Raw genomic sequence first — 110000 nt, forward strand, 5'->3', positions numbered from 1 at the left:
TCATTTGTAAGACGATGACAGCTCAGTGCATTTTTCTTTTTATATTTAAGAGCTATCTAATCTTTTACATGAAATAAGTTAATGTAAAATCTGCTCATTTTTTAAATTGTAAAATGCAACTTGACCCCAGTGTCCACAAATATATGCATTATTATTCGAGCTGTCAAACGATAATTTTTTTTAAATGGAATTCCAAGTAATAAGTAATTAATCATGCATTTTAATAAAATTGTGGCGTTAAATTAGACTTTAAATTAGAACTGTCAAACGATTACATTTTTAATCAAATTAATCACATCGTAGAATTTTGATTAATCACGATTAATCGCTTAATTAAAAAGGTTTTTATCACAAAAAAATTCCCGCCAAATTTGAAGAGCACTGGTTATGTGTTAATTATTTTGACATTTAATGTTATGAGGACGTCTTCAACATTTTTTGATCCACTGCACACGCTCATCCTCCTCTTTTTCTAATCAATTAATTACTTGCATAATTTAAAATGGGAAAAAAAGACCCCAATATTTTTGACATGAACAAATATTCTAAATGTCATACGCAAACATTTATTAAATGCTTTACTTTAATACATGTAATTACGTTTATTGCTCAAACAACCTGTGCTTCCTTAAACGTAGCCATCCGCTGTCACGCTAAAGTATAATCTATGGTCAAAATTAATAGTGCGATTAATCTGTGTTAATTCCTGATTAATGCGATATTTTTTTGTGATTAATTAATCAGTTAATTCTTTAACAGCACTAATTATTATTAAATTTATTACTGCTAAATTTTGACATGGAAATGTCTGCTGCGTTGCGACTGGAATTCCAAGTAATAAGTAATTAATCATGCATTTCAAAAAATTGTGGCGTTAAATTAGGGCTGTAAAACGATTACATTTTTTAATCAGATTAATCACATCGTAGAATTTTGATTAATCATGATTAATGGCTTAATTAAAAAGGTTTTTTATCACAAAAAAATTCCCGCCAAATTTGAAGAGCACTGGTTATGTGTTAATTCTTTTGACATTTAATGTTATGAGGACGTCAACATTTTTTGATACACTGCACATGCTCATGCTCCTCTTTTTCTAATCAATAAATTACTTGCATAATTTAAAATGGGGAAAAAAGACCCCAATATTTTTGACATGAACAAATATTCTAAATGTCATACGCAAACATTTATTAAATGCTTTACTTTAATACATGTAATTACGTTTATTGCTCAAACAACCTGTGCTTCCTTAAACGTAGCCATCCGCTGTCACGCTAAAGTATAATCTATGGTCAAAATTAATAGTGCGATTAATCTGTGTTAATTCCTGATTAATGCGATATTTTTTTGTGATTAATTAATCAGTTAATTCTTTAACAGCACTAATTATTATTAAATTTATTACTGCTAAATTTTGACATGGAAATGTCTGCTGCGTTGCGACTGGAATTCCAAGTAATAAGTAATTAATCATGCATTTCAAAAAATTGTGGCGTTAAATTAGACTTTAAATTAGGGCTGTAAAATGATTAAATTTTTTAATCAGATTAATCACATCGTAGAATTTTGATTTATCACGATTAATCGCTTAATTAAAAAGTTTTTTTAATCAAATTTTTTGCCTGCCAAATTTAAAGAGCACCTGTTATGTGTTTGTTATTTCGACATTTATTATTATGAGGACGTCAACATTTTTTGATACACTGCACACGCTCATCCTCCTCTTTTTCTAATCAATCAATTACTTGCATAATTTAAAATGAGGGAAAAAAAGACCTGATAGTTTGACATGAACAAATATTCTGAATGTCATATGCAAACATTTATTAAATGCTTTACTTTAATGCATGTAGTTATGTTTATTGCTCAAACACAACCTGTGCTACCTTTAACGTAACCATCTGCTGTCAGCTGAAGGATCATCTGCTGTCAAAATTAATAGTGTGATTAATCTGCGTTAGTACATGATTAATGCAATATTTTTTTGTGATTAATTAGTTAACGTTTTTACTTTGACAGCACTACTTTAAATTAACTCAAAATTAACACATAATTGTGCCACTTCTAATAAATAAATAAATAAAATATTGGCCTTACAAAAAAAAAAAAAAGCATGGTAGCACATTATAATATTTCAACATGCTATTTTGTTGTTGTTGTTTGTTTGTTATGTTTTTTTAGTCTTTGGCTGCAAACCTGCGACCCACCCAGAATGGGTCAATTTAATGTCCAAACCGAGAACCACTGCTCTAGATGGTCTCTGTTGTACCAAGTGAAGGAATTCAAGGGTGTTTAAAGTGGTGGCAGTAGGATAGGAGAAGAGGAAAAGTTGTATCTACTGTAGAAAGTTTGTGATAATTAGCACATAAGAAAATATTGTAGTTATTATTACATTATCCCTAAATTGGCAATAAATGTAGGTCACACAACGATGCACGGTAGTGGGTGCCATGTGGTCTCCAAATGCCCACGTCACATGCGCGCTGGACCACATCATTCGCAAGAGGAGATCTTGCAACAATCTTCCAGCGAATCTGTTTTCGCTATGTCAAGACAGTGTGCGCTCCTACTGCCCTGACTTTCATTCAAATGAAGGATGCTGCTGCGGAAGGCTGGGAAAAAGTTTCGAGAGTGCAAACAGCCCGTTACATCCAATTCTACATGCAAAAAGTCTAGGTCTAGTCTAGGAAAATACCAAAAGAAAGAAAACTCCACCCATGCGCACAGACTACGCTTTGTGCTGGACTTGCAATGGGCACGAATATAGAGCCCAAAGTATAATTTCATCTTTCACCTAGAGAGAGATTTTTTTTTTTCCCCATTGTGAATGGTTGCTACCACAATTATACCTTAACCAAGAGAATGCAGCAGATATGGACATGTTAAAGATACAACCAGGTCCACTACGATGAGAATGCATTTGCTGTCCTGCTGTCATTGAGACTAGTGTGGAGAGAAAGAGGACTGCTGACAGTGTGAGTTTTACGTCAGTAGCAGTCAGCACTCACATCAACCAAACAAGCTCTGACTATAGATCATAAGAGAGACACAGAAACTATGCTATTACTTGTACACTCATGGCCATGTTTACATCTATGTCATGAAAAAACTGTTAATTGAGATATTTGTCCATCTGATGAATAAATCTTTTAACATGAAGTCTACTTAATTTCATTTGTGTCCATTAAATAATAATAATAATAATAATATATATATATTTCTTTTTTTTTGGGGGGGGGGGGGGGCACATCCAAGACATATTACATTACACAACTTGGTATCCTGCATACTCTTGCACTTAACTCATTTGCTTCCATTTGTTCTATTTAAAATGTTTTAAGTGTCCCAAAGACGTGTTTACAGGGTTTTTATGTTTTTTATGCTAGAGCATACAGAAGGCTTTGATGCAGCCTCTGACATGCAGAGAACGGGTGAAGCAATGGTAGTAATTACAAAAACGGCCAGCAGGTGGAAGCAGAGTATAAGAGATCAACCAGGGCCATGTTGCAAATAAGATGATTTCCCCACAGTTCTAAACAGATTTGTGAATAATGATTAAACTTAGCTATATTCTAATGCTAATTTCTGCAAAACAGAAACAGATACAAATATACTTTTTTTCCTGATGAAAAAAGAGACTAATCTTTCTTTTATTAGGTTCCTTTTTTTTATAGCAATAGAACACATTCAACACAATATTCTGTGGGCCTTGCAAAATCAGTCAAAATCCAGTAAAACAGCAGTGAACAAATGGCGTTGCTTCAGTGAAAATGGCTGGGAGTGAATGAGTTAAAGTTGTGTTCATAAATTCAAAATGGCCATATTTGACATTTTTAGTTGAATGTTTTTTAGTTAATTTAATGGGGCAAGTGTTTTATAAATTAATTAAAATAAATCATAAAATGGATGAAACCAATCCTATATATATTGTTTTATCTGATTTTTTTTGGGGGGGGGGGGGGGACAGTAAAAAAATAAAAAATCCGATCAGTGACTCAAATTATGGTCCGATCTAAACCTTGAGTTGAATGACTGTGTTGAGTTATTAAAGGATAGCTGATTTAGACTGTACACTGACTATTTTAGATTGTAGCAAAATTACTTTTCACTGTTGTACTATGAAAAGATAATAACATATTTACAAAAATATGGTGTGTACTCACTTTTGTGCGAGACTGTATACCTAAGGTGTTTAAAAAAAAAAATCCTGCGATTATCCACAATTGATTGCAAATTAATTTCCACACCTCAGCTTTGCTCTAACAGGGCTTAATTTCTTTCAACAGCCTTCTCTATTATTCATTGCACCAGCAGCATCTCTGTAAATAATTCAGAGAGCAGAGAGACAGAAAGGTGATGCTACTGTAAATCTTTAATCATCAACACAACTTGACGGCAAAGCAAGCTTTCTCACCTATAATTCGCTTTCCCACATTAGAATCATGTTTGCAAACAATGCCAAGTTTCCCTGTGGCTGATTTCCTGTACATGCCCTACAAATTCAAACATCACAACATCACAACACACACGCAAGTTCCACCTTTTTAAGATAAGGTATTATGTATTTTGCCATTTTCTGTGTTTCTGTCTATGTGCTATTGTTATTGTGCTCCTGCTGCAAAATTAATTTCTCTTCTGGGATAAAAAAAAAAAAAAAAGACGAGTTTTCGCCCCTCAAAAACAGCATAATTTTTTGGGTAAACAGTGCATTGCCACGGCAACAGCTTGCGACGAAATAAAAAAATATTATTTTTTTCTTAAATATTGACGACCAGGGACTTCCGGTGTGACGACGCTGATGGCCGCATAAAAAAAATCTCTTTGTCGGTCGGTGGTATTTCCCCCCCAAAAAAACAAAACAACTACTCAAATTCGACATATATTAATAATGGAGGGGGATTGTACTAAAAGAACGAGACTGAGGCAGTCCACAAGAGCGGAGAAAAGTGATTCGGGTGGGAACGAAGAGAGGAACGCCATGGAGCGCGGCGAGTGTCATGGCGGACCGAGTCGTAACACAGAGCTAACCACGGAGAACGAGAGAGAAAGCTGTTCCAGCATCCGCGAGGACATTACAACACTTGCACAGGACGTAAGGTCTCAACTTTGTGACTTTCGGAGCAAACTTAGAGAGGACCTGAGAACGGAACTGGCTGACTTGAGAAACGAAATCCAGCAACAGCTGAGCCAGGTGGTTAACGATCTCAGAGCCACAACAGAGAGAGTGAACGAGGCCAAGGGGCGAATCACGGAAATGGAGGAGAGGATGGTTGACTTCCAAGAGACACTGAGCCAGTCATTAAAAGTACAGGAGGGTTTACAAAATAAGCTGACGGACCTGGAAGCCTGCTCAAGGCGTAACAACCTCAGTGTTCACGGGATCCCGTAGGGATCGGAGGACAACAACATCCAACACTTTATGGAGAACCTGATTAAGAAAGAGCTGGAAGCGCTGGCGCAATCCGACCTGGGAATACAGCGGTGCCATAGGGCACTTGGCCCCAAACCTCCGCAGGACGCTCAACCGAGGTCGGTGGTCATAAACATCCAGGAGTTTATAACCAAAGAAAGGGTGCTGCACTCCGCCTGGAAGAAAAAGGAGATATTCCTCGGCAAGAGCAGGATTTACTTTGACCACAATTATCCAGCAGAGACACTCGCTAAGAGGAAGGAATACGGAGGATGCTCCAGGATAAAGGAATTAAATTTCAAACGCCGCCGCCCGCCAAGCTCCGGGTGTTCTTTGACTCCGGAGCTGTCACCTACACCTCCGCAAAGGATGCAGCAGCGGACCTGAATAAGAGAGGCTTCCCGACAGACGCTGAGACATCAGCTGATCGGGGTCCCATGCGGAAACACACTTGGCAACGAGCAACAGGAGCATCCAAGCAGACATGGAAGCGAACGGATCAAGGAAAAGCTTCAACGGTTCCACCGACTGAAAGGACTTCAAAGCCAAAGTGTGGATAAAATCAGCACATTGGATCACTTAAGATGGAGAACAGACTGGTAGTGAAATTACTTGTTGGAGAAAGAGAGAATAGAAGGAGAACAAAAAAAGTTGCTTTTTTTGGGGTGTTTTTCTTTGTCTTTATTATTTATTTATGTATTTTTGTTGTTGTTGTTGTAATTTTCACTTTAGCAGTGTGTTTGAGTGCTTGGCAGGTAAGGAGGACTTTGCTCAGTTTTATTTATCAAGCACCCAAAATGTGTGTGTGTTTGTTTTAAATTATTATTATTATTATTATTTCCTCGCCTTGAGTGCTTGATGCCCATATGTATTGGCAGGTATGGAGAACTTATTGCTCTACTTTATTTTCCAAGCACCCAATGTTTTTTAAATTAATTATTACTACTATTATTATGAGTATTATTATTTTATTACTTCTCTGCCTTGAGTGCTTGATGCCCATTTAACGTATTGAAAGGAATGGAGGACTTATTGCTTAATTTTATTTACCAAGCACCTAATGGGTTTTTCTTTTAATTATTTTTATTTCTCTGCCTTGGGTGCTTGATGCCCATGTAACGTATTGAAAGGAATGGAGGACTTATTGCTTAATTTTATTTACCAAGCACCTAATGGGTTTTCTTTTAATTATTTTTATTTAACCCTCTAAAGAAGTTCACACCTAATACTAGGATTATTTAAAAAAAAATTATAATAATAATAAATGTGGTCAGAGCTGGGTTTAATTGATGTGTGGAGGGACTCTCATCCAACAAAGAAAGAATTTACTTTTTACTCTGCAAGTCATATTGTCCACTCAAGAATAGACTACTTTTTTTATGTATAACTGGGAAAGACAAGGGATGTCTTGGACCACTCCCCTGTCTATTTAACCCTCCCCCTGAACCCAAAAAAAGAAAAACACGACTTGAAGACTAAATATTAATATTCTGAATGACAAAGAAGGAGTGGATTTGATAAAAATATGAGTATAAGGACTACATGGACAACAATAATAATGGGGAAGTCTCTCCAAGTGTTCTGTGGAATGCTGCAAAAGCAGTGATCAGGGGTAAACTCAGCCTTCACATCACAGAGGAAAAAATAAAAACAGAAAAATCTATCTGAACTAAAACAATTAGAACGTTTAGACAAAGAGCATAGTAAAAGTAAAAAGCAGACCACTTTAACTCAAACAAAACTAAAAAAAAGAAATAAACAAAATATATTAAGAAGACTTAGAGAAAAAAGCTAGATTCACTAGGCAAAAGTACTATGAAAATGGTCTCCGAGTTTTAAAACTCATGGCGTGGAGATTAAGGAAGGAACAAGCTGAAAGAGGGTGAAGGGGGTGAACCCTTAAGATCATGGAGGGAGGCAATAATATCCGTCATCCCAAAAGAGGGTAAAGATAGAAAAGAGTGTGGCTTGTATCGACTCATATCAATTTTAAATGTAGATTACAAGCTGTATGCGTCGATATTAGCCAAAAGGTTAGAAGGCATTGTGCCAGAACTGGTGGACGAAGACCAAACTGGCTTTGTACGTGACAGGCAGGCACACGTCAATATCAGACGTGTTTTATATATCATCAATATAATTTTTAAAGAGAAGAGGAAAGCCATAGTAATGAGCTTGGATGCTGAGAAAGCGTATGACGATGGGAATATTTGTTTGCCGTTTTAAAAAGATTTGGTTTTTAAGATAATTTTATAAGAACCATTAAAACCCTCTACACATCCCCAAATGCGAGGATTAAAGTGAACGGACACTTTTCACAGTCCATCAAGTTAGAAAGAGGCTGCCGCCAGGACTGTCCCCTCAGCCCTGTACTATTCGCCCTGTTTATCGAGCCCCTAGCCCAGTTAATCAGTGACGATGTGACTATTAAGGGAGTGGAAATGGGAGGCTCAGACCAGAAGATCTGCCTATATGCAGACGATGTAATGCTCGTTGCCAGTGAACCAGAGGTTAGTGTCCCTAAACTAATGAGTTCCCTTAACGGATTTGGAACATACTCTGGATACAAATTGAACGTTCAAAAAACTCAAGTCCTGAATTATAATTTCACCCCTAAAGAGATCTTAAGAAGGTATGAATTTAAATGGAAATCGACAAATATAAAATACCTTGCAGTTCAAATACCTAAAGACCTGTCAAAAATATACAATATATATACACTATGACCCCATAACTAAGGCTATTAGATCAGACATGGGCAGGTGGTCACAAATCCCCCCAGGTATGCATAATAAGATAGATATAATAAAAATTAATGTACTTCCTCGTCTGTTATACTTATTTCAATCGTTACCTGTAGAAATTAGTCTTAAGCAATTTAATGAATGGGATAAATTGTAAATTGATCTCGAGATTTGTGTGTGTGTGTGTGTGTGTGTGTGTGTGTGTGTGTGTGTGTGTGTGTGTGTGTGTGTGTGTGTGTGTGTGTGTGTGTGCGTGCGTGCGTGCGTGCGTGCGTGCGTGCGTGCGTGCGTGCGTGCGTGCGTGTGTGTGTGTGTGTGTGTGAGTGGGGGGGGGGGGGGGGGGTTAAAAGCCAAGGGTTTGATTTAAAACACTTCAGCTGAATAAAAAACAAGGTGGTAGATCTCTCCCGTGCCTGCTGGACTAATGTAAGGCCGCACAATTAAGAGCCCTAGCTTGCTGCTGTAATCCAAGCTATGTAGCAAAATGGAAGGATCTTGACCTTTCACAGTTAAACGTACCACTCCAATCTGTAATTGGCAGTAAAACCCTTCTCAACATCTTAAATCAATGGACAAAAGTGACCCTCAAGATCTGGTTTAGGGAGTGTAAATCCCCAACACTTGAAAGACAGTCAATACAACTTAGATGGATTTGCTCAGACCCAAGTTTCAAACCAGCTGAGACTGATACGAGATTTAAAACCTGGATTTATGCTGGTATTACTTCATTTTGTACAATCACATCTGAAAGGGAAATTGAAAGCTTTGAAAGATTCTCTTTAAAATATGACCTAAGAAAAACTGATTTCTTTAGATACCTACAGGTCAGGACGTAGTATGATAATGAAATAAAACCATTGGAGAAGTCAGAGACTAACCTTGCAGACATATTGGTGGTCATGTACGGAGACAAAGGTGTAAAGAAATTGGTTTCAATATTTTACTCAACAATTCAACACACAAATAATCTTTTAACCAACCCAGTTAGATTAAAATGGGAAAAGGAGTCTGGACTTGAAATTACAGAGCAAGATTGGCTGAATATGTGGTCTGTTCAGGCAACATCCACTAATTCAGGTCAGTGGAGAGACTTTTGCTGGCGCAATTTAATACGATTTTTTGTTACTCCAAAAATAAAGGGTCTGCAGGGTGCTTTAGCTGGAGGGGGTCTTTGTAGGAGGAAGTGTGGGGAACAGATGGCAGACCATTTCCATATATTTTGGGACTCTCCACAGATTCAGACATATTGGGATGGGGTCAAATACACAATTAACTAAGTTTTGAAAATAACAATAGACTTTTCCTTTCAAATAATATACTTAGGCAATAACGCAGCCGACCTTCCAAACCGGGACAAATATCTGCTAAAGATAATAATGGCAGCCACAAAAAAGGCAGTAACTAGGAGATGGCTGCAATTTGATCCTCCAACACACGATTGGATAAGTATTATGAACACAATTGAAAGTATGGAGCGAATTACCTTCTCTTTAAACCAAAGAATGATGGCAACATTGTATGATACGGCACAAGTCTCCGGCTTAGCAGCTAGCCGCTAATCAGTGTGTAAACAACACTGACGTGCATTCAAATGCAGTCTCACATTTCAAACGCACACAGAAAGAAGCCCATCAGTGCATTAAACATTAAAAATTGCAAAAATCTAAACAATGTAGGCCCTCTGGCGTCGGCCCAGACGTCGGCACGTCAGAAAAATGACGTAAATACACACCGCACCAACTATTACGTACCTTTAGCGCATGCGCGAGAAGTAATTCCCCTCCGTGCCATCGGCTGCGGTAGTCATTATTACTAAAGGCAACCGGCAAGCTTTTTAGGGGGGCGAGATATAAAAACATAAACAACTCATACCGGTGTTGACAGCGGCACCGGGGTAAACGCGGCGGCCATCTGGTAAAGTGAAAACGGGCGCTGGAACAAGCTTCGTCCCCTTCTCGTTCCCGAACGCATGGATGTACTCCGTTGTGGCGTATCCTGGACCCTGTCGACTCCTGGTTGCTACCTATCGTTGGCTCACCCGAAAAGCTTCGGCTGTGCTGCCCTCCGCGTTTCAGACGCAGTGCCGACCTCCAGCTTCTGAAGGAGCTTCATCGAGACTGCCGGACGGTAAAGCCATGCACCCCTGCTGCTCCCACAAGGATCACGCTGTTAAATGCGCGGTCATTGACAAACAAAATGTTTATTTTGAGTGAGTTTTTCCTTTCCAACAACTTGGATTTCCTCTGCCTGACAGAGACCTGGACTGTCGCTGGTGAGTCCACATCTATGATTGAATTACTACCGCCTGGCTGTGCTTACTTGGACGCTCCGAGGACGTCGGGCCGAGGTGGAAGAACGGCGACTATTTAAAAAACGAATTTAAATGTAAACTATATCTATTTACCACATTGATCACAGCCTTGAAGCCACCTTCTTTGAAGTTGGCCAAACTGTCACTGTGCCATTTACCGACCTCCAAAATACAATAAGGAATTTTTAAACGACTTTGCAAATCTTCTTGCCGAAATTATGCTGAAATATGATCATATCCTCTTTATGGGGGACTTTAATATTCACGTGTGCTGTCCTGAAAAACCAAAAAGTTGAGTTGAGTACTGTTTATCCGCGTTGTCACTTGCTCTTCTTGTCCCGTGCGCTGATTCGCTAGCTAACACTACAGCCAATCACCTTGATCAAATGCCCCCGACGCCGATCGAATTTGCTGGAAACACCCCACCGACGTATTCCAACTCGATCCGACTTCACGATAGTAATTTATGCACTGATCAGACGGCGCATGCCGTCGGTCCAACGCTGTCCGAATCCCGACGTCGGATTGGTGTATCTAGGTCTTTAATCTATAAAAGCTGACGAGGAATGATGGGGGTGAAATCACTTTGCCATTTTACTTCATTACAATCAATGGTACAACTAGTCAATATTTACTAATACCTAATCAAATAACTACGCTTCCATCCTCGATTCTAATGGTTGGTATGTAAATGAATCAAAATTAAAGAATAAATTGTTGATTGTTTGCGGAGAAAAAGAATAATAGCTAAGAAGAAGAAGTCCTACAAAAACAGTAGGATCCCCTCAGCAGTCGCTGCTTGGGCCCTAATTAAAATTGTCCCCGTCACACACTACACAAAGTTGATCTTATTTACTAAAATAAGCAAAAAATACACTCTACCTCTAAGTCAACAGTCATCTTAAGACAAATGTAATCACCATTGTATGATAGGATTTTTTGGTCCTGTTTATGGTACTAAATTAGATTAATCCAACCAGCAAATGAAATGCCCCATTTAATCCTTGTTTTTGGAAAGCATGCAGAGATTAGCTGTCAGAAAATGAACAGCTCAGCCTTTATATAACAAATTTGTTTTGGGACAGTTCTGTACGGGGAAAAAGGCAAATAAGTAAAGAAGAAGCAGTACCATTAACATGTACCAGAAAAGTACCACTGTGACAGACATAACGCAAAAACCATATAGACTACAGAAGGAACAGTATGAAAACTTCACTGCTTTTTTTTTAATGCATAATTATCTATCCATTATCTGAACCACTTATCCTCACGAGGGTTGTATCATATGTATCATTTAAATCCTTAATGCATACTCATTTGGAAAACGGTCCATGCCAACCTGGCATGGACCTACAAGTCAGGTAAAACTGATATTCCTCAACATAGTGAAAGTAAGGTTTCATTAGGGATGCACCGAAATGACAATTTTTGTCCGAAACCGAAAACCGAAAATTAAAAATGCTTGACCGAAAACCGAAAAGCCGAAAAAATGTATGCCAATTTTCACTATTATTGCATTTATTATAATTAATAACATTTTAATATATATATAATATAATTTATTTAGCACTGGCATTTTAACAAAGCTGAAGATCTCAGCTGACTTTCAGTGAGAATAAAGCTTCCAGACATATTGGTCTAGTGACAATGCCACCCTGACAGAGATACAGATGTCAGAAATGTGTGAAATGTACTTTGAGGTTAATCCACAGCCACTTGCTTCCTGATAAATAAATTGAACAAATTTAAATTTGTGACACAGCTACATGTTCACCGGGTGACTAAAACACATTGCTCACAACTTGTCCTATAGCATTCCTTGAGCCTGCCTCATCTTTCCTGACTGGGCTGCATGCTCTGTTAACTCATACGCTGGTTTAAAACACTGACACCCTTTCAACACAGGACATTTGACATGACATGCACTGACTGCAGAATCAATACTGGTATATCATGTGACTAAAAGCATTTCTATAGCCATTTCCACACTTCTGGGAAGACTTTCTATACGATTAAATGTGTATGATTGTGGAATTAATCTAGAAAAAAACTATTGTAGGTCAGACATGTTAGATTAGACAGGGTTCACAAATTCCGGTCCTCAAGGTCCAGAGTCCTGCGGGTTTTAGACGTTTTTGCCCACTAGCACATGCCTGATAACGATCCTGATCTTTAGTATCAGGTGTGTTGGTAGGCGGAAACATCTAAAACCTGTAGGATTCCGGACCTCAAGGACAGGAATAGGTGAACCCTGCACCCTGCTAGAGAAGTTGGATTCCACTGAGTTACAAACTCTGTCCGTGTCAGTAAACCTCTTTTCGTATCAAACTCATAAAACAACAAAACAACAATAACAGACCTTGAAAGGTGTCATTGTTTATTTTATAGTGAAGCAATTACAGGGGATTCTCTACCAAACCTGTCAAAAATTTGGCTAAAGGCCTCTATACACCAATCAGACATCAACCAATGTGACTGTCGGCCTAAACGTCGGCATGTCTGTCCAGAAAAGTGACAGCATACACACAGTAACAAGCCAACCACGACAACTACGTACCTTCCACATGTGTGAGAAGTAATATGCTCCAAACCATCTGTGGTGGTAGTCAGTTATCCAAACCAAATGCTTGGCGGTCGTGGCATAACATAAGCGTAAACAAAGAAAAATGGCTTCATTTTATCTCACACTACCACAGAATGGTGTTGCAAAGTTGCAAATGGCACTTGTGTTGTCATGTATGGTCACTTGGCTTGTGGAAGAAGTAACGATGCGGCGAGGGCACAAGACCACTCAAAACTTTGTATCTCCATGGGGGATGGTACTGATGCGATATGCTTACGCGCCATGTAGCATTCTCTGTTATGCCGTAGAAAGGTGGCCTCTCCTGAATTATGCTGCTGATTTGCTATTCAATTTATTCTGTTCCCGTGGCTATATCATCAATATGCGCGTGGTGAGATGTAAATGAAAAGAAACAAACAAAATGAGCAAAACCTGTGTGCCTTATTCCGAGAGTCTCTTTCACTGTTTGTTTTCGTTCATCACTCGTGCACTGATTTGCTAGCTAACGGTCAGAGTAATCGTCACGACAGCAGAGGGCGATACATGTTGGATAAGCCGAAAACCTCCCCCCGACACCTCGACAATGGCTGTGACGTGCCAACGGTGCACCTAAATCGAGCTGATGACACTCACCCGACGCCAAACCAGCTTCCTGAGTGTCAACGTCAGATTGGTGTATTGTACTGTATTGGTAAGATTTAAGACACTGGATTAGCTAAAACGTGTTACATTCTAGGAATAGGTGAGTTTGTAGCATCACGTATATTACAATTAAAACCCTTAATATTTTTATCCACACTGTACTTGAAAATTATTGGATGACAAAACAGGGACCTGACAAATATTTTAACTCCAGCTCAAATTCCAACAGTTTTCTCTCTATTAGCCCTGAGCCCAAGAAACAAATTTGTCTTCCTCCATTACAGAATACCAGAGGGAAATGGTCAGGAAGTGGCCTATTTGTTCCAAAGCAAATTCCACAAATACCAGACTGTAAGGGAGAGTCCTTCTTCCCGTTGTTTCTAGTCAGTCAGTTAAGACAAGATAGCTTGACACCTCCACTGGTTCTCACGCTTCTGTCCGGCAAGTTTGCTATAACTAGAAACTATTAACTTGGATCCATTTACATTTTGAACATAACAGTACACCTCTTTTTTGCACATGTTTACAGCTCCATTTGCTATGTTCATCATGCAAAACTGGAGGATATACCGTATCTATGTGAAGGAAGTTACAGTCAACAACTGAAGAGTGATGGGCATATCATACCATTCATGACAATAATGGTAATGACTCAATACGATACGTAGTAGTTTTTTGGGTGAACATTGTTTCTGTCAAGCAAAGCTTTTCTTCTTTCCGGTAATACATGGTCACATTCAAAGAAAAAATATCAGGAAATTTTCAAGTTATTATTTTTCAAATGTGCATGATCAAAAGATGACACGTTTGGTTGCTGCTTCGTAGATGGATGAAGTCAGAAGCAGCTAAACTGCTAGTGATAAGCAGCAAACTCCACTCACACTTCTCTCCACACCATCACTTGGGTGGTACTTGTTCAAATTATGAGAATTGTTTTTCTTTGTCTGTCTCTCTGTCTAGCCCAGTACCAAGTGTACCAGGCCGCGGACCGGTGGTTGCGAACCACTGATCTAAAAGATCAGTATTGTATTTCTATAAGTCCAATAAGGTTGAATGTGTTTTTATGTGTAGAATTGAACACGTAGTATCTTGTAGTATCATTCTTTCCAGAGACATTCCAGCAGTTATTTTTGGATATCCTGTAAACACTCACCATTGTTAAAAGAATAGTTGTATATCCTGACTGCCTGACTTGACATATATATATATATATATATGTGGGGGGGGGGGGGGGGGGTGCGTGTGCGTGTATGTGCGTGTGTGTGTGTGTGTATGTATGCGTGTGTGTGCGTGTGTGTAGTACTTCGCACTGGCGGGCACGGATGCGTGCGATGCAGATGACGCATTTGTAGGCTATTTGGAGCAGGACACGGTGCGCTGCACTTAAAATCGGCACATTAACATATTCACCAACGTTTAAAAATAAATACATTTCTTCCCACCAGCCAATCGGCTTTGGGAACGGACTGCTAAGTCACACACGGCCTCCTGTACAAATCTATAGTCACCCGGAGATAGTAGTAAGTGTTTACTTTTTTTAAACTGTTAATAGTAATAGTGCTAACATTAGCTAAAATATTTAGCACGGCCACAAGAATGCAAGTGAAAAGTGGAATCGCTCGAGGGGCTCTCATCAAAGAAAAAAAGGAGAAAGAGTGGCTCACCTGTAGTGCAGTACTCGGCTGCCCTCATATATATATATACACACACATGTATATACACACACACACACACACATATATATACTGCACAAGATACGGGCTTTAATAGTACCTTTTCAGGTATCATCTGGATAAACAGACATGGGCCCATCAGCTTTTGCAAGCTTAGATGTTGCATACAACTCACTCACTTACCAATGGCACGCCAATGGACATTTAGGCAGCATTGCAAAGTTGCAGCCTCGCAAGACGTTTTTCTGTCCCCGACTGCAGTTCAGCGCCAGTTTGAGAAGCTTTATATATCATTACAACTGCTCCCAATGCATAGTAAAATGTATTGTATCCGTGCCAAATTTCTGTTCTGAATCCTGACAAACCATACAACTGCTAGAGCAGGCATTTATGCAAAGCCCGGGCAATTCTATCATGAGTGTTGCACTGGAACTCAGCATCAACAAAAGCTTAATTCACTGGATGCTTCACAGTGATATCGCTTTACCAGTACCAATTTCAGGTTGTTCAAGCAGAAAAAGAAATACTCAACAACCGGAAGTTGTTACAGTGTAGCTCTACCACAGTGGCTGAAGCATCCAATGAATCTTAATGCTGAGGTGCAATGCAGCCCTCTAGATAGACTTTCCGTGGTTTGTGTGAATGCCTGTTTTAAGTATTTGGTGTTTACATCAGTGGTGGTAGTAGCTGCTACGTGGTGTGTCAAAAACAGATGCTGACTCGAAAACTTGCCATGGATAGTGTAAATGTGTTGGAGCAGTGTGACAGCAATAGAGCCTTTCAATTGGCACCGAACTTCAGTCGTGGAAAGAAGAAAACAAATCTACCTAGCAATTTTGCAGCACTGCTCCAATGTCAATTGGGAAGCTATGGGCAAGGAAATTAAATGCTTACGAAAACTTTAGGGCTTAAAACTGGCAAATGCTGATGGTGTCACATCTGTCCAAATGATGACTGAAACAAAATAGAAAAAAAAAGAGTGAGCAAAGTGACTTTTGTGACAGCCTATTTTTGTTGTGTTTTAAAAAATAATGCACCACCTGTTACCCATGACTCTGAGGAAAAAATAAAGGTGATAAAAAAGTTGATTCCGAGGCTCCAGCTAGCAGACAATATGGTGGGGACTCAACAGGACATTGTGATTCATAAAAACGTTAGATATAAAGGAATCAAGAAAGAGCATATAAATAAATAATAATAAATGAAGAATTCAGCTCACATGTCTGACCTCCCTTCGAAGTTCCTCTGTGTTCCTCAACCAACAGCGGCTCAGCTCACTCAGCTCCAGGATTGGCTGCACTTTCAGTCGCACAGTGTCACCAGACTGGCGGATCATCTCAACTATTTCATCCCGGCTCTTGTTCTCTACATTGTGTCCATTTATCTCCACCAGTCTGTCTCCTGGCACCAGACCAAGCGCAAGATCCTTTGTGCCCGCACCAGGTTCAGCAAAATGAACCACCCGCCTGTAGACTCCTCCATCTGGGCTGCGGTCCAGCATGGTAGTGCGACGCAAAGAAAATCCAAAATCGCCTGTGTTGCGACGTTGGAGTACCAGCTCGCGTGTCTCAGGTGCGGTCGGGGCAACAACAGCTGGCAGCTGTAGTTGAGCAAGAAATGTCTTGGCAACCACTTCCGGGATGGAGAACTGTCTTACAGTGGGATTTGCATTCTGCTGGTTGAGGCTATGTTTGCGCAACATGTTAAAGACTTTGCTCTCCACCTGTGGAGAATCAGCGTTCTGGCCTGAAGGCGTGGAACATTCTGAAGAGCTCTCTTCCTTGCTTCTTTGGGAAAAGGAAAAGCGCTTCATCATTTGTCCCATCTGTGAGGAGTTCTGCTTAGCCAGTGAGCCAAAATGAGCTACGCGATCTCGCACAGAGTTGCGATGATCCTGTCCTCCGCCCTCACCTTTCAGGTCATCAGTGGAGCTGGCCGCGCTCAGCTGCTCATCCAGAACCACACTACTTCTGTTGCTCAAGCCATCAGATTCAATGTCAGTCAGAGTGAGCTCTGAACCGCTCGCTACTTTGATGGGAATTGGGTTGGAGATCTCCACTTTGTTCTTGGACTCACGTTTGGCCTCTCTCTTCAAGTTGAAGAAACCTCGCCGCATGCTCATCTCCTCCAAGCTTCGCAGCTCTGCTGCAGACATTCTCTCCTTTTTGTCCTTCTTTTCCTTCCTTCCCGAATCCCTCTCCTTATCCTTTTTCATCAGATTGAACATGTTGATGAACTGTAGTTCCCCACCAATGTGGCTTTCTTTTCTTTTTCAGGGAGGAAGACTTCACTATCAGGTACTTTGATGCAGCCGGGACAATGTTCCTGAAGAAAGACAGACAACTTGTTGAATATTGTGAAAAACTTATAAAAACGTTCTATTTAAAAATTTGCAATGGTCCCAAAAACGTATTTAAAAAAAAATTATGTGATTTTTTTTATGCTAGAGCATAAAAACACTACAGTGGATGTCTATTAATGATCTTTCTGTGAAACCACACAAATGCAAAAGCCACAGATATTTAGCCTGCTAACAACTAGTTAACTCTTAAAAAAAATATTATTTATTTATTTTATAAATTTATAAATTTAATTAACACACCTTCAATCAAAACAAACAAGCCAACCTCTGTAACATTATCTGTAACCTGTGGTTTATAAAGGATGACAAATTTAGTTTTTCTGTATATCTTGAGGCTGTAGATGGTCAAAGATGATATTATCAAATTTTCTCCCAAATACATATAAAAAGGTTCTACAGTATTTTAAATATTGCCATGGTCCCAAAAAAACTTAGTTATACGTTTTTTTATGCTAGAGCATACAGAAGGCTTTGATGCAGCCTCTGACCTGAAGAGGTCGCTTAAAGCAATGGTAGTTATTACAACAACAAAAAAGGCCAGCAGGTGAAAACAGAGATCAACCAGGGCCATGTTGCAAAAAAAGCAGACAAACATATTTGTGAATAATGATGAAACTTAGCTATATTTTAAGGCTAATTGCTGTAAAACTGAAACAGATAGTAATAATTTTTTTAACCTGATAAAATACGAGACTCTAATATTTATTTTGGTAGGTTCCATGTTTTCATAGCAATGGAACACAATATTCTGTGGGCCTAGCAAAATCGGTAAAAATCAAGTAAAACAGCCGGGAGCAAAGTGGGTTGTTTCAGTGAAAATGGCAGGGAGTGAATGAGATAAATGGTTGAGCAATTAATTAGGGTGCTGTATGTTAGTGTAAGAACGGTTGACAAAATCCACGGTTTAGTTAATATACTGGTTTTGTGGTCACAGTTTTTGGTTTGGTTCATTATACGCTGACTGTCATAAAAATCTATTATGTTTTGCATGATCAGGTTAAAACTCTAACAATGACACAGTCCGACAATTTGGGAAATCACTAAACAAATTCACATATTTTAATCCAAAAGGTTAATATTACAATGTTTGGATGAATGAGTCACCATCTGAATTTTATTAAACAAATAGGTAAGAGGCTCACTCTCATTTGATAAATAGTGCACTGATTAATTTGGCTTCAATCAACTTAAATCAATTCAAACAAACAGAACCTTTAATTTTCTTACTTTTAAAAGGCAAACAGAAAAATGGATTCAAGATACATTTTTAAATTGAAAGAATGAATATCCATAAGAATTGCACTCCATCAGTCTTCTTGTTGAGAAAAAAAAAACTTAACTTGTCGAGGCCTATTTTTTTCTAAGAATTTCAGGATTTACAGTATTGATTTTTTCAAGGCAAACGGCTGTTAGCCGTGATCTAAAACTGAAAAGCTCTATTTATTCCTTGAATAATAAATGTTTTCAGACAAACCTAAGCATAAAAACATGCCTGTCAGTCACGTGTTCCAATATTTTTACTGACATAACAAATGGATGTTCACAAAAAAAACACACACACGCTATCTTCTAAGTCTGTGATCCACAACCAGGGGATCACTAGGGTGTCAAAAGAGATGAACAGGGGGGCGATGAGAAATTGTCAGAAATTCCTTATTCATTAATTACAAAATCATCATAAGTTCATTAATCATACATAATTGTACACCTCAACGGGCATTAATTCACTAAAGCCAGGGGTGGGCAAACTTGTTCCTCGAGGGCCGGAGTCCTGCAGGTTTTAGATGTTTCCCTTCTCCAACACAGCTGATATAAGATCAGCTCATCAGCAAGTATAGGCCTGATAATGATCCAGTTGATTGGAATGAGCTTGTGTTCGAAGAGGGAAACCTCCAAACTTGCAGGACTCCGGCCCTCGAGAACAGAGTTTGCCCACTCTTGGCTTAAGTCATGATCACTTGCCAATAAAAGTGATGGTAATTTTTCCCCACAATTCTTCAGCCCTACTGTAGTGTGTGTATCCACCTGTTGTCATTCATACAACATAAAAAAGTCATGGCTTTCTTTATCAACTTTGTAATGAACTAAACAGGCCCTGTTTTCCCACTAAGTTATTACATTTGTGAAAAAAACTGATACAAGATCGTCTTGATCAAACTGTCCCATCATTAGTCACCACAGTAAGTCATTAACATGAATTGTTTGGCACAGTTTTTAAGACGGATACCGTCCCCTGATGTAAACCACCCATGGCCAGGGATTGAACCTAAAAAGTCTGTATGAAAGTCAGTAACACGTACCATTACACCACCTGGAAAGGATGTAAATAAGTGGACATGTCCGGGCAAATGAGGACATCTAGCCACCCTACCTGACCCAGCTACTACAATATAATATACATAGTATCGAGCAGTACTACCTGTTTTTGACAGCGAAAAACTGTCAGCAATCAACTACAACCTGATGGGGTGAAGAGCTCCTGTGTTGTGGAAAGGGATATTATACAAGTAACACCACATCAAAAGACATACAAGCATCACGTAGTTGTTTGAATCATATTACTGTTTCTGAGGGTCCCTATTGACAATTCCGAACATCCGGGCATTTCTGATATTAATATATGATAGAAAATGCTCCTGCTATATACAACGTGAAATTAAAAAAAATAAAAAATTGTTGATTGAGAAAAGAAAAACAACTGTTAATTTGCTACAGCGTCTTTTTTTCTTTTTATAAAACCCTTGCTTTATTAACCGGCTGCAAAAAAAAAAAAAAAGCTCCACAAATTTAGAAATGTGCTCCTCAAATGAAGTAATTGATTCGCAAAATTCGGGAGGGGGGGTCCGGTTGAGATTGTTCTTCCAGATAAACAGCCATCCTGTCACATACCAAACTTTCGTGTGACACACAACAACCCCAATATTCGTTATGACTCGTACACAGTATTAGTATTGCGAATATTTGATTAATCCCTCCTCATTCCTTCATAAACCAATATCGTCCATAATTCCAAGAGAATGGTGTGCTTTGATGAGAATATTTTAAAAAGAAAACATTTTTTAAAGAGCGTTTTTAATTACTTGAATCGTTTACTTCACCCAGTGAAACAACGCATAATAAAATTTAGGGCAAGAGTCTGTTTAATAAGCACGACATTAAACCCAGCGCCTACTGCGTTAAGATCTCGCCTATTTAGCTACTTACTGAGCTGTGGGCAAAAGGATGCCAACACCTGGCACACACAAGACACAAGTACATAAAGCGACATTGGTTTAACAACAACAAAAGGCAACCCACCCTTCTGTGTAATGAGACGAAAAGAATGACAGCGCTAGGTGTAGCTTTTCGGCTACGTTAGCTAGCTGAGCTACTGTGTAGGTAGGCACTGTTGATTATGTTGTTTTAATTATGTCTTTTTCATTTCATCGCAAACCAAAAAGATTCACCAAAGCCAGTAACCTAGTGACAGTTTTGTTCAACTTTTCATGAATAAATCCAACAGTCTGCTAGCGTAATTGATGTAAGTCACAGCCTTAGTTTCTGTCCCCATTTTTGAAAAGAAAATCCTGGAACGCATTGAAATGTCGTGAACATGATCTAGTCCGCCTGATCAACAGCCGAGCTCCATACTGCTGCCAACAGAAATATTTGCTCCCTATGCGCAATTCGTAAACAGCAAAGGAAGAATACTCACTGTCCTCACCAAACTGAGCAGCACTGGTAACACATTCGTTCCAGGGTGCAGCTCCGAAGACAACCTGGCTTGCAGCTAACGTCTTACCAGCAGTGGGTGCTCCCAGTACACAAGCCTGTGCAGCTGACGGGCGACACATGCTGGACACTTGGAGGCTATAACACCCGTATACGACACCGTACACCATTGTTTGTAAACAAACAGTATTATTCTTACGCTCTGTTTTTATGTGAAGTGCCAGACTCAGTGACTGTACCATTTATATGGGCCATTTTACCGAACTGATTGAAATTGCTGTCCCAAAATGAAAATTAAAATAAATTTAAAAAACAATGAAGTGTTCAGACTTTGCATACATAGTAGGCCAAATATCTTTATTTTTATTATCTATTTTATCACAATAGTAATAATAATAATAATTATAATAATACATTTAATTTGTTATTCTATAAGAATAAATTTCTAAATATTAGTATTCTAAATTGAGGGTTAAAACAAATTACAGTAAACAAAACAATCAAAACCATAAAATCTAACAGAGTTTTAAAAAAAAATCTAGGCAGCCTTTTTTTTAAAGAAAGGTCTTGAGGCCTTTTTTTTAAAGACTTCCACATTTTGTGGAGCCCTCAGGGTCTCTAGAAGAGCATTCCAGAGCCGCGAGGCTAACTATCTGGAAGGCCCTGTCACCCATGGTGGAGAGTCTGGACCTAGGCTGGCAAAGGCAGTAGGTAAAGGAGGAGCAAAGGTGTCGTGTGGCATGGTGGAGGATTAGTAATTCACTGAGGTAGTCAAGGCCAGTTTCATGAATGAATTAGTGGGTGAGAAGGCAGATTTTATAATGTATTCTGTATTGAATTGGCAACCAGTGGAGGGATTTTAGGACCGGGGTGATGTGATCATATTTGCGCCTCCTCATCAGGACTCGGGCAGCCAGGTTCTGGATGTGCTGTAGTTTTTGCAGGCTCTTGCTTGGGATCCCGATGAGGAGGGCATTACAGTAGTCCAACCTGGAGGACACAAAGGCATGGATCAACTTCTTGGCATCCAATTGGGAGAGGGAGTGACGAATTTTGGCAATGTTTTTGAGGTGGTGGAAGGAAACGTTACAGAGATGATGGATGTGGGTATCGAATGAGAGGTGTGAGTCGAGCCTGACTCCCAGGTTTGTATCAGAGGAGGACAGGGGAATGTTGAGACCAAAATGAGGATGTTCCTGAGGAAGAGTGACTTGGTTTGATGTGGGGTTCCTATGATAATGGCTACGGTCTGGTTTTTAAGTTGTAGAAAGTTGTGTGCCATCCGGGTCTTTATCTCCTCCAGGCAGGCCTGAAAAGCTGATGACAGAGCTGAGGGAAGTGGAGTCAGTTTTCATGTACATCTGAGTATCATCAGCATAACAGTGAAAAAAGACATTGTGTTTGTGGATTATGTGACCGAGGGGGAGCATATAGATTGTGAAAAGGGCTGGACCAAGAACTGAACCTTGTGGAACTCCACAGTTTACCGTGTGCAGATGATTTAGTTGAGATACTATTAAACTGAATATATACAAAATCATATTTTTTTTGAGAGAGAGCTCAGTATTGTTCATTCAGTAATCTTACCGATTCAACATGTCATCATCATTGCTCTCTTTTGTGTGTACGTGTGTGTGTGTGTGCGTGCGTGAGTGTGTGCGCGTGTGTGTGCATATAACTAGAATCTTTTACCAACCCCAAAAACATCTAAATTCCAACAAATTAGGGAGACCTCAAGAGACCAAAAGAAAGACTGAAGAAAGGAAGGAAGGATATATGAAGCAGAGTGAGATCCACAGACATCAGCCTCCACCGATTCAGCGACCAGAGGAAGAAGCAGATCGTGTTTGAATTTCGGTAGATGCTGGTGTGGTGGATCTGGCATGCATGAAAACCTCCACCAAAGAAGGGAGCCGCCGACCCTCGGCCAGGACAGGGCAAGCACAACCCACCAGGCCGCGGCAGCGCCAGGGCACAACCTGCGGGGGCCACCGGCCGGAAAGCAAACCCAGGAGCCTGGAGCACCCCCAACCCCCCCCCCCCCCCCCCCACCCCACCCCAACACGGCCCGCGCCTTAAGCCCAATGCAGCAGAACAGGGCACAGCAGTTCCACCAGTTTTTATGTAAAAAACAAAACAAAAAAACTATCGCAACTTTTAATGTCACGACCGAAAGAGAGAGAGAGTATTTATCTGTAGGCAGGACGTGGTTTTGGCCACACCCCTAGAAATTTCACCAAAAAGAGACGTTGCCTTCCTGTTTATCCAATAATTCATGGTGAGAAATTAGTTTACAGCATTATTAAGTATATGCTCTTCAAAGTCTGAAAATCAGCATGTGATTTTAGGGACCATCGCTACGACACACCTATTTTCTGCAATTAAATGAGCACTTTTGATTTTAATGCTAAAGCTTGTGTTTTTCTATCTCTGTACACATGTTTAAAACTGTGTTTGGTGACTGTGTTTGGTAGCCACATGTGCCTAGCATTGTTGATTGAGCATTGCTAACAACTATCATAAAACATCACTACCTAAACAGTCGCAATATCAAAACATATATATCCCTGCTTTTGGGATACAAGCGGCCGAAATGAGTTTCCTCCGCAGGGTAGCCGGGCTCTCCCTTAGAGATAGGGTGAGAAGCTCGGTCATTCGGGAGGGACTCAGCGTCGAGCCGCTACTCCTCCACGTTGAGAGGAACCACAGTTGAGGTGGCTGGGGCATCTGGTTCGGATGCCTCCTGGGCGCCTCCCTGGGGAGGTGTTCCGGGCATGTCCTACCGGCAGGAGGCCCCGGGGACGACCCAGGACACGCTGGAGAGACTACGTCTCACGGCTGGCCTGGGAACGCCTTGGGATCCCATCGGAGGAGCTGGCTGAAGTGGCTAGGGAGAGGGAAGTCTGGGCTTCCCTGCTAAAGCTGCTGCCCCCGCGACCCGACCCCGGATAAGCGGAATTGAAGACGGAACGGAACAATATGATGTTCATTTTTGTATAAAGTAGTAAATATAAATATATGTCATACATAATCTTTTTGATTTTAATTATATTATATTTCATATTTTATCTGAATTTAAAAGGGAAAAACACCAAAATGCCGAAAAGACGAGCAGAGGCTAAGAGAGTAGGCTAAGATGTAAGAATGACCCAGTCAAATACCTAGAATAATATTTAAAATATTTTAAATGTAATAAATAGAAAGAAATAAGAGACGGAAGGAAATAAAAAAGATGAAATCGATCAACGACTTATCCAGCAGAGAGCACAAAAAAAATCATATCATATCAAAAAGACCCTTATTTTGCATTAACACAATTGTGTAATATGTTTTTCTATCAATGGCTTGAAAAGCATTTGGCATTAGCACAAACAGTTCAACAAGACGGCAGACAACCCTGATGCAAAGTTCCCCTATCAGAGGATAGGTAAGGAATAGACAATGGGCACAGTAAAAATCCTAAGAAAATCCTAAAAATCCTAAATCGAAATGACAAATCAACAGGAACAAATAAGACAATTACAAGAATCACAAGATTAAAAAAGAAGAAGCAAAAGAGGTTCTCTGACAGGAAGTTGGCTACGATTAGCTCCACCCCACTCCCAACCCTGAGTACAGGACAAAGTGGTAGAAAAGGGACGAATTAATGTTTCATTAGTTATATGTTAAAGTGCAGCAAAAGGAGTAAAGTCATTACCAAAAAGACAGATGTTTATCAAAAATAAAATGTATTGATTAACCAACAATTTATGTTAATGATTGGTTAGTGTACGTGTGCTTTAAGCAATGATGACTTATTGAGTCAATATGATCAACTTTATACATTATACAATTAAAAATAACATTTGAATTTTGATACATTTAGGAAAAAAATACATCTGTAGTCGATCAAATTCTGTTAAAAATTCAGTCAGATTTGTATGCCAAAACCATGTTATTTATTTATTTATTGACTCTGTAGTAAAGCGAGGAACAAAAAAAGAAAAAAAAATTATTGTTAATAGAATTCAATCATATCTTTCATTATGGATAAGTTGGGGACATTTAAGGGACAAAAAGGACCATAAATGATCAAAAACATTCACCAAAAATCAACTAAAACACATTTTGTCATTCTAATTGCTGTAGTAGATAGCAATGGTATGCAACTAACTACTACAGCTCCAATATTTATTATATCTTTCAATATGGACAAGTTTGGGACATTTAAGAGACTAAAAGGACCATAAATGATTTTTAAAAAATATTCGCCAAATATCAACAAAAACACATTTTGTCATTCTTATTGCTGTAGTAGATAGCAATGGTACGCAACTAACTACTACAGCTCTAATATTTATCATATCGTTCACTATGGAAAAGTTTGGGACATTTAAGGGACAAAAATGTTCCAAAATATTCACCAAAAATCAACTAAAACACATTTTGTTGTTCTGATTGCTGTAGTAGATAGCAATGGTATGCAACTAACTACTACAGCTCCAATATTTATCATATCTTTCATTATGGACAATTTGAGGACATTATAGGGACAAAAATGTTCCAAAATATTCACCAAAATCAACAAAAACACATTTTCTCATTCTGATTGCTGTAGTTGATAGCATTGGTATGCAACTAACTACTACAGCTCCAAGGATACTATTCGTGGTATGGACTCAAGTGACAAGACGGCAAGACCAGGGAATTTTAAACTGTTTTTACTGTGCAGAAATTTATCAGTAAATCCTTGACCGACAGAGGGACCCACATGATGCTGGAGATTCTAAGAGGACATTACAAATGAATTTGAGGTCACGACGTGTTAAGGAATGTAATAATAATAATAACAACAACAATGATTTTACTCACAGATGAGTATAGTATGAGGCTTCCTTACAAAACCAACCAAGTGTTTGAGGCAAGCAAGAAGACTGGAATAGATACTAAACCCTAACCCTAAAACGAGGGAGTCCCCAGAGGGAACGCTCTCCAGCACACCCTCTAAGGACACCAAAAAGGGTCGGTACTCTGAACTGCTGTTTGGTGCATAGGCACAAACAACAGTCAGGACCCGTCCCCCCACCCGAAGGCGGAGGAAAGCTACCCTCTCGTCTACCGGTGTGAACCCCAATGCACAGGCGCCGAGCCGGGAGGCAATAAGTATGCCCACACCTGCTCTGTGCCTCTCACCATGGGCAACTCCAGAGTGGAAGAGAGTCTAACCCCTCTCGAGAGGACTGGTACCAGAGCCCAAACTGTGTGTGGAGGCGAGTTCGACTATGTCTAGTAGGAACTTCTTAGCCTCACACACCAGCTCGGGCTCCTTCCCCACCAGAGAGGTAACATTCTCTGTCCCAAGAGCTAGCTTCTGTAGCCGTGGATCGGTCCACCAAAGTTCCCGCCCTTGGTTGCCGCCCAGCCCACTCTGCACCAGACTCCTTTGGCCCCTCCCACAGGTGGTGAGCCCATGGGAAGTTCCTACGTTGTCTCTTCAGGCTATGCCCGGCCAGGCCCCATGGGTGCAGGTCCGGCCACCAGGCGCTCCCCAGCGAGCCACACCTCCACGCCTGCCTCCAGAGGGGGGCCCCGGTGACCCGCGTCCGGGAAAGGGTACGTTTTGCCAATGGTTGTATTCAACATAAGGAGTCATTTGAGCCGTGCTTGGTCTGGTCCCTCACCTTGGACCCGTTTGCCATGGGTGACCCTGCGAGGGGCATAAAGCCCCAGACAACATAGCTCCGAGGATCATTGGGACACACAAACCCCTCCACCATGATAAGGTGTCGGCTCACGGAGGGGAACATTACATTTCTCATTGCAAAGAAATAAGCAACAAATGAAACAAAATCTCAGAAATACTACTATTACTGAACATCATTTATACAAATATACATACAGTAAATACATGCATCTATATGCAAATTTCAGATAGCGTACATTTTGGGTAAATATTTTTGATTATTTATGGTTCTTTTAGTCCCTTAAAAGTCCCAAACTTGTCCACAATGAAAGAAATTATAAATATTGGAGCTGTAGTATTTAGTTGCATACCATTGCTATCTACTACAGCAATCAGAATGAGAAATGTATTTTTGTTGATTTTTGGTGAATATTTTGGAACAGTTTTGTCCCTTAAATGTCCTCAAATTGTCCATAATGAAAGCTATGTTGAATATTGGAGCTGTAGTAGTTAGTTGCATACAATTGCTATCTACTACAGCAATCAGAATGAGAAAATGTGGGGGCTTTTTGGGGGTGAATATTTTTTGTTATCATTTATGGTCCTTTTAGTCCCTTAAATGTCCCAAACTTGTCCATAATGAAAGATATGATAAATATTGGAGCTGTAGTAGTTAGTTGCATGCCATTGCTATCTACTACAACAATCAGAAAGACAAAATGTGTTTTTGTTGATTTTTTTTTTTAATATAATTTATGGTCCTTTTAGTCCCTTGAATGTCCCAAACTTGTCCATAATAAAATATATGATAAATATTGGAGCTGTAGTAGTTAATTGCATACCAACGCTATCTACTTTTTTTTCTTTTCTTTTAAGAGCTCAGTATTGTTCATTCGGAAATGTCATCATCATTGCTCTTAATTTATTTTTATTTTTATTTTTTTTATTATTATTATTTTTTTATTATTATTATTATTATTTTTTTGTGTGTGTGTGTGTGTGTGTATGTGTATGTGCGTGCGTGCGTGCGTGCATGTGTGCGTGCGTGCGTGCGTGTATTTGTTAGCTCACCAAAAAACCTATTAGAAAAAATCTCATACCGTTCACCTAAACCGAACACCGCCATCAGGAGACCCGAGGGGACCAAAGAAAACCAAGGAAGGTGAAATCCAGCACCGACCTGACACCCCCCACCAGAACTCCTCCCCAACCCAAGAAATATCCAGACCCCAACAAATCCAAAAAACATAAAATCAGGGAGGCCTCAAGAGACCGAAGGAGAGACCGAGAAAAGGAAGGAAGGACAGACGAAGCCGCGTGAGATCCACAGACACCAGCCTCCACCGATTCAATGACCTGAGGAGGAAACAGATTGTGTCTGAGTTTCGGTAGATGCTGGTGTGGTGGATCTGGCATGCATGAAAATCTCCACCAAAGAGGGGAGCCGTCGACCCCGCCGGAACAGAGCAAGCGCAACACCTCAGGGCCCCCCAGGCCGCGGCAGCGCCAAAGGACGACCCCCGGGCCCCGCCAGGGCCACCGGCCGGAGAGCAAACCCAGGAGCAGGAGCGCCCCCCGCCCCAACACGGCCCGCGCCCCCGACCCAACGCAGCAGGACGGGGCACTGCAGGCCCGCCAGGCACCCCACCGGCCCCCAACCCCCGCACCCCCCACGACCCCCCTTTTTAATCCCGTAAATGTCCCAAACTTGGCCATACTGAAAGATATGATAAATATTGGAGCTGTAGTAGTTCGTTGCATACCATTGATATCTACTATAGCAATCAGAATGAAAAAAATAAGTGTTTTTGTTGATTTTTGGTGAATATTTTTGGAACATTTTTGTCCCTTAAATGTCCTCAAATTGTCCATAATGAAAGCTATGTTGAATATTGGAGCTGTAGTAGTTAGTTGCATACCATTGCTATCTACTACAGCAATCAGAATGAGAAAATGTGTTTGTTAGTTTTTTTGGTGAATATTTTCAATCATTTATGGTCCTTTTAATCTCTTAAACGTCAAGCCTGTTGTGTAACTGTGGTTTGCTGGTATTCTTTTATTTTGAAGGCCGCAACGTTAAAGGAAACGGATGTTGGGGAATAAAGTAACTTGTTGGAAACTGACCAGCTTCTTGCAGTCTGTTGAACTGACGCATATGAACAAAATACGACATGGTGTCAGAGTCGTGGCAGCAGTAAGAAGTGGACTTTAGGGTGTTGGGAGAGCGAATTCTGAGCTAGATTTAACCAACGTGTACAACTGGCTAATGAAAAATGTGGATTCATTTGTCACTGCGTTGTATTCACTGGCTGAAAATTGCAACTATGGTGCACTCCACGTCGAATTAATAAGGGATCGTCTCGTGGTCGGACTCAGAGACATTAACCTTGCTGAACGAATGCAGCTAGACAAGGATTTGACTCTGTACCAATGTATGCGATACAAGGCCTACAAGGAGCTTTGCTGAGTAGACCTGCAAGCGTGAAACTCAACCTTGTTACTAGGGCAGAGATAGCATCGACAAGGAAATGCTAAGAGTCTTACCCCAAACTATGTCAAGGTCTAGGCATGCTGGAGCAGCCTTACAATATCAAGCGCAGCCATTTTCATTATCAATGACCAGCTGCATTCCTATCCCCTTACTTGGCAAGGTGAAGGAGGAGTTGGAGAAAATGGTAAACCTGGGAGTCATTTCAAAGGTGGAAGAGCCAACAGAGTGGTGATCTGGAATGGTCCAGATGCCGTCAAAGAATGGACCTGTGCGTATTTGTGTTGACCTCACACGTCTGAATGAAGCAGTCTGCAGAGAGAAATACATCTTACCTTCTGTGGAGCACACACTTGGATCATCTGCAGGTGCCCAAGTTTTCAGCAAATTGGACGCAAATCGAGGATTCTGGCAAATCCCATTGTCCCCTGAGTCGGCGAAGTACACCACGTTCATAACACAGTTTGGACGTTTTCACTTCAACAGGTTACCTTTTGGGATAGCCTCGGCACCTGAACATTTTCAACGTCGGATGTCCATGATTCTTGACGGGCTGCAAGGTGTGGTCTGTCACATGGATGATGTTCTTGTGTGGGCGAAAAACCAAGAGGAACATGACACCAGGCTTCATGCGGTGCTACACAAGCTCCTGGAAACCCGTGTCACACTCAACATGGACAAGTGTGAAATAAGTAAAAGAGAGGTCAAATTTTTGGGACACATCCTATCAGCCAAGGGTGTGTGGCCAGACCCGGAGAAAGTCAAAGCTGTGAAGAAGATGAAAGAGCCAGCCAACACAAGTGAAGTTTGGAGCTTCCTTGGAATGGTAAACCAACTGGGGAAGTTCATCCCTAACCTGGCTGAAAAGGACAAAGCACTGAGGGACATCCTGTCTAAATAGAATCAGTGGCTTTGGAGCCAAGCACAACAGCTGGCATTCGACCAACTTAAAGACGACCTCACCTCACCTCCAGTGTTGACGCTCTACAACCCCAACAGGGAGCTGAAGCTGTCAGCGGATGCATCGTCTTATGGACTCGGAGCAGTTCTGTTGCAGAAGGTGGGGGAGGAGTGGAGGCCGGTTGCGTACGCATCACGTTCCATGACGAACACTGAACAGAGGTACGCGCAAGTGGAAAAAGAAGCATTGGCGATAACATGGGCATGTGAAAGGTTCAGAGACTTTCTGGTTGGGAGACATTTTTCCCTTGAGACTAATAAACCATTAGTTAGTCTGTTGGGTTATCAGGCATTAACTGAGCTACCTCCACGAATACAGAGATTCAGACTTAGACTAATGCGGTATAGCTATGACATCACACACACAAGGCAAAGCTATACACACAGCTGACATTTTGTCACATGCACCAGTAGCCTCAAACAAAGGTCTAGACAAAGATTTAATGGAAGACACAAACATCTACATTGATGAAGTAGTCAATAACATGCCAGCAAGTGACAAGTACATGACACACTTGAGAGAGCAGCTAAAGGAGGACACTGTTTGTCCACAAGTCATGTCATACTGCCAAAGCATATGGCCAGACTATGGTAAGCTCATAGGTGCAGTCAAACAATACTGGTCAGAGAGAGCAATGTTAACTGTGCAAGATGGGATGTTACTAAAAGGTTGTAGACTTGTTATCCCCACAGCGATGCGCAGTTCTGTTTTGGCAGCCCTTCATGAGGGACATCAAGGAATGACACGATGTAAGGAGCGGGCCAAAGAAGCGGTGTGGTGGCCGGGCCTGAGTAGCCAACTGAAAGAGATGGTAACAAATTGCACAACATGCATTAAAGAACGAGCCAATCCGGTTGAGCTGCTGATACCCAGCGAGCTTCCAGAAAGACCATGGCAGAAAGTAGCAGCAGATTTGTTTATGCTTGACAATTCAAATTATCTTCTAAGTAGTGGACTTCTACTCACGTTATGTGGAGATTGCTAAATTAACACCTACTAGATCTGAAGATGTGATTGTGCACTTGAAGTCTATATTTTCTAGACACGGCATCCCCGAGCTATTCTATAGCGATAATGGGCCTCAATTTGAAAGTCAAGAATTTGCAGAATTTTCAAAGAATTATGGGTTTGAACACATTACTAGCAGCCCAAGATTTGCTCAGAGCAATGGCGAGGCAGAGCGTCACGTTCAGACAGTAAAACGGATGCTGAAAAAAGCTAGTGACCCATATCTTGCGCTCTTGTCATATAGAGCTACACCATTGGCTAATGGCTACAGCCCCGCCCAGTTGCTTATGGGTCGGAGGCTTCGTACACCGGTGCCCCAATGCCGTTCTTTGCTCTGTCCAGAATTACCTGATGTTGATACTGTGGTAGAGAGAGAGAGAGTGGGAGAAAAAGGTTCAACAGGAGACATGGAGTGAGGAATTTACCTGAACTTGCTCCAGGACAGCCGGTGTGGATTACGAATAATACCAAGACCCAAGGTACCATCTTGTCAGCTCATGACACTCCACGTTCATATTTGGTGAACAGTCCCAAAGGTACTGTTAGGAGAAACAGGTGACACCTTGTTCCCATGACAGAGGGAGTTGGTGACAGTCAAGTTCCATGTTCCCCATCTACTCAAGGCAGTTTCTCTTCAACATCACCTGAAAGTTCGGAAAGTGTGAAACAGTCTGGGACTACCCCTACTCCACTTCCCACCAGAACGAGGTATGGTAGGGTGGTGATAAAACCGCAGAGACTGGACTTGAAGTCTCACACAAAAGGTGGTGAGAGAGAGAAAAAAAAATGGTTGGAAAGAAATTCCAGTGTTGAAGTTCTCGGTGTGTTACAAGGAAAATCTTTTGGGTTTTTTCCAAGGAGTGGAAGTGTTATGTAAATGTATATAGGGGTGTTTCTAGAAAGAAAATTGATTGGTAACGTACCAGTGCAAAATACGACAGAGCCAACTTTTTCTTGCTAACAACCTGCTGTTCGATAAAACGCAGAGAAACAATCATCTGATTAGATGAGAGCACATGGTGGGTACAGATTATATTTAAAAAAATTAAGAATGGAAGGAATATGTTACGTTTGGGGTATGAAGTCCCAAATGCAGGATTCAGGGAGGCGAGGCCGGCTTGCAGGAGTTCAACAAAAGGGATTTATTTCCAAACGAACAACCAAAAGGCAAACGAGGCACGTGGAAAAACTTCTCAATTAACAAAAGGCCAAAAAGTAGGTGCAAAGTAACAAACAAAACACATGGGGCAAGGACAGAACGACTGACATGTGACACAAACAAATGATCCAACAAAGAATGCAGGGAAGGGGGAACTAAATAGGGGCAAACTAACAAGACAATGACAAACACCTGGACATGACACAAGAAGCAGAGGGTGCTGATTGGAAGACACAAGGGGGCCGGTATGACGAGCACAATGAAAACAAGGAGACATGACAACGAAAACTAAACCAAAACCAAGCCAAACAAAACACAGATCGTGACAAAACAACAAAACTAACCAAACCCAAACCATAACAGAATATATTTTATGTAACAAGGCCACTATTTGTAAAGACGATATTAATTATTATGGCTTAAGTTGCTAAATACTCACCAGTATTATTATTAGTATAGTAGTAGTAGTATAATAAAATAATAATAATAGTAGTTTACTATTATCCATTACCCTCACTAGGGTTGTGGGGTGCTGGTCTGCTGGAGCCTATCCCAACTGTCTTTGGTCAGCAGGCAGTGTACATCCTGAACTGCTCGCCTTTGGAAAACAAATGTAATATTGCAGTCCATCATCAAGGTTTTTTTCCCCCAGTCTATCTGTTATTATTATTATTATTTTTATTTTTTTTACTTATTATGGCTCTTTTTGTGACATACAGTATCTTTGACGCCTGTAAAATATCATGAATTCAGGCTTGGGGAAGTAAAACTTGTTAATAAAGCACTTCCTTTCGAAGTTTGGTTTTCTGAATAGGTGAAACTAACTGATGGCAAATCAGGGAAACACTTGACCACTTCCTCAGAAACCAGTAACGGAATGCAGCCTGGTCGCAATGCAGTACATCCTATTTCATCCATACACACTACAATCTGCTGCCATGCATATGCCCTTACCTTGCCCAGGTTAAGACTACCCACCTGGACTAGCATACCGGAGTCAGCTCGACTAGCTTCTAGTACACCAGAGGGTCCAGCTGGTTGAGATTATTGGCTGGGAGATGAAGAATGTTTACACAGTAAAGATACCTTGGTGCAGCCTTTCACCATACACCTCCATGACAATTTAGGATAGGAAATTTTACCTTGACACGCCATAACCTCTGAGCCGCTTTACGTGCTGCCTGCAAAAAACTCGAGGTGCAGAGTCCTCCTGGAAATGCGATAGGCTATGTGGAACAGAACGGGAACCCTGTTTTGCCCAAATTTACCATCATGAACGAGACAAGAAAGCTCCAACTAAAGACCATTCATTGAGCCATTCTGTGACTGTAACTGTGTTGGGCCAGATTAACAAACAATGGGGTGGCTCCATGCAAGAGGTCTTTACAGATGCAGATAACTTTAAGATCTCATTTCCATGGGACCTGGACATTAAAGGGATACTTGACTCATTGAGACATTTTCAACAGTAAGAAGATAACATTTTGTCTATGATTAATGTGATAACTTCATCGTTTTTCATGAACAATTAATACCTTTAAAAACAGATTTTGTCATTTACTGTCGACTGAAGATAATATCACGTGCTGAGGAAACAGGTAATGACCATTCATGGCTCAGTTTGCGGCCCAAACCCAGAAAACAGTGTTTTCTTTCAAATGCTTTTTTTCACCCCAATTGTGTACAGTAAATAACATTTATAAAATTCAGAAAAGTACCATTAAACTAGAAAGCTGTAATTGGATATCGCTAGCATTGGGCCGAAACATCATAAGTCACATGTTGGCAAATTTTATATTTTTCATAATTCTATATTTTTAGTCAGTTCACACATGTGGGTGTCATTTTCATGAATAATTGACTAATCTTAAGTGTTGAAAATGGCTTGCTGTCTTTAATGATACAATGTTAATGGTTGAACAAGCATGCAATTTTTTGGGTCTCCTGAAAAGTGACGATTTTGGAGGCACAATGTGTTGGGCCGACGCCAGCAGTATACTACAGTTTAAACTGAAAACCAGATATATGATATTACCTTGTTTTAATAACTAGTGGATTGTTGTTAATGATCAAATGAAATTTAACATAAAAGTCATCCAGTGCTCAAGAAGATGTCTCCTGAAAAATTGTCTTTATGTCTACCTGCATCATATTTTTCTTATCTTTTATCTATATCTTTCTCAGCACAAAAGAACTGCATCAAACCAAACTTTTATTTATTTATTCATTACAATTTATCACAAATGAATAATGATTGTACACATGAAAAGGAAAAACACTGGAAAACGATATGAAAGAACTTCTAAAACTCACTCTGACCCACAGTAAAACCACTAACAAATCTACTTTTGATTATTTTGTGACTTTTATAGCATCATCCAGTCAGGAATTTAGACAGAGTTTGGAAAACTTGTACTTCTTGTTTTTTAACAAATACTTTATTTTGCTGATTGTTATGATACATGTTATTTATGTTAATTGAGTAAGTATATATGAAAATAATAAATGAGAATATAAATGATATTTGAGGGCATCCCTTTTTTGAATCTCTAGACATGAACTGAGGTGATGCTGATGTCACCGTTGATCTCCAGCTCGGAAATGTGATGCAGGTGAGTGAAACGGTGCCTGAAGGTATGAGCTTGCATTCCGTTGGCCACAATCCTGAAGGAGTGATTCTCACAACAGATGGTCAGCTGAATGAAAACAGTATTATTATTTTTCAGTCACACAGTAAAATTTATATTTTCAAAATGGGAATGAACTTGATGACTGCATTGCAAATCACCACTGACATGGCAAATGTAGATAAGATGCATGAGTAGTAGCAATAGTACCATTTGCGCTCGCAACATATCTGAAAGCGGAGGAGCGGAGCTTTACTACGAGAGAAAACTCCCCTAAAAACAGGCAAACTGCTATGATAATAGTACTAAAAGGGTTAAGGCGATACGTATCCCGACATTTAACATTGCTTTACATGCATTTTTATTATAAGAGCCATATGTATATCTAAATGATGTTTATTATGCTGGATGGCAAAAATGTTTTTGTTAGCAGCTCTTCTGGCATGCGTGGTCTAAATGCGCGTGCATTGCAGAGCAAGGTGCCACTTTCACAGACACACCGGGAAACTTTACAAATAGACATGAGCCAATATGAGTAAAAATATCATACTTACATACATAATTACAGCTCTGAAATGTGCTTATTTGAAAGATTTGGGAAATAAAAACCATTTTTTTTTCATTTAATACATTCTATTTCGGGGTTTTTTTAAATATAGGAAAATTGGTACATTAAGAAACATGTTAAGTTTAAATAAATAAATAAATGTTGATAGTCTTCCTCTGTTTTAATTTTTCTTAGCAAGACACAATGTCTGTTACAATAAAAGTGTATATAAGTTATATATTTGCTACTAATGTGAACTTTGGATGAGCTTACTAATCAAATGGCTCAAAGATCACTAGATTGTGTTGACTGTTTTTGATGAGTCACACAGCCTGGGACAGCAAGGAAACAGGAACTGCGCCCAATCACAAGGAGGATGATTACATTTTCGGTGACAGTTGACATATAAAAACATGCTTATACTTGCATACAAACAATCAGACAAATGTGTTATTTTGAGACAATGCAGCGTTGCATCATGTGTTTCCCCACCCCTTTAGAGGTGCAACGCACTCATGTGATTCAGAAAGCACCCCAAAATTAAAAAAGCGGGAGACAGAGAGTGGCCAGAGTGGTTTGAGGAGTCTGACTGGACACCTCTCTGCTCTCCTCGCGAGTAAGAAACCCAAAAGACTTGTCTTCTCATCCTTGTGTCTGTGTATTTTTAAATGTTCTAGGTTGCTTGAACCTGACAGTGTCCAATCACTGGTGAGCTATTTTTAGAACAGACTTGAATTCGTGGGACACCTACACGTGTACACTTTTTTTGGGGGGGATTAAGTAAACTGTCTGCAAGGCACCAGTAGGTGGGTTTTCATCCACCTATTTTTATTTGAATTTTCAAGAATTGCAAAAAATAATCTGAATGTAAACAGCAGAAATAAAATTTAAAAAAAGTAATTTTAGATGGCTTTATTAACATCAGCTCTCAATGTAACAACACACTTCACTTACATGCGGGAGGGAAGCCAACAAGACAAACTACTTCCGTTCAGTCAGTCAAAACCAACATTCACACCTGGAACTCCCCATTGCCCCAAAATTCCGTCACTACAACGTCATCTCGCGGCGCATATTAGCAAAAGAAGAGTAGATGGAAACGGGCATAAGTCGCATGTCATTTTCACAAAATTCGCATTAACATTTCGAAACATTTGGATGGAAACCTGACTACTGTCTCTTTTCTCTGCTCTGCCCACTCTCTCCTCCTGCTGCTGCTTTGCAATTAAGTGCATGTGCAAACTTGCACGTGCACTTAATTGAATCAATTAACTTCAGAGGCTGTTGCAGCACAGCCCTGCGAGTGGTTAACTGCCAACAGTATTTACAAATGAATGTGCTATATCGATTCTGACGCCTGCTACCGATACGTGTATTGTAAAGAGGCCCGCAAAAATACATTGGCGTATCGATTTTTTTAGCACACCCCTAGCTACACCCCGAACTGGTCGCCAGCCAATCTCAGGGCACACATAGACGAACAACACACACACAATCACACCTACGGACAATTTAGAGTGGTCAATTGGCCTACCATGCATGTTTTTGGAAGGTGGGAGGTAACCGGAGTACCCAGAGTAAACCCACGCAGGCACAATTTGACTAACTGTGGTCTGTTCTAAAAATAGCTTACCAGTTATAGGACACTGACTTGCAAAGAAGAATTAAAAGGAAAAGTTCAAAAAAAATTTTTTTAACTTATCATGGTATGTTTCTATAATTTACCAAATTTTGTTTAAAAATGTATTAAATTGTGTTGAATGAAAGGAAGAGCTGTTTTATTTACTCAAATATAAAAAAAAAAAAGAGGCAAAAATAACAGCATAAATGTACCCAAATAAATAAATATTTCAATAAATTTCAATTATATATATATATATATATATATATATATATATATATATATATATATATATATATATATAGATTAGTGCTGTCAAAGTTAAAGCGTTAACTAATTCATTAGTCACAAAAAATGTGCGCATTAATTGTGTATTAAAGCAGATTAATCACACTAGTAATTTTGACCGCAGATTATCCTTTAGCTGACAACGGATGGTTACATTAAAGGTAGCAACGGTTGTGTTTGAGCAATAAACATAACTACGTGCATTAAAGTAAAGCATGTATTAAATGTTTGCGTATGACACTCAGAATATTTGTTCATGTCAAACTTTTTTTTCCATTTTAAATGTCTCATATTATTCAACTTTTCCACAAAATAAAATAGTTTTCAAATGTGTAAAAGACATCTTTGTGACATGCATTCATCAAAATTGACATTGGATCTAATATTTTTGCTGTCCATAAATCAGCCAAAAAACGCTCTGTTCAAAGGTGTATCACTTTTATGTAAATAGCTGCACCAGGCCACGTCTAGGTCTTCTCTCTTGAAGGGGCAGTGATTTCAGTCATGGTAGTCATGTGCTAATGCTGAATGGAAATGACTGGCCATGGGAGCAGAAGAAAAGAAAAATACAGACATGTATTTTACACATTTGAGAACTATTTTAATATGTGGAAAAGTGGCATAACGTTTTACCATAAGAAAAAGTAGCATAACGTTACTGCAGAGACTATGTTGTAGCATTTGTTTGAGATTTTTTAGGCAATGGTTATTTTGCCGTAACCGGCAAATCTCCCGCGAACGTTATTTTGCCGTGAATATCTTCGGTTTCCCGTGAATGCTTGTAGACATTTACAAGTGGTTATGAATAACACAAATGTGCACATTTAGGCCACTGCGCGGTCGCAACGTGCAAGCCGTCTTGTCGATTTAGCAGCCGGTTAGCATCACAAAGTCATGTCAACTAGGTGGCCAGTTGCCAGTCACGGCAAATTAAACACCGCGGATTGTATTTTGACAAAACAATACGCAACCGCTTCATATTATCCAACCACCGTCTGCTTGATCATATCTGACCTCTTGTAACCAAACAACCTCCACAGGACAAATGTAGCTCCCACTTTAGGCACTAAAAATACACCAGTAATATGGTAGAAGGTGCACATCTTTTATTAGAAAGGGTAGGAAGGAAGACTAAATAAAAAATGTTAAACTTACATCTTTACCATTTGCAGTCGTGTCACACTGTTGGGACCGATCTATTATGTTTAAACGTGTTGCAAATCCAGCTCTGAACAGGCTTTCACTAACAAAACAGTCCTTTGAGAAATAATGTCAGTACACATCCTTCAAAAATAAAATTAACCCACTGTCTTCTCAAAGACTTGGGACGAAGGAACCAACCACTTTTTCTTGATCATTGTTTCCCCTCTCTACGGAGCATTTGCGAGCACGGGGAGAAAAAGAAAGGAGGAGCCAGCTTCTCGAATTTCAGTGGGCGTGACAAACTTTACCAGAGGTGCTACTAACCTAAGGGGGCCGGGTCGAGTGCACTTCCGTGTCTTTTTGACGTCATTAAGTCACGGAAGTTCTCCCCTATGGCATAACCCCGACTTTCAAATTAACAACCAATCGTTTTATTTGAATGTGTGGGAGCAGAAAGGAATTACACATCTCCACCATCTCTTCTCAGATAATATGTTTATATCATATACATCCTTGCTCCAAAAATATAAAATAAAAAACGGAAACTTTTTACATTATTTGCAAGTTAAAAGTATGATAAAGAAACAAATTCCAACACTCCAGGGTACGCTCCAACCGCCTGTTTTAGCTAAAGATATTACCAAGCTTTCTCCAACAACAACAAAAAAACTCTCAAAAATATATAAGTTACTTTCATATACTGATAAAACGTCTTTACCCATCTCAAAATGGGAAACAGACTTGTCTATAGCTCCGGAATCTGTCTTTTGGATTCAAGTTTGTGAAAATGTTTTTAAAATGACAAAACACACAAATTTACAACTTATCCAATATAAAATTATTCACAGAACATACATTACTCAATATATGATGAAGAAAATGGGACTCTCAGACTCCGACATTTGTCTCCAGTGTTTACAAAACACTACAGACACTTATTTTCATGCTTTATGGTTATGTACTCCGGTTATGTGTTTCTGGACTAAAGTCTTAGAAAAACTTTCCGCTGTCTTGGACTGTAGGATACCGTTCTCTCCAAACTTGTGTTTGCTAGGTGACTTAACAACAATTGACTTACCACATAAACAATTTCAATCTATACTTGTAGCCCTTACTATCGCAAAAAAAACAATTCTTGTTAACTGGAAAAATAAACAAACTTTGAATATCGACCAATGGTCTAACCTCCTCATAAATCATATTTTAATGGAAAAAATATCTGCCTCAAATAAAAACCAAATGTCAAAATTTAAAGAAACATGGTCTACGTATATAGAATTTTTTAACCTAAACTTGGATTTTAATTCTGCCTGTTAGCGAGAGCCACAGCAGCGTTATAACTGGCATTGATGTTTCTGTATTAGGCAATTTGTAACTAATGGTTGTGTTTCCATAGTCAGGAACCCGGCTGCTGCCAGCGGGATCGAGCGGATTCACCTCCGATGGGCACCAGGGGTTGATATTCGGATTCACGGCATGCCAGTGGGTTAATTCTGTGGGTGCTGTCCCCCCTGGCGGGGAGTGGGCGGGTCTGCCCCTCTGTTGGCTGCTGGGTGGCGGCTGCGTCTTGGCCGTTCCCTGGGTCTCTTGGGGGGTGCTGCGGTGCGGGGCTTTCCCTGGTGTCGGGGGCGGCGCCGTTCCGGCGCGGTCCGTCGCTCTGGGCCCGGCGACGCGGTTCGGGGCCTGTGGGCCGCCGGGGTGCCCGGTGGTTCCCTCTCCCCTCCCCCTTCCTCCCCCTTGCTGCCTCTCCCTCCTCGCCTCTCCCCGCCCGTCCTCCGCCTCCCTGTCCCCTCTCCCTCGTCGCCCTTCCTCCTCCTCTCCCCCTCTCCTTGCGTCCCTGCCGCTGCCCCCTGCCCTTCTTGTCGTCCCCTTCCCTCCTCCCTTCCCCTTCCCCGGTACGCCTTCCTTCCCCTCCCCTGGGCCGGGGGCTCCATCCATGGCCCGGGTCTCGGTGCTATGGGGGCCGGCGGGGGTGGCTGGGGTTTGGTGTCGTGCCCGCCCCGCTCCGGTGGGCGTCCTGACACCTCGGGCGGGACCCAGTATCCGGGGGGCGAGCCCTATCGCCCCGCCGGACGGGTCCCATATGCCCGCCGGGGTCCTGGTGGGGTGGGTGGGGGCTTGGTGGGCCGGGGCGCCTCCTGCCCCCGCCCGGTTGGGGGGGGCCCCGCTGGTCACACCTCTTAACTCACTACACTAGGTTTGCACAATACACTTTTATAGACATATAGGGCACATAACACACTTTGGGGGGTGGGGTAGGGTGGAAACACCGTCTTCACCCTACAACTCCCCTCCAATTTTAATACACCACACAACTTGTGGGTGGGGGGGGGGGGGCTTGGGGGCTTGTGGGGGTGCCATCGGTTGGGGGCCGCAGTATAGAGCAGTGCTGCGGTCCCCTGTCCGTGTCGCCACCCGCCCCCCCCCCCCCCCCGCCCTATCTATTTTTTTTAATGCACCACATACACTCAGCAACATGCTTGGGTGGCGGGTGGATCGGAGCGTGGGAATATCATTTCCATCGGCTCCGGTTCACCTGCTCCTAATTTTAATGCACCACACACACACACTTGTATATACACTGGGTGGGGTCACATTCACGGTTTAGGGGTAGAGTTCGCCAGTCCGCGAGCTGGCGGACTCAGTAACAGGGGTTAATTTTCACAAAGAACGCTGGGGTGACGACCGGGGCCTTCCCCCGCTGGGCCTGGGGTTCGGGGGTGTCGGCCGCCCTCCGGTGCCCCCATCTCCCCCTTCTGCCCCCGGTGTTCCGTCCTTCCACACGGCGGGGGGTGGGGTGGGCGCGGCTGCCCTCTCCGCTCCGCTGTCCGGCCCCTCTTCGGCGCCGGTGCCTGGGTGCGGGTGGTCCCCGGGGGCTGGGGGTCGGGGGTTGGGGGGCTGCCGGTTGGTCGGGGTGGGGTCGGGGGGGGGGGGGCGGCTTTGTTGGGGGGGGCGGTGGTGGGGGTTGCGGGGTGGGGGGGTGCTGGGGGTGGGGGGTGTCTGGGGGATTGGGGGCATGGGGGCGGCTGGGGCTGGGTTGGGGTGGGTGGCGGGGGGTGGATGGGGGGCGGGGGGTGGTGGGGGGGGCGGGGGTTGGGGGCCGGTGGGGTGCCTGGTGGGCCTGCAGTGCCCCGTCCTGCTGCGTTGGGCCGGGGGCGCGGGCCGTGTTGGGGCGGGGGGCGCTCCTGCTCCTGGGTTTGCTCTCCGGCCGGTGGCCCTGGTGGGGCCCGGGGGTCGTCCTTTGGCGCTGCCGCGGCCTGGGGGGCCCTGAGGTGTTGCGCTTGCTCTGTTCCGGCGGGGGTCGACGGCTCCCCTCTTTGGTGGAGATTTTCATGCATGCCAGATCCACCACACCAGCATCTACCGAAACTCAGACACAATCTGTTTCCTCCTCAGGTTATTGAATCGGTGGAGGCTGGTGTCTCGGATCTCACGCGGCTTCGTCTGTCCTTCCTTCCTTTTCTCGGTCTCTCCGTTGGTCTCTTGAGGCCTCCCTGACTTTATGTTTTTTGGATTTGTTGGGGTCTGGATGTTTCTTGGGCTGGGGAGGAGTTCTGGTGGGGGGTGTCTGGTCGGTGCTGGATTTCACCTTCCTTGGTTTTCTTCGGTCCCCTCGGGTCTCCTGGTGTTCGATTTAGGTGAACGGTATAAGATTTTTTTTTTTCTAATAGGTTTTCTGGTGAGCTAACAAACACACGCACGCACGCACGCACACACACATACTCACCCACACACACAAAAAAAAAAAAAAAAAAAGGTATGTATGTATGTATGTATATATGTATATATGTATGTATATATGTGTATATATATATATATATATATTTAAAAAAAAAAAAAAAAAAAAAAAGAGCAATGATGATGACATTTCCGAATGAACAATACTGAGCTCTAAAAAAAAAAAAAAAAAAAAAAAAAAAAAAAAAAAAAGTCACGGAAGTTCAATGTGCTCGTTTGAAGCACACATTTTAGAAAGGAGGAGAATGCTAAAGAAGTCGCAGATGGACTTTTTTCATACCTGGTTGGATTGTAGACAGGCCGGGGGTTTGCATATTATTGATAGACAACCCCACTAAAGTGCATTCTCACACTATGGGACCTTTGACTATGGGACCGATTCGTATCGGGATGAATCAGTATTGAATTGATTCATGACTCATGAATCGTGATACAGATCAAATTGCCAGGTATTAGGCAATTCACACCCCCCTACTACGTACTGAATGCGTTATAACGTAAATAACAATGGCGGCGTACGTCCAAATAAAGTTTCTACAAAATGTATTAAACTGGAAATGATTTTTGAAAAATGAATCTCATAGTTATGTTGGTAACAACCAAATAAGTAATATAGAGCAAACTTGTCATTACATTCGGGGTTCCTTTTAAATGTCGAAAAAAATTAACACATAATAGGTGCTATTTAAATTTGGCGGGCAAAATTTTTTCATAAAAAAGCCTTTTTAATTAAGCGATTATTCGTGATTACTCAAAATTTTAAGATGTGCTTAATCTGATTTAAAATGTAATTGTTTGACAGCTCTAATATATATATATATATATATATATATATATATATATATATATATATATATATATAGTAAGTTTCTGGGCTTTTTTGTAGAGGTATTTATAATTATCTCTTGACATTGTAGTATGTTATAATAACTGTACATCTGACGATAGTTTGATCTTTCTAGATTGAATGGGACAGCTGCAGCATGACTTTGAACACACCCTACTAAACCCTGTTCATCACAGTTTTTGGAAAATGCCGTCCTTCAGACTGCTTATGGACCCTCTTGCATGGGTCGATCATCGTTTTTTGAGTGGCACAAGCGATTCAAGGAAGGCAGAGAGTCTGTGAGGTCAATGAGAGGTGTGGGAGGAGTAGGGAAGTCAGAATACCAGAGTTGGAGTATATCACGTACATCTTCCGCATTTTCAGTTCCTCATGAATAATTGTGTGTACAGTTCCCACACTGACATCAGACTGTGTACTTATCGTCTTTATAGACACACGACGGTCCTCATCCATAAATTTACGGATTTCCTCCACCAACTCTGGTGTTCTAACTTCTCTACTCCTCCCACACCTCTCATCATCACTCACATTTGTGCTACTCAAAAACCGATGATCGACCCATGCAAAAGGGTCTTCCAATGTGCCCTCGACCACACTGCATTATCAAAAAACCTCAGCTGTGACAAGCAGGGTAGAGTAGGATGTGTTCAAAGTCCTGCTGCAGCTGTCCCGTTGAACCTAGACAGAATCAAACTGGGTCAGCCATCTCGTCAGATGTACAATTAGAACATACTACAATTTCAAGAGTCTACAATAATTATAAATGCCTTTACAAAAAAAAGTCTGAAAATTTATTGAAGGCACCTCGTATATACAGTATTTACAGTTACATGATATATTATACAGATGATAGAAAACCTATGGACGCATAACATTGGAGTGACATACCGTGAAAGGCTGTCCCTTGTGAAAGGGCATTGGGCCACCACGCTCCTCTGAGCCCCATTGCTGCCCCTGCTTGGTGTTTCGAACCACAACGTTCTCGTTAAAACGTGGATTATAGTGTAGAGCAGTGCCAGCGTGTTGGTTCAGATTGACATCGAATCTGAGATGAAAAACAGGGAAATTTTTCATTTTAATGGACATTGTATGTTATCTCCACATATGACTTCTGGTCATTTGTTTAACAGCCAGATCTAGAACAGAACAGGAGATATAAAATCTATGGATATGGATATATCTATAGACTGGTGCGTCTGTCCATTAAACAATAAAACAAAAAACTGAACATGATATTTGTCAGTTGCATTCTTTTGTAGCCTATAGTGTGGTCAGACTCCACTTTTAGAAGTTCCAAATATATTTGGACGGCAGTCTATGTGTAGTCTATTTTTAGATGATAAGCAATTTAATGTTAACAAATACACATAATAAATAACCATGTGGCCTACTTTCAGAAGAGATCATATCATGTCATATAATTCCAAATCATAGCACAGCATAATAAAATTATATTTTGAAAATTAACCAGATTAGCAGTGCAGCATTTCGAACCAACCAACATTGTAAGGAAATTATGGTCTAGAAGTCGCACAAGAAACATCTTACTGTATTTGTGTGTTTCCCCCCCCCACGCTTTTATATGACAAATAATTATTGTATTTAAATGAGACGACTCATTACATGCACATTAGAAAAAGTGTTATGATTAAGGCTGTCACTTTAATGCGTTAATCTAGATTAATTAATTACACGCAAATTAGTGCGTTAATAAAAATAACGCAATTGATTGCGAGTGGCAAGTCAATGCGCAATTTGGCCCATCAAGGGCGGCAGAGGCGCGCCACTACAGGGTAGCACTACTAGCCACTACGAACATTGACAACAGCAGACATGGACGCGAGTGCAGCACAGCCAGGAGAGCGAGGCAAATTTATATGGACCTATATCTCCCAAAGCCATTATTTTGAAGGTTCTATTATTTTCAATGTACATCTTTCACTTCGCCGGGACCCGCGGGGTTGCGGCGCTGGGCTTCCCTAATTGCTGCCGCAACTGCCATTCATCACGTAGGCTACAAGCTAGATCGCCATGGCGGAACACAATGTCGTGGAGCGATGGCACAGACATTGTTAGAAAGCTGTCGTCGAGACGAGTCCAACGATGCCCTTAGGTACCCCGGTAGGGCATACCGTTCGGGAGATACAGCCGCCCAAAGACCTCCGTGAGACAGATGATTTCAAGGTATAGTAAAGGCTTATATATATATATAAAAAAAAATTGAAAAAGGGCTGCTCGATGTGATGGAGTCATGACGTTTTTGGCAGTACAAGCCTGATAATCGAAATCCCGTCCGCCTCAGAAAAGCAAGAGAGGGATTTTATTAGCTACTTAAAACAGCAAGTAATAACTATATTAGGCTCAAAATGACGGTAGTGCTAGTGGTTAAACGCAAGTTTATTTATAAAAAGAACAAAGCCGGGACTATTAACAAGAACGCAGTGATTTGTACCTTTTGTAAAAAAGAAAAATAGCGTTAGTTGTCTGTTGTCAGATCCTATAACCTAGCTTGAGATGGGGTTTTGATTAGAGTTGATACTGTAGCCCCAGTTCGTCTTTTGGGTTTGAGTTGTTATGACCCAGATATTGTAGCTTTAGATTTTCTTAACCTCTACTTCTAACCTCTAACTTTTCCTGATTACCAGTTTGTTAGTTTAGCTCAAAAACCATCACAGCTATTTATTATCAGTTCATCTCATGCCATCCATACACCGACCACAGCTTGTGAAAGTTTAGATTAAAGTTTGTTCCCCAAAAATTTTAACAAAATTGAAGTTTAGATTATCTTTTAAAATAATGTATGGCCTAATTGGTTTGTTGATGTGCTTGAACGTTTTCTTTTGAATTTCATTTATGAAGCACTTATGAAGCACTCTTCTATCCATTATCATTCCATTAATTAGTCATGCACTACAATTTTGTAATGTCCTGGAATTCAAATTCTTTATTTGGGGACCTTTATTAGATATGAGATTAAAATAGATTGATTAGAATAATTAATTACAAATCCTGTAATTATTATTTTTTTTAATTATCACCTGACAGCATTAGTTATGATATAAAAGTTTATACTCCGGAAAAGATGTAATTTTTGGAAACTTCGAACAAATTGAAAGTGAAACATTCTCCAGAGCAAATTTGATACAGATTCAAAGGGTCCCTGTAATTGTATTCTGTATACTACTTCACATAAGGCATCATTAATCTAGTGCTGTCTAATGATTAAATTTTTTTAACTAATTAATCGCACAATTTTCCATAATTAATCACTATTAATCAAATGTTTCTACTTTTGCTTCTACTTTTTTCTTCAAAGCTTGTAACAGATATTTATTTGAGTAAAATCTTGGAATGAATATCAAATCATCCAATAGAAAGTATATTTAGAATCAAAGCCTTGACTAAAATATTTCTCCTGTGAAATGCAACTGTCCAACAAAACAATCAAAATAGACTCCAACAAACAATTCTCAGAACTTCTTGCTTACATATTATGCCATATCATAACCAGAAAGTACTAGGGGAAAATACCACTATGCCGCTACCCGATTAAGGTAGTGGCGGTGTTGTGCAATCTTTGTTTTTATCAGTGTGTGGGTCAGATTTTTTTTATTTTTTTTTATTAAGTCTTGGTTTTTAAAGTGCTATAATAAATGTATTTACAATTTCACAAATTATATTCTCTGAAAACAATTAATTCAGTGTGAACATGTTCAGCAAAAGTTAATAGTCTGTGCACAATGAATGACATTATATGGTCATTTTTAAATTCATCTTTTACTCGTTCAGAAATTAAGCTTAAAAAATGATGATGCCCAACCTTGTGGCGTTAGGATGAACGGTCCCTTGGATGGTAACGGTCCTTCCAGCCTTGAATCCTCCATTGATGACAGCCTTGTATGGAACAGTCTATACACATATAAGTTAAACAATAGTTAAAACACAATTACAAGCTTAATGAATTCATGTTTCTTTACCCTTATTTAAGGGTAAAACTTTACACTGAACAGAAGCCTTGCATGACTCGAAAGCATACTTTCCCATTTGGATTTATATATATATATATATATATATTAAAGTGACTTTAATACTGTGTGTGCAACAGCACATGTGTGTAAAATAGTTTTAACAGACTCACATAGATTGTGGGACAAAATCCAGGTTGTGAGGGGAATCCAGACTGCGGGGGAAATCCTGGACATGGTGGGAATGCCTGATTCGGATACATTCCATGTGAGGGAAAGCTAGGCACAGGAGGAAAAGTGGGCTGACCGGGAAACGTTGGTTGTCCAGGGAACTGGAGCGAAGCGTAAATAATTATAATTGACACTGTCTTCATAAATGTATGACATTTTTACATCATACTAATCAGTACTGATTGTTACCATAGAGCTAGTGAAGGAAATGGAGGAAATGTCGACTTTTCCAACAATTGAGATGGTATCCACTCGGCAAAATGGAATACAATGTCTATACTCCATCAAGTGAGCGCCATTGACATTCAGCTAGAGAGATAAAATATGGAATTATGAAGTCAATTGTAATGCAAGTGTAACACAATAAGCGAAGTGTGCATTACATTTTGCGCATGCGTCAAGAAAAAAGCGAGGCTACCAATTAGGGGTGTGAATTGCCTGCCGATTCGATTCCTATCACGATTCATAGGTCACAATTCGATTCGATACCGATTAATCCCGATACAAATCTATAAATTTATTATCGCGATTTTTTTCACTCAAATTTAGAAAATACAAATCAGTAAACTTGTACATGTAAGATCTGTGTGAAAATGTATTTATTTATCTGAAAATTCTGGCTTTTTAATTGAGCCACTGCATTTAACAAACAAAAGTCTGTTTCCTGTTTGAACAGCACTGAAATAAAATATTAAGTCTTAATGTTCATTAATATAACATTCTTCCATGCTTAATGTGTGAATCCTAAACCTAAGTAAGACGTTTTGTTGAATATTTCCATCAAAAATTGATGTTTAAAAATCGATTCGGCCGCATATTGAATCGATTCGAGAATTGCGTGCTGTAATATTGCGATATATTGCCGAATCGATTTTTTCTAACACCCCTACTACCAACTAACCGTCATTTGAATGGCGGAGATTAGAGTGGTGACAGTCTTTGCGTAACTGTACACCTTAAAGCTTGCAAGTCAACCCCCGAAGTCAGTAAACCACATGCTATGCATGTTTAAAATACATTAAATAAAAAACAGCAACTTTCCAGTGGTTGAAATGTTAGAAATCAGAGCTCATTCCATTGGATCCAATTCATTTTCAATGACCGTATGGTAGTTTAGCCTACCCACAATGCACCGTGCAGTCGAGAAGCGCACTTCGCTTATTGCTTATGGGTGGTAAAGAGATTTTAAAATAACAGATCCATGTTTGGTTTATCATTCACTTTCCTCATTCTTTCAAATGTTGAGCCAATATCCCGGCTTGGCACTTTCTCAGAACACGTGCGTTCGATGTAAAAAAATAAATAAAAATCAAAGTCGGAAGTTGCGTTTATTTCTGTTGGCACTGACACACTTGATCACGCTGTTGCTAACTACCCCTCCATCCCTCCCTGAGCCCCTGCAAATGTTTTTAGTCTGCCATTGTCTTTAACTGTATACAGTGTTGAGCCGGGGGTGTGCGGAATGTGCTCGTTGTTCCTGCAGAGCCTCGCTCTGGCATGGACCGTTTATGTCCGTGGTTCTGCGTGCCCACAAACTGTTTCCCTGATGCCTCTTTTCCTTTTGTCCCACCTTCTCGACGACCTGTGCCGACAGACCGTGCTCTTGGTTGCAACTAGGGGTGTGAATTGCCTAGTACCTGGCGATTCGATCCATATCACGATTCATAGGTAACGATTCGATTTGATACCAATTAATCTCGATACGAATCTATAAGCTGATTATTGCATTTTTTTTAAACTCAAATTTAGAAAATACTAATCAGTAAACTTGTACATGTACACATTTGTATGAAAATGTATTATTTGTCTGAAACTTCAGGTTTATAACTGTGAGCCACTGTATTTAACAAACAATCTGTTCCATGTTTGAACAGCATTGAAATAAAAATATTAAGGCTTAATGTTCCATTAATTGTAAAATGTTTCCATGCTTGACGTGTGAACGCTAACCCTAAGTAGGACGTTTTGTTGAATATTTTCATTTAAAAAATTATGTTTAAACATCGATTGAGCCGCATATCGAATCGATTCGAGAATTGCACGCTGTAATATCGCGATATATTGCCGAAACGATTTTTTTTAACACCCCTAGTTGCAACACACAATAATCGGGCAGGGTCTGGTCAGTGTTTGTTCAGATTTGTAGAGTGGCCACTGTCTGAACCAGAACACAGAATGAATTTATCTGGTAATTTGACAGAGCGACCGTCGTGAATGACCAAAAAGTTGCATAGTTTGAGCTGGGTATTGCATCAAAGGCCTCTTTCTTTCTTTGTACACTTGTTTTGCTGAGAGAATATTTTGACCAGATTTGCCAACTTAATGATCAAAATACTAGACCCGGTAGGAATCCCTGGAGACTGTGATGAGCAGGTTGAAGACTGAGCCAGTGGTCAAAGGTGAGTTTTGCTTCCTTTCTTCTGTACCCCAGCGACCATTTTGGAAGGTATTGGTGACAACATAGCCAGGATGACTGTCATACCGTGGGTTAAAATGGAGCGCAATGTCTGCATTTGCGTTGGAGCCACACTGTAAATTCACATGGAACCTAAAAATAACAAAGCATTCCAATTAATATAAACACTCGACAAAGGTTTTACACACTACGTTGTACAACTGTATTTTTATGGGTGAAAATTGCAGATACTGAAATAAGGAGTGGTTTGACCTGTCAGCTCCAGGTTGGACTCGTCCACTGATGGTGATGGATTTGCCCTCCTGTAGACCACCACTGATGGAACCAGTGAAGGGAATTATCTACAAAGGAAAGGACTTATTTTAATAAATTCCAAGCAAGAGCGATTAATTTGCAAAGGGGCCACATGAGAAACTGGAAAGCTTGCTGAGGGCCAAGCCAACATGCCTATCTCAAATTAGAATTAAGAAAAAAAACGTTGTCTTGATTCAGTAAATTCCTTCACGTGTGTATATGTGGTATGTATTGTTATAATTATGAAATAAAAATTTCGACAAGATTATATGTGGTCATTAAAAGTACATCTATCCATCCATTTACAACCGCTTGTTGGGTCGCGGGGGCAGGAAATCCAGACTTCCCTCTCACCAGCCACTTCAACCAGCTCCTTCGGCGGCATCCCAAGGTGTTCCAAGGCCAGCCGAGAGACTTAGTCTCTCCGGCGTGACGTGGGTCGTCCCCAGGGCCTCCCGCCAGTGGGACACCTCAACACCTCTCCAAGGAGAAGTCTAGGAGGGATCCGAACCAGATGCCCGAGCCACCTCAGCTGGCTCCTTTCAACGTGGAGGAGTAGCGGCTCGACTCTAAGTCCCTCCCGGATGGCCGAGCTTCTCACCCTATCTCTAAGGGAGAGCCCGGACACCCTGGAGAAGAAACTCATTTTGGCCGCTTGTATCCGGGATCTTGTTCTTTCGGTCACGACCCACGGCTCGTGACCATAGGTGAGGGTAGGAACATAGATCGACCGGTAAATTGAGAGCTTTGCCTGTTGGCTCAGCTCCTTCTTCACTACAATGGAGTCTGCAGTTAATGTTATAATTTTAAAAGTCGATAGATGTACTTCACCCGTGAACAAGACCCCAAGATACTTGAAGGTCTTGAAGGGGCAATTATAACATTAATTTTGTGCATAATGCACCCAACCAACAACTTGTAGTTGGTCTTAGTCAGGACTCCAAAATATCTAGATAAGTGGGAAGGTATAATATTTTAACAATGATATACACTTTACACACGATGATTTATAATAGGCTACACACAATACGTACAGCATGTGAAAATGTAGACTTTGCATACAGTGTCATGCGGCCAAATCCTCTTGGCCCTCTTTCCTCCACTATGCCAGGGAATAAGTAGGCTACGTTGCTAACATTACGACACCTCTCTTTTGGAAAAATTATTTATAGAGGGGTAGGAGAATTCGCTAAATATAGTGAAAACATATTGTAGTGGTCAACATCGCAGACCTAATTCGTAGCTCTTGCTCACCACCTCACTTGTATTAGACTCCACAAGTGAGCACATTAACAAAAAAAAACTTTGAAAATAAAAGTACCATATATATATATTTTTTTTTTTTTTTTGACTGCATGGTCACTGTGAGAGCCCGTCAGAGACTGTGGGCGACTGGGCGGGCGGGTGTGCCCTTATCTGACACTTGCATATCCTCGTGTTTTGTGTCACCCTGTGTGTGCGTGTGTTTCTGTAGTCTGTTCAAATGGCTCTTTATAGTATTTAAGGTTACCACCCCTGCCCTAGTGTAAATTACATTGTCACCATTGTCATTAAGCAATAATGGCATACCAGTGTTTTTTCATCATATTTAATTATATCCTTTTTCATTACCTGTGGTTTCCGTTTTAAATTTTAAAGTTTAAGTACGGCTATTATAATGGCTAACGAGGTAACAGAAAATTAATAGGAATGATGTTAAATAATTAACTACCAAACTGCAATTGCAAGTCCATTGATTCGATTCTCTTTTAAGTTTTTTTTTTTGCATATTGAGTTAGATCAAATATTAACAGGTATAATAAATGTGAATGTGATGTGTGGAAGGGGGGGGGGCAGAATGTTTTTTTCCCCTGGGACCGTGAAACATTTTTTTTAATGCGTAACGTAATGGTATGCCAACCCCCGTTTCATTTAGAAAAAAAACAACAAACAAACACCGAAATCAGATTTTACTGTCAAACTACGTGCTGATGGCGCACAGACATGCGACTATTTTAAATAAGACTACGACGAGCAGCCGCTAACAGCCACAGTAAGTGACGGGACAAGCAAACTCCAGCCCTCTTGTCTGTACTCAACGAGGAAAGGAAAAGATTGTGTCTCAGAGCAAATAAACAAACAAAAGCAGAATTATCTTACCGGATTATAAAACGGCATGTGTTGATGGAAAGCCATCATCCAAAAAGGTATACAGCGGTGTTTGCGTTTCGTGTAGCTGTGAGAAGTGAGGGACGTTATGCACCGTAACTTTTAATTCCGCTTAAAACTTTCGATTTTGTGTTAAGTGGGCGGGACTGGCTACGTCTTGCAGAGTTTTGTTTTCGGTTAGGAAGGATGTTGAGGTGAGAGACACGTCAAGACAAGACCCCTCCCAAAAAAATTATCGTGTATTATTTACTGGAAGTCGAAAAAGGCTGAATGTGTCATTAACCTCACCAGATCATCTGACAGTTTATTGCCAGTTGTGAAATCAACTTGAGCCTTGTGACCAATGTCTCGTCATTTGAGTGTGTATGGATTCCCCCAACCCCCTTTTTGGTTTTGAGATCGTTTTTAACCTTTTAAAATATTAGTTATTAAAGCAAAAAGTACGAAATAAGACCCACACAAGTTGTGATCAGAGGCCAACCACCCACAATTAATCACATTTGCAAAAATGTCACACAAGGCATGCATGCCAAAGGCCGAATTATGCTGCATGGTTCAAGTGACAGAAGTCTGATTTGGAATCACGCACTTGTACCTGAAGTGTAACCTCCCCAGCCATATATATATATATATATATATATATATATATATATATATATATATATATATATTTTTTTTTTTATTTTTTTTTTGTGCACTCACACACATATATGGTCTCCCAGGTGGGGAAGCAAACTCTCGCCAACTTGCCCCAAAGGTAAGTGACGGTAACCACTACACCACCCAGAGTAGCCAGATTGATATTAAGAATTATTTTTATTTTTTTCCCCACTCACACGAACATGGTCTCCCAGGTGGGGAAGCGAACCCACGGCAAACTGCATCAAAGGCAAGAGACGGTTCCACTCCGCCACCTGGAGCCCAGTCAGATTTATTTTTATTTTTATTTTTTTCCCCACTCACAATCATGCACACAGACAAACATAGTCTACCAGGCGGGGAAGCGAACCCACGGCAAGCTGCATCGTAGGTAAGTAACGGTTCCACTCCGCCACCTGGAGCCCAGCAAGATTGATAATGGACTCTTGCACAAATAACTGTGACGTATTTCCCGGAAAATCTCTTAACGCACCGCCTTTTCCGGTAATGCCATCGCCGTTCGTTTTTCTTCAGAGAACCTCGACCAGTTGTCAGCATTTTGGAGTATTTTTTCGTATATATTTTTTAATGAGTGTGGTTGCGTGCATTTGTCAAGGCATCGAAGAAGAGGAGAGATAACAGTACGCCGAGTGATTACTGCTGTGTGCCCACATAGACAGGTTAGAACTCTGCCTTGTTTTTTTTCTCTTATGCTGACCACCGGAGACAGTTTGTTGTAACTTGTTAACATTTGCAGGGATAACTGTAGCTGTCGACCACACAGGGGCGCCGTTTGTTAACAACAGAGCTGTATTTTGATGCTTAAACTTTGATGTGTTGTTACTCTGTTTACAAAATTATCTAACGTTTCTGTCTTTTTGGCGTTTTGACTTTTCATGTGCCTGTATGTATATTATTCCAATTCTGCCATTTTATTGTATTAAAAACATGAAAATATTTATATGAGTCATTCTTGCACCGCTGACAACGCTGTTGGATTTCCAAAGCAACCACTTTTCAGCAAGGTATTAAGAGAAATGTCACCATGTGCTGACATAAAAATAAAATAAGAAATAAAATAAAATAAACAGTAGAGGCATTACATCTGCTTCAAAATATTGACCCGGCAGAGATCGTCTGATCCCGTCGACGAAGTGGAGAAGACTTGGACGAAGAGGAGGCTTGTTGTTGTTGAGAGTTGTTGTTGTTGGCTGGTTGATTTATTTAACATATTAGCATTACTCCAGTAGTCCCGGGAGAGGAGCTACAATACACCATTTACATTTACATGAAAAAATGTAATAAACAAAATAGCTTTAGTAGCTACTCAAACGGCTTTGACTTTGTGATCGAATATTTTATTAAATTGTAATAATTACGATTAATTAATCATTTAGGGATGTCCTAACAACCAAATTTAGACTTTTTGGTTCACTTTTCAACCAAATTTAGACGTCTTTTGGACGGACACCAGTGACGTCTTTTCAACGTCTTTTCAACCAATTTTTGCTGGGTTGGGCAGCAGTTACCAAATAGCCTCCAAAGGTTTTTTCAACTGAGAGAAAACAAACATCATCTCTTTTTTATGTGTAAAAAAAAACCAACCAGTTAGAATTCATATGAAGATTTGCTGTGTCTCAGACAGTGAAAGGAGTTACACTATGGAACAGCTGCAATGAGGATTCGTATAGAAAATGAACTTTCCCAACACTGATTATTTGCTATAACCTCATCAATGCTTCAAGGAGAATTTAAGTGCTACATTTTGACAAGGAATAAGAGTGTGACAATACAAGTCGTTTTACTTCTTCCGACACTATATAAAAAGCAGTCTATTTACCATTTACCCTTTTTGAATTTAATCTTGTTTTGAAATTGAGTACTGGTAGAACGAAAATGCTGTTGCAGCTAAAATTTTATTTCATCTTGTTGTATATGTACACCAGGCGGCCCACCAGGAAAGTTCCCAGTCCTACCAATGGGCCAGACCAGGCCTGTCTGGTGGCATTATTCCAGATTAATCTTAAATTTGACAATAGAACACAAACTAAAAAATCAGCCTTTCCATCTGTTTAATTGTGGGCTTCCTCTTTGGGAAGCTGGAGCTTAAACTAATGTTTAACTAGCTGGATGCACATTTGCAGTAATAAGCTTAAGAGAAGCTTCTGAGTCCAAAGATCAACTTTAATGTATTCAATTATTAATACAAAAGGTCATGACATTTTGCACAAATCCTCTGTAAATCCCCATCTCCCCAAAACGCAAAAAACAAACATACAGTACATCTCAAAACATACTTTAAAATAGATATACATGCATTTTTTTTTCGCAATTAAAAACTGTACCCAGGTTTCCGAATAACTTAATGCTTTCATTAAAAAAAAAAAATAATCCCAAGGATGGAGAAATTAGGCACACTTTCATCCCCTGCTTTTAGCATAAATACACGTTTTAGAGGCAGTCTAGTCTCACGTAAGTAAGCGATTCTACTGTGTGACAGTGTTGGCAACTTTTTTTGCTATATTTACCAAGAATGCCAACCCCTCTAGTGACTCTTTTTCCAAAAAATGACTAGGTCAACAAATTGTTACTGTCGGGCATAAACCTCTAATGTCCAAATGTGGTCATTTTCATATTACAAATCGATACTACTAGTGGGTCGCCACGTGGGTCTCTTATTATTTTTTTTATCATTATTATTATTATTTATCTTATTTTATTTTTTTTTTACAAATTTGTGTTAGTCTAAAGTGTTGAAAATGCCTGGCTCTTTGACGATTCATTGTTAATGGCTCAACAATTTATTTATGTTTTAGCTTCCTGAAAGCAATCATTTAGACATGTGAGGATTCCACCCAATTCTAACAAAATGTCATAGATGTCAAGAGCCGAATTGTATTTGTCAATTAAGTATGGGTATCTATCTGTGTTTGTGGTGCATGTAGCGGACAAGTGGACACACTGACAAAGACGGATACCCCATTTGCACACAAGCAAATGAAACATCAATTTTCCATAATATGTCCTCTTTAAGGTATTTTGAAAATCAAATTGGAATAATAAATATATTTAAACAGCAGCTCAGCTTTTCTTTGTATATACATATGTACATATACACTGTTAGCCATGCCAACCATCAACTTCAATGTCATTAGCCCTACTTAAGCCAACAATGGAAGAGGAACTAAAGCCAATAAGCTGAATCCAGCAGCCTCTGAGCGTGATATTTAAAAGAGGAAACTGTCCAATTGTGGTGAGGGAAAAAGAAGAATCAATGGCAGGTTACACGAGGAGCTACTAATCAGGTAAAGACATAAAAGATCAGATTTTGAATTGCAGATGGTGTGACATCTTAATTTTTATTACATTTTAAATGTATTGTACATATTATTATAAACAGATTTTTCTACATCCTGCATGCTCCAACTATGCCCCAGACTGCACCTATCAGCCTGTATCTTCCCGGGGCGAACACTCCAGTTTCTTGGGGATGGGGAGGGGTGGAGGCTGACATCATGCTCGTCACCGTGGACATTTAGTGTTAGCATTCAACACAATTGGGATCGAAACTGAAACAAAACAAAACAAGAGGTTGACTTTGAGCACCGCCCAAACTCCAGCTCAGACTTAAAAAAAAACGGTGAATGTGCGTGGGTGTGGTTGGGTGGAAGAGTTTATTCCAGTGCACGTACTCTCACAATTTAACAGAGTGCAGTTACATTTTAGGCCAGAGGTGGCAGTCACGTATAAAAAAGTGACAAAGCACCTTTAAGGGGAAAATCAATTTACACGCTGCTGTAGATATTCTGACAGCTGATCTAGATGTATATTGTTATTTTTTCCATTAACTGTATTGACAGTCTTTCAAAGGACTCTTGGATACCAAGATAATAGAGTAACCAACTGCACATAAAAAAAGCACACACAAAAATTCTTTATGGGCATAATGTTATATTGAATTGAATTTCTGAAACAATGTAAATTTCATGTTACTAATGTCAAGATGTTAAAGATGTGTGTTTTCAAAAGAAATGGAACTATTTATTTGATGTTAGACATTTATTTTAGAGGTGGTCTTTATTACGTATCAACAGTAATAACAATATAATTGTTTAACCCCCTTTTTCCTAGAAAATGCATTTTGTGGGGAAAAAAAATGTTTTTTTTGTTATTTTTATTTTATTTATTTTTTTACAAAATCCACTATAGTTTTAAATTGTTATATAATTTTGCTCTGGGGTGGGGGGGGGGGATTTAACACGCTTAGTGTAAATCTAACACTGCCGATTTTGTTGTGGAGTAGCGCGAATGATAAATTGTAGCCCGCTCCATTATGAAAGTTGCCCATCCCTAATATAAACAGTTTTATGTTGATTGTCAGATAGGAAGGTGATGCTGATGAATCTATGCGCTACCCCATGAGAGGAAACGAGAGAATATATACAGTACAGTAAACAAAGGGAAGTGTTAAACAGAGGTATATACAGTAAAATTAATGACGAGAAATATTGGGATTGTAAATCATGAATACCATAGCAGGGAGAATTCTAACTTCTGAAAGGCACAACCTTAGCAGTCACAGTAAAAAAAAAAGAGTCACTTCCTGTACATTATTAATACAGTACATTGCAATACAGCTTCATCATCATTCTGATTTACAAAATCACATTATCCCTGTGGCAGTTCACGTCCTCCTATTTCAAACTCCCTTTTGATCGATCACTGTGAGTGAAGTTGTTGACTGTTGGTTGGGCTCCCATTTTCTATGATACATACTCAGGGTACTTCTAGAAGTGTCCAGGGTGGGACAGCCGGCGGTTCAATTTCGGCAGCCTGTCCAACATACCAGCCAGCTGGGTGAAGGTGGGCCTGTCGTCTCTTTCAAAAGACCAGCAAGCAGAAAGGATCTCCTGTTGTGGCAAATATTTGATACATGCCAACATTAGTTGTTTCAAATTGATAGATACACGGACCTTTCACCCACTCAACTATGGCTGTTTGCGTCAGCATGAAGCAATCACCGTGACATGACAAGTATCATGAACTGGATCCCAATTGCGAAACAATTTTGAAGAGTTTTCTTTGATCTACATTTGAGCTGGAGGGTCAATAATGTCCATTTAAGGGCAGGATTATAAACATATTTATCTCTATCTGTCACCACACTGGATTATTACCAAACAGATAATGATAAATCAATTACTGTATCTTAAAAATTAGATTCAGTGTATTAGAGGAAGTGCCTTTGGCAGCTCAAGGTCCCTATAGAGCCTCAAAGAGTGCATGCTCACGACTATGGAGGACCAAAACTGTAAATAAAAAATAGATTCAAAAATAAAAATAAATATAAAAATAAATGTTGAAATAAATATAAAAATAAATGTTGAAATAAATACAAAAATAAATATATAAATATAATTAAATATCAAACAATAAATAAAAACGCTCTGCTTTCACATTTATTTATTTCATGCTGCAGACGCTGTCAAATCGAAATGTTCAAATTCAAATGAGGGGGCCCAACCCAAGACACGCTTAGTACCGCCCCCTCATTTGAATAACATTTTAAACTGACAGAGGGTCTGCAGCATGAAAAAAAAATTGGAGAGCAGAGCGTTTTTATTTATTGATTGATGTTTAATTCAATTTATATATTTATTTTATTTATTTATTTTGACATTTATTTTAATTTTAATTTTTTTTTTGAATCTCGGTTTTTATGTTAGTATTTATCTTGACTTTTATTTATTTATTTATTGATATATATTTTTTATTTCCATTGATATTTATCCATTTTTATTTTCACTTTTATTCATTTATTTTTGATTTTAGCAGTTTTGGTCCTCCATACACGACATCAGGTATTGCAGAGCAAGAACACATTTGAAAAGATTAGCTTTATAATGCAGGACTGTGACTCGCCAAGTTGAGCTAATTGATAAAGAATTAATAAGCCAGCTAAACAAAAAAGCGGAGTCATTTCCATCACATTCCTTGGCACTGAACGAAAACGACGACACCACTCAGTGCACACACATGCAAATTCTTGAAAGTCAGAGGTGGCAAATCCAGGTCCATAAAGTAAAAACCCTGCCACAGTTTGGCTTTAGCCCCTTGTGCTAGGAGCTAGAGAGCTTGCTAGCTAGTACTTGGTGCTAGAGCCAAACTGTGGCAGGGTTACTACTTTCTGGACCTGAATTTGCCACCTCTGCTGAAAGACCAGATCCTGGATACGAACCAACGACCTCTGAACTTTGAGGAACATGTGGCTAACCAGTCAGCCGCTGTTCCACCCAATCATATATGTCGTTCAGCTACTGTCTAATGTAGGGTGACCAGATATTCTAAATTAAAAAACAGGATACTATAGTTTCGCTGAATATCAAATATGTTTTACAATAGATTCTCACCAGGAACCATTTATAACATATTTAATCGCTGGTTCTGAATGTTTGAAGGATCATTGAACACACCCTGAGTCAAGTGCCAAACCAGAGTGAGTACAGTATGTGCTTTCTTTTTTAAATAGTGATTTTTTAGCTATACTGCCTGGTCTCTCACTTCTGCATAGCAACTGCCTCAGCCAATCATCTCTCTTACTTTTGAGCTCAACTCACCCCCTTTTCTTCTTGGTGTACTCAAGGCTTGGCCTATGTACGGGCGGCCATCTTGGCCAATTGATTAGGTACGCCCAGGATTCTCGCCACTCCGCTCGCTCAGGGCGGTGGCCATCTTGGCCAATTAATTAGGTAAACCAAGGACTCTCTCCCCCTCGCCCACCCAGGTCGGCGGCCATCTTGGCCAATTAATTAGGTACGCCCAGGATTCTCGCCACTCCGCTCGCCCAGGGCGGCGGCCATCTTGGCCAATTGATTAGGTACGCCAAGGACTCTCTCCCCCTCGCCACCTGGGTCGGCGGCCATCTTGGCCATTTGACTGCTACTAAAATTACTACAACTACAAGTACTACTAATACTACTACTACTACTACTACTAGTAGTAGTACTTGCGACTACTACAAGTACTTGCTACTACTATACTACTACTACTATTGCTACAAGTATTGCGTCTTTCCACCTTGCAAGAGTCAGCAGGCCCATTCAAAATTTCCGCGGAAATTTTTCTAGTTTTTATTTATTATTAATTCAAAATATTGGGATGTATATATGTTAATTTATGTATATACTGTATATATAGTATTTATGTTTATACTGTAAGTGCTTTCACATTGCTTGCCATATTTTTGAAGTACTGTATTTGACTGCATTTGATGTCCTCTGTTTTAAATATTGGCAATACAGTGGCACTCCAATGACTCAACGTAACGTTGCTTGAGTGTGCGTGCATGTCTCTGCTCTTCTCCATTCTGCTCCCAATTAGCCGAATGCGTAATCAAATACTACAAACTGGGAACAAAATAATTCACGCTCCACTTATTTTTAAGGGAAGTGTCAAAAATGCGTCACAACCTGTGTCTGTTGCTCTGTCAGTCGTCTGAGCTTTTTCTATGCATAACTGTGATTTCCTACTGTGTGCCTGTTCTTGAACGCACCTTGAGTTCACTGCAGGAATGATTGCTGCTTTTTCTTCTGCTTCTCCGTGAAAAACATTTGCTCTTGTTACAAAACGTTTCTAAAACTGAAAATTGAATACCACACGTGTGTTCTTCATGTGCTTATTGAAAACATGCGTAGGCAATGCCAATGCTGTCGCGTGGCTTCCACTCTGCTTGTGCACTCCCGTGGAGCCTTAATTAGCGCGTCATACTTCTCAACGATGAGTGGACGCCAACACACTGAAAGAGGCGTGTCGCTTACTTAAGGCGTTTTCCGCATATTGGTAGACAGGCGGCCATGCGTGTATGTGTACCTGCCTTTAAAACAGTTGGCGGGCTGTCTTGTATTAATTTTTTTAAGTACCGGTACTAAGAAAAAATTATACCGAGCCGTTTTTGACGGCAAAACATTAAGGTACGGTACTGGTACCGGTATCCCGTGCAACACTAGTCTGACTACATTTCCCATGATTGTTAGACACAGAAGCAGAAAGTAGTTCGCAAACATGACTGTGAAAGTAAATAGGATAGAATTTAACTGTTTCTTTTTAATTGGTGTATCGTACTATTGTATGAATCGCTATGACTTATTGTGTGATCGACATACACATGGCGCACACAACTGGCTTGCCGAAAAGAAAAGAAAAACGAGACGCCGGGATAGCACCTGTAAGAGTAAGACAAAACAATGGGACTGGCAAAAGCTGACGGACTCGGGACACAAGTCTTGAACCTGGCCGGGATTGTCTATGTTAAAGGGGAAGTTAACCCCAAAACATTTCTTGACAACAATATGCAGCCCCACTAGTCTAAATACAATATTCTGTTAGAATTGCATTAGTTATCAGAGGTGAGTCCTGAGCAACTGTGATGTCATCTTCAGTCGACAGCAAGTGGCAAAATTGAGATGGATAAAAACGGCTGGATTTTTCTGTATAACTCATATTCCACAAATGTAATTTTAATCAGAATGTCATGTTTAGACTAGTGAGGTCACATATAACATATTATTGTCAAGAAATGTTTAAGGTTGACTTCCCCTTTAAATCGGGATGTCATTAGTCACATTAGTCTGTTTGGTCCATGTAATGCCCAACATTCTAGTGTCTCATATTTTCAATGTGAGCACACCCTTAAGAAAGTGCATATTGCCTCAACTTCATCGAACAGTTGAATAGATGTCAATTAACAGAAGGCTAATGCTGATAATAATGTTACTTAAAGGTGTATTCAAGGATCTTTTTTCACTGCGTTTTCCGGGTGGATCATCTTAACGATTGGTTCTTGATCCTGTCAATCAATCTGACGTAATGACGCCGTGCATGCTCATTCCTAGCTGTGCATGCACTTGGAGGGTTTGTAGCATGTAACCGCTCAGCCATTCATCGTTGTAGCTCCACCGATTCCTTGCATAGGCCGACTATGAAAATGGCTGAGAGCCGCAAGAGGACATCCGTCTATGAAGCAAAGCCGGCTGCAGAGACTGATGAAAATGAAGATGAGCTTACTTGTTCCCGACATTTGATAGGCGTTTCCCTCGGACACATGCGCATTTTTTTAAAAGAGACAAAGGGACGTTTGGCTTCTTCTTTTCAAGAAAATCCTTTAATACACCTTTAAAGCTAATCTGCTAACAATGAAGCTCTGCTTAGCTGTTGGCTTTGACGTAGTGTTCACCTCACCTAGCTTCCAAGCAAGTGGGGGCGCTATTACAGTATGTAAATTTATAAATTAACGGCTTGCTTACTGACACATTTTCAGAAATAGGCAGCTTTGTTTTGCTTGTGTAGAGACTCAAATACAGCTGTATACAAGCAGAAAGAAAAATATCACTAAAACTCTATTCTAAAACAACGTCATCTTTTTCCAGTTTAAGCTATAGACTTACCGCAACTTCCTTGCCCAGGTTGGCATCTTCCAGCACCTTCTTTATGCCCTCACTGCTACCCACCAGCCAAATTTTAGCTTCCACGGGATGTTTGGTGATTGGCCAATCTCTAAATTGCAGCTCATACCAGATTGTACTGAAAAGAAGACATTATCAAGACAAATCAAATAACAACAAAAATGTCTGTGTAATCTATAGAAAAAGGACTGTCCTGGCCTCCTTGTTTTAAGCCGAGAATAATCATTGTGTGGATTTTAATAGAATGCTTGATTTAGACACATGGCTGATGTGTGCAATATGTTATGCAGTTTAACCAATCTGAAATTGTGCAGAAATGTTAATCTCAAGAAAAGATACCGTATTTGTAATTGTGGATTTGCTTTCAGGCTCAGAACGAATCTGCATTCGTCACAAACATTTAGAATACTGAAAATGTTGCTGTTAACTAGTGCTGCCAAAGTGTTAATTAGTCACAAAAAAATATCGCATTAATCATGTAATGAGGTAGATTAATCACACTTTTAATTTTGACCAAGATGATCCTTTACTCAGTGTTTCTCAATCGCGGTTCTTGAGTACCCCTATCCAGCCTGTTTTCCATGTCTCCCACAGCCAACACAGGTGTTTCAAATATCAGCTAATCAGAAAGCTCTGCACGAAGCCTAATAAAGATCATAAACTGTGTTAGCTGAGGGAGACATGGAAAACAGGCTGGATAGGGGGTACTCAAGGACCAGGGTTGTGAACCACTGCTTTAGCGGACAGCGGATGGTTATGTTAAAGGTAGCACAGACTGTGTTTGAGCAATACACAATGTGTATGACATTCAGAATATTTGTTTATGTTAAACTATTGGGGTCATTTTCCCCCCATTTTAAACCATGTAAGTAATTAACTGATTAGAAAAAGAGGAGGATGAGCGTGTGCAGTGGATAATTATTTTGTGAAGATGTCCTCATAACATTACACGTTGAAATAATCAACACAGGTGCTCTTTAAATTTGGCGGCCCAAAAATGTTGATTAAAAAAAAAAGCTTTTTTTAATTAAGCTATTAATCTTGATTAATTAAAATTCTAAGATGTGATTAATCTGAATAAAAAATGTAATCGCTTGACAGCTCTACTATTAACACAGGTCTCGCTTTTTATGTAAAAATTTGTAACAAATTGACAACATTCAATACCCAAAAGCATAAACATCAGCAGCTTTCGAGAAAGGCAGCCGGTCTTCAGCAACCTCTGGACTCATCATGCGAACAATCTCCGGTGACAGGTAATTGATCCACCCTCGGGGTATCATCAACACACTCTTTCTTCTATTCACACAAACAAAGGATATCGATAATAGCAGAGACACAAACTGTACACATTGGTTTCAAGAGTTTCATCTTACCTGCCTTCTTGTACTACACCGGCCATTCCAAACAGACCAAAATCTGTTATAACTACTCTCTTGGAATCATAGAAAACATTCTTCGACTTTAGATCTGTGTGAACGATGCCTTTGGCATGCAGATAGCCCATTCCCTTTGGGAGAGATAAATATAGAAATAATGCATAACAGTTTGAGACTCTCAAATGTCGGCCTCATTTTCGAAGAAAACAAACAAACAAAAAAACTCCACAATCTTATGTTTAAATTCAATCTTATATATTTACTTCATACAAGCCCCGATTCCAATTAACTTGGGACATTGTGTAAAATATAAATAAAAACAGAATACAATGATTTGCAAATGATTACAAATGATGATCAATCTACAGTATATTCAATTGAATACATAATGTTCAAGCTCATACACTTTTTTTTGTTTTTGCAAAAGCTCATTTTGAATACGATGTCTGCAATTCCTTCTACTTAAGCTAAAACAGTGTCATGTTTACCTCCACGTGACGTTACATCAGCCAGGGCTGTCAACTTTTGACCAAACCTTGGCATGAGACATCGGTTGGTCCCAAGGCAGTGGGTGATGATAAAAAACGATTGAAACCCCATTAAAATTGTAATCCCATGATGATGAAATAATAATATTAATAAGTTTGAACATTAAATATCTTGTCTTTATGATGTATTAAAATGAAAGTAGGTATATTTAAGTTGAAAAGGATTTGCAAATCATTGTATTCTGTTTTTATTTCCATTTTGCACAATTTCCCAACGTCATTGGAATTGGGGTTTGTCACTATCCATTCTGTATGGATGCTTCTTACCTTTACAATTTCTTGTGCAATCTGTCTGGTGTTATTTATATCCAGCAAATGACCCCTTTCTCTAACAAAAGAGTATAAAGGCACCCCTTTACAGAAACTGCAAAGCAAACGAGCAGAATTGTCAAAGAAATGTTCCACTCAGAAATGATAACTTGTTGTGTGTGTGTGTGGGGGGGTGTGTGTGTGTGTGTGTGTGTGTGTGTGTGTTTGTGTATAGGCTTAAGACAAAATCAAATGTAAACCACCTCAGTGAGTTCTACCTGGTGACAATAGCAAGGTGGGGCGGTGCCATGCAGGCGCCCATGAACAGGATGACGTTTTCATGTCTGGTTTGCCTGTAGTTCATCACCTCCTTCTTAAAAAGCTTTAGATGCTCCTGGTTATTGCCGTCGACCTCCACAAGGCGAATGGCTACCTCGCCGTGCCAGCGACCCCTGAACACTTTCCCCCAACGACCCTGAAGAGTCATTCACAATATTGCATCAAAAATGAAAGAATACTTTATGGATGGACAAGATTTAAAATATATATACAGCCTCATCAAAGTTGTAACATAAAGAGAGTACCAATCGAAATGTGTGTATTTTTTTAGCACTTAAAAAAACAACAATGGATTATCTCAAAATTAGAGCCAATTAAAAAAAAAATTCAGCCACATCAAAATACCATAAGACCATTCAAACTTTCATGGCACCAAAATGTGTGTTGAGCAGATTAATCTTTTGCATCCCTGCGTGCCACTTTTTACTTTAAATTCAAGTAAAGAGTATCGATTTCTTCACCTTTCCTACAAGCTCTCCAAGCTGCAGCTCCTCATATGGGATGTCCCATTCCTGCAGGTAGACGCTGGTCTGACTGGCTTTACGGTTGATGCCTGCCCTCCAGCGGCCAACGGTGCTACGGCGACAGCTAGAAGAGGGCAGTTCTTCCAGCCCGTCTTCATCAAAGTCCTCTTTAGAGAAGTTTTTGCCTTTGGCATCCCCACCTGGATGATCCTCCTCTGCTTTCTGATCATTTAAGAACAGTGTGAAATTCATTAAGATAAAAGTGAATAGTGAATATAGTCAGCGAAGATGAATTTCACCATGGGGACCAATACATCGAATTGAATCTAATCTGGCTTCAATGGAAGAGAAGTAAACTCAATATATCATTTTAAAACAGGACTACAACACTTTGCTTCACGTAAATTTAATGTACATTCAGTTTGTCAATGGTTTCTGTTTGAGTGTCCTGTGTTATTGAACTTTGTAACCTGAACATGCAGCACGTGAAGTGCTTTTGGACTCCAATATGTTGCGCACACTCTGCCTCCAGTATTACATCAAATTGTATGTTTGACTGTGAACAACTTGCACAAGGTTTAAAAGGAGCATTTGATTGTGAGTTCAAAGTCTGCCTGTACAAACCTGGTCTTGCTCAGGTGCTTTTACTTGCGTCTCAGTAATGGCTGTCTGTGATACTCTAAGAAAAGGATTCATTCATTAAAACAGTCATTTATAAAGCACACAAATTCCGCTGTAGAGTTTTACCCAGAGTCGTTGGAGCTGTCAGATTGTTGACTGTCAGTATTTTTGGAATCAGGAATGTCTGTTGGCGGGAGCAACAGGAATAACTTTAGAATACTTCTTTATTTCTCTGATATAGCTCATAATTATAGTAATTTCTGGACTGCAAAGCGCACCTGATTAAAAGCTGCAACAGCTAAATTTAGCCATATAAACAAATATGAACATAGCGTATATTGGCTGCCTTGCTTAATAGCTGTGGGTCTCCACATTATACCATGAGATATTTTCAAAAAAAAAGGTCAGTCACACAGATGAATCCCCATAAATCAACCAGGAAATTAATTTTAATAAAAAAAAAGGAAGGTTTTGAGTGCGCTTCTACCGTCTGTGGCAGACGAAGACAGACAGGAGCTAAAAACAACACTCTAAAAGATGGATTGCTTAAAAAAAAAACTACCATTCTAGTAGGTTAAGCTCATATTGGCTTGATTAACCAATATTTTGGTCAGACATTGACCATTTTGGGTGGTTACGGGCATACCAATTTTATTGGTTAGCCAAACAACCAATTAAATTAGTTACAATACAAAGTATGTCTAGATAGATCCATTGGAAATATATTTATTGTATCAATTTATCGTATTCTAAATGTATTTATTAATTATTGTGATTACAATATATAAATATAGTGTTTCAAAATGGAAATGTGTGTGTGTAGATAGATCATGAGGTGGCCTAGTGGTAGAGTGTTTAACCTGAGACTGGTAGGTTGTGGGTTCGATCCCTCGCTGGGTCATACCAAAGACTATAAAAATGGGACCCATTTGCCTCCCTGCTTGACACTGAGCATTATAGGTTGGAATTGGGGGGTTAGATCACTAAATGATTCCTGAGTGCGGCCCTTGCTGCTGCTCATCGCTCCCTCAGAGGATGGGTCAAATGCGGAGAACAAATTTCGCCCCACTTAATTGGCTGTGACAATCAGTGGTATGTTTTTTTTGTCACGGGATTCCCCCAAAAATGTCAGCCTCAAACACATATTAACCAATATCTTGGTCAGAATGACCAATTTGTATGGGTTGGCCCAATCACCAATATATATTGGTTGAAAACACCGACCATTCTTTTGTTTTAACCAAACAGACACATAACTACCAGCTAGATTGGTCAAATTTAACCTTTTTTGTTATTGTAAATTTGACCAATCTGTTTTTAGGGTGAAGCCAATTAATGTGCTTACACAAACATGGCCTATTCTGCCTCAAAAATATGATCATTTTGGTACATTTGTCAGATCAGAATTGAAATTTGCAAAACATCCTGGCTTTCCTGCAAAAGGCAATTTATTTCTCAAAATCCTTAGTCCATCTCTCAAACACAGAGCAAAATTCACATTTCACTTTTACTGTTTGCACTGTAATTTCTTGACAACCATCTCATTGTGATACAGAAAGGTAAACACAGCACTGCATAGTACAAAGAAGAAGAAAAAATTTGATCATGAGCCACAAACTCTTATCAGAACAATTACCTTCACATGCTAATGCATGTAAAAAGGTATACAAAATGGACAAGAGAGAAATATTACATATATATATATATATATATGTGAAAGATTAGCTTTAGGCATGTTTTGTGAATGAATGCGTCCACAGTGGGCTGACCTGGGAAGTGGAAGTTGTCATCATGGGCACCGTGTGGAGATGTGTTGAGTGGCGGCGTGGCACTGACACTGGGTGGGTTGCTCAGTTGGGAACGTGCTGGAGAGGAAGGTGTAGAGGAGGTGGCTGATGATGGATTACTACTGGAATCCACCTGCACAGGACGCTCCTGTGTGAAATGGATGTAGAAGGATGGATGGATGGAAGATCAGAAATTCTAGTGCAGCAAAACTTGTACATACCCTTTTTGTTAATGCCTTTGGTAACGTGCCAAACTGCAGTGGGATCCTTGCTTTGTGATCAATACGATTATTGATATCAGATGGCACCGATTCTGCCCTCCGCATCTTTGGTACTACAAATCAAATCAAAACATTGACATTATGAATGTTCAGCTTGCATTGTAACTCAAACTTAACCTATCCTCAATCATGTCACAAATTCAACTGACGTTGCAGCAGATGTTCCATACATTGTGACGTATGGACAGGCTTGAGGAGTAATAAAAAAACATGTACCCCCGTTACGTAATTAGATTAAAACATTTTTTAAACTGTATTCTGTTACAGTTACAGGAAAAAACATGTAATCAGATTACAGGTACATTTATTAAAAATTGGGATTATTTTGATAATCCTACAATGAGAGCGAGCGAGAAAGAGAGAGCAAGAGAGAGAGAGCGGGCAAGAAAGAGAGAGAGCTAGAGAGTAACTAACACATTTTTTTAGCAGGTAACTTGTAACTGTAACGGAATACATTTTAAAAGTAACCCTCCCAACCCTGTGTATTGAGCATGTTTTGGTTTTTTTGTACTGGCAAATTGTAAGTTTAAGAAGTGAATGTATTTCCCTGATCGTGATCATTGCTTACATGTGAGAAATGATATCCGACAAGACGGAGCATCTTTGGTACATTTGTTGTGGCATTTTAATCTGTAGAGAGAAAAATGAAAATATGTGACAAAATCATCATACTTAAAGAGATTGAATACTGAGGTGCCTTACTTGCAGTGTTTACACTTTACACCAAAAATCATGTTCTTGCCACACACTTGACATATCTGAGAGAGCCATGATTTTGTTGAAAACCTGAAAGAACAGAAAAGGAAATGAAGAAAGACATTTTGTCTTGAAAAACACACATATGCTGTCCACACTGCTTCACTGGATCACCAGTCAATGGACTCCATGCATGCATCATTTCCTCATTTAGGGTAAGGAGGCGTGCTAACTTCCGGTCACTAGTCTAACACATAGCGATACCATCAAACTCTTTCAAATATACTCACAGTTGCTGAAATAATGTCAAGCCACCGTAACATATGGCTTTCGTAATTATTCAAATTATCTAAATTACACATATCTGATTTATGAGCATGAACATGTACTTGCTGTTTCGCATTACATGCAGGTCATGCACGGCTTATTTTGATACGTTCAATTCCACTTTGTTTATAGAGCATGAAAAGAATCACAAAATAGAATAGAAAGCCTTTATTGTCACGTTCCATGGCGCAGATGCAACAAAATTGAGCTTATGAAAACATAAAAGACACCCAATAATAAAATAATAATGACAAGCATAACGTCGCTGCTATGTGAAAAACATTTATGTCCAATTTTTTCATTTTTTTAAATTATTTTTTTTAACATTTTTACGTTTTTGGGATGAAACTGAATGCAGACATTCCAAAAACGTAGATACACAAATAATTCATTGGAGAAGGCAAAGATTTTCTTGTAACGAAAAAGGCCCAACCTCTCTGCTGCTCTCATCTTAAAATGCAAATTAAAAAAAATATATAATTCATATTTTCATATTCTGCATACTGTAAATGGCATGCAGGGTAGAAATTATGATAATTATGAGAATATAATGGCCAACCAGTTAGCACGCCTGCCTCACAGTTCAGAGGTTGTGTGTTCTAATCTGGAGTCAATAATCTTATTTTATTAACTGGCCAAACAAAGTTATACACAAAGCTTCCTCCCAATGCTCTCGATGCGTCGTGTTACCTGGCAATACCCCCGAATGGCAGGCAGGTGGTACTAACCTGTGTGTAACAGCCAAGCCAATATCTCGCCTCATCGTCTGAGGTGAACTCCTGTGCACCGCGAGGTCTGTGAAACACACCAGCGTGCACTGTCAATTCAACATTCAAACCTGAAACATGTCATACAAGTGGATGCCTGCATGTCATAACTGCGGGATTTACTGTCCAGGGATGTTGGTGCAGCAGTCATCGTGTACGGCGCTGAGGCAGGTACAGGGCCGTGTGTGCGGGCAGACAGCAGCGGTGAACGCGGGTTTGAATCTTCAAGACTGTTCCCGTTGAGCTGGATAGAAGCCAGGAACTTGTTCTTCTTGTTGGCCCTTCAAAAGACACAGTGGGCTCACAAACTACTTATTTCTGTTGACAAAAATCTAAGAAAAAAAAAAGTGTGATTGTTTTGAACCGCTGGTGAGCCCTTGGTGCGCCTGACAATTTGGTAACAGAAAGCAGACTGCACTCACTGTAAAAACAGGCACATCTTCATTTTCATTCCAGGGCAAGTCTAGTTCAGCGTGTTTGTGAATTTAGTAGAAAAACAGGTCTAAGTTGTGGCACAGGTGGTGGAACACGATTTTGGTGCATTTGATCAGGGTGCAGCTTCTGAGCTCTATAAACGTGTGGTGCATGAAAAATATGACGACTGTGTGGGACAATCCCTCTGAATCATTGTAGAAATAAATTAATTGAACAAATTATTCTCATTATCATCTTAAACTGCACCACTGGCGGAGCCAGAGGGGAGGCCGGAGTGGCACTGGCCATCCCTCAAATGTGATTGAAACCCGCAGACGCTAAATGATTGACATATCATGGCACCGGCGCAGTGGCGCTGTACGTCTTGCAATGCCTGCCAGCAATTTTTTTCAGTCAGGCGTCTACTAATTGTTATGTCCCTTCTGCACAGTAGCTGGCGCTATATCCACAAAATGTTGTAATCCACCTCTCTAAGAGTCTGGAGAAGAAGAATTTCCAGAGTCCAATCAAGATGACATGTTTTTTGGCAATGTCATGTTGGTTTCCCCGTGAGATGTGAGTGACTGTTTAAAATAACTTTTATGTTAGCTAGATAGATTGTTTTAGGACGGACATCAATAAGTTAACGTTGTTTTGCACAAGCTTAAAATAAATCCATGAGCTGAATGACGAATGGAGATGTGAAACAGGAAACAGAAGTACGGAGCGGCCTTCCAAATTAAAAGCATAGATTTCAAAATAAGGTATTTAAACATCACACACAAAACAGCTTGAAGAATACTTAACACTTAGTATATATATGCCCTAACGTTTTTAGCCTAGAAGTGGGGGATTTAACAACATTATGTGGCTGTAAATAAAGTAGTAGTACGAGGAACAAATTCATATTTTTTTCCAAAGGGTGTGTGGAAAACGAAATAAGGGGACAAAATGTGACTTATTCCTTAAACAAATTAAACTAAACAAGTGTATGCGTTAAAATGTCATTAATGTTAAACACTGATGTTAAATGTTCATAGACTTTGAATGTTTTTGTACATTGTTAATGAACAGCACATTATGTGCAAAGAATCTCCTGCATGCTTAATATGTACTTAAATATATTTCAACATTTAGAGACTCCGATTGAAATTAATTTATTATGAAACTAATTATTGGGCATAATCTTTGGATATCCTGCCCTAATATCATTACTAAGCTAGATGTAATGTGTGTTTAAAATAGCTAATTGAAATGTGAACTGTGCCTTCTTGTGACAGAAAGTACACAACAATGTTGGGCAGTAAAGTGTGCAATGCTCCAACCCACTTGTGGTTTGCAGGCTCCTCAGCGCGGTTCACCACTTGTGACTCATGACTCTTGCTTCGTGTTGGGCCAATAGAGAGAGGCAGGAGGTGCAGAAGCTTACGGGAAGGCGGCAATGTATGGGCCGTTTTGGTGCTTTGAATCTTGGATGCCCGAATTCGGGAAGGAGTGCTCGGCTCCACCGAGAAGGCATCAACCATTTCCTCAGTAGGTATGTAAGGTTGGCTGTCACCTGAACACGGAACCACGGATATGGAGATGGATCGGCTGTGGCTAACTGACGGCTGCTGCTCGGTGGCATGAGTGACGGCAGAAAGGCCATCAGTGTGCTGTTGGGAATCACGCCTCACATCTCTGCCTAATCAGTCAGAGAGAGACAAAGACACAAACAAGTTAGTACAGCACATGTGCCTATTCAAAGTTACAATCACATTTAATAATTGCTCAATTAAAATACAAAATAATGCAATATCATTTATGGCAATTTTGTGAGTCATTTAATTCTCGATCGATCCATTTTCTATGCTGCTTGTACTCATTAGGATAATACTGGACCATAAACAGACATTTTCAAATGATTACAGTTTTTTTCAATTGTTAAAACACAATTTTGCAAACTTGGCAAGTTTTTATCAAAATACTTAACACAATTCACAAAACCACAAACCCCTTACATATCCCCCAAAATGAAGCACTGCAACCAAAACTACACATAGCTTTACCAAAATCAAACTTTTGTACCAAGTGCCACACAGGTCATTCATGTTACCAGATTTATGTCTCATCACCTACACACTGTTGGGCATAATGAAAAGCACTCTCATCTTTAGTATGCTTTGCCATAATACTAAAATAGTTCAAATTGTAGAACATTCTTCAGATTGTTCACATAAATAAAATACTTTTTTTTTTGCCGTGCCCCGTTCTGCTTGTTGGGGTGGGGGGCGCACCGGGCTCCTGGGTTTTCCCTCCAGCCGGTGGCCCCCGCGGGGCCCGGGCGTTGTGCCCTGGCGCTGCCGAGACCTGGGGGGCCCCGGGAGGTTGTGCTTGCCCTGTCCTGGCCGGGGTCGACGGCTCCCCTTTTTGGTGCAGGTTTTTCATGCATGCCAGATCCGCCACACCAACATCTACCAAAAATACAATCTGCTTCTTCCTCTAGTCGCTGAATCGGTGGAGGCTGATGTCTGTGGATCTCACTCTGCTTCATCTATACCTCCTTCCTTTCTTTAGTCTTTCTTTTGGTCTCTTGAAGTCTCCCTAATTTGTTGGAATTTATATGCTTCTGGGGTTAGGTGAAAGACTCGGGTTTGTAACCCTGTGTGTAGTAGGTGGTGTCTGGTTGGTGCTGGATTTAACTTTTCTCTCTTTTCTTTGATCGCTCCTTGGGTCTCCTGACACCTTCACGACTATCGGGATTCTGAAGTATTCGGTTTAGGTGAAGGGTATGGGGTTTTTAATAGGTTTCAGGTGAATTAATGAGTACAAACTCACACGCATGCACATATGCACACACACACACAATGATGAGAGCAATGATGATGACATGTTGAATCGGTAAGATTACCGAATGAACAATACTGAGCTCTTTCAGAAAAAAGAAAAGAAAAAAAATGGCAAACATGTGACCTTATGTCCGATTATTGTGTCTCATGCAGAGAATCATGTTCAGTGCATTTCAAAAGTGCCATTTTGAATTGCAAAATGTGTGTAAAGCAGGAAATGTGTTTAGAGTTTTGGAGACTTGAGAAGAGGTTTTGCTCTCTGTTTGTCAGTTTCAATAATTGTGCAATGCATGTTTTAGCAATTGGAAAAAACTGTAAACAAACACAAGAATAATGCTACGCACTATTGAAAATAGGATTTATTTCTCTTCATATAACCAAAATAACTCAATACAGACAATCACAACAAAGCAAGTCCCAACACTGTAAGATTAAATTAAATTGTAAAAACAAAACAAAACAACAACAAAAACTGAGTAAACTTGAATAAATCGCCAGTTGGATTTGACCAGCGAAATTCATCAACACCGTAGGCAATATCCTCATTGACATTTTTTTAAAACCTTTTTTCTTGTTGGAAGGTCCCTATGACAGATGCCAGTGTGATTTTTAGTCTAGCCTCCGCGTCAATCCATGGCTGATGACATTATCAACTAGTGTTGCAAGAATTTTATTTGACAAATGTGGTCCTCTTCTTCTTTGAGAACGTTCTTCTCCTATTTCAGGTTTTTCTCGACCTGCTCATTTCCACCGATTCCCCCTATCACACTCACTTTTCTTCCTCTGACTTCATAACATTTTGGTTGAAAGCAGGTGAACTTACCTGCTGCATTTTTGTAGTGTTCAAACCTGATCGGTTTGTCTACAATAAAACAATAAAGGAAATGTGTTGAAACAGCTAATGTGCATGTGTTTAATCAACTGGCTCATGCGTGTAGTCATTTGTCAGTCAGTGCTTTGGAATTGCAAGGAAGTGACATTATGAAATGCTCCTGTGTCTAATGTATAAAAGTGTGTTCAGTGTTTTGCAAATCACTGTGTGTATTGTTTTGCAAAAAGTGTTTTCCTGACTTGTGTTTACAGTGGTGAAAATCTGGTCTATTGATTTGTTCCTTCGGTCTAAGGTGTTCATAATTATGTAATTATTTTGTTTCTAGTGTTTATTCAATCATAAACAATTGTAAAAGGCACCTGTAATTGTCAGATGAAAAACAAGTATGGTTTATCAAGAAAAATGGCATCCAAATGCTTTTTGGTTACACTGGTTGTATTAAGGCAAGCTCATAATAGCTTGCGGGAGCTATCTGTCTGAGACATCAAGGCAACTAAAACATGCAGACATATTTGCTCTTTCTTGGCCTGCAGGATCCGGAGCCGTGACGTAGCGTCATTGAAAGGCAAATCTGGTAAGATATTGGCTACCGCTGGATTTTGTTTAAAGAAAATCTATGATGGCGTAATACAAAGCATATGGATGTCTCATAAACAAATAAGATAAGCAAGCATTGCACCTTATTCCTAAGGGCTCTGTACAAGCAATTGTTTGTGCGGCTTCCTGTACAACACCGTAAGTAGCAGCTAAACATTTGTTACAGTGGGTTTCATTTCATGGAGCGGTTAAATCTGAATGTTGTTTTTGTGCCCATTTCATTGAATAAGGACTGACACAACTTGGGAACTTGTTGTGCTGTTAGCAGTTGTACTTACAAGCAGAAAAAGTTGAATTTGTAACTTCAAAAGCAAAATGTTTTGTGACTTGCACCTTGGACGAAGAGAGAATGTTGCGATAATCAGTAGTTTCGAGCAACTATATAATAGGGATGTAACGATAACGGTGATATTGTGATATCGCGATATTAAAACTGCCACAATATCGTCGTCGTCATGCCAGGTTATTAAAAGCAGCACATCTGTTAAAAAATGTCAAGTTGATTTCCATTTGTGCAGATCTAGCACCCTCTGGTAGCTAGTTTTTTTTAGTAGGGATGTAATAATATCCAAACATCACAAAACGATATTATCACGATATGAAGCTCACGGTACGATAATTATCACGACATTGTGGGAAGGTTGGCGATATTAAAAAAAAGTCACAATATTGTAAAAAAATGAGCTCATACCAAAAAAAAACACAATATTGTGCTCTTGTACAAAACAGCAATGCATATAAACAACGTACAATCTCTAATAACACTTAATATTGAGGCACTTACTTGCTCATGCACGCACGCATTGAGTTCCGCCACATATTGACTCACTTTCCAAGCATATTACATTCCCCTTCATCTGACGATTGGTGTGGATTTTAAACATAGAAGAGCCAAAACATCCCTTATGAAAATTTAACTTGGGCATTGTCGGTACTCTGTTTTGGCAAATACAAGACCAGACACAAAGATGGGAAAAACAGATATTTATAAACCGTTACAATATTCCACCATTTTCTCCTCGAAATGGGCCACCATAGATGCCTTTTAATTTAACATTTACCCTTAACTCTTACATTTACTATATGTACAAAGAACATGTACATTAGTACAAAATTTAATACGTTTTTGATTTAAAAAAGTATTTTTACATAGACTATTACACATAATTGCATATTTATAGATGTATGACAGCAAGTAGTAGGGCTTGCTTTATCGAATCATTTTAAAAACCTTGAAAAAGGACTGCCTCTCTCACACAGCTTCTTTAGTGTCTGTGCATCGTTAGAGTACTTGATTTGAAGAAAACCGTCAATTACAGAGAAATAGAAATTCAATCTTTTACTAAAATTGTTCAGCCCACAAAAAGTTGTTCTTCTGATGTGTGAGCCAGAAAAAGAAGACAACAGTATATATAGTTTCGCACACAATATGATGCAGCACAGTTGGTAGTTCTGACTCTCGATTTACTATAAGCAATCAGTGTATCAGTTGTTTCACCTTTTTCTGTAGGACTCTTTAGACAGGAGAGGGCAGCAGTGAGGCGTAAGCGGTCGTCAGAGTTGGAGCCCAGACGCTTCATTGTGTCCTGCACATCAGAGCTGGGCATCTGCAGTACGCTGTCTACTGAAAGCTTCTCTTCTGCAGCCTGTGGGACACATATTTTGCCATACTAGGTGAAAATTAGAATAATTTACAATGTTCAAAAAGGGCTTCTGTGGTTTTTTTTAATAGGCCCCTCAAATCCCTGTTGGCATCCTTAAAACCACACGGTAGAAGAGGTTGGATTTCTTATTGTTGTTTTTTTTCTAAAAGAGCTCAGTATTGTTCATTCAGTAATGTCATCATCATTGCTCTTTTTTTTATTTTTTATTTTTTTTGTATGTGGGTGAGTATGTGGGTGAGTATGTGGGTGAGTATGTGTGCGTGCGTGCGTGTGTGCGTGCGTGCGTGTATTCGTTAGTTCACCAAAAACCTATTAAAAAAAAAATCCCATACCGTTCACCTAAACCGAACACCGTTGTCAGGAGACCCGAGGAAGGACCAAAGAAAACAAAGGAAGGTGAAATCCAGCACCGACCAGACACCACCCACCGGGCCACCAACCAGAGTTCTTCACCAACCCCAGAAACATCTAAATTCCAACAAATCAGGGAGACCTCAAGAGACCAAATGAGAGACTGTGGAAAGGAAGGAAGGACAGACGAAGCAGAGTGAGATCCACAGACACCAGCCTTCACCGATTCAATGACCTGAGGAAGAAGCAGATTGCGTCTGAGTTTCGATAGATGCTGGTGTGGTGGATCTGGCATGCATGAAAATCTCCACCAATGAGGGGAGCCGCCGACCCCTGCCAGGACAGAGCAAGCGCAACACCACAGGGCCCCCCAGGCCGCGGCAGCGCCAAAGGACGACCCCCGGGCCCCGCCAGGGCCACCGGCCGAAGAGCAAACCCAGGAGCAGGAGCCTTCCCCACCCCAACACGGCCCGCGCCCCCAACCCAATGCAGCAGGACGGGGCACTGCAGGCCCGCCAGGCACCCCACCGGTCCACAGCCCCCGCTCCCCCCACGACCCCCCCCCCATCCACCCCCGCCATCTACCACAACCCAGCCCCAGCCGCCCCCAAGTCCCCTGGCACCCCCCCACCCCTATTACAAAACAGTGGGGGCCCAGCCCATGTAGACCCCTTTGAGAGCTGTAACAACCTTGCTCAGTTCTAATGCCTAACCAATGGTTTTTTTAGTTAATGAAAATTAAAGAAAAAACTCAAACTAAAATTTAAAAAACAATTTTGTTAACGAAATAAAATAAAATAAAAATGTAAAAAAAATAAAAAAAGACAACTAACTGAAACTACATTTTATGTTTACAAACCTGACTATAATTATAGTGAAGATGTCTTTCGCTTTAGTAATTAATTGAATACATGAGTCTTTGGGGAGGATTTTAAATGTGTTTATTTTGATATTAACTGGAATGACGACATTTGAAAGTGTGTCACACAGAAGTGATGTCATAGTGATTCTTAACCATTGGGCTTCGAGTGCCTTCTAGTGGGCCGCAAAGTAATTTCAGTTTTGTAACTGGGCCGCAAGGGCCAAAGGCAGCTTTTAATTGAGGCTTTGTACACATGTAGCAGGGTATTTTTTTTAAACCGAATATTTCGAATCTGTCCACGCTGTCTCGTTTGTGTTAAAAACAAAACAAAAAAATCATCCATATAAACGCACACAAAAAAACGGAGAAGTGTGTTTGTTTGTTTGTTTTTATTTGTTCATTTTTCCTTTCGGACAATCATAAGAGACAATTTACAACATTCACTTTTCCCATACAATTATACCCGAAAAGAAAAAAGGCTGACGGGATGAAGCCGAAGCTTATTACAAAACCAATTCCAAAAAAGTTGGGACACTTTACAAATTGTGAATAAAAACTGAATGCAATTATGTGGAAGTGCCAAATTTTTTACATTTTATTCAGAATAGAACATAGAGAACAAGTCAAAATTATGATTTGAAGGGAAAACTATGTTGATTTTAAATTCCATGGTGTCAACAAATCTCAAAAAAGTTGTGACAATGCCATTTTGACCACTGTGAGGCATCCCCTCTTCTTACAACAGTCTGCAAACGTCTGGGGATCGAGGAGACAAGTTTCTCAAGTTTAGATATAAGAATGCTGTCCCATTCTTGTCTAACACGCGTCTCTAACTGTTGAGCTTTCTTTGTTGCACCTTCCCCTTTATGATGCGCCAAATGTGCTCTATAAGTGAAAGAAGTGGACTGCAGGCTGGCCATTTCAATACCCGGATCCTTTTCCTACGCAGCCATGATGTTGTAATTGGTGTTGCATGTGGTCTGGCATTATCGTGTTGAGAAATGCAAGATCTTCTCTGAAAGTGATGATGCCTGGATGGGAGCATATGTTGTTCTCGAATCTGAATATACCTTTATGCATTGATGATGTATTTCCAGATGTGGAAGCTCCCCATGCCACATGCCATCATGCAATCCTATACGATCACAGATGCAGGCTTATAAACTGAGTGCTGATAACAACTCGGGTTGTCCTTGTCCTCTTTAGTCAGTATGATATAGCGCCCCAGTTTTCAACAAAGAACTTTGAATCGTGATTCGTCTGACCACAAAACAGGTTTCCACTTTGCCACACTCCATTTTAAATAACCCCTGGCCCAGAGAAACGCTTGCGCTTCTTGGTCTGCTTTAGAAATGGCTTCTTCTTTGTACTGTAGAGTTTCATCTGGCAACGGCGGCTGGTACGATGGATTGTGTTCACCCACAATGTTTTCTGGAAGTATTGCTGAGCCCTTTCTGTGATTTCCCTTACAGTAAACATTCCTGTTTGCGGTGCAGTGCCGTTTAAGGGCCCGAAGATCATGGGCATCCAGTATGATTTTTCGGTCTTGACCCTTACACACAGAAATTGTTCCAGATTCTCTGCACTGTAGATGATGATTACTTCAACCTTTTTGCAATTTTTCGCTGGTAAACACCTTTCTGATATTTCTCCACTATCTTTCTGCGCAACATTGAAGGAATTGGTGATTCTCTACCCATCTTTGCTTCTGAGAGACACTGCCACGCCGAGAAGCTCTTTTTATACTCCAATCAAGTTGCCAATGGACCTCATTATTGGTAACTGGTCCTCCAGCTGTTTTTTTGTGTAATTGTGTAAGTGCAATTGACTTTTCCAGCCTCTTATTGCTACCTGTCACAACTTTTTTGAGATTTGTTGGCATCATGAAATTTACAATCAACATATTTTTCCCTTATAATGATACATTTTCTCAGTTTAAACTTTTGATCTGTTCTATTCTGAACAAAATATTGAAATTTTGCACTTCCACATAATTGCATTCAGTTTTTATTCACAATTTGTATAGTGTCCCAACTGTCACCAAAATTCACATGCACATCTCTTCTCATAAATTTTTACAGGCGGTTAGCGCCACGAAAAGCCTTTATAGTGAATCTTTTAGTGAATTTGGCACTCAGTGTAGTGTCTGAACTGCTCCCTTCAGAAATGAAAATGCTTTTAATGTCTTTATGGGCACACACGTTTTTCTTTACTTTGTGCTAGAAGCTGTCTGCTTGCCTCTCTCATTTCAAGTTCCACCCACTGATCCATAGATTAAATCTTGGGAAAGAGTAGTGACCAGGTTGAGACAAGAAGTGAAGATTTCTGAGCAACAGCAATAGTATGGTTTCATGCCAAGAAAGAGCACAGCAAATAGCATATTTGATTTGAGAATGAAGAATCATCTTTTTGTTTTGTTTTTGTCATGTACACATGTACATGAAATTTGACCTCTGTATTTGACCCATCAAATTGTGCACACACTGGAGCAGGGTCCTGCTTAAACACCCAGGGGAGCAGCTTGATTTGTTGGTGTCTTGCAAAAGAACGACATAGAAATGTGTCAGGAGATGGTCTTGAACCATAGTACCCATGGTGGCAGGTTTAACAATCTTAACAACTCGGCCATAGCTACTGATTAAAAAGTATAGCTAAGGGCAAAAAAGCTCATATGTGTCTGGATTTAGCATTGAGACTGTCAAGGGAGAGTTCTGGTGTGGTACTGTTTGAAGAAATGCACTGTATGCGATGTTGGGATCATCATCTAAGGTCTATTCAAATGATGATCCCAATATTGCATACAGTGCATTTCAGTCTACCATTATTTCTCTATACAATAAACATTGTCCATTAATAAAAGTCACAAGAAAGTATAATGGTCTAAATAAGGCATGGATGGCGAAGGGGATAGAGAATGCATGTAAAAAGAAAAACATTTTATACAAAAGATTTATTAAATTGAGAACTATGGAAGCTGAAATAAAGCACAAGAACTACAAAAATAAACTATTGAATATTATACGAACAAGTAAGAAAGATCATTACCATGCATTACTAGAGCAGAATAAAAGCAACACACAAGAAATATGGAAAATACTAAATCATGTAATTAAAAATAGCTACAAAAAAAAGAGATTATCCAGAATATTTTATAAAAGATAAAAATATTGTTATTGAAAAAATTTCAGACATAGCTAATGATTTTAATTAGTATTTTGGTAATGTTGGCAGTAATTTGGCAAAAGAAATCCCAGAGCCAAGAAACAAACATGAAATAGATAAGCACATTATTCATCCACTATGTGGTTTAATGCTGTTAATAATACAGAATAATTAAATGTTGTTAAAATATTAAAAAATAAAAAGGTCCACTGACTGCTTCAACATTGATATGACATTAGTAAAAAGTATTATAAAATATGTTGTGCAACATAATACATATATATGTAATTTGTCATTTAAAGCCGGTATATTTCCATCAAAAATGAAAATAGCAAAAGTTATTCTTATTCATAAAAATGAAGAAAGACATATATTCACTAATTATAGACCAATATCACTGCTGGCACAGTTTTAAAAAATTCTAGAAAAAATATTTTCATAAAAACTGGACAATTTTATTGAGAAACATAAGCTTTTAAGTGAAAATCAATATGGGTTTAGAGAAAAACAGACCACCTCACCTCATGGAACTCGTAGAAGCAATATCTGCTAACATAGATAATAAAAAATGTACTGTTGGAATTTTTATGGATTAAAAAAAAAAGCATTTGATACTATAGATCATTCTATACTAATGAATAAATTAGAAAGATATGGCATAAGAGGTTTGGCATATAAATGGATAAAAAGCTATTTGGATAATAGATATCAGTACTTACAGTTTAACAATATAAAATCAAAACACTTGAAGATTACTCATGGAGTACCCCAAGGGTCTGTGCTAGGCCCCAAAATATTTATATTGTATATAAATGATATCTGTTGTGTCTCAAAAATATTCAAAAGTGTCTTATTCGCCGATGACACAACTCTCTATTGTTCAGGAGAAAACCTGAAGCAGCTTCTGACTACTGTGGAGTATGAATTACACACATAAAAAAATTGGTTTCATATGAACAAATTATCACAAAACTTAAATAAAACAAAATCAATAGTTTTTGGTACTAGACAAACCACACAACGTCAAAATTATGGTAAATTAAATTGAAATAAAAAGAGTGTATGAAAATAAATTTCTTGGAGTAGTTTAGTTCAGTTATTTTGGAAGTCACACATAGATAATGTCAAAAGGAAAATGTCAAAAATTATAGGGATACTCTCTAAAACTAAGGATGTCCTGAATAAGAAATCATGATACACATTATATTGTTCATTATTATTACCATATCTGACTTATTGTGTGGAAATCTGGGGAAACACATATAAATCAAATACCGGCCTGGTTTTCAAATGGCAAAAAGTAGCCATAAGATTTATTAATCTATCAAAATATGCAGAACCTTTTTTTTTTCTCCAGAAAAATTCAATAAAATTTAAAAAAAATATGCAGAACCAACACAGTCACTATTTATTAAATTAAATACAATGACATTTTATGACTTAGTTGAGTTTAAAATAGCACAAATCATGTATTAAGTACACAACTCTACTTTGCCACAGTACTCAGAAGCTTTTCGAAATTAGAGAGAGTTCTTATAACATAAGGGGTACAAGTGTCTACAAAAAAAATTAAAACAAGAACAAATATTAGGCAAAGGTGTGTTTCTGTAAAATGTGTTCTTTTGTGGAATGAGTTTGGAACTGACCTGAAAAGATGTCAGTCACTTGCTGAATTAAAACAATTGTTTAAAAGCAAATCAGACATGAGCTGTAAAAAATGTATATATGCTGTAATTTCTTTGGATGTATCGGTATGAGTGTAATGAAAATTGTATATGTGAGTATGAGGATATGATTTATAAATGTATTATGGTATATGTCTATGAATTTCATGTACATAACCATAAACCAAACCAAACCAAGAAATCGTGAGTGGAGGAGAAATATGTCCAAGACACGTATGAAAACAGTGAGACAGTGAAGGAAACCTAGAGAGGTGGAGGTATGCACCGGAGTGACAACAAAGGAAGCTCAGTCCCAGTAAGGCAGAGGACATCTGTGTGAATGAAAGTGAGGCCGGTGGATAATAGTGACGTTACAAGGAGTAGAAGTAGAAAGGGGAAGGAGTTCAAGTTCTTGGGATCAAGTGTTAAGCGCAACGGGCAATGAAGTAGAAAGGTAAAGAAGAGAGTACAGGCAGGATGGTGCAGGTACAGGAAAGTATCAAGAAGTGATCTCTGACAGAAGAGCACTAGAAAATGTTTGTAGGACAGGAATGAGACCAGCCATGTTGTTTGGTTTTGAGACAATAGCAATGAGACAGAGTTGTAGGTGGCAGAGTCGAAGATGTTGAGATTATCTTTGAGAGAGATGCACTCTAAAATAAAATAAAATAAAAAATCAGTCATTATGTTATTGTAAGTGCATAGTAGGTTTTCACACATTAATACATGTGTTCAATTGTTGACATATGTTCATATGTTCAAACTCTTTGAGGCAAGTTGTTTAAACAAAAAGGTCAAATTTGAATATGTGAACTTGACTTTATGTGCTAAGTTTAAAAGTAGAAGCTGGATCTTTTAGCCACAAAGCCATATTATTGCGCTGCACATAGGCCTATAGTGCTTGAAAGTTACATTTGTTATATATAGAATATTAGATGGCTCTTAGTGGAGTAAAACGATACTTTTATAAACACCCTATCATCCCTACAAGTTAAAAAGGCTATTGAGGAACCTTAATCTGAACAAAGGGGGTGACTTGGTGGAAAAATACACCAGATCAGTCTACAATCTGCCGCTAATTGCTGGTGTAACAGTCACCTGCGTGGCCAAAACTCATACTCTTATGTTGGAACAATTTATATTTATTTATAAATTATGGATAATTTTAATTTTGTTGCTTCATTTGTCTAAACATACATTATGGTGTATGCAGAGGTGGCAAATCCAGGTACATAAAGTAAAAACCCTGCCAGTTTGGCTTTAGCCCCTGCAAGCTAGCTTTCTAGCTAGCTCCCGAACAGGTAAACGAGCACCTTGGGAGCTAGCTAGCTTGCAACTGGGGCTAAAGCCAAACTGTGGCAGTAGAGTTGCCACTCGTCCCGTTTTTTTTCCAGAATTGTTCTCTTTTTTTAACCAGCTGTCCTGGAAAACTAAAAATCTCTCCCAGGACACAATTTGTCCCGTTTTTTTTAGGAAGAATGCCAAAAGATAATTTGATTTTCTTAATTCTGTAGTCTAAAAATGTCCCCTGAGCTACTGTGGAACTCTTTGTTACCGAGCGTGCCGGCGGCGGCACATTTCCGTAGGTGCACTTTGGATTACCGTAACTCTGGCACCATTTGTGCTATCTGAAAAATTCCAATTGTGCCTGAAAGCTAAATCCTTGTGCTTTACAGACAAAGTACTGCCATTAAGGTAATTTCAGTCCTCCTTTCATGGAAGCCAGGGAAGTCGGTGAGTCAGCGGGATTTTCAGACATTTCTACATCAATTTGAACAAAAAATGTATATCGACACTTGTATTATTACATGGTGGCTCTTTATAGAACCAAGTGTGTGACTTTGTAGTACGTACGTAATTGTGGGTGACGTTTTTCTAGAATAGTTACACATTGCCACATCGTGTTTGTATCTTATTGTTATTTTTAGAGTGAATGCCTTTTTTGTAGTTTACATTGTGTGTGACTAGCTGAATAATGAACATTACACTAAGTTCAGTTAGGTTTGTGTTGAGGGACATACATTGCATTACAGTCTCTCTCTCTCTCTCTCTCTCTCTGGTAAAAAAAAAATCTCAGCTTTTATATACATTTGAACAATCCCTTTTTCCTCATAAATCAATAGAAAAGCCTTTATTGGCTATTACAGCAAATAAAACGCATCCTATAGTTTCTGATCAGCTTTTTGCATGACTCGGCTGATATTTTTGCCCATTCATCTTTAGCGGAGCTTTTCTTGTCATCACCCTGATCTTTAGTTCCCTCCACAAATTTTCAACTGAATTCAAGTCTGGACTGTGTGGGCCACTGAAAAACGTTAACATTTTTGTCCGCGAACTATTTCTTAACCACTTGCTGTGTGTTTTGGGATTTTGTAATGATAAAATGTCCACATATTCAAAATTTGCCGGGGGTATGAATAATTTCGGGCTTGACTGTTAAGGCCCGAGCTTGGTCAGGTGTCCCTTTCCCCCCCACAAATCCAAGGTGGCAACCCTATGTGGCAGGGGTTTTATTTTCTAGACCTGGATTTGCCACCCCTGGACTATGCAAAGAACTTAGCGTGTCATGGTGAATTTTCAGCAAAAATTCTTAAGTTAATGGGCTTTTTTATTTTTTTATTTTTACAGTGTGAGGACGGAAGGTATAGGTATGAGCTCATTAGACAGCACAGACTGGAAGGTTTGGAGACAAAGCTAGAGATGCCATGTGCAGAAGAGGGATTCTGGCTAATGGCTACATCAATAGAAGCTGAAAATGGAGCTGCCAGGTACAAGAGGCAAAGAGGGACCCCAATGAGGTGATTTATGGATCTGATGAGGGAAGACTTGCAAATAGCTGGAGTTACAGCAGACGTTGCAGAGGACATGGACATGTAAGAGGATGTTTCACTTTGGCAGCCCCTAAATAGGATTATGGGAAAGAGAAAGAAGAAGATACTGCCTTTAATTAAATTACAAAATTTCATTTTAGGGATCACAGCGTTCTGGTACACTTAACGTAGCAGTAACTTAAAACCCGTAGCTGCATAGAATTCTCGTTTGCTATGTACACATACAGTGTATTTACTGCAGCACATTCCTGGAGCAGCTATTGAGCTCTCTACACTGGATTGTTTTCATAGTGCAGTTTTGAGAAAGTAAGCATGCGCATATCGATAAGAAAAAAAGTGAGGGATGATGAAGTTTACTCCCTAAAATTAATAAATTATATGATTTGACATGGTCAGAGAAAACATTAGACAAGACATTCTTTACATTAAAGAAAAGTAAGAAACTGTGTTCTACAAACACTATCTATCACCCATCAAGTTGAGATATTGTTTTGAGACGCAATGATGTTTATTTATTTTATGGAAAGTAGCACAATGCACAAATAAATGAACAACAGAAACACAACAGAAAGGAAAAAAATAGAAAGATTAAAAAAAATAGACAAGATATTTGCTTAGCATCATCAATGTTGATGGTTAGAACAGATTTCCCATTTGACATGAAGTTGTTCTTATGTGAATTAACATTAAAATTATATTCTATGAGTAATAATTGGCACTAAACTGTTCAGTTAAAAAAACAAAAAAACAAAAACAAAACACTACTAGTGTGGGGCTCACCAAAAATCATTTGTAAAATTAAAATTTTCAGAAAATCATGGGGCGGCAAAAATATTATTAGAGTGATTAAACAGCCTTATAGTAATTGTGTTATGATCAAACTGTTTATTTTTCCTTGAAATCCACCTATAGTGTAACTTAGGCTAACCACATCTCAGTATTGTTTCATTTTACTTATTAATATTAAACATTCCAAAATGTATCTTAAAAATGGGCATGGAGAAATGACCCAAAATAGTATTTTTTAGTTGCATTTTCAAGACTTTAGTGTTGTACACATTATATAGAGCAGAAATGGAGAAACAGACTTTGAACTTGACACTGCAATAGCTGCTACATACCAACACTTGGGCAGTGCCTGGGCATGCCTCAGATGCTTGTGTTTACAGCTAACAAAGCCACAGCAGAACGGAAAGAAAAATGAATAAAGTTACAGAATCCATCCGGAGAAACTGAAAAACCGTCAAGATAATGGCCTCTTCCACCAAATTTCCACCTTTTTTACCATAAATATTATCGCTCTGTCATACACACACTCACATTAAAATAAACTTCCAGGTGAACAGAACAGGGAAACTGACAGACTAAATGTGAGGGGTGGAGTCCACACAGTAACAGGCACGTGGTTTTTCCAAGTGTATGCCTGAACCTAACAAGCAAATTGCATGCCATTCAAGAGAAGTGTCTCTGCCAGACACATAAGACTCAAGCAGCTGATCAAACCGAGACTCGCCACAAAAGTGACCACAAATTGCTACTGCATAGAACTATTTCCAAAAGAAAAACAAGGACAGAAAAAGAAAGGACACAGGTACTTTCTTTGCGCCTTACATTACATACAAACTCTTGTACTTGGATTACGTTACCATGTCAACAGGATGTACAGCACGTCAGAGAGCCTCCTCTCACAATTCAGGTGTTGCTCAAAAGTAATCCCCGGGTGCAGCCGGCTGCACAGGAACAGACTGAGAGAGTTGCAACCAGTCTTCCCGGCACTATTTTCACACTCCCTGTTTGTCTATTCCCAGTTCCCACCCTCCTAACAATCTCCTCCCCCATTTGTTCATTACCTCCCTCCCTCGGCAAGACTTTCTGGATAGCCATTAATTTGCCTTGTTTACCTGACATGCTAACACCATACAAATGGGAGTAGCCTACAGGGAATACCAAAATACATGGGTTTTGCAGTTTGTCAGTATTGGGCTCTGTCAGTTGTTGTTTTACTCTTTTTGGGTTGTTTAAGGACAGCAAGATGGGATGCTGATTATACCATACACTCATTCATCATCATTTAATCTTTTCTAATTCCACGCTTTTTCTTTGGCACGCTAAATCATTCAACGTTTATGTAGGCATTTTTGTGTGTGTCTACATCATGCAAAAACCCACAAGGAATTGAGGGAAAACATATTGTGGTTCGATGAAATTCAAGATGAACTTTTTTGGCCATAATTCCAAAAGTTTTGTTTTGGCATAAACACTGCAAGCCCTTTATTGTGCCGTGGTGAGTGGCCATGTAGTGCTACAAATTAAATTAAATTAAATCTTAAATAAAGCACTTTTTTAGGATCTGAAAGTGGCACGAAATTAACTAATTCAAGCCCAAAATGTATAAATATGTTTTTAATGCTTTGTCTTGCACTCCCAAAAACGTATTTATACGTTTTTAATGTGTTTTATTTTTATTTTATGCGAAAGCATACAGAAGGATTTGATACAGCTCCTGAAGAGATGGTTTAAAGCAATGGTAGTTATTACAAAAAACGCCCAGCAGGTGGCAGCAGAGTATGAGAAATCAGCCAGGGCCATGTTGCAACAAGTTATTTTCCTCAGTGTTTTAAACAGATTTGTGAATAATGATGAAACTTAGCTATATTCAAATGCTAATTGCTGCAACACAGAAACAAATACAAATATACTTTTTTCCTGATGAAAGAAGAGACTCTTTCTTTTGGTAGGTTCCATGTTTTTATAGCAATAGATCAGAATATTCTGTGGACCTTGCAAAATCAGTCAAAATCCAGTAAACCAGCCGGGAGCGAAGGGGGTTGCTTCAGTGAAAATGGCTGAGAGTGAATGAGTTAAAAAAAAAAATGATATTTTGCAGGTGAAAAAAATGGCTGTTTCTGACATTAGACAAGGATAGATCTTGGTCAAATGTAATGCAGAGATTCCTTACAGTGCAACTGGTGATTATTGCAAAACCGACACGAGCCATTATATCATTATCATCTTGCATTATATCATTATCTATATTATTATCATTCTCATCATTGTATCATTAGAGATGTTGCCTCTTGGAGGTGCTGGGAGCCAATGAGTATAATTTCAGTTTGACATGAGTTTAGTAATAAGAAATTATTTTGCACAGTGAATGTGGATATGTGCAATGCATTGCACATAAGCGTTCCCGTGAGGTGCCCAACTTTTTTGCCAATTTCCATCAGCATAGGGTGCATAACAATAACAATTGATGATAAACAATGAACACGTTAGTTATTAGTCGAGGCCAAAGTCATTACTTGGGAGGTTCTTATGCAATGGAAATATCATTTATTACACCAGTAAATGGGTAGAGCTTTAGACGCAACCAACAGGACATATTTCTAGTCTACAGCGTCCTCTATGTTGGTTCTTTGGCTGCAGGAAGTCGATCATTTTGCTCTTTAATGAACCTTAACGCTAACACTTTTGTTGCAAGCTAGTACAAAGGGTGTGTGTGGGGTGGAGGGGGGTCTTTGGATTTGGGGGCGGCGGCGGGGCTGGGTTGTGGTGGGTGGCAGGTGTGGGTGAGGGGCGGGGGGTGATGAGGGGAGCCCCCCGCTCCCCTGTGGGCCGGTGGGGTGCTTGGTGGGCCTGCCGTGCCCCGTCCTGCTGCGTTGGGTTGGGGGCGCGGGCCGTGTTGGGGTGGGGGGCGCTCCTGGATTTGCTCTCTAGCCGGTGGCCCCTGTGGGGCCCGGGGGTTGTCCCTTGGCGCTGCCGTGGCCTGGGGGGCCCTGAGGTGTTGCGCTTGCTCTGTCCTGGCAGGGGTCGACAGCTCTCCTCTTTGGTGGAGATTTTCATGCATGCCAGATCCACCACACCAGCATCTATCGAAACTCAAACACAATCTGCTTCTTCCTCTGGTCGTTGAATCGGTGAAGGCTGGTGTCTGTGGATCTCACTCTGCTTCATCTATCCTTCCTTCCTTTCCTTTGGTCTCTTGAGGTCTCCCTATTTGGTGGGAATTTACATGTTTCTGGGGTTGGTGAAAATTTCTGGTTGGTAACCCGGTGGGTAGTAGGTGATGGCTGGTCAGTGCTGGATTTAATTTTTCTTTCTTTTCTTTGATCCTTCCTCGGGTCTCCTGACAACTTCACGACTAGCTGGATTTTGAAGTATTCGGTTTAGGTGAACGGTATGGGATTTTTAATAGGTTTTAGGTGAATTAATGAGCACACACATATGCACACCCGCACATACAAAAAAAAAGAACAAGGAAAAAAAAGAGAGAGAGAGAGCAATGATGATGACATGTCGAATCTGTAAGATTACCGAATGAACAATACTGAGCTCTCGCATAAAAAAAATAACAATAATAATAATTCAAACTGAAATTTGATTTCGTTCATTAAGAAAAAAAAAGTGAAGATATATATTGTATGTAGTGTTGCATGATGTGCTTCTCCTGGCTTCAAATATTTTCTTTGTAAAATTACATTTAACTTGGCTTGTCAAGACAATTCAGTTTTAATAAGTAGGACTGGATAATTTGCATAACAGAGCAGAATTTGTTTTTGTTTGCAAATGTAATGAGAGAAAAAAAGATACTGGTCATTTTGTTCTGTTTTTTGTGTGTGATTTTTCTTGGATATATACATCTTGGTCTTGGGTCCATTTCACAAAGCACGTTTAACAACGAGACTAACCCTGAACAGCGAGTTGAAATGCCCTGAGATAGGAAACTGCGTTTTCGGTTCCAAGACAACTAATTTGAGTTAGTTATATCAACGCAGAGTAGTTTCACCTGGCGTTTCCACAACACTAAAAATATCACATCAATAGAGCCCCGATTCGTCGAGTCACCATGGCAACGGGGAAGCACCGCCCTCGGCTTCCGTGTATTTTACCCCTCTCAACTGGAAATCTAAATGCGATCATATGGCGAATTTGAACATGTGCAACACCGCAGCGGCTCCCCATAGAGGAAGGCGGCGTGGGAGAACGTTGCTGCTCGGGTGTCGGGTGAATGCACAAATTTAAATGTAGTCCTTTGCAAACACAATAATATTACAGGGGAAACCAGTTGAATAGTGACTCATTATTTTTTTTTAGGAGCAATCCTGCAAGGGAGAAGCGCACTTTATTTAAGATAAAATATAAAAACATTATTCAAACGTTTATAAGAAAAAAAAACAGAGCGTAACACACAATATATGCTGTGATGTGAGCACATGACTACGGTGCCGGTAATTTTGCAAATGTAAACACGGATTACCGGTAAATTGTGTATGCAGATGATGGACTGTGATGTGAAACTGTACCGCTCAATAAGATAACTGTCCGGAAATGCCAGCATATCTATGCGCGGTCTGATAACAATCTCACGACGAATATTTAATTCCCTGCGCAAAAATGTGGCAACTTCATCAATAGGGTCATTGTCAAAAGGACATGCCATGTTCGTGACTTTACGCTATAGACTATAGGCGTATTTACGCAAAAACCTGCCGCAGCGGACTTTCTGAATGAGGAAATGAAATGTCGTGTGTGTGGCTGAAAGGAGGCGGGGACCGAGAAAACCTCAAGGTTCATTGTGAAAAACCTGTATTTCGACCAGGTTTGGTTCATGGAACATGTTACTAGGGTAACTGACCGAGAGCCTAAATTACCTCTTTTTATGAAACAGGCTAGAGTTATCTCTTTTTCACTGGTTTCAGTTACCTCCCTTTCTGAATTGGAAAACGCAGAATTTCCCACATTTCAGGGTTTCTTGACCCAGAGTTCTCACTAAACGTGCTTTGTGAAATAGATCCCTTGTCTCAATCTCGACTCCCAAAAGTTTTGGTCTTGTCTCGGTTTCCATACTCTCTGGTCTCGATAATGGCTTGGCCTCAGTTGGTGTGGTTTTGACTACAGCAGTGGATGGGGCTCCTAATACAATTTTCAATTTTGCTTGGTGCCCCAATTTGGTCAGGGGCAGTTCTGATTGTTCTCTGTTGTCTTTGTTTACTTGGATTCTCTGTTGTTGTTGTTCTGTGGACAATGTCACATGCTGGAGACAGTTCCATGTGTTTCCTAATGATTCTCCATGGATGACACACTGTGTAAAACAACCTATCCGAGCAAGGGACATTGCATTCTACTCTGGAGACCAGGAGGCATACAATGCTGCTAAAGCTATTCTCAGGAGGGGCATTAAAGCCAAATATCACTACCGGAGGTGTATTGAGGCCAGGTTTAAAAACACCACAGACCCAAGACAAGTCTGGGAGGGCATCAGGGCCATCACATACTACAAGAGGTAACCACCATCACCCTCAGCTAACAGTCCCACTCTGGCTGAGGAACCTAAACCTCTTCTATGCCTGTTTTGACAGGGACAACACCGACCCTGTCCTGCCCCCCTTCCCATTGACCGACCCCGCTCCAGTCCTGAGCATGCGTGAGGTGAGATGTACTTTCCGCATCATTAACACCAGGAAGGCGGCTGGTCCAGATGGAGTTCTGGGCCGGGTGCTGAAAGACTGTGCTGCGGAGCTGGCAGACGTCTTCACCTCTATCTACAACACTTCACTGTCCTGCTCGCTGGTCTCTGCCTGCTTTAAAGCAGCTACAATTGTTCCTCTTCCAAAACAGTCCAATGTCACATGTCTGAATGACTACAGACCTGTGGCTCTCACCTCCATCCCTGCCAAATGCCTGGAGAGACGAGTCATCAAACACATTAAAGCTGCCCTACTGCCATCACTGGACCCGCACCAATTTGCATACAGAACGAACCGGTCAACTGAGGACGCCATTGCCACGGTGCTGCATGTACTTTTAGAGCACCTGGAGCATAAAAAAAATTATGCACGGCTCCTCTTTGTGGACTATAGCTATAGCTATAGCTCGGCCTTTAACACCATCCGGCTGTTCAAACACCGGTCCAAGCTCCACCAAATGTCCTTTATGAACAATAATAACACCCAACAACAACAATAACTTCGAACCGGTTTGCATTGTTGCAGAATGTCACTACTCTTTTCTCAATTTACCCTTCTTATTCATAACATTTGACGACCATATTATTTGATTAAATGTTACGGTTTTGCACTGATGCACATTCTCAGGTATCTGAATATTTCTGCTCTGCACTTTATTACCTTAAATTGCGCTTAGTGTTCGAATGTTTACACTGGGTTATTTTATGGGTATTTATTTTGTGGGATTTTGCACTTTACCAACTCTGCTGTATGGATGCTTCAAACGAAGTTTCGTTTTTACTTTGTGACAAGGTCAATAAATATTCTTAATCTGAATCTGTTGTTGTTGTTGTTTTTTGGTGGGGACTTTAATAATGATACTTTTTTTCTATCCAGCACTATGTGTTACCTTTGCTTGCCTTTTTATGAGTGAATACCTTTTTTGGCTATACCCTGCACTCTTGCTTTGCTTTGCCTGCTTAACAATGCAATGTACAAAAACCAAAGCCGTGTCACTGACTGTATTCAATAGAATAAAACTAAGAGAGAAAGGATTAAGCCATGTGTTATCTGTGTTGTTTCCTGCCTCTCTTTAATTGATTTCATTTGTTCTATTACCTCTGTGTCAGCCAATCAGTGCTCAACTCTTCATCCTAGCTGTTTGTATTGGGGTACATGCTGTTCACTTTCTCTCCTTTCTTGTCAGGTCATTGTCTTTTTAACTTGATATGTTTTGTGGTGTTACTTTTTTTTCTGTCCTACCTCATAAGCAATTTTGTTACTTTTCAAGAGGAAATAAATTGATTGGCATGTGAATCCACCTGCCTTCAACATACCGTTAGTAACGTGCACTGAGAGTTGCTCACATTTCTGCCACTTAGCTCGGCAGATAAAAAGGTTTCTGTTGTTGATTCTCTTATATTGAAAAAGTTTACCAGTAACTGTGAAATTGTGTTTCAAGTATTTTTTGCTAGTATTGAATGGAGGTTAAAAATGTGGTATTGTGACAACATTGTGCTCAGATGAACTTTATATGGCGTTTTCACATCAGCTTGTAATGTAACTCATGCTGCCATTGTTGTATTTGCATTTTTGCTCATTTCGTCATTTACGTTAATTGTCTCTGGACCAGAGGTGGCAAATCCAGGTCCAGAAAGTAAAAGCCTTGCCACCGCTTGGCTTTAGCCCCAGCCCAGGTACTAGACATCTAGCTAGAGCTAGCTCCCATGGTGCTTGTTTACCTGCTAGGGAGCTAGCTAGCTAGCATCAATAGCTAAAGCCAAATTGTGGCAGGGTTTTTACTTTCTCGACCTGAATTTGTCACCTCTGCTCTGCACTGTGCAGGGCTCTTGGTCAACCATGAAATGTGTTAGCAATGAGCAAGTTTTGAGTGCTTGTGACTCACAAGTTGTAAGGTAGATGTGCTAACCAATAGTCCACACCCCTTTTACTTTAATAACAAATGAACATTAATGCTTTTTAAATTGTGAATTTTAAGTATTTTAACAGGAGCCACTAAAATACTTAATGAGGTTTACTTCTAAAAGGAAGACTCCGCTAACATACTATTAGCTCACGCCCTGTATTCATCCCTGCCTCTTCATATATCTTACTGAACTGTCAACATCATGCAAATGTTGTGGAAACACGCCTGATCCCAGCAAAGCCCTGAGGGCAGTGCTCACCTCTTCTACAGTTTTACAAGACAGGAACGCACATGCAGACTGTGAAATTGAGAATGTGACATAAGTCTATGTGGCGTACATTCATCCTTTTGGTAGTTTTGTTACTCTCCATGCAAAATGTATTTGTTATTGTTAATTAAAGTGCAGCACTAAATACTGCTAATTGCTATTAAGGTAAACACATGTCCAGTTTATGTGCTCCAAAGAGCATTGGGAACAACAAAACATAAGCTAAATTTGCATATAATTTTATTTTTATTTTTTTACGTTTTCATTCAGACAGAGAGAGAGAGAGAGAGAGAGAGAGAGAGAGAGAGAGAGAGAGAGAGAGAGAGAGAGAGAGAGAGAGAGAGAGAGAGAGAGAGAGAGAGAGAGAGAAAATTAAAGCTGACCGGTGGTTTGATGAACAGGTGACCTCACCTTCAGTCAGTCGTTTGGCTCTACTGCCAACCTCTGTAACCCATTGGTGTTTCAAGAACATTTATTTAAGGCAAATATGTTTTTTTTCATACTATAAATGTATTAAAAATAGACTTTCTTTGTGAATGATGTACCACAATCTGTAGCAATTTCCTTACTCATAACTCAAGGGCTCAGTTTAAAGGTTGTCGTAGCTAGCATACAGTACATTATATGGAATTGTTCTTTTGGGTATCAATCACAGTAGTGAAATTGTTCCGTAGTCAGACACCCAGGTAATTTATATGCAACACAAAGTAACAGTGACCCATGTCACCAAATGTAATCTTCTGCTCAAACCACACATGCCTGTGGAATGACTCACACTCTGTCACCACTTCCACAGAATGGCGACGGCTGCTGGTCAGGACACAGGCCTCTGCCAAGGTTCACAGACACAACCCACATATGACTGTATACCACATAATCTGCTTTGAACTACACAATGACATTTACTTGGGAGGTTGTATTGTTACCCTATAAATGCCACCAGCTCTACCTTAAAGGGGACTTTGGTTTAGGTGCATTAACCTAAAACCTTTGAGTCCAAATATATTGCAATTAATGGGATTTGACTTTGGTTTCAATCACACACACAAAAATCTGTCTCAATATGTCCCAATGATGTTTAAAGGGGAAGTGAACCCAAAAAGTTTGTTTACAATAATATGTTCTATTAGGGGTGAACCAAAAAATAGATTTTCATAAGAATTGCGATTCTCATTTAGTACGATTCAGAATTGATTTTAAATGTGCCCCCAAAAATGTTTATTTAAATTATTTTATACTGTCTTGCCCTTGTTTGTGTGTGTCTTTATTGGGAACGGTGTTCATGTTGTACATGATTTGGCCACTTAAGGGCAGTGTGGTTCTGCACGTTCTGATACACTGTTAAGTTGTAGCCACATTAGAGAGCAGAAGGAAAAAGTCACGATCAAGTTATTCCAATAAAAGTTGTGTTTTTTTTGCAACGTAGGAAGAGCATATGAGTAATGTTAAGATGCTTATCTGTATAATAGCCGTACTTTTGAGTGATAAAAGTGCCACGAGTCGCGCACTAATTAGCATTAGTGAGTCAGACTGGTGTGTTCATGACGATTCTTTACACATCTATAAATTGAAGCAGAAATCATTGTCAATCAAATCATTTTGAATCAAAAATCGTTCTGATTCGAATCACAGACCCAAAAATCAGAATCAAATAGAATCGTGAGACAGTCAAAGATTCCCATCCCAATGTTCTATGCAGCCCCACTAGCTATAAACACGGTATTCTGATTAATATTGCCAGAGGTGGGCCCTTCCGTCTCTCCAACAGCCAAAAAATACAGGGACTGAGCATCCGACTGAAACAGGTTTTCGTCCGTCGATTCAGGTCAGTACAGACAGTCCGTTTCAGTCTGTGTACTTTTTCGAGCCTTCGTGTCATAAAGCACTCGCCGAAAATGTGACCACTTGCCGAAAATGTGGGCATTCCTCAGGAACGGGGCCGACGGAGAGACGGAAGTGCCCACCTCTGAATATTGTGTTTGTGGAATATGAGTTAAGCAACAAAATCAACCCATTTTTATACATCTCAAGGGGCGGCCATTTTGCCACTGGCTGTCAACGGAAAATAACATCATAGTGGCTCAGGGTTCAGGTAACGACCAATCACGGCTCACCTGTGTTATCTTTTGGGTTTAGGGTTGTTTTTTGGTTTGGGTTTTTGTGTTCTTGTTTGCTGCATATGGTGTCTAGACGGACGCGTACGCGGCGCGTTTTGATATCTTTCCACTCTGGAGCCCGGTTTCAAAAGTGATCGATTTCAAGCTCTGAAACCGTGCCATCGTGTGGACGAACGGTAAGAAACTTGTGAGGATATATTGAAACTACCTTTTGTGTGGACGGTGTCTTAGTCCCCTGTTTTTGGTTCAGTTCTTGTTGGTCCATTGTTGTTGCTCTCTGTTGATGTCAAGCCTTGCCTTTTACCTACCGTTTACCTACGTTTTGCCACGCCAGGATTTCAAACATTGTAGTTTTTTTCCGGACTGTGCCTTGTCACCACCTCATTTTTGTTCTATTAAAAATCCTTATTGGACTTCACTTCTGCCTTGTCGCTCTGCTTCCCTGCACTTGAGTACTCAACCACGCTACCTTCCTGACAACCTGTTTTTTAAGATGAGCCATAATTGGTCGTTACCTGAGCAAAATGGCCACCCGAGATTGGATAAAATGTTTAGACTTTGCTTCTTAACTCATATTTCACAAATGCAATATTAATAAGAATGCTGTGTTTAGACTAGGGGGGCCTATACAACAATGTAATTGTCAAGAAAATGTTGGGGTTGACTTTCCCTTTAACATCTTACTTGAAATACTTTTCAAATTGTTTGTGTCTCCATGTGCATGTTTCCTATGTTGTATATGCACATGCAAAAACACTACAACAATGTGAACTGCAAAGTTTTCTTGTACAGCTACAGAGTTTGAGGCATTGAAAGTGAATCCATGAAAACAGAAACCAATAATACGTAAAGCATTTGGAATATTTGTACGCACGTATACGATGCAACTGACAAAACGGAAACATATATACACAGTATATACATACATATATACTTACATTCACTTGTTTAAAATAAGGTCATTGTCCTTGCCTCCGTGTCCTGGAGGTGATCTGCTAAAATTTGGTAAAGGTCCCATTCAGGCTGATGGTCACTCGTAGTGTCTCCTTTTCACAGCCAAACTTTCCCAGCCACCTGCCATTTCCTTCTCAGCATACAGTCAGGAAAAAACCTGTAGCACAACTTCAAACTTGCCCTCCGTGTTAGTGTTGTCTATTGTTTACACGGTGCTGTCAAGACTGCTGAGCACAGTGTGTGTGCAGAATCTGGTATTGGGTGTGTATGAATAGCGTACAGGGTAAGGACAGAGGCTTGCAGAGCAAGAGCAGCTGACTCAGCACATTCTAGTTTGGTTGAGTGCTCATCACACAGCAATGTTGGCGAAGACGTGCCACATTATCCTCTTTCAACCAGCACCCTGCAATCACATCACATCAAGTCAAGTAAAGTAAAGTTTCATTAGAAGGCCAAAAATGGTGCGTAATTCCCAAAATAAACTCAAAATGGCGGACTTCCTGTTAAAAATAATTGTATTGTGTATTCTACAGGCTGTCCATATAGTCTGGACACAGAGGTGAAAATACCATTGGCCTTACACATTTCAGAAATAAATGTGATGAAATCAACACTTTTAATATACAATATTTTTTACTTATGTTTTATTATTACTAAAGGAATCATCTTCTTGTATTACTTATTATAGTTACCTTATTGGTGAACAATTTGACAAAGAAAACACACACACACACCAACTAATAGTATAGATAAAAAAATTAAAAAATAATTGGCCAAATTATACGTGAGGTAAGCCAGCGATTATACAGGGACAGTGCTGGTTCTGGCAGGGCCACTCCAATTTGGTTTCTGGCCATCACCCGAAAAGGCTTAATGTACAATTCTGAATTATTTTTAGTTAACGACTTGAAAAAAATGACCATATTTCTTATCAAAGGGTCGGTCTACCTGGAAACTTGTCGGGCTACCTCAATTTACCATGTTAGGAGCCCGGCTAGCTCCTTAGCCTGGCTGGCTAAATCTCAGGCCTAGAGTGTACAGTGGATTAAGAAAAAATTGAAGACGTCGTCATAACATTAAGGCCCAGTTTCACAGACAAAGTTTATATCAAGACACGACTAGGCCTAAATCAGATTACTAAAACTAGGTAATTTTCGTGGCTTGCAAGAGCGTGTCTTAAATTTGTCTTAGTTATTGTATTGTATTGTATTGAAAGTAAATGCCATACTGCTGCTATTGAACATATGAGGAGTACTTGGGCTGCAATTTGCAATGAATTCAATGCAAATGAAAATGTAACCACAAGAACGGTAAGGCAACTAACTGCAGGTGAGACATGTCTGTTATGATATCTCAAATGCCAAATTTCTTGATATTGCTTACTTACATTGAACTATCTACTCTGTAGAAGAAACCAGATAATGACCATTTGGACCAGGGGTAGCCAAGTTTGGTCCTCGAGAGCCCCTATCCAGCCTGTTTTCCCAGTTTCTCTCCACTAACACACCTGATTCATAATCAGGATCGTTTTCAGGCTTCTGCAAAGCTTGCTGATGAACTGATCATTAGATTCAGCTCCGCTGAAAGAGGGAAAAATGAAAAACAGGCTGGATAGTGGCTCTCGAGGACCGAACTTGGCCACCCCTGATTTGGACAGTGGACAAGAAAAACTGAACCCAAATTAGTTACCACTTGTAAATACAAATTATTGCAATGTCTCTACTATTATTTTTATTTCATTCTAAGGATGATGTGAGTTTTTCTAACTGTTTTCCCAGAGTAAATTACTCTAACCCTTGTGAAGGAGCCATTGCACAAAGACTGAATCCTCCACATCTGCTATGGCATCCCTGAAAGAAGATGCTGTCTTCCAGCAGAGACCAAGAAGGATGTCCATGCATGAAAAGATAGCCTTGGAATTCCGTGAGCAGAAAATTTAATACAGTATATGGAAGTTAAATTAATTAATTCTACCCGTTATATATATGAAATTAGAAGAGAGAGCTATTCAAAGAAAGATGTATGAGAAAGCTGTGTAATGAAATACATTGTCAAAATATTTTTTCCCACTTGAGAGTATTTTCCATCCATCCATTCTCTGAATTGCCTATTTCTCACAAGGGTCACGGGGGTGTTGGAGCCTATCCCAGCTGGCTTCGGGCAGTAGGCGGGGTACACCCTGGTTGCCAGCCAATCGCAGGGCACACAGAGACAAATCATTCACATTCACAATCACACCTAGGGACAATTTAGAGTGTTCAATTAACCTGCCATGCATGTCTTTGGAATGTGGGGCGAAACTGGAATACCCGGAGAAAACCCACGGAACACTGGGGGCGGAAGGGAAGATGGGAGCACCGGAAGACGGGCGGCATCCCCGAAACCCAGGCCCGGTGGGAAAAGGTCCCGGTCGTCACGCCAGCGTACCTAGTGAAAGCTAACCCTGTTACTGAGATCGCCAGCTCGCCAACTGCCGAACTCTACCCCTACACCGTGGATGTGACCCCACCCAGTGAATATACAAGTGTGTGTGTGTGTCCATTATTTTAATATTTTATACAAAAAATCTGACCATGCCTGCAGGGTTCACAAACTTTTGAGCAGCACTCTATATATATATTAGTGCTGTCAAAGTTAAAGCGTTAACTGATTGATCACAAAAATTATCGCATTAATCATGTATTAACGCAGATTAATCACACTATTAATTTTGAGCGCAGATGATCCTTTAGCTAACAGCGGATGGCTACGTTAAAGGTAGCACAGGTTGTGTTGAGCAATAAACCTAACTAGATGTATTAAAGTAAAGCGTTTAATAAATGTTTGTGTATGACATTTAGAATGGAACTATAGGGGTCAATTTTTTCCCATTTTAAATTATGCAAGTAATTAACTCATTAGAAAAAGAGGAACATATAAGCGTGTGCAGTGGATCAAAAAATATTGAAGACGTCCTCATAACATTAAATGTCAAAACAATTAAATAGCAGATGCTCTTTAAATATGGCGGGCAACATTTTTTTGATAAAAAGCCTTTTTAAGCGATTAATCGTAGCAGTATCGGGGCAGTAAAACACAAGGTAGTTTTGTTCCATTATGGAATCCTAGAAATAATAAATCCTTGTTTTTCTGATAAATTAAGGCTCGGACACTTTTATTCGGGAATAAGCACGTGTCTTTGAATAAGAAAAAAAAGGGCCTATGTGTAACTGGTACCACAATAAGACGTCAATGAAATAATAATAATAAATTATAATAATAAATGAATAATGGAGTAAGTAAATAAATAAATAAATAAATAAATAAAACAAAATAAAGGGAACATTTCATAGGGAAAGTGAATGGTTCAATTTGCGGCAAATACCAAACCATTCTGAATAAGTGTGCTTGGTGAGTAAATCAGGAATGCATGTGACTGTGCGGGGAGTGGGAGAGAACAGTTGAACAAAAAAAAATGGATGAGAAGTGTTGCGAGAATGGATGTTTTTTTACAATGTCTTCAACTGTGTGTTTGGTGATATTTATGAGAGAAATGCAGAAGAGGCTTGTGTTGGAGGAGCGGCGGCTCTAGAGTTGACTGTTAAAAAAAATATATATATATAGGGGGGAAGGGGGGCTGAACTGGTGGGTTGTCTCCAGGGGGAGGGTGAGGGAGAATGATGGAAAAGTTGTGGAAATGGCACTGCGGAGCACGCAGCTACAGGCCCTTCGAATGAGGAAGTGGAAAACAGGTTGTACATTGCTCAGTTACAGAATTAAGTGGCAGTTAAAGTGTCATGTCCAGAATCTTTCAGGTGCCCACCCGAAGCAGAGGAATCTTCCAAAGGTCCAGCTTTTCCTCCTCATCGGCCTGTGACTCGTTCCCAAATCTTGCAGGCACCCATGTTAGCCAAAGTTGACCCGCCCACTGGTAACTCTGCTATGCTTTACAAACCTTTCTCTCCCACTGATGTGAGTGTGTGTTGATGCAGAAACTTCCGCCTATGCAATCTGGTGGTGCCAATTTGCTTCAAGCAGTACAGAGAGCGGTTACGGGACAAATGTTAATAGCAGGTGATATCCGTGTTCTTTTTATATAATTATGTCTGCTTTTATATATTTTTATATATCCTTTCTCCCTGATAATTAGGCTCTTAGACGAGAAAATTATTTAACCTTTGTTTTTCCTCCCTGAGTGTGTCATTCCAGATCTAATATTCGCTCCCAAAGCAGATGAGGAGGCCGCTGCTTTTGTTGATCGGCCCTCACTGATTACACTCTGAAAACAGGATACGCCCCTACGGCCTCCACCTTGCATTCGCAAGTGTTCCGAGCAGTCATTTTGAAGGGCGTTCCCAAGTCTGTGGCACAGACCATGGAGGCCAATCCGGATCTTCCCGGTGCTGAGGTTGACCGGTGGTTGTCACTTCTTAAACACCATTTAAGGAGACATGCTAAAGAAAAAGAGTCTAAGGTAGACAAACACAAAAGTACAGAACCACAACTTGCTATGGTGCAGTTGCATAATTTGAAAAAGCAGGAAGAAAACACTCTTGCTGTGATCTCATCTCCCTCTGTCGATTCCGAGTGCATGATGTATCAAGCAGGTTCATTCATGGGTCAAGGTGCGCCCCCTGGGTGGCCTAACATGTGCTTCAATTGTGGACGGCCTGGTCATTGGGCCCGCGATTGCAGACAGCGACCTCAAGCGTCTGGGTGGAGAGGCAGAGGCCAACAAACTGCACGCCGCAGCAACAACATTCCCCTGTGCCAAACCAACAGTATCTGCCTCTATCTGGTGGACAGTTTCCACAATGATGGTGCCCTGAATCCACATGCTCTGCACATGACTGTTCAATGTTTTTTCACAGACTCTTGCATTCTTTTGTGTTTGCACCTAACTGTCCAGTCAATCTTTTGGGCAGAGATCTCCTCATCGCCACATGCCCTCTCATCAAATGCAGCCCTGATGGACTTATCCTGGAATTTCCGGATGATAACACCTACTGCTGCTCTGCTCGTCTGTCTCCAGTGCCACCTCCGAGTTCCCGCTTGTTGAACAATGCCCTGTGGCATGCGCCACTGCCAACATCTACTGGGCAAGAGTGGATATTGACTCCAGTGGTTGGCTCGAATCTGAGCACTTTACTCTCTGGTCACCTTGGGTTCGTAACCTCAGGTCTTATGATATGGTAACTGATTGTATGCATTGCACTCTGTACTATGACAGATCAGGGGATGAGATCTATAGCGAGGCATTTCAGGAAATTGAAAACAACATATGGGAATTGAACATGGGTGATTTGTTTGCAGGCCACTGATTGGCAAAATTTATTTCACTCTTATTTGCTCTATTTCCCGTCACTTGATGCTTATTGGATTCAGTCTAACACATTTTTACTCGCTTCCGTTTTGGAGCACCAGCTTCTGGATTGGCACCATGGACGTGAAACAACCGACAGCGATTTTTCTGGTTATCTTCTTGATTTTTTCCCACATTACTGTTGTCCATGGATCCCACTGATGTTGGTCTCTGTAACGTCTCACCTGTTGTGTTTCAGATGAAACCAGGACAAATATATGTTCCCCAATACTCTGTAAAAGAGGCTGGGATGATTGGCATTTCAGGAACAATTGATGGTTTGCTCAAAGCAGGAGTGTTGTGTGAAATTTCCAGCTCTGATTATAACACGCCTATTTTACCCGTTGAGAAGAAAGATATTGGAAAGTTTCGTATGATTTATGACCTGCAAGCGATTACTACGGCCGTCTTAACTCCTACTTTTTCTGTCTCAAATTGCATCAACCCACACGCATTTCACTTGCATTGATCTTGCTAATGCATTCTTTTGCATTCCTCTTGACCCGTCTATGCAGAAGTATTTTGCATTTAGGTGGAATAATGAATGTTTCTACACTCGTCTTCCTCAAGGCTTTGTGTTGTCTCCTGGACTTTTCAATGATTACCTTCGACAGTTACTGTCACCTTTCCAACTTCCTCCGGATGTTTTTTTTTTGGGTGCAGTATGTGGCTGACCTCTTGCTGACAGCTCCATCTGAAACTTATTGTCTTGAAGCCACCAGGTCTCTGCTCTTCATCTCCTTGAAACAGCATCTTTCCACTGCTGCAGCTTTTGCGATTCCTGATTACAGTCGCATGTTCTATCTGGATGTTTCTGAAAAAAACAGCAGTGTTTCTGCTGTTCTTTATCAGAAGGGGGAGATAGGAAATAATTTGGCAGACACAGCGGCAAAGGAAGCGGCGGGCTACAGTCCAACATTACAATTGATGGTGAGCGAAAGTGAATTAGGAGAAGGACAAGAAGTAACCACAGAAACAGTTAAGTTGTGGCAGGAAAAAGCAAGTCCAGAAGAATGTGGGTGTGGATGTCCAAAGGGGGACAAAAAAGATTAAGCAGGTATAGGGCGGAAAGAAGGTAAATGTATTCCATCTCAGAAACAATTGAAAAATCTGATTTCTGAAGCCCATGGAATATGCCATTTAGGTGTGGAAGAAACACTGAGATGACTACACACCTGGTGGCATCCTTTCATGAGACAAATTGTTAAAAGTGAACTGCAGGACTGCAGTGTTTGCAACAGGTATAACAGTATGCCTACATCTAAACCTCCCCAGGGCACTCACGATCCGGACGTGACTGCTCCGGGTCAGGTGGTTTCGATGGATTTCACTTACATGATAAAACCAGTGTCAGGATACAGATATTTGCTGGTAATAGTGGATTCCTTTTCAGGATGGCCAGAGGCATATCCCTGCAAATCTGAAACAGCAAATATCGTAGTAAAACATTTGATTAATCATTACATACCATCACATGGGTTTCCTAGAAAAATTTGATCAGACAATGGAACCCATTTAAAAAAACAAACATCTACAAGCAGTAGAAAAGGCATTGGGATTAAAACACATTTGGTTCAGTGTATTATCCCCAATACCAAGGACAGGTTGAGCGAATGAATAGAAATATTAAATAAAAATTGGCTAAAGCACTGGCCTCATCAAATTAGAATTGGCTACAAGCTCTTCCTGTTGCATTAATGAATGTGCGGATGTCACTTAACTCAGCCAAAGGCTGGACTCTGTTTGAATATCACACCAACAGACCATTTCCGGGCTCCAACAGCTCCATTGGAAGAGACGCACGTTCCAGGACCTCCAGAACTCAAACAACTAACATTTACTAACTCCCAGCTAACAAAAAACAACAACCAGACGCTCCTTCAGAAATAAATGATTGTGAATATGTATGGTTGAAAGTGATGAACTAAAATGGTCTGAGCCCAGGTGGACTGGACCCCACAAGGTGACGGAGAGGACATCTTCTGCAGTTCGCCAGCACAGAAAAGGTGATACGTGGTATCACATCTCCTCCACCCGACCAGCAAGGACACCGACTGGAGCCATTGTCCCTGCACCAGGCAATCACCCAACAACAACCGAGAAGCAAGCCGGCTCCCACTGACATCATTCAACAAAGGTTGAGTTCACATTATACAGGCAGAATAATCCCGGTGACTCATCCTGGGACCAGGTAGTCTACCCTAAGGTCCTGAAGAAGCTGACAACGCCCTCTTTTCTTCAACCCAAGAACATCATCTCGAGATGGCTTCGTAGTGGGAACGCATCTCCATCTGCTGCTACATCACGACACTCTTTCTCATATTGACTTTTATGCCAATCTGGTGTCCCTGGAAGCCCCTCAGTACAACCTTGAACGTAACCACAACACATCGTATTAAGCGAAGTATTGATTCTCCACTAACTCCCTGGCACCCCATGGAAGGGGGACATCCCTTAACTATCAACATGTGGTACACATGCTTATTCCACTGCAAAATCTTTCAATGAATCAAATTGTTCTTTAATGCCACATACTGCTAAACAACCTTCTCTCACTGCTAAAGGGATGTTTCATTGTTGCGTGCTTTTGCTTCTTATTCTACTGATAAGATGATAATGTCCAATCTTTCCACACAACCCTTGCTTAATGTTGCGCCAGTCGTCTGCGACGATGACGCCGCTAGTACCTTTTTTTTTTTTATGTTTTTTTTTTTTTTGTTTATCTGCTTGTGTCGGACTCTTTTGAGTCCGAAAGGGGGATTGTTGAGGGTCTTCTGCCCAGATTTAGTTATAACTGTTTTGATTTAGTTATAACTGTTTTAGTTAAGTCATAACTGTTTAGATTTAGTCATAACTGTTTTAATTTCCTCAGTAGAGCTTGGTGAGTGTTTGAATGATGTCTGGGGGGCCTCCTCTATTTCCACAACAATGGACCATTTGTCTGTGGTTGAAGTCAATGTGTTAGTATGATTTCTTTGTAAGTCTTATCTTATGCAAGGTGACGTCATGTCTGAGACCTACTCTATTTCCACATCAAGGGGCCATCTGTCAATGTGTATTGAATGATGTCTGTAAAAGTCTTATCTCAGGGCTGGGGGCGGGGGGCTGAGGGGTGAGGGGGGCTTGGGGGTTTTGTGATACCGCCCTTCAAGATAGTATAAGAATGTTGTAAGTCCTCTGAATCTTATCACTTGTGAGAAAGCGGCAGCCATTGTATGTCATTCATAAATGCCCGGAATATTCTGTAAAATAAAACCTTCGAAGGAACTGTTCACCGATCTCCAGCCTGTATTCAGATAATCAACATTCTCGCTACCCGAAAGACAACGAACACGCGGAAGACAAAGCAGTTCTTCTAACAATATATATATATATATATATATATATATATATATATATATATATACACACACACACACACACACACACACACACATACTTGCCTCTGTGTATTATGAGGACATTTTTTCCAAACCGGTTTAATTGTGTATTACAGGGACACCCCTTTCTGCTAATGCCAGAGAGATGGGACTTGCACCCAAAAATTTTTTTTGGGGTTGTCCAGGAAAATTTCACTTCAAAACTTGAAAAAACTCAACACACGAAAAAAAGAAAAACCTGAAAAAATCCGTAATTGTGAGGACATAGATAATGACCTAAATAAGCCACGCCCATTGCAAAAATGGTAATTATGAGGACCAACTCACATTACAAGGACAAAGTTTACACAACACACAGCAACCATGTCACTGAAGTGATTTGAAAGTTCTGGCATTCTGACTTTACACAAACTAAAATGGCATTGATGTGTAATGACTTACCTGATATAAGGACACATTGTTGTACATAACAATACTGTGAAATGCAAAGTCATACCTGATCTGTCCTAAAATTGTAAGTTTTAACATGGTGCTCATGTTACAACTTACAAATTTAGGACAGACTGAAACTGGTATGTTAATAAAACTGCTTCTTATGTGAACAGGTTATCTAGGTCAAACACAGCTTTGTAATGGATAAGCTAGACATGAAACCAGATGCAAAAGAGTCAGTGAACATTGAACATTTTATTCTTTAAAACATGACTACCTCTCATCTTAAAGGATGAGCAGTTTTCTCATAGCTCATTCCTGAAATACCTTCGGATTTCTGAATTTCTGAAACAGGTTCAATGTAGGAAGTGTCCGAAGTACTGTGAGAATCTGGAACATATTCCTCTGCTAACGAATCCTCACTTGAACTGGATACATCAGCAACCTAATTTTTTAAACGAAAACAATTATTACATACATACATACATACACATATTGTCGCTGTTCTGTGAAAAACACTTCCACCATAGGAGCTACCGGAGAGCAGCCCGCGACCTAAAAATGGAAACGTGTTTTTCACAGGACAGCAATGATATCCATATATACAGTAGATGCACACATACATATGCATATATACAGTGGCTCTAAAATTAACCTGCCAGATGCGGGTTAAAATTCATTTTGGCGGGTGGTCATAAATATTTACTAGCTTTACTTCGCTGTTACTTAGTGACGTTACACTCGAAGTAGAAGCTTGAGAAAAGTGTCGAGCGCTCGCGGCAGAAGTAGCTCCCGCCATTGATGGGCTAATATGCTAAAGTTAATTTACCAAAGGTCTTCATCATCAAGCAGTTTTGCATTTTTTTTAAACGGGATATGTGCCAGATGCTGGAGCAAACTAGAAAAGCATTTAGAACCTAAAGTTTGTGCACATACTAAAGATTATTATAAATCTAGTCACATTTATTCGAAAGATGAGATGAAGCATTTAACAAGAGGGATAGTTAATATGCTTAATCTATGGCATTGCCCCTAAAACAGATATTGTGTGATACAGTCCTTCAGTTACAGTAGACTTTTCTATTTTACCGAGTCAGACAGTCGTTAAGATTGAGACAATTGCTCAACATTTAGCTGCTTGCAACTAAAGATAAAGGTATAAACATGGGTCATAATTTATCCTCTTGACTAAATTATATTCATTCAATGAAAATGCCTGCACTATTAATTCTGGTTGCGTGAAACAAAGATCCATTGCAGATACAAATAACACAGAAGATAAAATACCCATCATGCCAGTCAATTCTAGTGCAGCGAAAGGTCCAAAACATAAAGCACATTTATCCAAGCTTGATACAAGTAAATTAACTACCTGATGTTTACACTTCTGTTTAAAAAAATAAAATAAAATTGATAGCGAGTTCATCTCTAAAATCCACCATAAATAAATTAATGGGAACAAAAGATCACTACAGTGCATAATCCAAATCACCAAACTGCCAACAAATCTTCAATTTGAGATATTTTTAATGTTGACTTGTAGGAATTTTAGTCCCATACAAGCTTATTGTTGGATACAATATTTTGAACGTCTTGGCAATACACATTGCATAAAAAAATTGTTGTGATTATATTTGTTAGTTATATAGTTCAGCCCTAGCATCTACTCTACACTCTTCACTCCTAACGTCTTGCTTCTGAAAACTGATTTCAACATCAATATTCAAAAAGAAATCTCGTCACCTGGTCAACTTGGTCTGTGACAGCTACGTCTTCAGCTATGTCTTCAGGTTGTGCTTCAGTTGAAACCTGGTACACATGAAGAGAAAAATACATATAAAATTCAATTCTTAGTAACACGACTGTACCTGTGCATTTACACAGTTACAGTACATACAGAACAATTAATAGGTTAAAGTATTGTAAATGCAAACTCATTTTATTTGCCATTACAAAAATAAATAAATAAATCCTTCTGCACTACAGGTTTGTGTAAATTGGTGACGTCTATTTTTCACAATGAAACAAAAACAAGAAAATACACAGTCCTCAGAGAATCCATACCTGACCAGAGTATGAATTGTATAATAACTCCAAGCCCTCAAAACTTATTTTACAGTCACGGTGTATGAATACACTGTCCTCAGTGTCAGTTATTCACAACTATAACATTGTGAGGACTAAGTATCTGTGAGGGCTGTACAGTATTGACAAAACATGCGACATGGGTGTTTTATACAGTAATGGAGATTATTTCGACATTGAACATGGACCTAAAAAAAAAGGATCTATCTATAGCTATATATTTTTATAATCCAATGAAAAAAAATACACGATAATGCGGAAAAATAAACATGCTCATTGTGATCTAATCTTATCCAATTAAGTTATTTTTTGTTAGTAATGCCCCTCGATACGTTTCTCGTATGGCGATGCGCAATTAAGGTAGTCTCTGATTGGTCAAAGTCAGACTAAAGTATACAATCCAATATTCATTTGTTGCTTGTCTTTGCAATACACATATTGCATGAGCCATTCGTGCGACAAGATATTTTTTTATATATTGTGCCAACGTCTTGCTTCTGAAAAATGTATTTCAACGTCAACATTCAAAAAGAAATCTCGTCACCTGGTCAACTTGGTCTGTGACAGCTACGTCTTCAGTTATGTCTTCAGGTTGTGCTTCAGTTGAAACCTGGTACACATGAAGAGAAAAATACATATAAAATTTAATTCTTAGTAACACACAAGTCTGTACCTGTGCATTTACACAGTTACAGTACATACAGAACAATGAATAGGTTAAAGTATTGTGAATGCAAACACATTTTATTTGCCATTTCAAAAATAAATAATCCGTCAGCACTAATGGTTAGTGTAAATTGGTGATGTCTATTTTTCACAATGAAACAATTAATAGAAAATACACAGTCCTCAGAGTGTCCATACCTGACCAGAGTATGAATTATGAGGACTGTATGTGTAACTCCAAGCCCTGAAAACTTATTTTACATTCGCAGTGTGTAAATACACTGTCCTCAGAGTGTCAGTTATTCACAACTACGACATTGTGGGGACTAAGCACCTGCGAGGGCTGCACAGTATTGACAAAACATGCGACATGGGTGTTTTATACAGTGATGGAGATTATTTCGACATGGACCTAAAAAAAAAGATCTATCTATATCTATATATTTTTATAATCCAACGAAAAAAAAATACACGTTAATGCGGAAAAATAAGCATGCTCATTGTGATCTAATCTTATCCAATTAAGTTATTTTTTGTTAGTAATGCCCCTCGATACGGTTCTCGTATGGTGATGTGCAATTAAGGTAGTCTCTGATTGGTCAAAATCAGACTAAAGTATACAATCCAATATTCATTTGTTGCATGTCTTTGCAATTCACCTATTGCATGAGCCATTCGTGCGACAAGATCTTTTTTTTTTTATAAATTGTGCAACGTCTTGCTTCTGAAAAATGTATTTCAACATCAACATTCAAAAAGAAATCTTGTCACCTGGTCAACTTGGTCTGTGACAGCTATGTCTTTAGCTATGTCTTCAGGTTGTGCTTCAGTTGAAACCTGGTACACATGAAGAGAAAAATACATATAAAATTAAATTCTTAGTAACACGACTGTACCTGTGCATTTACACAGTTACAGTACATAAAGAACAATGAATAGGTTAAAGTATTGTGAATGCAAACACATTTTATTTGCCATTTCAAAAATAAATAATCCGTCAGCACTAGTGGTTTGTGTAAATTGGTGACGTCTATTTTTCACAATGAAACAATCAATAGA

General features: G+C 39.9%; 3 protein-coding genes across 6 annotated transcripts in view; all 3 read right to left on the reverse strand.

Annotated features, from left to right (window-relative positions):
* myo18ab (myosin XVIIIA b) overlaps positions 1-21516 on the reverse strand; it is a 118911-nt gene extending 97395 nt beyond the window's left edge. For 2 of the 3 annotated variants that reach the window (XM_086079827.1, XM_086079825.1), the window contains exons 1-2: positions 21403-21516; positions 16575-17671 (exon numbers count right to left, since the gene is read on the reverse strand). In XM_086079827.1, the coding sequence (XP_085935953.1) occupies positions 16575-17573 (999 nt within the window). In that variant the 5' untranslated portion in view covers positions 17574-17671; positions 21403-21516. Of the gene's footprint in view, positions 1-16565; positions 17672-21402 lie in introns of all 3 variants that reach the window. The other variant, XM_086079826.1, reaches the window with a different exon arrangement.
* A 13376-nt stretch (positions 21517-34892) lies between these two features.
* Positions 34893-52721, reverse strand: LOC147170362 (galectin-9-like). Its single transcript, XM_086080844.1, has 8 exons — positions 52554-52721; positions 50373-50461; positions 50045-50252; positions 47894-48013; positions 47647-47805; positions 47329-47417; positions 44397-44553; positions 34893-35393 (listed from the first exon to the last, which is right to left on the reverse strand). Exons 1-8 carry the CDS (start codon positions 52590-52592, stop codon positions 35247-35249), a joined length of 1008 nt encoding a protein of 335 aa, XP_085936970.1. The 5' UTR covers positions 52593-52721; the 3' UTR covers positions 34893-35246.
* Positions 52722-55364: 2643 nt separating this feature from the next.
* On the reverse strand, positions 55365-87116 carry LOC147170363 (kinase suppressor of Ras 1-like). 2 transcript variants are annotated; one of them, XM_086081213.1, is made up of 19 exons: positions 86972-87116; positions 76290-76437; positions 71864-72218; positions 70244-70401; positions 70082-70148; positions 69033-69116; positions 68899-68960; positions 68271-68383; positions 68032-68197; positions 66389-66446; positions 66266-66320; positions 65639-65863; positions 65117-65313; positions 64857-64953; positions 64039-64172; positions 63830-63961; positions 62645-62780; positions 57978-58111; positions 55365-56770 (listed from the first exon to the last, which is right to left on the reverse strand). In XM_086081213.1, the coding sequence occupies exons 1-18, from the start codon at positions 86972-86974 to the stop codon at positions 57989-57991; spliced, it is 2313 nt and encodes a 770-aa protein (XP_085937339.1). In that variant the 5' UTR covers positions 86975-87116; the 3' UTR covers positions 55365-56770; positions 57978-57988. The 2 variants fall into 2 exon arrangements, with proteins under 2 accessions (XP_085937339.1, XP_085937338.1); XM_086081212.1 differs by having other exon boundaries at positions 55365-58111.
* Between the last annotated feature and the right edge of the window lie 22884 nt (positions 87117-110000).

Source organism: Leptonotus elevatus, chromosome 7 (genome assembly GCF_054856555.1).
Source record: "Leptonotus elevatus isolate MCC_2025b chromosome 7, RoL_Lele_1.0, whole genome shotgun sequence".
NCBI lineage: Eukaryota > Metazoa > Chordata > Actinopteri > Syngnathiformes > Syngnathidae > Leptonotus > Leptonotus elevatus.

Excerpts from the sequence above, each read along its gene's own strand:
- LOC147170363 (XM_086081213.1), bottom strand. Across the intron at positions 72,219-76,289 it reads AAAGAGTCCTACAGAAAAAG|GCAGAGATGTGAGGCGTGAT; the intron begins GTGAAACAACTG and ends CTGACTGATTAG. Across the intron at positions 62,781-63,829 it reads GCTGATGTTTATGCTTTTGG|TACAATCTGGTATGAGCTGC; the intron begins GTATTGAATGTT and ends TCTTCTTTTCAG.
- LOC147170362 (XM_086080844.1), bottom strand. The coding sequence starts at position 52,592 with ATGATGGCTTTCCATCAACACATGCCGTTTTATAATCCG. Across the intron at positions 47,806-47,893 it reads TTTCCTTCACTAGCTCTATG|TTCCCTGGACAACCAACGTT; the intron begins GTAACAATCAGT and ends GCTTCGCTCCAG. Across the intron at positions 35,394-44,396 it reads ACAAGGGACAGCCTTTCACG|CTGACCATCTGTTGTGAGAA; the intron begins GTATGTCACTCC and ends GTTTTCATTCAG.